This window comes from Microtus oregoni, unplaced genomic scaffold (assembly GCF_018167655.1).
Source record: "Microtus oregoni isolate MIOR12 unplaced genomic scaffold, Mior012 000067F_ref0000223, whole genome shotgun sequence".
Classification (NCBI taxonomy): Eukaryota; Metazoa; Chordata; class Mammalia; order Rodentia; family Cricetidae; genus Microtus; species Microtus oregoni.
Window position 1 is genome coordinate 7,162,002 of NW_024543974.1, and position 144,179 is coordinate 7,306,180.

The 144,179-nt window shown below is 37.6% G+C and overlaps 1 pseudogene; it reads right to left on the reverse strand.

The window, feature by feature from the left end:
• Positions 1–29,746: 29,746 nt before the first annotated feature.
• LOC121440440 lies at positions 29,747–117,490 on the reverse strand (annotated as a pseudogene).
• Between the last annotated feature and the right edge of the window lie 26,689 nt (positions 117,491–144,179).

The following is a 144,179-nucleotide window of genomic DNA, read 5'->3' on the forward strand; positions in this document are numbered from 1 at the left end:
GTCCTTCCACTCCTCCAGCCAATAGCCGCTAAGATACCAGCCCACTGGGGCATGGCCTCTCTCTCTTTAAAAAAGCAGCCACTTCACTCCTCACACTCTCTTTGCTTCATGCTCCATTTCCAGCAACTAGACTCCTTCCTGAATGCGCAGAGGGCTGTTGTCTTGGACGATGATCTGTAAGTGTAAGTTTTTCCCCTTTAAAAAAATACCACCCTATTAATCAAAATTCCAAACTGGTGTGGGAGTGTTTATGACTTATGCCTTCATCTGGTGCCCTTTATTTGGTTTTAGGACCCCTCCTTCCCCTGCTCAGCTGCCTGCCACCAGCTTGGCTTGGCCTGAGCCCTCCTCCATCAGCTGCTGGCTGTGCCTTGTGGCCTGTGCCTTGTGTATGGAGCCAGCTTTTCTTGCTGCAATTCTTTATATTTCCCCTTTAGACACCTCAGATTGACTTCAAGTCCCCAGGCACCCTATCGTTTGCCTCCCCACGTGGATGTAAACTCCACAGGCCTGCAGTAGTCTCTGCCTACGTGGTTTACTCTTTTTTGAGTTGTTTTTAAATCTCCCTTGCAAGCGCAGCACTTGAGTGGTGCAAACCAGAGTGCAAGCTGTTGCTGAAAGCTGCACCCCCTTGGGGCAACTCTGTCATGTGGAGGCATAAGCGGCTTCCAGGTTGTTCTTCTCTACCCCGGATTATGGGTTTCTGGTTCTGTCTATGGGATTGATTTAATTACATTTACTTTGTTGTAAGGCAGACACTGAAACAGGACCCCGTTTTCATCGCAACTCAGCAACAGTGCCCACTGCTGGATAATAGGTAATATGGCAGTTTTCATTTCTAACGCAAATTTTACTGCTTTGTTTTTACTAATACAATGGATTAGCAAATTTGTATTTACTAATACAATGGATTACGTCATACAAGGTTTATATGATTATGGGGATACCTTAATTTGCTTGTTACTAGGTTTCTGTTTTCTTTTCCATATTCTATCATTAAGGAAGAATATGGCACTCCTAAGAATGAAAGAATCTTTATGAACTAATAATGAACAGAAGAATATGGCAATCCTAAGAACGATTGAATCTTTACAAACTAATAATGAACAGAAGAATATGACACTCCAAAGAACGATAGAATCTTTACAAACTAATAATGAACAACTAATTGACAGGATTAAAATTATTGAAAGTCAGAGGTTATCTGAACAAGTGGATACCATGACAGACGAAATTGACTCCATATCCACGGGTACTAAAAAGTTACCTGAAAGGGTTCAGGCTGTTGAATTTGACGTTCAGACTTTATCACAAAGTTTTGATAAGGTTACAGACAGAATGTACCTCCAAGATGGGAATCTACATGATATACAAGAAAAGTTTAAGGAGGACATGTTATCTTTGAAGAAAAAAAAATAAAGCTTTGGAATCACAGGTGCAGAATGGGGACCAAAATATTGATACCTCAGTGAAATTGCTGGAAACATATACAGGTCAGGAAATTCAGGAATTAAGAGAGACAATGATGTTGGGGGAGATGTGGGCTGTGGTCTTGCCACCCCAGCTCCTGGTCACCTGGCCAACTTATGCCTTGAAATAACAACACACAAACTGTATTCTTTTAAACACTACTTGGCTCATTAGCTCTAGCCCTTACTGGCTAATTCTGATATCCCGATCAACCCATCTCTAATAAACTGTGTAGCACCGGTCTTACTAGGAAAGATTCAGCATGTCTGACCTGGTGGCTTGCTTCATCGTGTCTGCCCGGGAAGGGGGAGCATGGCCTCTGAGCTCACTTCTTCTTCCTCCCAGCATTCTGTTCTGTTTACTCCTCCACCTATGTTTTAACCTATGAGGGCCAAGCAGTTTCTTTATTTTTCAACCAATGACCTAAAGACACTCCACCTAGAGCTTTTCTTTTTGGCAGAACTGGCCTTTGGGCAAAGAAATGCCCATAACTCAACCACTGACAGAGATACAGATTGTGCATCAATGGATAAAACAGGACTGTCATATCCTGCCAAGACAGGGCAAGATAGTTTTGAAAAGTTGTTTGCCTTTTGAAAATGGTACGTCAGTTATGTTAGGCCTTAGCCAAAGTTGGTTGCTTCAATGCTGCAAACATGAATTTGGGTGATTGCCCAGGTAGTTAGTTGTCTCTGTGATTTGTTGCATGTTTTGGAAGTTGTTTGATTGTACTTCCTAATTACCCAGGTAACATTATTTCCCTTCTCAAATCTTTGATGGGGTTAAAGACTATATAAATGTAGTTACTTTTCTCTCACGACTTTGCCAAGTTATTTATTATACAAGACCTAAGCTAGTTAGAATAGAATATTTGTACTTATTATATATAATTTCGTAGTAGGTTTAGAATTTTCTTACTTAAACAAAAAGGGGAGGTGTTGCGGTAGATCCTTCTCATCCTCCAGCCAATAGCCACTGAGATACCAGCCCATTGGTGCATGGCCTCGCTCTCTCTTTAAAAAAGCGGCCACTTCATTCCTCATGCTCTCGTTGCTACTTACTCCATTTCCAGTGACTAGACTCCTTCCTGATTGCGCAGAGGGCTGTTGTCTTGGACGATAATCTGTAAGTTTTTTTCCCCCAAATAAATACCACCCTATTAATCATAATTCCAAACTGGTGCGGGATTGTTTATGACTTATGCCTTCAAGATCCTTCCATTTTCTGGTGTCCTCTTCAATTTCTTTCTTCAAAGACTTAAAGTTCTGGTCAAACAGATCTTTCACTTCCTTGGTCAGATTTACCCCAAGATATTTTATGCTATTTGTGGCTATCGTGAAAGGTGATGATGCTTCTCTAACTTCCCTCTCTGTTTCCTTATTCTTAGTGTATAGGAAGGCAACTGATTTTTTGGAGTTGATCTTGTATCCTGCCACATTCTAAAGGTGTTTATCAGCTGTAAGAATTCTTTGGTAGAGTTTTGGGGGTCACTTATGTATACTATCATATCTTCTGCAATTAAAGAAAGCTTAACTTCTTCCTATCCAATAAAAATCTCCTTGATCCCCCTATGTTGTCTTATTGCTCTTGCTAGAACTTCAAGCACTATATTGAAGAGGTATGGAGAGAGTGTACAGCCTTGTCGTGTTCCTGATTTTAGTGGGATGGCTTTGAGTTTTTCTCCATTTAATTTAATGTTAGCTGTCAGCTTGTTGTAGATAGCTTTTAATTTATTTAGGTATAACCCTTGTATCCTTAATCTCTCCAAGACCTTTATCATAAAGGGGTGTTGAATTTTGTCAAATGCTTTTTCGGCATCTAATAAAATGATCATATGTTTTTTGTTTTTTTCAGTTTATTTATATGGTGGATTACATTGATAGATTTGGGTATGTTGAACCAGCCCTGCATCTCTGGGATGAAGCCTACTTGATCATAATGGATAATTTTTCTAATGTGTTCTTAGATTCGGTTTGCTAGTATTTTATTGAGAATTTTTGCGTTGATGTTCACGAGTGAGATAGGCCTGTAATTCTCTTTCGTGGTTGGGTCTTTGTGTTGTTTGGGTATCAGGGTAACTGTTCCTTCACAAAAGGAATTTGGCAGTGACTCTTCTGTTTCTATATTGTAAAATACATTAAGGAGTATAGGTATTAGGTCTTTTTGGAAGTTCTGGTGGAATTTTGCATTGAAACCATCTGGTCCTGAGCTTTTTTGTTAGGGAAATTTTTGATAACAGTTTCTAATTGTTTGCAACTAACAGGTCTATTTAGATCTTTCACCTGGTCTTGGTTTAACTTTTGTATATGGTACTTATCTAAAAAAAAAATTTCCATTTCTTTTGCATTTTCCAGTTTTGTGGCATACAGGCTTTTGTAGTAAGAACTAATGATTCTCTGAATTTCCTCTGTGTCTGTGGTTATGTCCCCCTTTTCATTTCTGATCTTATTTAGTTACGTGTTCTCTCTCTGTCATTTAATTAGTTTGGATAGGCGTTTTTCGATCTTGTTGCTTTTCTCCAAGAACCAACTTTTTGTTTCATTGATTCTTTGAACTGTTTTCTGTGTTTTTATTTTGTTGATTGCAGTCCTTAGTTAGATTATTTCCAGGCTTCTATTCCTCCTGCGCACATCTGCTTCTTTTTTTTTCTAGAGCTTTCACCTGTGCTATTAGGTCCCCAATGTATGCTTTCTGCGTTTTCTTTAAGTGGGCACTTAGTGCTATGAAATTTTTTTTCTTAGCACTGCTTTCATCATGTCCCATAGGTTTGAGTATGTTGTGTCTTTATTTTCATTAAATTCAAGGAAGACTTTAATTTCTTTCTTTATTTCTTCCTTGACTCAGGTGTGGTTCAGTAATTGACTGTTCAGTTTCCATGAGTTTGTCAGCTTTATGGAGGTAGCACTGTTGTTGCCTTCTAGCTTTAATCCGTGGTGATCTGATAAGACACAGGTGGGCACTGATTTTTTTTTTTTTTGTATCTGTGTTAATTTCCTTTGTTACCGAGTATGTGGTCAATTTTCAAGAAGGGTTCCATGAGCTGCAGAGAAGAAGGTATATCCTTTCCTATTTGGCTGGAATGTTCTATGGATGTCTGTTAAGTTCAATTGCTTCATTACCTCAAATAATTCTCTATTATGTTTCTGTCTGATTGACCTGTCCATTGGTGAGAGAGGTGTGTTGAGGTCTCCTACTTCTAGTGTGTGTGGTTTGATGCCTACCTTGAGTTCTAGTAATATTTCTTTTACATAAATGGGTGCTTTTATATTAGGGACATAGATATTCATGATTGAGATGTCATCCTGATGAATTGTTCCTGATATGAGTATAAAGTGTCCATCTCTATCTCTTCTGATTGATTTTGGTTTGAAGTCAGTTTTGTTAGAAATTAGTATGGCCACACCTACTTGTTTCTTAGGTCCATTTCCTTGATAAAACTTTTCCCAACCCTTTACTCTGAGTAGATGCCTGTCTTTGTGATTGAGATTTATTTCTTGTAAATAGCAGAATGTTGGATCCTGTTTTTGTATCCAGGCTCATAGCCTGTGCCTTTTTATAGCTGAATTGAGTCCACTAATATTAAGTGATATTAATGACCAGTGGTTGTTGACTCTGGTTATTCTTATTGTTTTTGGTAGTAGAGATTGTGTGTCTCCCTTCTTTAAGTTGTGATGGTAAAGGGTCGCTAGATGCCTGAGTAATTGTAGGCAGTGTTGGCAATGTTGGATTCCTTGGGTTCTGATTTTCCTTCTATTACTTTCTGTAATGCTGGGATTTTGGCTATGTCTTGTTTAAACTTGTTCTTATCCTGGAATATTTTGTTTTCTCCATTGATAGTGAACGATAGCTTGGCTGGGTATAGTAGTTTGAGTTTGTATCCATGGTCTCTTTGATTCTGAAGTACCACTATCCAGGACCTTCTGGTTTCATGGCTTCAATAGAAAAGTCAGGTGTAAGTCTGATAAGTTTACCTTTATAAGTTACTTGGCCTTTTTCCTTTGCCACTCTTAATATTCTTTCTTTAATCTGTATGTTTTGTGTTTTGATTATTATATGGTGAGGGGATTTTGTTTTAGATCCAGTCTATTTTTTGTTCTGTATGCTTCTTGAATATTTAAAGGAATATCTTTCTTTATGTTGGGAAAGTTTTCTTCCATAATTTTGTTAAATATATTTTCTGGGCCTTTGACCAGTGACTCTACTCTTGCTTATATCCCTGTTATTCTTAGGATTGGTCTTTTTATTGTGTCCCATATTTCCTGAATGTTTTGTGATGAGATTTTGTTGGCTTTGTTGTTTTCTTTGATCAGTGATATTATTTTCTCATGGTGTCCTCAGAATCTGAGATTCTTTCTTCTATCTCTTTATTCTATTGATTATGCTTGTTTCTGTAGTTTCTGCTCATTGACCTAGATTTTCCATATCCAACTGGTCCTCAGTTTATGTTTTCTTCCTTGCTTCCATTTCAGTTTTCAATTCTTGAACTGTTTCCATTACCTGTTTGATCGCTCTTTCTTGGTTTCCCAGGGTTTCATTTACATATTTACTCATTTCTTCAAACTTTTTGTTATACTTCTCATCCATTTCTATAAAGGCAATTTTTACATGTTGTTTAAGGAACTCTATTACTTTCATAAAGTCATTTTTTTCCACTTCTTCTGTGTTAGGGTGTTGAAGTCCTTCTGTTGTAAGATCATTGCGTTCTGATGTTTTTCAGATTTTTGGGTGAATTCTTGCCATGGCACCTACCTATCTCCTCCTACCTATGCTATCTAATGGGTCTTCTAAAACAGGATCAGGTTTCCCTGCTGGCCAGGGTCCCCACTTACAAAATGCCCCTGCTCTGTTTCCTGGCTCCCGCCGTGGGCTAAGATCCCTTTCACCCCTCAGAAGGGTCTACAGGAACAGGACCAGGCTCCCCATTCGCCTCCAAAAAAAAAAAAAAAACATTCCTGCTGCCCTCTGCTCCGAGCACCCGAACCAGTGCCCCAAACAGGCTGAACTGGGTGATCCTGCGGCCTCGTGGTAGGGATGGAGAAGGAAGGAAGCCCCTGGGCACAAGCAGGGTTGGGCCAGGGATAGCAAGGTCGCAGCAGAGGAGGAGTAGCCCCAGCAGAGTGGAGCAGACCTTGCAGATTGACCGGGGATTCAAGGGTGTAGGGGAATGCCTCAGCTCCCTTTCCTGGGTCTCACCGCAGGCTAAGAACACTCTCACCATTCAGGAGGGTCTTCAGGGACAGGACCAGTCTCCCTGTTCACCAGGGACCTCACCAATAAAAGGCCTACTATTCTGCAGGCCAGACCCGAAAAAACCTACTTGGTTTAATTGTAGTGGGACGGTCTGCTCTCAGTGTGGGCTTCACTGTTTCATGCGTAGACCATCCCACGTCAGTGTCTAAGCTGAGTCCGCTGCATCTGTGCTCCAGTCTGGTCTCCCCACCACGTCTTCCAGTTGGTTTTCTTAATCATTACCTAAGCTGTGATCTACACAGTTGTTCAAGATGAACTCATGAGTTCTAACTGTGTGAAAATTCCTTGTTTATTTTTTATCATAAAATTCTATTTAAACTAACATTATTATCAATTAGACAATACAGCTTAAGAAGTCATCTTAAAAATAATCCACTGGTAAAAATTCTGATTATAATGGGATATTTTCACTACATAAAGACACTATATTACAGGCAGTATGTATGTCCCCACACCCATTTACCCATATGAGATACCAGAGAAAGATAGCCTGTGTTTACTGTGTAAACATGAAAAGGCACAGCAGAAACAAAAGCCATTCTAGTATCTGTGTTCTTGGAGCATTGTCTATAGGAGATTTATTGATCAGGAATTTTCCTACTGGAGGGCTGATACCTGAACTTCAGATGTCACCTGCTGCTCCTTGTCATTATTACTGCCCTTGCTACCTACATTTCCTCTGATAAATTAAGAGGGAAGTAGAAGAAAAGGCCCTTAGACTACTTAGAATATAATTAAAGAGGTGGCTTTGATCAAAATAAAACATATTCATGCAAATAATTAAATAAACCAGGTATGGTGTTCAGTATTATTTTCCTAAGTCCATGCTCAGAGGTGTCAGCATAATATTTTCTTTCACCTGTGAGATCCTCACTGACCTTTATGTTGTTCTAAGAGAACTTCATCAATCCTGTTTCTGGAGTCCTGGAAAGCAACTACAATGCTGTTTCTCTTTGGATACATACAGTTTAATTTCAACTGTATGAAAAAAGAAAGGGAAATTACAGACACACAATGATTTCTGGAGAATGCTACAAAAGAATGCTTATTGGAACCATATTTAAAATGGTTTCTACATAATTTTCCAGTCTTTATTGAGCCAATTTTGTCCATTTATGACCTTTTTTTTATTCAAAATAGAGTCTACTCTCACAAAATACATCCTGACCAGTTTCCCTTCTCTCCATTCTTCCCAGTTCTGCCACCCATGACCCTTCTCCTCCAGATCCACTCTACTTCTGATTCTTTTCAGAAAGGAGCTGGCCTCCAAGAGACAACAACCAAACATGATAAAACAAGATACAATCCAATAAGGCAAATACCCTCAAGGCTTGGGAAGGCAGTCCAATACCACACACTGAGTCAGAGTCACCCCTGTTCTTACTGTTAGGAATCTCACAAAAACACTAGACTAAAAGTCATAACATACACACAGAGAACCTGTTTTAAAACCACTCAGGTTTTATGACTGCTGTTTCAGTTTCTATGAATGTCCATAAGTCCTGTTTAGTTTTTTAGTGGACTGTATTCTATGGCGTTCTTCTATCCTCTCTGACTCTTACAATATTTACTACCTGTCTTCCACTGATTGGTCCATAGCTCTCAGGAAAGAATCCTATGTTTGGCTGTAGGTCTCTGCATTTGCTCTCATCTGCTGCTGAAGGAAACCTCTGTGATAAGAATTAGACTAAACATCATTTCATTGATTTTATACACACACATACATCCAACTTCCCACCCCTCCACAAGTCACTACAGTCACCTAGACCATGCAAACTCTACAGTCAGATCCGAGGTTAGACATTGTAACCCAATATCTGAAAACAAGACATCTTCAAAAATTTCTACCTCTCTCTCTTTCTCTCTCTCTCTCTCTCTCTCTCTCTCTGTGTGTGTGTGTGTGAGTGTGTGTGTGTGTGTGTGTGTGTGTGTGTGTGAGAGAGAGAGAGAGAGAGAGAGAGAGAGAGAGAGAGAGAGAGAGTAAAATCAGTCCTGTTCAGTTTTACACTGTTTCTGGATGATGCAGTTTCTGATTCGTGTGAATTCAGACATTGTCATGCATGAACTCCATCTCATGAGTTTGAAGTTAAACCAGATATTGTGATGCCACTCCAATGAGTTCTGAGAGAGCATTGCCCTAGCACATATTACAGGCAGGGCTGACTCCAGGTTGAGGATTTTTTTTTTTTTTGCCTGAGTTGATGTACAGGTTTCTCTATCCATAATCCATAGCCTCCAGAGTACCTTCCCTCATCAGAGAAACTCAAACATAGGGGTGAAGTCTTCATTAATGTTTAATAGAGTAATAGGAGTAAAGCTCAAAGGTCAACATTATTCTTCTGCAAAATGTTTGTTAATTGAACTATTTGCTGGCATTTTGAAACATTTATTAAGGGCACCATTCTTTATAGTGAACATTACACTGAAGTTGGATGGAGCAAAATTTCAGAATAAAGATGTACCAACAAACCTCAAATGCATCAACAATGATTTCCCTCAGATCACTGGAGACAATAAAATATTGGCTTTACAGATGCCTTTCCTGCCTCATTGATGGATTTCAACCGTGCAAACATTCCATCTTTCTCATGTCTTTCAAAGGTTTAAAATGCAGCATTTATTTATTTATCTATATATTTTTAAATGCAGCTTTTAAAGAAGCAGATAAAACTTTCTACTTTGGTGTGATAATCAAGGTGGAGGTTAGCACAGTCACTTAGACCATGCAGGCAGTGCAGTCAGTTCTGAGGTTTAGACATCATAGCCTAATCTCTGAATCCAGGACATCTTTTGACATTTTTCCCTTGAATTTGCTAGCAAAGGAGACTCTACAGAGACCTTGAGGACAAGCAACTCTAAAAAAGTGCTTAAAGATGCTCTTATTTCATTTTTATGAGAAACTGAAAGTCATTACCTTTATCATAATAGGACTGAGCAAACATCAAGGTTCGAGGCATAGCAAATTTCAGAGATGAAACTACCTGCCCAAAGTGCAGAATTATTGTCCTCATTGATTCCAAAAGGACCCAAGGCTAGCTAGAGATTATAGTGGCAACTTAAGGTTTGTGTTTTCTTACTGAATTTAGGTAATTTTTTTTTCATTTTTCCATTCAAAAATTTACACTTCCTTCCCTCCTCCCTTCCCCCTCCTGTTCCCCTAATCAGCCTCCTCCCTCCCCCTCCCTCCTTAAGAGAGGACAGGGAACCCTGCCCTGTGGGAAGTCCAAGGCCCTCCCCCTACATCCAGGCCCAGAAAGCTTTGCATCCATGTAAACTGGGGTCTCAAAAAGCTAATACATGCAGTACAAACAAGTCCTAGTGCCTTTATCAATGGATTCTCAGTCAGTCCCCATTGTCAGCCACATTCAGAGAGTCTGGTTTGATCGCATGATCAAGATGGGTTTGGTGAGCTCCCATTAGAACAGGCACACTGTCTCAGTGGGTGGACCCATCCCTCATGGTCCAGATTTCCTTGCTCATCTTCTCCCTCATACTGCTCTTCAAGTGGACCTTGGGGACTCAGTTCCTTGCTCTGATGAGGGTCTCTGCCTCTGTTTTCATTCATAGCTGGATGAAGATTCTATGGTGATATTTGAGATAATCTTCAGTGTGGTAGTGGGGCAAGGCCAGTTCAGGCATACTCTCCTCTGCTGCCAAAGGACCTAGCTGGTGACATCCCCGTGGACACCTGCGATCTCCTCTAGAGCAAATCCAACAAAGTCTTAACACAAAACATCCAGAAAATCAATGGAGAAAACAAGGTATCCCAGGATAAAAACAAATTTAAACAATATGTAGCCAAAAACCCAGCCATACAGAAAGTAATAAAAGGAAAAATCACAACTCAAAGAACCCAACAACACCCACAATAACTTAGATATCTAACAACCCTCCACAAGCACAACCCAAAGAAAGGAATTTCTTATCTGAAAAGAAAACATTAAAAACCCAGAAGTGAAATCTTGTGGGAAGTTACTGATTTTCTCAAGGGAAACTACTTTCCATTTAACATTTTTTTTTTAAATTCCCTCCTGTTTTATTTTTTCAAGGACTATCTACTAGGTTTAGATAAATTAAAATATATTTATCTTCAGATATTTCATGTGTCCCAATCTTAGTATTTTCCTCAATAAAAGTAGTACGGTGGATACATCTTGAGCATGACTTTGTTTCTGTTTGTCTTCTTTTCCTCTGGCAAAATGAGAGTTAAATGACCTTTTGTTTTGTGGATTAAAAGAAAATGATTGATCTAAAATAATTTTCTTATAAGGTATATGTAAGGATTGCATATTTGTTAGTGTTTGCCATAATTAAAACAAATAATATTTATTTTGGAATAATTTTTTGATACAAAATCTTTATGATTTGTGCCCCCTATTCAAGCTGTAGTAACTTAAAGCTCTAGTAAATATTTAACATAAAATTTTTTTTATTTAAATGTAGTACAAAATTAATTTAGAAACTCAAGTTATAAATTAGAGTTTACCAGTAAAAGGGTTATAAATTAGAGACTCTCAGGCAAAAATAGTCTGAAAAAACAATATTTTACATAATATTGGGTAAATAAAAGCACTGTAGAGCCTGATCTCAACATGCATTAATTATCTTCTGTGTTTCCTTTTGTACTCTTTTTTTTTGCTCAATAGGAGACACTCTATACATTGTTAATCATCTTTAATCATATTCCATTCCATACTCATCCACCAGAAGTAAGAATATTAACTGACCATGAAGATATCTTCATTTCATTCAGTTACAGAAACAATATTTTAGTAAGTATTCTAATAAAAGCAACTCTTAGTTTCTCTAGGCAAGAGTAGAATGACTCCAGAATTGTTTGTGTTGGACAGGAAAAACAAAATCCTTCACTGAAGCATTAGGTGTTATATTGACAGTATCCTGTCTTACTCCCATCCTATTCCCTTAACCTATGCACTTTATGTTTGGGAAACAAGAAAATAATTGTATGTTTCACATTTCTGAGTATAGAAAATAAAACTTATATAGTGTTAGCACAAAGCTGTTTCTAGCATTTTAATATTTTGGAGCTGTGGTTCCTGTGGAAGTAGTCTCATTTGTAAATTTCCTTTGCATAAAACAGATACTTAGTTATTGAATGATTCTTCCAAGAGCTGATGACAAGTTTTTAGATAAAGCCACTGACTAAAATTCAACAGAAAGAATAAACAAAAGAAAACAAAACAGAAAAGAATCTTATTTACAGTAGATGACATCTCCTATAATGGTGAATCTCTTCCCCCACTCTAGATTGAAAATAGGATTTTTTGATAGAACATCTTTTAAAGAGCTGCCTTGTTTTTCTGAGAAAACAGAGTTTTACAAAGAATTCAAATTTGTATTTATTGCTAAAGTTTGGTGTTTATCACACAAATGTCTACCTATTTTTACAACAGAAAAGTCGAAAGCAATTACACACTGAATAGAAGATTTAAATTAGGGAAGATGTTACCTTTATTTACAGTTTCAGAGGCTTCATTCCATCATGACTGAGAGGAAGTAATAGAGCAGAGTATCTCATCTAATGGTAGCTTGATATTTTCCAATCCAAATAATATTGTAATTTAGTAAAGATAAACCATCACACATGTAGGCTCCATTCTATCACATCCATTGTCTTCATGTATTTCCTATTCAAGCATTTGGATGGAAAAAATTTGTGAACAAGTAAATCATGCTAGAAAAGACATTTATTTCTCTTTTCCAATGGCTTCCTCTCCAGTTGTTACCATACTATTATAGTGAAACCCTATCTTTATACTTGTGTTTGATAACACATATGCACCCATATTGGTTTTCCTCAAATGTCTGGAATTTACTCTTTAAAGGTCTGATTATGTTTTCCCTAATATCATCTCCACATATAAAATCTTTTTTACTTATGTTCTGTTAACATTCCCTCAACTGTAATACATATCTATTAAAATAAAATATCAATAAAATAATTTAAATGACCGCTCATTGTAAGACTGTCTATTCATACTGGCTCTTTGGACCACATCGAAATTGGTGTCTCATGGAGCATCAATGTACTTCTCTAAAAAATGGATATCTTTATTTCAGTGTTTCATTTGACACTAATATGTGATAACATAATAGCTTATGGTTATAGACAATTCCATAACATAAAATTTCAAACTGTGCATAATACAGTGAAGAAAGTATTTACCATTTTATGAATAGCTCAGAAAAACAAAGCATTAAATGTGAAAATATTCAAATATAAAATATAACATCTCACCAAGTAGGTGACTGTGAAAAATAATTGAGTATAGAATTTCAAGTGCATTTAATCTATCCAGTATCATTGAGCAAGGTAGTGTTCAGGATGTACTGATACTAAATTCAATTGGATAAAACAGGCTGAATGACCCTTCTTCCTCCCTTCCATGGGGCCACCGGATCTGCCAGCTCAGCCTGTTTGGGGGGTGGGACAGGGTGCTGAGGGCAACTGGGCGAGCCAGAGTTTCTTTGCTTCAATAGTCTGCCTGCAGCAAGGTAGGGCTTTTGTCAGAGAGGTTCCTAGCTAACAAGGAAACCTGATCCTGTTCCATAAGATCCATCAGATAGCATTTGAAGGAAGAGATGGACAGGCACCAAGGCAGGAATTCCTCCACCGATCTGAAAAAGAACATGAAAACAAAAGAACCCAGTGATCTTACAACAGAAGGTCTTGAACACCCTAATCCAGAAGAAGGGGAAAAATTGACATTATGAAAGTGATAGAGTCCCTTAAACAGCATGTAAAAAATGCCCTTATAGAAATGGATGAGAAGAGAAACAAAAAGTTTGAAGAAATGAATAAATACATAAATGATACCATAGGAAACCAAGAAAAAACAATCAAACAGGTAATGGAAACAGTTCAATAACTGAAAACTGAAATGGAGGCAAGGAAGAAATCACAAACCGAAGGACAGCTCGATATGGAAATCTAGGTCAGTGAACAGAGACTACAGAAACAAGCATAACTAATAGAATACAAGAGATAGAAGAAAGAATCTCAGACTCTGAAGAAAACATAGAGAAAATAAATGCACTGATCAAAGAAAACAGCAAAACCAACAAATTCTCATCATAAAACATTCAGAAAATATGGGACACAAAAAAAGACCAAACCTAAGTATAATAGGGATAGAAGAAGGAGAAGAATTACAGCTCAAAGGCCGAGAAAATATATTGTCCAAAATTATGTAAGAAAACTTTCCTAACATAAAGTAAGATATTCTTATATTCCTATGAATATTCAAGAAGCATACAGGACATCAAATAGACTGGATCAAAAAAAAAAATCCCCTTGACATGTAATAATAAAAAGACAAAACATACAGATTAAAGAAAGAATATTAAGAGCTGCAAAAGAAAAAAAAAAAGGTCAAGTAACTTATAAAGGTAAACCTATCAGACTTACACATGATTTCTCTATGGAAACCATGAAAGTCAGAAGTTCCTAGATAGAGGTACTGCAGAAACTAAGAGACCATAGATGGAAGCACAAACTACTATACCCAGCCAAGCTATCGTTCACTATCAATGGAGAAAACAAAATATTCCAAGATAACAACAAGTTTAAACAAGACATAGCAACAAATCCAGCATAACAGAAAGTAATAGAAGGAAAATCAGAACCCAAGAAATCCAACATTGCCAACACTGCCTACAATAACTCAGACATCTAGCAACCCTTCACCAGAACAACTCAAAGAAGAGAAACACACAAACTCAACAACCAAAAAAATAATAACAACCCGAGTCAACAACCACTGGTCATTAATATCGCTTAATATCAATGAACTCAATTCACCTATAAAAAGGCACAGACTAAGAGACTGGATAAGAAAACAGGATCCAACATTCTGCTGTTTACAAGAAACACACCTCAACCACAAAGACAGAAATCTACTCAAAGAAAAGTGTTGGGAAAAGGTTTTTCAAGCAAATGGACCGAAGAAACGAGCAGGTGTGGCCATACTAATTTCTAAAAAATCTGAATTCATGCTAAAATCAATCAGAAGAGATAGAGATGGTAATTTTATAATCATAACAGGAACAATTCATCAGGATGAAGTCTCAATCCTGAATATCTATGCCCCTAATATAAAAGCACCCACTTATGTAAAAGAAATATTACTAGAACTCAAGGCAGGCATCAAACCACACACACTAAAAGTAGGAGACCTCAACACACCTCTCTCACCAATGGACAGGTAAAGCAAACAGAAACCTAATAGAGAATTAAGAGAATTATTTGAGGTAATGAAGCAATTGGACTTAACAGACATCTATAGAACATTCCAGCCAAATAGGAAAGAATATACCTTCTTCTCTGCAGCTCATGGAACCCTTCTTGAAAATTGACCACATACTCGGTAACAAGAAAATTTCCACAGATACAACAAAAAAAAAATCAGTGTCCACCTGTGTCTTATCAGATCACCATGGATTAAAGCTAGAAGGCAACAACAGTGCTACCTCCATAAAGCTGACAAACTCATGGAAACTGAACAGTCAATTACTGAACCACAAATGGGTCAAGGAAGAAATAAAGAAAGAAATCAAAGTCTTCCTTGAATTTAATGAAAATAAAGACACAACATACTCAAACCTATGGGGCATGATGAGAGCAGTGCTAAGAGGAAAATTCATAGCACTAAGTGCCCACTTAAAGAAAACACAGAAAGCATACATTGGGGACTCAACAGTACACCTGAACGCTCTAGGAAAAAAAAAAAAACAGACACACCCAGGAAGAATAGAAGACTGGAAATAATCACACTGAAGGCTGAAATCAACAAAATAGAAACAGAGAAAACAATCCAAAGAATCAAATAAACAAAAAGGTTTTCCCCAGAGAAAATCAATAAGGTCGAAAAACCCTATACAAACTAAAGAAACGACAGAGAGAGAACACATAACTAAATAAGATCAGAAATGAAAAGGGGGACATGACCACAGACACAGAGGAAATTCAGAGAATCATTAGATCTTACTACAAAAGCCTTTATGCCACAAAACTGGAAAATGCAAAGGAAATGGACTTCTTTTTTTAGATAAGTACCATATACCAAAGTTACACCAGGACCAGGTGAACGATCTAAATAGACCTGTTAGTCACGAAGAATTAGAAACTGTTATCAAAAATTTCCCTTACAAAAATCCCAACACCAGGCCGGGCGGTGGTGGCGCACGCCTTTAATCCCAGCACTCGGGAGGCAGAGGCAGGCGGATCTCTGGGAGTTCGAGACCAGCCTGGTCTACAAGAGCTAGTTCCAGGACAGGCTCCAAAACCACAGAGAAACCCTGTCTCGAAAAACCAAAAAAAAAAAAAAAAAAAAAAAAAAAAAAAAAAAAAATCCCAACACCAGATGGTTTCAATGCAGAATTCTTCCAGAACTTCCAAGAAGAGCTAATACCTATACTCCTTAATGTATTTCACAATATAGAAACAGAAGAGTCACTGCCAAATTCCTTTTATGAATGAACGGTTACCCTGATACCCAAACAACACAAAGACCCAACCAAGAAGGAGAATTACAGGCCAAACTCACTCGTGAACATTGATGCAAAAATTCTCAATAAAATATTGGCAAATCGAATCCAAGAACACATTAGAAAAAATATCCATTATGATCAAGGAGGATTCATCCCAGTGATGCAGGGCTGGTTCAACATACACAAATCTATCAATGTAATCCACCATATAAATAAACTGAAAGGAAAAAAAAATATTTCATTAGATGCTGAAAAAGCATTTGACAAAATTCATCATCCCCTTATTCATAATCCATTTTGGAGAGATTAGGGATAAAAGGATCATACCCAAATATAATAAAAGCTATTTACAGAAAGCCGACAGGAATCATCAAATTAAATGGAGAGAAACACAAAGCCATCCCAATAAAATCAGGAACAGGTCAAGGCTGTAAACTCTCTCCATACCTCTTCAATATAGTGTTTGAATATCTAGCAATAGTGATAAGAAAAGATACGGGGATCAAGGATATTCGAATTGGAAAGGAAGAAGTTAATCTTTCTTGAATTGCAGATGATATGATAATATATATATATATATATATATATATATATATATCCCCAAAAAGTCTACCAAAGAACTCCTACAGCTGATAAACACCTTTAGTAATGTGGCAGGATACAAGATCAACTCCAAAAAATTAATTTCCCTCTTATACACTAAAGATAAGGAAGCAGAGAGGGAAATCAGAGAAGCATCACCTTTCACGATAGCCACAAATAGCATAAAATATCTTGGGGTAACTCTGACCAAGGAAGTGAAAGATCTGTTTGACAAGAACTTTAAGTCTTTTAAGAAAGAAATTGAAGAGGACACCAGAAAATGGAATTATCTCCCTTGCTCTTGGATTGGGAGGATCAATATAGTAAAAATGTCAATTCTCCCAAAAGTAATCTATAGATTCATCGCAATCCCCATCAAAATCCCAAAAAAATTCTTCACAGACATTGAGAGGACAATAATCAACTTTCTATGGAATAACAAAAAAAAAAAAAAACAGGATAGCCAAAACAATCTTATACAATAAAGGAACATCTGTAGGCGTTACTATCCCTGATTTCAAACTCTATTACAGAGCTACAGTATTGAAAGCAGCTTGGTATTGGCATAAAAACAGAGAAGTCAACCAATGGAATAAAATAGAAGACCCGGATTTTAACCCACAAACCTATGAACACCTGATTTTCGATAAAGGAACTAAAAGTATACAATGGAAGAAAGAGATCATCTTCAACAAATGGTGTTGGCAGAACTGGTTGTCAACCTGTAGAAGAATGAAAATAGATCCATATCTATCACCATGCACAAAACTCAAGTCCAAATGGATGAAAGTCCACAATGAACCTGATAGAGAGAAAGTGGGAAGTATTCTACAACATATGGGCATAGGAGACCACTTCCTATGTATAACCTCAGCAGCATAGACATTTAGGGCAACATTGAACAATTGGGACCTCCTGAAACTGAGAAGCTTCTGTAAAGCAAAGGACATTGTCACTAAGACAAAAGGGCAACCCACTGACTGGGAGAAGATCTTTGCCAACCCCACAGCAGACAAAGGTCTGATCTCCAAAATATATAAAGAACTTAAGAAACTAGATTTTAAAATGCTAATTAACCCAATCAAAAATGGGGCACTGAAAAAAAATGGGGCACTGAACTGAGCAGAAAATTCACAACAGAAGACGTTCAAATGGCCAAGACACATAAGGTCATGCTCAACCTCCTTAGCGATCAGGGAAATGAAAATCAAAACAACTTTGAGATATCATCTTACACCTGTCAGAATGGCTAAAATAAAAAACACCAATGATAGCCTTTGCTGGAGAGGTTGTGGAGGAAGGGGTACCCTCATCCATTGCTGGTGGGAATGCAAACTTGTGCAACGACTTTGGAAAGCAGTGTGGCAGTTTCTCAGGAAATTCGGGATCAACCTTCCCCTGGACCAAGCCATACCACTCTTGGGAATATACCCAAGAGATGCCCGATCATATGACAAGGGCATTTGTTCAACTATGTTCATAGCAGCATTTTTTGTAATAGCCAGAACCTGGAAACAACCTAGATGTCCCTCAGTGGAAGAATGGATGAAGAAAGTGTGGAATATATACACATTAGAGTACTAGTCAGCGGTAAAAAAACAATTACTTCTTTTAGTTTTTATGCAAATGTTGGAAATAGAAAACACTCTCCTGAGTGAGGTAACCCACACCCAAAAATATGAACATGGGATGTACTTACTCATAATTGGATTTTAGCCATAAATAAAGGACATTGTGTCTATAGTTCATGATCCTAGAGAAGTGAAATAAAAAGGTGAACCCAAAGAAAAACATATTGTTAATCTCCTGGATATTGGAAGTAGACAATATTGCAGGGCAAAAATTTGGAACAGGGTTGTGGGGTGGGATGGGGAAAAGGGGAGATGGGGATAGAAAAGTGAGAAGGAGAGGATGGGGAGATCTTGGGGGAATGGGATGGTTGGGATAAAGGAAGGATGGGTATGGGAGCAGGGAATTATATATCTTAATTATGAGAGCCATTTTAGGGTTGGCAAGAGCCTTGACTCTAGAGGGGTTCCCAGGGGTTCAGAGAGATGTACCCAACTAGATCCTTGGGCAGCTGAGTAGAGAGAGCCTGAAATGGCCCAATCCTATAGCCATACTAACAAATATCTTGCATATCACCATAGAACCTTCATCTGGTGATGGATGGAGATAGAGACAGAGACCCACATTGGAGCACTGGACTGAGCTGCCAAGTTCCAAATGAGGAGCAGAAGGAGGGAGAACATGAGCAAGGAAGTCAGGATCCGCGAGGGGTGCACCCTCCCACTGAGACAGTGGGGCTGATCTAATGGGAGCTCACCAAGGCCAGCTGGACTGGGACTGAAAAAGCATGGGATAAAACCGGTCTCTCTGAACATGGTGGACAATGAGGACTGCTGAGAATCCAAGGACAGGGACACTCGATTTTGATCCTACAGCATGTACTGGCTTTGTGGGAGCCTATCCTCTTTGGATGCTCACCTTCCTAGATCTGGATGGAGGTGGGAGGACCTTGGACTGCCCACAGGGCAAGGAACCCTGACTGCTCATCGGACTCGAGAGGGTGGGGGGGGGAGTGGGACCTGGGGACTGGGGGGAGGGGGAGTGAATAGCGAGGCCGGGAGGAGGTGGAAATTTTTAGTATAAAAAGTAAAATAAATAAAAATAAAATAAAATAAAACAGGCTGAATCACGCTTCTGATCAGCTGAAGTTACATGCACTAAATAATAGCTTTAGAGCATCCATTTATTGAAATATTATCTGTATTTCACTGTTACTAGGAAATTGAAGGAGCAGACTGAGCACTGGAGATCATTGCTTCCTATTTCCCTGCCACTGAGGGAGATGGAATATCTCTCTCCTACTTCTTAGCTCTTAAACTGACCTTTTATCCAGATCTACACTTAAATTAATATGAGTTTAACTGTCAATATATAACATATGCACACAAAATTTCATTGTATTTATTAATTTCCATCAGGAAGAAGGGAAAAGACTTGAGCAGAGGAAGATACCTCCATGATTTTAGGAAAAGAAAGTAAGTAATAGAAAGGCATTCAAGAAAAAGAACAACTGAGAAGACACAGTTGTGAAAGGCCAATACAATGGAAATTTTTCATGTAACCAAACCACTTTGCAGATTTCTAAGTGCAGGACCTTGTACTGATAGAAGATGCTTCTAATAAATTGGGTTTATGTCCTGCTTCAAGCAGATAGATAAAAGGAATTGAACATCCCTCTCTATCTTAATCTTCTTTAGATTTAAATATTTAATTATTGAAAGGAGATCTATTATGATTTCCCACAGATATAAACACCATAAATTGACCTCATTATAATTTTTTTTATTTATTTCAAGGTAACGTGCTTTATTTAATTTTCTCATACCACATTGCTCATTCTATTCGATGAAATCAAGCCTAAAAACTCCCACTAATTGAGTGAGAAACTTAAATATAAGCTCCCCATCCTGAGAAATATGTGGAATTGAATTATCATATAATTATTACAGATTATTCTTTTAAAAACCAGATTAGTGAAGAGTAAAACTCTCAATACTATTTGTAGTTTTCATTATTATTGTGTTTATTTATTCTACCTACATAATTTCATCAATTTTTAATTTAATCTTCTGCATGTATGCAATCAATGCAAGTATACAAATTGATGGAAGAAAGGATAAATTACAAAAGTTCTAATAGTATGCTAATATTTTTCTATATTACAAAGTTGGTTATCTCCATAGTTCTACTGAAACAGTAATAAAGACACCTACAAACTGAACCTCAAGAGAATATTTGGACTCTTGGCAGTTATATGGAATGAAATTTATAAAAAAAAATGTAGTCATTGTGTAAATAAGCATTTTTATTAAGAGAGATGAAATTATGGGTTCATGATTCAGCCTCAATTGGGTCTGTCTTGAGGACTGTGGCCAGTGTTATTTCAAAAGGCCTTAGGAATCTTGGGAGATGATATCAAAGTACTTAATTGAGCCAGTCCCACTTTCCAATGCCCTGGGAAAACTGGACTTGCCTCTGTCTGGCCACTACAGCAACAGTGCTGGACCCTGCACTTGGGAAAGATGGCACTTTCTACTCACCACAGGCAAGTATGAACCTACCCTGACAGCATGCATGTAGGGGAGCAGAATCCACACCCTTGCCCTAGGAAGGAGAGCCTGTTATGCCCAGATCACAGAGCCCATCTCCCCTCAAAACAACAACAACAAACAACTACAACTAGGAGACAAAGTTCTGAATGTAAAAGCAAAGAACCTTTATTCTTAAACTAGTTTGTAAACTTGGATTCTCTATATGGTATTGGAGTGATTGGGTAGCCCAGAGCTCAGTTAGGGTTGGGTTTTTATACTAGTAAAGGTGGGGGTGAGGGATTTCTAAGGTTCAGGTCCTCTCATTGGCTGTCATTTGTCTATGGGTGTCCCAGTGAAAAGCAATTGGTGTGTCCTGGCAGGAGATCCTATCTACAATGGTTGGAACCTTAGGAAATTCCTTTGGATGTTCTGTTCCAGGGTGGTACCTGTGTAGCTTGTGGTCTTTCTTGGAACAAGGTATTGCCCTAGGTTAATCTACTGAGATTTAAGCCTCTATTGAGCTTGCCATGGATGGGTCTTCTAGTCCCAGTGGCTCAATCTGACATGCTTGCATAATACTCAGACCCACAAATGGGCATTCAGTTGATCAACTTTATAATCAACCCCATTTAGGTCCTGATGGAGCTCATGAAAGGACTGGTCTTGCAGAACAATACCAGTCTGATCAACAAGACACATTATACCACAGAAGTGCTCTTATGAGGATCCAGTGAAGATGGTGAACCAAAAACCAGAGGCCTTAAACCAGACCAAAGATTCATTGCAATGAACAGATGCCACTCAAGCTGATGGGACAAAGAGGTGTACTATATGACACATCAGAGTCTCCAATGCCACCAGAATGGATGAAAAGGCGATGGAGAGTTAGAAGAAAAGGAGAAAGAGAGATCTTTCTGATTTCTGGTATGTTTTTTTGCTCTCTTTTGGTTTATTGGGGAGACAGATATTTTTTCTTCCTTTTGTTTGCTTTCTTGATTTGTTTGGTTTTCTTTTGATGGGGGGGTGTAACAAAGAAGAGAGGGGATATGGGGGTACCAGAAGTAAAACAGAATTGGAATGCATAGTATGAAATACCCAAAGATGCAATAAAGTTAAAAAAAAACATGAAAGTCTCTAATTCTTCATGCTGTCCCAGTGTTTAAAATATTACCACAATTCGAGGAAGTATGTGAATATTGACTATTTCTTTTAACAGCATATGTATTCATACCAATATTTGAGCCTTGGCAATATTAGAAAGTCTCTAATATATTTCACTAAGGTTTAGATCACTTTCAATGGTAAGTTGCAGTTGATTAAGCTTTAAAGAATAACTAGAGATAAGGTCAATTACACTGAACTGTACTCTACTACAAGATACTTCAACTAGAAAAAAGTTAACTAAATAAAAGCTTTTTAAAAATATGAAAATCTATTACAATAACTGTTTTATGTGAATATTTCACTGACAATAAGCTTTATTTTAAGTCAATTTATCTTCATCTTCTATATTGTAGAATGCAAGATCTCCCTGTATTCTCTCCTTAATGTACCAGTTTAGCTGGCCCACAGTCTTCCAGGGATTTTCTTCTCCCTGGCTCTCATATCCCTATGGGATTTTGGAGCTATAATGTTACAAGGCTATAATATCCAAATTCATCTGGATGACAAGATTCTGAACTCAGTTCCTTACGACTGTATAGCAAATCCTTTAGCCACTGTGACATCACACCAGTGCAAACAACAATGGGAACAAAACAATTATTAGTATTTTATTAATTTGGCTATTTTTCTACTTTTTCCTGGTATCTGATAATTAGCCCATCTTATTCTGAGCCAGAAGACTCTTCTGCTGCCTCTGAAACACAAGTAAACTTTAAGGTAAAACCTTTTTTGTTCTATCTTCTAATTTGTACCCTTCCTTCCTAGTTGATACGTATAGGATCCTTTGTTGAGGAATATTTGTTTGCTATGCAAACAAGTGCTGTATTTGTTTGTGTTGTGAAATATTTAACTATAAAGATGTGTTACTATTTTACCATGCCTGCCTAAGTCTCTTGATTAACCTAATAAAAAGGTGAGCAGCAAAGAGTAAGGGAGGTGATATATGTGAAACTTCCAGGCAAAAAGAGTTAGTAAAAGCAAGAATTTATGCTTTTCAGAGAAAGAAAAAGAGACAACAGGACAGGGAGATGATAGGGGCCATCCAGTCACACAAGGAGGAAGCAAGAAAGTAGAACCTACCTAATGAAAGATAGGTAGAAAGTCCAAAGACAAAATGTAGATGAATAAAAATACATTAAATTATGTTAAAAACATAAACTAAGGCCAAGCATTAATAATTAAAAATAAGTCTTCATGTCTTTAATTGTGAGCTGGTTGACAACCCCCAAAAAAGTCAACTGAAGTTCTTTCTGGCATTTTTGATTTATTCACCACTTGAAATGAAAACAAAAGGTTTAATATTTTGCCCAGGCCATTTTTCTTACTGACATTTTATCCTAAAGTGATGACACCTGTGACCTCCATCCCTGATAAACTCTACCTATAATAACTATGCTGTGATTTGCTGAAAGCCTGGTGTGGCCATATTTTCCACAATGCCAAGACAGAGATAGGCATGTTTTTGGAAATTCAGTCCAATCTGGTCTGCATAGTAAGTTCCAGGTCAGCTTCACATACAAAGTAGAAAAAAAAAAAACTATGTTTAAATATGTGTATCAGAAATGAGAATACAAACAATTCTCCAGCACCACTTCCCCCTCTTTTTTTTAAACAAAGGAAAATACCCATAGTCCATTTTTTGGGGACTCTGGGTATAGTATTCAATGCTACTTCTGGCTGGTTGGGGGAGCTGATAATCTTAAAGAAAATTTAGAATTGTGATCAAGTCCTAACTGGAGTATCCTATGAGTCTTGATCATCTCAGGCAGCAGTCTTGAACCTATTCTGGATGTAGTACTCTGTCATCTGGGCCATCTGTTCCTACTGGAGTTTTCTTAGGTGGTCTTTCTTGAACAAACCTGGTCTTTCTTAACTCAGAATGAATCTACAGCCTCTCATTTCCTGTGGAAACAAACGCAAAATCTGTTCTTCAAAGTAACATACTTTTGATTTCAATTTTGAATACCTATCTTGGATTAATCCAGCAGCATTTATAAACAAATATCTTTTAGCACCTGTTGCTCCTTCCTCAGCATTCAAGCAATTCAAAGAGAGCATAATAACATGCATTATCCATATTCTCTGTGTATTTTCCATCTTTATGTGGCTTTATTTTAAACTCCATTTTATGTTTAATTTTTGGCTTTTTGAGACAGGATTTCTGTGTATCTTTGTCCTGGAATTCCCTCTGTAGACCAGGTTGTTCTTGAACTCACAGAGATCCACCTATCTCTGCCTCCTCAGTGCTGGGATTAAAGGCATCTATTACCATAACTTGAACTCACAGAGATCTGTCTTCTTCTGCCTCCCAGGCATTGGGTTTAAAAGTATGTGCTACCACACCTTGAACTCACAGGGGTCTGTCTTCCTCTGCCCCCCAGGCATTGGGATTAAAGGCATGTATCACCACACCTAACTACTCTTTCTCTCTTTTTTATTTAAGGACTTTAATCTTTAGCCTGAATATATATATATATATATATATATATATATATATATATATATATATGTATTGGTTTTTCGAGACAGGGTTTCTCTGTGGTTTTGGAGCCTGTCCTGGAACTAGCTCTTGTAGACCAGGCTGGTCTCGAACTCACAGAGATCTGCCTGCGTCTGCCTCCCGAGTGCTGGGATTAAAGGCGTGCGCCACCACCGCCCTGCTCCTGAATATATTTTTAACACACTGTGTAAATATTGAGAGGTTTTCTTCCTCTTTAAGTCTCTCTTTACTATATATCTCTCTTTTTCTGACCACACAAGTCTTTAATTTACCAAGCATATGGGTAGGATTAAAGCTGTGGCTTTGATGACTGGATCCAGCCCATTTTTTAGCTTTAGTGAGATTCCAGCATCAACATCACGGCTGAGGTACCAGACAAAGCCTTGTTTATTGCCACAACTCTATGACATTTCAAGGTCCCTGCCAGCAAGCAAGCTGCAGCAGTGTGCTGCACAAAAACTACATTGAAATGCTCCATAGTCGGACCACCTGCCTGAAAGAGTCAGAGTTTGCCCTGGTAAGATGGCCCAAAGAGCTGGCATTTTAAAACAGTGCATTTCTTTCCTTTTATGGATGAAAACCACAAAAAGCATGCAGTTGGCTTTTCATCAACAGTGTTTAAATGTTTCATAGCAGGACGTCTTAAAAGAACTACAAGGTTTTGAAGCTAAAACTGATTCAGGAAGCCTCTCTTAAATGAGCACACTTATTTGCCTCTACAAGCAGAGCAGACTCAAGAAATTGCTGCTACCAAGAAGGCATGCATTACTTTATTCTTTTCTGCCCAGAATTACTTACAATGGCTTTATGTGGATGCAGCTGTCCACGTGGGAGCCATTTTGTAACATGAGGGCTGGGCTTATTGGGTCTTCTGTCTTGCCTGGTTCTCACAGCCAGCAAGTTCCAAAGAATCACACAGCGAGTCTGCATTAGATATAAACTGATTGGCCCCTTAGCTCAGGCTTCTTATTAACTCTTATAGCTTACATTAACCCATTAATCTTATCTATGTTAGCCAAATGACTCGGTACCATTTTCAGCAGGACAGGTCACATACTGCTTCTTGGGTGATCTGGGCAGGACTGCTGGAGGGAGCTTCCTGCTTCCCAGAATACTACTATTCTCATTGCCCCACCTCTACTTTCTGTCTCGTTTCCCCGCCTATACTTCTTGACTGGCTAATGGCCAATATGTGTTTATTTAAAACATGATTGACAGAATACAAACAATTCTCCCACACCAACTTAATAATATTATACTTTGGAAAAAGTAAACATGTATGTGGGAAATAAGTATCAGCTCAGAGAAAAGACAGGAAAGCTGAAAGATTAATTAAGTAGAGGATTTGGGAATAATGAAACTATTCCGTGTAATACTTGTGGTAAGAGGAAGATTCTGCATTTTGTTTCAAGTTAATAGACACAAGGAAAGTTTCCTACTTCTTTATAAATTGTCTGCAATGCTAGTGACATGACTCACTGGAGATAGCCTTTAATCTCTTTTACCCTGAACCAAAATAAACACTTCTTTTGAGAATTGGGTGGGGCATTTTGTCACCCCAACAAGGAAAGTAACTAAGACAATTGCCAGTTTCTTTATGCTTTACTATCATGATTTTATAAAGATCTCTAAATTCTTGCATTTTGCCTGTCTGTAGCACCTGCATAGAAAAGAGGACACTGTGGTCTGATAATAGCATGAGCAGTATTTGGGTCTACTTGAAGCAGGGCTACATCAAAGAACTATTTTTCTTAGGCCCTGGCAAGTGAGTGAGATGTTTTTGGGATTATCTTATAAGATCATTCTCTGAAAATAATTAAAGCAGATTTTGATTGCCTGAGATAAGTTATTTACCAGGCTGGCATCAAACATGCAATGATGGTTGAGCTTGTACTTCTCTGAGTGTTGTAATGACAAATACCAGTTACTATTTCTTTCCCAGATTAATAATTTATATATCTCTAAAGCATACACATTATGCAGCTAGCTTGCATAATATGAATAAATAAGAGTAGATAGTAGTCTTAATTTCTTTTGTTTTGTTTTTGTTTTCAAGGCAGGGTTTCTCTGTGCAACCTTGAATGTCCTCAAACTCACTTTGTAGCCTATGCTAGCATCAAACTCACAAACGTATACATGCATCTGCCTCTTGATGCATGGATTAAAGATGTCCACCATCAACAACAGGCACTAGCACAATTTGTAATAAAATCCTCATTTCCTTTCGGGCATTTGCCATAATAGTCCATGTGCTTATGTTATTGTTAATTTTATTTTTAAAAACCATTTCCATCTATAAATTCTAAGTTCTTATGATTCATATGATGAGGTATAGTCAGAGAAGCAACCCCACCATCTATATCAATATTCTGTTTGGCAAAATTATTTTTTTTCAACTGACAACTTCAATTTTTAATAATAGAAACATTTTTGCTACTCCAGACACAATTTCAGGGCATAAAAATTTTTACCTATAAAAATAAAACTTAAACTCATCACCATTATAAGTACAGCTTTTAACTTCTAGATTTAAAATGCTCCCCTGCACCTCTCCCCATTCATTTAACACCATTCTGGTACCAACACAATCTGGAGAAAAAACAGTATTACAGTAACACTTAGTTTCATTTTATATAAGGATTGGAACAATGTTTAAAAATAAAGATCTTTGGTCTCTGGGGCTCTCTTCCTTTTTTGATGCTTTAAAAATGCTGCTGTAGTAACTGGTGTTGGGGAGAGAACAGCAATTTTCAGGAATGTGAAACTGGCAGATCTTCAATACAGTTAAATTTCTGAATCACAAGGTGTAGTGCTCATGGCAGTGAGCAAGGTTCAAATAAATATAGATGAGGATTCCTGCATCACACAATTTACTTCAAGTAAAAAAAAAAATCACAGATAGCAAAAGTCACAGATAGCCATCAGCTACAACTTTTAGGTTCTAGCAGGGTCTTAAACTGAGAAGCTAATGCTTCATTCACCAAATCTAAACTTACATTGAGGATTAATTAGAAGAGCAGGTGGTTGGCAAGAGCATACACACATTAAAGCCAATACCTGAATAGAAACAACAGCAAGAAACCATGAAGGTATTCCCTGAATAACAAAGGCAAAGTGTTGGGTGACAATGTCACTAAAACCTCAGTGATGCACTGAAAAGAAATTACAAGCAAAATTAAGCAAGCTATGACATTCATATTTTATAGCTAGTTCTACTGTGTTTCTTTTATTTCAATTTTTTAACTCTTCTTAATAGCTTAGAAAATCCAACTGTCCCTGGAGCTTGTGGAGCATAACCCACAATTGGATCTGCTTCCCACAGGATGATAGTCTGACAAGTCAGGAGAGCCATCATAAAGGGACAGATAATCAAAGGCATCATTCATAGAAAGGCGAAGACATGGGTCACCTTGGAATTTTCAAAAGAATCATTAATTGTCACCATGTTTATAATTCCTTGGGAATTTATTAACAACAACAAAATCTATCTTGACAAAAACTAGACTGGCTGGGAGGCTTCTCCACAAGCCAAGCATGCTATTTCCACTGATGTCTGATATGCAAGCAGCTGCAGAAAATGAGGCGACTGTGCCCACCCTTAGGAAGGCTTCTATTGCATATATATTTCTTTGGTTGGGAGGAGCATGAAGACTTCTGTTAAAATGGTTCCATAATGAATTTCTCTTATACAGTCAGCTGGGTTGGAATTCTTTCCTTGGGGCCTTAGTCAAATATCTGAGAGGCAAGGATGTGGTAGAATTGGCCTTTAATCAGCATACCTGGCCTCTACTTTGTAAGAAGAACTTTGGAGAGGGATGAGGGGACACCAAATGGTGGAGGAACATGGGAAAGGGAAGGCAGAATAAGGGGGAAAAAGAGCAATTGTCACAAAGTTTGCTGTGAGTCTTGGACTTGATACAGATTCTAGCAAATAGCGGAGAGTAAACAGTTATCCTTACCTAATCTCCTTTTAAACTCTGAGAACAGGCCCGGCAGTGGTGGCACACGCCTTTAATCCCAGCACTCGGGAGGCAGAGGCAGGCAGATCTCTGGGAGTTCGATGCCAGCCTGGTCTACAAGAGCTAGTTCCGGGACAGGCACCAAAGCTATAGAGAAACCCTGTTTCGAAAAACCAACCTCTGGAGGGAACAACCTCTGGAGGGAAAAATTACATTTAACAGGAATCAGTCTTGGTCAGCCCATACCTACACAGAGAAGCTATACCCAGAGACAATCCATTCCATGCTAGCAGAGTCCTGGTCCAACCTTAAGAGCAAGAGGCATACCTCTGAATCACCTCAGGACCAGCTGTAGGGAGCCTACCTCCAGATCACGTCAGTCAATGGTAAATTCACCATAGGTCAGCTTCAGCACATGGATCTCTCCTTTGGGTTTAGCTCCTAGCTCTTGGGCTTTGACCCCACATTATACCACTAGCAAATCAAACAATCTTAAAATGACCTAACATCAACCCTGAATGCTTTTAAATGCTTTTAACTCCATTACAAACAAATACACCTTCCTCCTCTATTCTTAACTCAGAAGCCACGCCACCATCCGGAGCCATGGGTTCTCACCTCCCCCTTTATCTTCCCAACATGTTCTTTATTTTCGTTGTCAAAATTCTTATAAAATATATTACCAATCCTCCAGAGTTCCTAAATTTCTGTGTCATTCAGATCATGGAGACGGATTGTTCTGACAGAAGAAAACCAAGCAAATAATTTCAGCAGAGTACAAGTATTCAAAGACTGCTTGTTAATATCTGCATACCCTGAAGCCTAACCAAAATCTCAATATCAAAATAATTAGAAGAAAACAGGGGAAATCTACCCATAATTCATGCTCCCATATGTGCCGGATGACCACAGGCTCACGGCTTGCAAGAAGTGACATCACCATGCTGTAACAGAGCAAGCTTGCAGAGTCACTTATTTCATTTCACGGAATAGAAGACGCTGTGTGAGCAGGCTTTGAGAACTGTGTCTAGAGTGAAAAGAGGAAGACTCTAGCATGGTGTGTCACAAAATCTGCTCTCTGAGCACAGACACTGCTGCTCTTTGATGGGTCCAAACTGTACCTTTCTGATAGGAAATCCTTTGCATTAGCGGTGCATTCACACCTCACCCAGGGCTTCCTCCAGCTTTTGCCTGGAGGTCATAAATGAAGGTCATTTCAGACTCTGCGGCTGCTCATCTTCTTGTTTGTCCAAGATGGACAAGAAATTCTGCAACCTTGGTAGGCTGAAGGCTTCCCACTCTCCAATTTCATGTTTACGAAGAACAAAACTAAGGTGGTCATTTCTGAGTCCTGCTACCAAATGCGGGTAGATTGGGTGTTCCTGGTCAGAGAGCTCGCAGGCATACACATGGTCTTCTCCGTGACAACAAATATAAAGTGTAAGCTTGGTCGGTCTCTCTATCACTAGAAACTTCTTGAGCAAGGCCTTGATTACTTCTCCCATGGTGTTTGTACTGGTGATATGAAGTGTCTTCACACAACCTCTGTTATTCAGTGGGAGTCTCCTAGGGCTGGGTAAGGTATGGCTCAGTTTGCAGAGTTCTATATGCACCCTAATGAAGCCAGTGAAAATCCCATTTGAATTCAAGGTCACCTTCAACTTATCTGTAAGAGCTAAATAGTACTTATGGACATTTTCTCTGATTTCCTATTTGCTGATGTAGTTGTGAGTTTCCTTTTCTTTCACCTGGCTGACCAGATTAGAACTTGCCCCAAGGTGCTCTCCCTTAGAACTTTAAAGAATTTATTTTATTTCTTAAAACCATTTACTTTTTTAATTGTCTATATTCATTTATTCTCTCTCTCCTAAGCCTATGCACATTTAAAAACAAACAGTGACTCTTTCTGAGGCTGTTTATATTTGAATCTGTCCTATTATGTATCTGTAATCCTTTTCTGTCTAGGGGTGCCTTTTAAAATGATAAATGGTACGGTTAGGACTTAGGCTGAATTGCCTTTTGGCTCAGCTCAGTGTAACATGGGAAAAGTACATTCACTGCTCCTGAGAATTCCTGGTGGGATATGTCCTGATCACCTCAACTATGCAAACCATTTGGCCCATGCTGCCACCATGTAATTTGCTGTACCTTGACCAGAAACCCCATTAAAGTGTTCAGCGTCCTGAAAGAGAAATATTTATGCCAGTAGCGTGAACCAGGATGCCAATATTTCTTAAAGAAGTTGCATTTTTGCTGCAAATGTTGAATCAGGAAGACTACTTTTAAAAAAGTTGAGGTGGCCCTGCTCAGCACCAACAAACAGAGGCCATCAAAAAAAGGCAGCTACCAAAAAAGCCATGCTTAACTCTGTTCTTTTCTGTCTAGATTTCCTTTGCAAGCTTCTTCGAATTTTATTTGTATGTAGTCAACCAAACGTTGGGTTATCAATGTTTAGTCACAGACTGCTCATTTGTTTCTCAGCCACCCAGACCACAAAATAATCACAGACAACACTGTTTGGCATATTTGCTCATAATTCTTATTGACTAGTTCTTAAATTAACCCATTTATATTAATCTGTGTATTTCCATGTGGTTGTGACCTACCATTAAGGTTTTGTCCAGCATCTGGAATCTGTCTCCTGTGGCAGTTACAGGTTTTTCTTTGACTCTGCCTACTCTCTCTCTATATCTTTTCCATTTTGGCTATATTCTGTTAATAATTCGCTGAAAGCAGCTTATTTATTAACCAATGGCAATAAAACATATGCATAGCATACAGAGCGGAATCCTACACATCAATTATCCTGAGCATAGAAAATCTCAAAGCCTGTCCCACATTAGCACTTCATCATGAAAGGCTATATATAGTTGAAAAGCCACCTTTAATAATAATTTAACTCCCTATAAAATTCTGTGGGCCATTTACATTGAAACCACCACATTCCACTTTGCCTCCATAAGATTTTTTAAAAAAAATATAATGCAAAACTCATTTATTCAAATTTCAAATATCCCTATTTTCTATTGCAGTTTCAACCAGGTTTTAAAGTCAAAAGTTCCAAGTGACTTCTGAGATTCATGTAATCTCTTTTCTGTAATCAATTCTAAAAGTTAGAATAAAAAGAAGATCACATATGTACAACATAAAATGACATAATATATACATTACCATTAAAAATGCAGGAAACAGAGCATAATGAGGAAATATTGGACAAGTGATCGATGAAAAACTCCAACTCTGCTTCTTCATGGCTGATCTCACGATGCTCTTCAGATCTCTAACTCCAATAATCTTTGTTGACTGTAACAAATTTCTTTCTCTTGAGCTGGTTTTATTCTCTGTTAGCAGATTTTCTTAGCATCTATCACAATGCACTGTCTTCTTCTAAATCTTGACATCTAGAAAGTAATCCAGGCTTCAAATTCACAGTTTCACACAGTGTTCTTTCTTGGTTTCAATTCTCAAACACCCCTAATACAGACTTGGCCTAAGAAGACTTCCTCAGGGGCAAATTCTATTGTCCCTTACTTCTATCATTAACTCCAGAACCATGTGTCCAAAGCTGCTAAATACAATTTCTTATTAGGGCTTTAACCTGGCACTTTTCTTCAAATATATCTTCACAAGCTTTCTGTCCTTGACTGCCTAACATTTTTTTGTCCTGATACTGCATATAATGACCAAGATGGTCTAAAAACTTAGATATTTGCTAGCCTCTTCCATCCTAGTGCTGAGATTAAAGACATGAACTACCATATTCAGCTCTAAACTTCCCTTTAATTAATATATACAATTTGCAATTGTATCAGTGTATGACCTTGCCCTTATATTACCATTACATTTATTTTATTTCTTAATGTTTTTATGTCTTTGAACATATAACTTAGCTTGAGTATACTTTCTGGTGCTATTTTTATACTCAAATACTTTTTCTTGCTCAGTTTGTTCCTTTTCATTTCAGTCATATTTCTTCATTATAGTTAACATTGATGACCACTGAACAACATCTATTTTAGTTTCTCTTGAGGATTTCTCTGCCAGCAGAATTGTTCCAAATCCCTTCTCTTTAACCTCATGCATACTCTTTAGATAAGCAATAGGTAGGCACTTTCTTCACTTAACTATTACTAGAATGATCTCTAGGCAACACACTAAAGTTATATTTCTCACAAACTTCTTGAAGAATCCCCCAACAGTTCAAATACCACTTAGCACCTTTGACTTTCATGTTCTTACAAATATGGCTCATTAAGTAGTGCTTAAATAATTCTACTATTTTGCTAACCCAAGTACCAAAGCCTAAATACCTCCAAAAATATGGGCATGCATATTATAGCAATACCCCCATCCCTGGAACCAACTTCTATCTTAGGGTTTTTATTGCTGTGAAGAGACACAATAGCCATGTCCACTCTTATGAAAGAAAATATTTAATTGAGTGATTGATTACAGTTTAGAATTTTGTCTATTATCAACATGGTTGGACATGATGCCAGGCAGGCAGACATGATACTAGAGAAATAGCTGTGAGTCCCCCATTTTTTCCAGAACAGAAAGTGGTTTGAGAAATGAGAAAGTGTCTTGAGCATATACAAGACCCCAAAGCCACACCTCCTCATAACCCTCCTACCTATGAGACTATGGGGGCAATTAAATTTAAAATACTATATAACTACAATTGTAGAAGGGTAAAGGTCAACATAGGTGAAAGAGGGATGACAGCCAAATAACACTAAGGTTTTTGATAATGATTCAAGAATTATTTCATTATATAATTATTTAAATGTATATATATATATATATATATATATATATATATATATATTCAATTTAGATCACTTGTGCTGACAGGGCTCTCCAGAAGAACCATAAGCCAGAAAATTCTTCAGTGTCAAGCACAAAAAAATTCCAATCAAATAGTCAAAGTATTGAATCATTATGAATCTTAGGAAAAACTACTAACAACAAATTGCTAGACCACGCCTGATCCTGTTCCAGAAGATCCATCAGAGGGGTGAGTGTGTTTTTGACCTGCAGCAGAAGCCTGAAAAGGGAGCATAGGCATTCCCCAACCACCTTAACTCCCTGGTCCTTCTGTAGGGGCTGCTCCCCTCTGCTACGGCCTGTCTTTTCCTAACCAATCCCAGCTTTCTCCCAGGAAACCCATACCTTCTTCATCCCTTCCGTTGGGCCATAAGATCCCCCCAGCTTAGCCTGTTTGGGTGCTGTGATGGGGCAGTGAGTACAAACAGAATGGCGGGAGCTCCTTTGTTTCAATAGCCTGTCAGCAGCAAGATAGGCCTATTGTCAGTGAGGTCCCTGGCCAGTCAGGGGCCCTGATCCTATTCCAGAATATCCATCAGAGGGGTGAATGTGTTCTTGACCCATAGCAGGAGCCTGAAAAGGGAGCACAGACATTCCCCAACCCCCTTAACTCCCTGGTCTTCTGCAGGTGCTGCTCCCCTCTGATAATGACCTCTCTCTTCATAAGCAATCCCAGCTTGAACCCAGGAAGCCCCTCCCTATTTCCTCCATTCCTCAGGGCAATAAGGTCACCCAGCTCAGCCTGTTTGTGTACTGGGACAGGGTGGTGAGTGCAACCAGGTGGGTGGGGTTCCTTTGTTTCAATAGCCTGCAAGCAGCAAGGCAGACTTTTTTATCAGCGAGGTCCCAGGCCAGCAAGGGAACCTGATCCTGTACCAGAAGATCCACTGGATGGCATTTGAAGGAAGACATGGGCAGGCGCCAAAGCAAGAAATCCTCCATCAACCTGAAAAACAACATGAAAACACCAGAACCCAGTAATCCCACAACAGAAGGACTCGAACACCCTAATTCAGTAGAAGTGGAAAAAAATGACATTATGAAAACAATAGAGGCCCTTAAACAGCATGTAAAAAACACCCTTATAGAAATGGATGAGAATTATAACAAAAAGTTTAAAGAAATGAGTAAATCTGTAAAAGATACCCTGGGAAACCAAGAAAAAACAATAAAATAGGTAATGGAAACAGTTTAAGAATAGAAAACTGAAATGGAGACAAGGAAGAAAACACAAACTGAGGGCCGGCTGTGATGGAGGAAGGTCATTGGCTAATAAAGGCACTGCCCTGGCCCATTTTATTGGTTAGAGGATAGGTGGGAGGAGTAAACAGAACAAAATGCTGGGAGGAAGAGGAAGTGAGCTGAGAGACTCGACAGCTCTCCTCTCGGGAGCAGACGCCTGAGAGAGACGCCATGCCCCGCTCCCGGGATGAAGCTCCAACCCATGATGGACATAGGATAGAATCTTCCTGGTAAGCGCACCTTGGGGTGCCATACACAGATGATTAGAAATGGGCTAAATTAATATGTGAGAATTAGCTTAGAAGAGGCTAGATAGAAATGGGCCAAGCAGTAATTAAATGAATACAGTTTGTATGTTGTTATTTTGGGCATAAGCTAGCAGGCGGCTGGGATTTTGGGGACGCAGCCCCGCCACCCCATATTACTACACGGCTGGGTATGGAAAATCTAGGTAAATGAAGAGAGACTACAGAAACAAGCATATACAATAGAATACAAGAGATAGATGAAAGAATATCAGATGCTGAAGACACCATAGAGAAAGTAAGCACACTGATGATAGAAAACAGCAAATCCAATAAATTCTCATCACAAAAAATTCTGGAAATATGGGACACAATAAAAAGACCAAGATTAAGAATAATAGGGATAGAAGAAGGAGAAGAATTAAAGCTCAAGGCCAAGTTCCCAAAATAAAGAAAGATATTCCTATGAACATTCAAGAAGCATACAGAACACCAAATAGACTAGATCAGGAAAATACATCCCCTCACCATATAATAATCAAAACAGAAAACATACAGATTAAAGAAAGAATATTAAGAGTTGCAAAGGAAAAAGGTCAAGTAACTTATAAAGGTAAACCTATCAGACTTACACCTGACTTCTCTATGGAAACCATAAAAGCCAGAAGGTCCAGGACAGAGGGACTGCAGAAACTAAGAGACCATGGATGCAAGCCCAGACTACTATACTCAGCCAAGCTATCGTTCCCTATCAATGGAGAAAACAAAATATTCCAGGATAAAAACAAATTTAAACAATATGTAGCCACAAATTCAGCCTTACAGAAAGTAATAGAAGAAAAATCACAACCCAAGGAATCCAATATTGCCAACACTGCCTACAATAATTAAAACATCTAGTGACCCTTCACCAGCACAAATCAAAGAAGGGAAACACACAAACTCTACTTCTGAAAAAAAAAAAAGAATAAACACCGGAGTCAACAACCACTGGTCATTAATTTCACATAATATCAATGGACTCAATTCACATATAAAAAGGCACAGGTGGCGTCAGACGACACAGGTGGCATCAGACGATGCAGGCGACGCCAGACAATGCAGGCCACAGGTGGCAGGGACCACAGGCAGCAGGCGGCAGGGACTGCAGCCCGCAGGCAGGGGGACCTGCGTGGCAGCAGACACAGGCGGCAGGGACCGGCACACAACACTGAGAGCAGATCACCCCACTACAATTAAAACAAAGAGGTAGGCCTTTGGTTGGTGAGGTCCCTGGAAAAGGTGAGCCTGGTCCTGTTCCTGAAGACCCTTCTGAGGGGTGAGAAGGATCTTGGCCCCTGGCAGGAGCCAAGAAACAGAGCAAGGGCATTGTGTAAGAGGAGACCCTGGCCAGATGGGAAACCTGATCCAGTTTTAAAAGATCCATAAGATAGCATCCATAGGAGGAGATGGGCAGACGCCAAGGCAAAAATTCACCCAATAATCTGGAAAACAACATGGAAACACAAGAACTCAATGATCTTACAACAGAAGGACTTGACAACCCTCACATAGAAGAAGTGGAAAAAATTGACTTTATGAAAGTAATAGAGTCCCTTAAACAACATGTAAATAACGCCCTTACAGAAATGGATGAGAAATATAACAAAGTTTTTTTTTTTTTATAGTTGAATGGCTACATTCTTTTTTTTCTTTTTTTTATTGAGAAAAAAAAATTTCTGCCTCCTCCCAGCCTCCCACTCCTCCGCCCACCCCCCACTCCTTTCCCCGTCCCCGCACTCCTCTCCCCCTCACTCTCCAGTCTGAAGAGGAGTCAGGGTTCCCTGCCCTGTGGAAAGTCCAAAGTCATCCCCCCCCCTCCATCCTGATCTAGGAAGGTGAACATCCAAACTGGCTAGGCTCCCACAAAGTCAGAACATGAAGTAGGATCAAAACCCAGTGCCATTGTCCTTGGCTTCTCAGCAGCCCTCATTGTCTGCCATATTCAGAGAGTCTGGCTATATCCCCTGCTTTTTCAGTCACAGTCCAGCTGGCATTGGTGATCTCCCAATAGATCAGCCCCACTGTCTCCATCAGTGGGTGCACCCCTCTTGGTCCTGACTTCCTTGCTCATCTTCTCCCTCCTTTTGTTCCTCATTGGGACTTTGAGAGCTCAGTCAAGTGCTCCACTGTGGGTCTCTGTCTCTATCTCCATCCATCGCAAGATGAAGGTTCTATGGTGATATGCAAAATATTCATCAGTATGGCTATAGGATAGGATCATTTCAGGTTCCCTATCTTCAACTGCCCCAGGAACTAACTGGGGACCTCACTTGGACACCTGGAAGCCCCTCTAGGTCCAAGTCTCTTCCCAACCCTAAGATGGTTCCCTTAATTAAGGTATGTGCTTCCCTGCTCCCCTATCCAACCTTCCTTTATCCCAATCATCCCATTGCCCCAAGTTCTCCCCCTTCTCACTTTTCTCTCCCCATCTCCGCTTACCCCCATCCCACCCAACCTCAAGATCCCGATTTCTTTTCTTTTTTTTTTTTTTTTTTTTTTTTTTTTTTGTTTTTTCGAGACAGGGTTTCACTGTGGCTTTGGAGCCTGTCCTGGAACTAGCTCTGTAGACCATACTGGTCTCGAACTCACAGAGATCCGCCTGCCTCTGCCTCCCAAGTGCTGGGATTAAAGGCGTGCGCCACCATCGCCCGGCTAGATCCCGATTTTTTGCCTGGCAATCTTGTCTACTTCCCCTACCCAGGAGGATAGCTATATGTTTTTCTTTGGGTTCCCCTTCTTACTTAGCTTCTTTAGGATATCAAATTATAGACTCACTGACGTTTATTTATGGATAGAAACCAATTATGAATGAGTACATCCCATGGTCACCTTTTTGGGTCTGGGTTACCTCAATCAAGATAGTATTTTCTATTTCCATACATTTGCATGCAAAATTTGAGAAGTCATTGTTTTTTACCGCTGAGTAGTACACTAATGTGTATATATTCCACACATTCTTCATCCATTCTTCCATTGAATGACATCTAGGTTGTTTATAGATTCTGGCTATTACAAATAATGCTGCTATGAACATAGTTGAACAAATGCCCTTGTCATATGATGGGGCATCTCCTGGGTTTATTGCAAAGAGTGGTATTGCTGGGTCCAGGGGTAGGTTGATCCCGAATTTCCTGAGAAACCGAAACACTACTTTCCAAAGTGGTTGCACAAGTTTGCATTCCCACCAGCAATGGATGAGGGAACCCCTTCCTCCACAACCTATCCAGCAGAGGCTATCATTGCTGTTTTTGATTTTAGCCAATCTGACAGGTGTAAGATGATATATCAAAGATGTTTTGATTTGCATTTCCCTGATCGCCAAGGAGGTTGAGCATGACATTAAGTGTCTTATGGCCATTTGAACTTCTTCTGTTGAGAATTCTCTGTTCAGATCAGTGCCCCGTCTTTTAATTGGGTTAATTAGCATTTTAAAGTCTAGTTTCTTGAATTCTTTTTATATTTTGGAGATTAGACATTTGTCTGTTGCGGGGTTGATGAGGATCTTCTCCCAGTCAGTAGGTTGCCTTTTTGTCTTAGTGACAGTGTCCTTTGCTTTACAGAGCTTCTCAGTTTAAGTAGGTCCCATTTATTCAATGTTGCCCTTCATGTCTGTGATGCTGGGGTTATACATAGGAAGCGATCGCCTGTGCCCATCTGTTGTAGGGTACCTCCCAATTTCTCTTCTATCACGTTCAGTGTGCTCAGACTGATATTGAGGTCTTTGATCCATTTGGACTTGAGTTTTGTGCATGGTGATAGATATGGGTCAATTTTCATTCTTCTACATGTTGACATCCAGTTGTGCCAGCGCCATTTGTTGAAGATGTTTTCTTTCTTCCATTGCATACTTTTAGCTCCTTTATCGAAAATGAGGTGTTCATAGGTTTGTCAGTTAGAATCTGGGCCTTCTATACGATTCCATTGGTTGACTTCTCTGTTTTTATACCAATACCAAGCTGTTTTCAATACTGTAGCTCTGTAATAGAGTTTGAAGTCTGGAGTATTAAGGAGGAGCGGCGAGGCTGCGTCCCCAAACCCCAGCCGCCTGCTAGTTTATGCCCGAAATAACAACACACAAGCTGTATTCATTTAAACGCTGCTTGGCCCATTCTGCTCTAGCACTTACAGTCTAATTCTCACATCCCGATCAACACATCTCTAATAATCTGTGAGAACCGGTCTTACCGGGAAGATTCTAACCTAGTCCATCCTGGGTCGGAGCTTCAATGCATGTGTCTGGCCAGGAGCGGGGCATAGCGTCTCGCTGAGGCGTCTGCTCCAGAGAGGAGAGCTGTGGAGTCTGAGCTCACTTCCTCTTCCTCCCAGTGTTCTGTTCTGTCTACTCCTCCAACCTATCTTCTAACCAATAAAGTGGGCCAAGGCAGTTCCTTTTTTAGCCAATGACCTTCCTCCATCAGAAGTCAGGGATGGTAATGCCTCCAGAAGATCATTTATTGTATAAGATTGTTTTGGCTATCCTGGGTTTTTTGTTTTTCCATATAAAGTTGATTATTGTCCTCTCGAGGTCTGTGAAGAATTTTGATGAGACCTTAATGCAGATTGCATTGAATCTATAGATTGCTTTTGCTAGAATTGCCATTTTTACTATGTTGATCCTCCCAATCCAAGAGCAAGGGAGATCTTTCCACTTTCTGGTATCCTCTTCAATTTCTTCCTTCAATGCCTTAAAGTTCTTGTCAAATAGACCTTTCACTTCCTTGGTTAGAGTTATGCCAAGATACTTTATGCTATTTGTGGCTATCGTGAAAGGTGATGCTTCTCTGATTTCCCTCTCTGCTTCCATATCCTTTGTGTTTAGGAGGGCGACTGATTTTTTGGAGTTGATCTTGTATCCTGCCACATTACTAAAGGTGTTTATCAGCTTTGGGAGCTCTTTGGTGGAGTTTTTGGGGTGGCTTATGTACACTATCATATCATCTGCAAATAATGAAAGTTTAAACTCTTCCTTCCCAATTCGAATCCCCTTGATCCCCTTATGTTGTCTTATTGCTATTGCTAAAATTTCAAGCACTCTATTGAAGAGGTATGGAGAGAGTGGACAGCCTTGCCGTGTTCCTGATTTTAGTGGGATGGCTTTGAGTTTCTCTCCATTTAGTTTGATGTTAGCTGTCGATTTGCTGTAAATATCCTTTATTATATTTAGGTATGACCATTTTATACCTAATCTCTCCAAGACTTTTTTCATAAAGGGATGTAGAATTTTGTCAAAATCTTTTTCAGCATCTAATGAAATGATCATATGATTTTTTTTCTTTCAGTTTATTTATATGATGGATTACATAGATAGATTTTTGTATGTTGAACCAGCCCTGCATCTCAGGAATGAAGCCTACTTGATCATAATGGATAATTTTTCTTAAGTGTTCTTGGATATGGTTTGCCAGTATTTTGTTGAGTATTTTTGCATCGATGTTCATGAGTGAGATTGGCCTGTAATTCTCTTTCTTGATTGAGTCTTTGTGTGGTGTTGGTATCAGAGTGACTGTAGCTTCATAAAAGGAATTTGGCAACGACTCTTCTATTTCTATATTGTGAAACACATTAAGGAGTATGGGTATAAGCTCTTCTTGGAAGTTCTGGTAGAATTCCGCACTGAAACCATCTGGTCCTGGGCTTTTTTTGGTAGGGAGGTTTTTGATGACAGCTTCCAATTCTTCACGACTCATAGGTCTATTTAGATTGTTCACCTGGTCCTGGTTTAACTTTGGTATAGGGTATTTATCTAAAAAAATTCCCATTTCTTTTACATTTTCCAATTTTGTGGCATACAGGCTTTTGTAGTAAGATCTAATGATTTTTTGAATTTCCTCTGTGTCTGTGGTTATGTCCCCCTTTTCATTTCTGATCTTATTAATTTGCGTATTCTCTCTCAGCCGTTTGATTAGTTTGGATAGGGGTTTATCAATTTTGTTGATTTTCTCTAGGAACCAGCTTTTTGTTTCATTGATTCTTTGGACTGTTTTCTGTGTTTCTATTTTGTTGATTTCTGCCCTCAGTTTGATTATTTCCAGTAGAAACTCCTCTTAGGTGAATCTGCTTCTTTTTTTTTTTTCTAGATCTTTCAGGTGGGATGTTAAGTCTCCAATGTGTGCTTTCTCTGTTATATTTAAGTGGACACTTAGTGCTATGAACTTTCCTCTCAGGACTGCTTTCATAGTGTCCCATAAGTTTGAATAGTTTCTTTATTTTCATTGAATTCAAGGAAGACTTTGATTTCTTTCTTTATTTTTTTCCTTGATCCAGGTGTGGATCAGAAGTTGACTGTTCAGTTTCCATGAGTTTATAGGCTTTCTGGGGGTAGCATTGTTGTTGAATTCTAACTTTAATCCATGGTGGTCTGATAAGATGCAGGAGGTTACAAATATTTTTGTAACTGTGGAAGTTTGCTTTGTTACCGAGTATGTGGTCAATTTCCAAGAAGGTTCCATGAGCTTCAGAGAAGAAGGTATAGTCTTTCCTATTTGGGTGGAATGTTCTATAGATGTCTGTTAAATCCATTTGATTCATTACCTCCATTAATTCTCTTATTTCTCTGTTAGGTTTCTGTCTGATTGACCTATCCATTGGTGAGAGAGGAGTGTTGAAGTCTCCTACTGTTAGTGTGTGCCGTTTGATGGCAGCCTTGAGTTTTAGTAGTGTTTCTTTTACGTACGTGGGTGCTTTTATATTAGGGGCATAGATATTCAGGATTGAGACTTCATCCTGATGAATTTTCCCTGTTATAAGTATAAAATGTCCCTCTCTATCTTTTCTGATTGATTTAAGTTTGAAGTCAACTTTGTTAGAAATTAGTATGGCCAAACCTGCTTGTTTCTTGGTTCCATTTGCTTGATAAGCCTTTTCACAGCCCTTTACTCAGAGTAGGTGTCTGTCTTTGTCGTTGAGGTGTGTTTCTTGTAAACAGCAGAATGTTGGATCCTGTTTTCGTATCCAATCTTTTAGCCTGTGCCTTTTTATAGGTGAGGTGAGTCCATTGACATTAAGTGATATTAATGACCAGTGGTTGTTAACTCCGGTCACTTTTTTTAGTAGTAGAGTTTGTGTGTTTCCCTTCTTTGAGTTGTGTTTGTGAAGGGTCTCTAGATGTCTGAGTTATTGTGGCCATTGTTGGACTCCTTGGTTTGTGATTTTCCTTCTATTGCTTTCTGTAAGGCTGGATTTGTGGCTACGTATTGGTTAAATTTGTTTTTTTTTCCTGGAAGATTTTGCTTTCTCCATTTATAGTGAACAATAGCTTGGCTGAGTATAGTAGTCTGGGCTTGCATCCATGGTCTCTTAGTTTCTGAAGTACATCTATCCAGGACCTTCTAGCTTTCATGGTTTCCATAGAGAAGTTAGGTGTAAGTCTGATAGGCTTACCCTTATAAGTAACTTGACCCTTTTCTTTTGCAGCTCTTAATATTCTTTCTTTATTCTGTATGTTTTGTGTTTTGATTATTATATGGCGAGGAGATTTTTTTTTTTTTTGGTCCAGTCTATTCGGTGTTCTGTATGCTTCTTGAACCTTCAAAGGAATATATTCTTTAGGCTGGGAAAGTTTTCTTCTATAATTTTATTAAATATATTTTCTGGACCGTTGAGCTGTACTTCTTCTCCTTCTTCTATCCCAATTATTCTTAGGTTTGTTCTTTTTATTGTGTCCCGGATTTCCTGAATGTTTTGTGATGAGAATTTGTTGGTTTTGCTGTTTTCTTTGATCAGTGTGTTTATTTTCTCTATGGTATCTTCAGTGTCTGACATTCTTTCTTCTATCTCTTGTAATCTGCTGTTAGTACTTGTCTCTGTAGTTCCTGTTCATTTACCTAGACTTTCCATCTCCATCCTTCCCTCGGTTTTTTGTTTTCTTCATTGCTTCCATTTCATTCTTCAAGTCTTGAACCGCTTCCCTAACCTGCTTGATTGCTTTTTCTTGTTTCTCATGGTTTTCTTGCGTGTCTTTGAGTGATTTTTTCATTTTCTCTACCTTTTTGTTTGTAATCTCTAATTGTTTATGGCAGTTTTTCACCTCCTGTTTAAGGTCCTCTATTATTTTCATATAGTTCACTTTTGAGTCGATTTCTTCTAATTCTTCTGGAGTAGGGTGTACAATTCTTATTTCGGGATCCCTGGATTCTGGTGGTGTCATGTTGCCTTTCAGGTTGTTGGAGGAATTCTTGCATTTGCGCCTTCCAATCTCTTCCTTCAAATGGAGCCAGGAGAGGCCTGGTCTCTTGGTCCAGTCTTTGCTGTGATTGACTCTCTGTGTGTATCTCTTCAGTGTAGAAGCAGGAACCGTTCCCATCCAGGTGAACTCCTCAGCACCAAAACATGGACGCCTGGTAGTCCAATGACCCAAGGACAAATGGGGGAGCTTGGGGGAGGAGCAGGGTGGGGACGAGTAGAACACAGGACACCCTGCCACACAGGCTGAATCTGCAAGTGCTCCCTTACCGGGGGTGCTTGAGGCCTGTGCCTTAGGTAGGCTCTCACTGCTCTGCGTTGGTAGCCTTAGTGTAGGAGCAGAAAACTGTTCCTGAGCAAAGGACCTTGCAGAAAATGAAGACTTGGGTGGGGGGTCATGTGTAAGAAAGACAGCCCTGCAGAAGGAGCTGGGGGAGGGGTGTTTGTGGTCTCTTCCGGGACAATCTGCCCCTTGATAGCACACACTCACCTGTCCTGATGGGATTCCTCAGCAACTAAACAGGGCCGCTGGTAGCCCAATGATCCGAGGACAAAAGGATGAATGGAGCAAGGGGGGGTGGCGGTATCCAAAAGAGCACAGAAAGCCTTTGCGTATGCAGGAGCTGAAGGTGCCCAGGCTCCCTTACAGGGGATCCTGAGGCCTGCCCGGTAGGCAGACACTCTCCGCTCTGGGTGGGTAGCCTTAGTGTAGGAGCTTAAAACTGTTCTTGAGCACTGCTCTGAGCATACAGCAGGGCAGGGTTGGGGAGGGGTGCTGGGGGGTTGGGTCATGCAAAAGAAAGACAGCCCTGCAGAAGGAGCTGGGGGAGGGGGGTTTGTGCTCTCTTCCGGGACAATCTGCCCCTGGATAGCCCACACTCACCCATCCAGATGGGATTCCTTAGCAGCTATACAGGGCCGTCTGGTAGCCCAATCTTCTGGGGACAAAAGGATGAACAGAGCAAGGGGGAACACAAAGTTTGAAGAAATGAGTAAATACGTACACGATACCCTTGGAAACCAAGGAAAAAATGATCAAACAGTTAATGGAAACAGTTCAAGAATTGAAAACTGAAATGGAAGCAAGGAAGAACACACAAACTGAAGATCAGCTGGATATGAAAAATCTTGGAAATGAGCAGAGCCTACAGAAACAAGCATAATCAATAGAACACAAGAGATAGAAGAAAGAATCTCAGATTCTGAGGACACCATAGAGAAAATGAACGCACTGATCAAAGAAAACAGCAAATCCAACAAATTCTCATCACAAAACATTCAGAAAATATGGGACACAATAAAAAGACCAAACCTATGAATAATAGGAATAGAAGAAGGAGAAGAGTCACAGCTCAAAGGCCCAGAAAATATTTTTAACAAAATTTTGAAAGAAAACTTTCCCACCATAAAGAAAGATATCTCCTTGAGTATTCAAGAAGCATACAGAAAACCAAACAGACTGGATCAAAGAAAAACATCCCCTCCTCATATAATAATCAAAACACAAAATATACAGGTTAAAGAATATTAAGAGCTGCAAAGGAAAAAGGCCAAGTAACTTATAAAGGTAAACTGATCAAACTTACACCTGAATTCTCTATTGAAACCATGAAAGCCTGCATAGAGATACTTCAGAAACTAAGAGACCATGGATGCAAACCCAAACTACTATACCCAGCCAGCTATTGATCACTATCAATGGAGAAAACAAGACATTCCAGGATAAGAATGAATTTAAACAATACGTAGCCACAAATCCAGCCCTACAGAAAGTAATAGAAGGAAAATCGCAACCGAAGGAATCCAATATTGCCAATACTGCCTACAATAACTCAGGCATCTAGCGACCATTCACCATCACAACTCAAAGAAGGGAGACACACACACTCTACTACCAAAAACAATAAGAACAACCAGAATAAACAACCACTGGTCATTAATATTACTTAATATTAATGGTCTCAATTCACCTATAAAAAGGCACAGGCTAAGAGACTGAATATGAAAACAGGATCCAACATTCTACTGTTTGCAAGAAACACATCTCAACCACAAAGACAGGTATCTACTCAGAGTAAAGGGTTGGGAAAAGGTGTTTCAAGCAAATGGTCCTAAGAAAAAAGCAGTTGTGGCCATACTAATTTCTACCAAAACTGACTTCAAACTAAAATCAATCAGAAGAGATCGAGATGGACACTTCATACTCATAACAGGAACAATTCATCAGGATGACGTCTAAATCCTGAATATCTACGCCCCAAATATAAAAGCACCCACTTATGTAAAACAAATATTACTAGAACTCAAGGCAGGCATCAAACCACACACACTAGTAGTTGGAGACTTCAGTGCACCTCTCTCTCAAATGGACAGGTCAATCAGACAGAAACCTAATAGAGAATTAAGAGAATTATTGGAGGTAATGAAGCAAATGGACTTAATAGACATCTATAGAACACTCAACCAAAATAGGAAAGAATATACCTTCTTCTCTGCAGCTCATGGAACCTTCTCGAAAATTGACCACATACTCAGAAAAAAAGGAAACCTCCACAGATACAAAATAAAATATCAGTGTTCACCTGTGTCTTAGCAGATCACCACTGATTAAAGTTAGAAGGTAACAACAATGCTACCCCCAGAAAGCTGACAAACTCATGGGAACTGAACAGTCAACTACTGAACCAACCTCGGTCAAGGAAGAAATTAAGAAAGAAATTAAAGTCTTTCTTGAATTTAATGAAAATAAAGAGACAACATACGCAAACCTATGGGACACAATGAAAGCAGTGCTAAGAGGAAAGTTCATAGCACTAAGTGCCAACTTTAAAAAAAAAAATGGAGAAAGTATACATTGTGGTCTTAACAGCATACCTGAAAACTTTAGAAAAAAAGAAGCAGACTGCACAGGAGGAGTAGAAGCCTGGAAATAATCAAAATGAGGGCTGAAATCAACAAAACAGAAACACAGAAAACAATCCTAAGAATCAATGAAAGAAAAAAGCTGGTTCTTGGAGAACATCAACAAGATTGATAAACCCCTATCTAAACTAATCAGATAACAGAGAGAGAACACGAAAATAAATATGTTCAGAAAAGAAAAGGGGGACATAACCATAGACACAGAGGAAATTCATACAATCATTAGATCTTACTACAAAAGCCTGTATGCCACAAAATTGGAAAATGCAAAAGAAATGGGCATTTTTTTTAGATAAGTACCATATACCAAAGCTAAACCAAGACCAGGTGAACAATCTAAATAGACCTGTTAGTCGCGAAGAAATAGAAACTGTTACCAAAAATCTCCCTTCCAAAAATGCCCAGGACCAGATGGTTTCAATGCAGAATTCTACCAGAACTTCCAAGAAGAGCTAATACCCATACTCCTTAATGTATTTCAAAATATAGAAACAGAAGAGTCATTGTCAAATTCCTTTTATGAAGCTACAGTTACCTTGATACCAAAACCACAAAAAGACCCAAACAAGAAAGAGAATTACAGGACAATCTCACTCATGAATATCGCTGCAAAAATTCTCAAAAATACTGTCAAACTGAATCCAAGAACACATTAGAAAAATTATCCATTATGATCAAGTAGGCTTCATCCCAGAATGCAGGGCTGGTTCAAAATAAGCAAATCTATCAATATAATCCACCATATAAATAAACTGAAAGATAAAAAACATATGATCATTTCATTAGATGCTGAAAATGCATTCGATAAGATTCAACAGCACTTTATGATAAAGGTCTTGGAGAGATTAGAGATACAAGAGTCATACATAAATATAATAAAAGCTATCTACAGCACACCGACAGCTAACATTAAATTAAAAGGAGAAAAACTCAGAGCCATCCCACTAAAATCAGGAACAAGACAAGTATGACCACTCTCTCCATACCTCTTCAATGTATTGCTTGAAGTTCTAGCAATAGCAATAAGACAACATAAGGGGATCAAGGGGATTTGTATTGGAAAATAAGAAGTTACACTTTTGTTATTTGCAGATGATATGATAGTGTACATAAGGGACCCCGAAAACTCTACCAAAAAACTCCTACAGCTAATAAACACCTTTAGTAATCTGGCTGGATACAAGATCAACTCCAAAAAATCAGTTGCCTTCCTATACACTAAGTATAAGGAAACAGAGAGGGAAATCAGAGAAGCATCACCTTTCACGATAGCCACAAAGAGCATAAAATATCTTGGGGTAACTCTGACCAAGGAAGTGAAAGATCTATTTGATAAGAACTTTAAGTATTTGAAAAAAGAAATTGAAGAGGACACCAGTAAATGGTAGGATCTCCCTTGCTCTTGGATTGGGAGGATCAACATAGTAAAAATGGCAATTCTATCAAAAGCAGTCTATAGATTCAACTCAATCCCCAACAAAATCCCATCAAAATTCTTCACAAATCTGGAGAAGACAATAATCAACTTTATATGGAGAAAAAAAAACCCAGGATAGCCAAAAACAATCTTATACAATAAAGGTTAATATGGAGGCATTTCCATCCCTGACTTCAAACTCTATTATAGAACTACAGTATAGAAAACAGCTTGGTATTGGCATAGAAATAGAGAAGTCGACCAATAGAATTGAATAGAAGACCATGACTTTAACCCACAAACCTATGAACACCTGATTTTCAATAAAGGATCTAAATGTATACAATTTAAATAGAGAGCATCTTCAACAAATTGTGCTGGCAAAACTGGATGTCAATCTGCAGAAGAATGAAAATAGATCCATATCTATCACCATGCACAAAACTCAACTCCAAATGGATTAAAGACCACAATATCAGTCTGAACACACTGAACCTGATAGAAGAGAAATTGGGAAGTACGCTACAACACATGGGCACAGGAGACCACTTCCTACGTATAACCCCTGCAACACAGACATTAAGGGCCTCATTGAATAAATGGGACCTCCTGAGACTGAGAAGCTTCTGTAAAGCAAAGGACACTGTCACTAAGACAAAAAGGCAACCTACTGACTGGAAGAAGATCTTCACCAACCCCGCAACTGACAAATGTCTGATCTCCAAAATATATAAAGAACTCAAGAAACTAGACCGTAAAAGGCTAATCAACCCAATTATAAAATGGGGCTCTGACCTGAACAGAGAACTCTCAACAGAAGAAGTTCAAATGGCCAAAAGACACATAAGGTCATGCTCAACTTCCTTAGCGATCAGGAAAATGCAAATGAAGTCAACTTTACGATACCATATTACACCTGTCAGAATGGCTAAAAAAAAAAAAAAAAAAACACCAATGATAGCCTTTGCAGGAGAGGTTGTGGAGAAAGGGGTAGACTCATCCATTGCTGGTGGGAATGCAATCTTGTGCAACCACTTTGGAAAGCAGTGTGGCGGTTTCTCTGGAAATTCAGGATCAACATAACACTGGACCGAGCAATACCACTCTTGGGAATATACCCTTATCACACAACAAAAGTATATGCTCTACTATGTTCATTGCAGCATTGTTTGTAATAGCCAGAACTTGGAAAAAACCTAGATGCCCTACAATGGAATAATGGATGAAGAAAGTGTAGAATATATACATATTAGCATACTACTCAGCAATAAAAAGCAAGGACATCTTGAATCTTGCCTGCAAATGGATGGAAATAGAAAACACTATCCTGAGTGAGGTAAGCCAGACCCAAAAAGAGGAAAATGGGATGTACTCACTCATATTTGGTTTCTAGCCATAAATAATGGACATTGAGCCTATAATTCGTGATCCTAGAGTAGCTAAATAAGAATGAGAACCCAAAGAAAAACATATAGGCATCCTCCTGAATATTAACCTTCATCACGCAATGAAAGGATACAGAGACCCACATTGCAGCACTGGACAGAAATCTCAAGGTCCAAATCAGGAGCAGAATGAGAGAGGGCATGATCAAGGAACTCAGGACCACAAGGGGTGCACCCACACACTGAGACCATGGGGATGTTCTATCGGGAGCTCACCAAGGCCAGCTGGACTGGGTCTGAAAAAGCCTGGGATAAAACCAGACTCGCCTAACATAGCGGAAAATGAGGACTACTGAGAACTCATGAACAATGGCAATGGGTTTTTGATCCTACTGCACATACTGGCTTTGGGGGAGCCTAGGCAGTTTGGATGCTTACCTACTAGACCTGGATCCATGTGGGTGGTCCTTGGACTTCCCACAGGGCAGGGAACCCTTATTACCCTTTGGGCTGATGAGGGAGGGGGACTTGATTGTGGGAGGGGGAAGGAAATGGGAGGTGGTGGCAGGGAAGAGACAGAAATCATTAATAGATAAATAAATTTAAAAAAATGCACAAGCTAAGAGATTGAATGTAAAAGCAGGATCAATTATTCTGCTATTTCCAAGAAAAACACCTCAACCACAGAGACAGACATCTACTCAGAGTAAAGGGTTGGGAAAAAGGTTTTTCAATTAAATGAACCTAAGAATCAAGCAGGTGGGGCCATATTAATTTCTAACAAAATTGACTTCAAACTAATATCAATCAGAAGAGATGGAGATGGACATTTTATACTCATAACAGGAACAGTTCATCAGGATGAAGTCTCAATCTTGAATAACTCTGCCCCTAATAAAAAAGTACCCACTTATGTAAAAGAAACATTACTAGAACACAAGGCAGTAATCAAACCACACACACTAATAGTAGGAGACTTCAACGCTCCTTTCTTAGCAATCGACAGGTTAATCAGACAGAAAGTGAACAGAGAAATAAGAGAATTAATGGAGATAATGAATCAAATGGATTTAACAGACATCTATAGAACATTCCACCCAAATAGGAAAGAATATACCTTCTTCTCTGCAGCTCATGGAACCTTTTCAAAAATTGACCACATACTCAGTAACAAAGAAAACTTCCACAGATACAAAAAACATATTAGTAACCAACTGTGTCTTATGGGATCAGCATGGATTAAAGTGAGAATTCAACAACGATGCTACCTCAATAAAGCTGACAAACTCATGGAAAGTGAACAGTCAACTACTGAACCACCACTGGGTCAAGGAAATAAATGAAGACAGAAAGTAATGTCTTCCTTGAATTTAATGAAAATAAAGATACAACATGCTCAAACTTATGGGACAATATGAAAGCAGTCCTAAGAGGAAAGTTTATAGCTCTAAGTGCCCACATTAAAAAAAATGGGGAAAGCTAATATTGGAGACTTAACAGCACACCTGATAGCTCTAGGAAAAAAAAAAGAATCAGACTCACCCAGGAGGAGTAGAAGACTGGAAATAATCAAACTGAGAGCAGAAATCAACAAAATAAAAACACAGAAAACAATCCAAAGAATCAATGAAACAAAAAGCTGGTTCTTGGAGAAAATCAACAAGATTGACAAACCTTTATCCAAACTAATCAAATGACAGAGGGAGAACACACGAATTAATAAGATCATAATTAAAAAGGGGGACATAATAACAGACACAGAAGAAATTCAGAATAACATTAGATTTTACTACAAAAGACTGTATGCCACAAAATTGGAAAATGTAAAAGAAATGGATATTTTTTTAGATAAATACCACATACCAAAGTTAAACCAAGACCAGATACATAATCTAAATAGACCTGTTAGATGTGACAAATTAGAAGTTTTTATCAAAAATCTCCCTACCAAAAAAACCCAGGACCAAATGGTTTCAATGCAAAATTCTACCAGAACTTCCAAGAAGAACTAATACCTATTCTCCTTAATGTATTTCACAATGTAGAAACAGAAGAATCATTGACAAATTCATTTTATGAAGCTACAGTTATACTGATACCAAAACCACACAAAGCCTCATCCAAGAAAGAGAATTAGAGGCCAATCTCATAAATGGACTTCGACACAACAATTCTCAGTAAAATACTGGCAAATCGAATCCAAGAACACATTAGAAAAATTATCTATTATTTTTTAGGGTTCGGCAGGGCTGCGTTCCTGCCACCCTGGCTACCGCATGGCTAGCTTTACCCGAAATAATTACACGGAAACAATATTCTTTTAAACACTGCTTGGCCCATTATATCTAGCCCCTTCTCGGCAGACTCACACACCTGGACTAGCCCATTTCTAATAATATGTGTAGTACCCCCAGGTGCGCTTACCGGGAAGATTATTGCCTACATCCATACTGGGTCAGAGCTTCATCGTTTCTGCCCCAGAGAGGAGAACTATCCAGTCTGAGCTCACTTCCTCTTCCTCCCAGCATTCTGTTCTGTTTACTCCACCCACATATGTTCTAACCTATCAGGGCAAGCAGTTTCTTTATTGATTAACCAATGAAATCAACAGATTGATATATGACACTCCCACATCATTTCCCCTTTTTCTGTTTAAACAAAAAAAAAAGAAGGCTTTAACTTTAACATAGGAATATTACATATAACAAAACAGTTATCAAGCAAGAATTACAGTTACAATATTTACATCTATTTTATCTTGTATCTTAACAATGGAAAACTATAACTATAACTATCTATCTATTCTTCAACTCCACCAAAACTCCAGAAGTATATAATATTACCTAAGCAAACAAGAAATAGGAAACTTCCAAAACTCTAGAAGTGATAGAAACATCTCAGTGCCTGGACAGTCACCTAAAGTTCCTCTGTACCATTTGGGCATCCCTTTTCGGCCTACAGGCCCATAGTATTCAGAGACATTTCCATAAAGCAGGAAATTTCAAAGGCAGTTCAGTCACTATCTGCTGTGTCCTGTAGAATGTCGTGCACACTCCTTCATGAATCAGGAACCCCGAAAGATATTCTCACCTTTAAGAAAGTTCAGTAGTCCTCGCTCTGCGGGTTCTCTGTGTCCAGTTTATGCAATAGTCCAGGGAAGAGCAGATTTTTTGCCTAAATGGCTATCAAACTCCTTAAGTAGCCTCTTTGATGCCCACCTTCCTCTTGAAGTAGATTGGTGCTGCCAGTAGCAGACATGTCTCATTGTCATGAAAAACCCTAAGTTATTAAAACATTAAATGCCATATTCTGTAGTCTTTGAAAGATATGAAGAATGTCTATCTAAAATATATCTATGTACATCTAGAAAACCTAACATGACTACAGACTTGACTATTATAGATGATTATCCATTAACAACCTATATACATTACATTTTTAAATGAACTACACAATCACAATATCTTAGTCAAGATCAGAAATACATATACATATAACAAAATTGACCTTAAATCTCTATCAATAAAGCAAAATCTATACTAATGCAAATTATTCATACCTATATCATATCCCCCTTTAAATGTAAAAGAACATTTATAAACAATATTTGGTAATCTGGGCACAGTTATTTCTCTCCAAACTGCTTCCTACTGTAAAGGGGTGCTGTTAATTAGGTCTTTTATGGTGTAACCTGTCAGGTTTATCTCAGTTGGCAGTTGAGCTAATTTTTTGAAGGTGTTCACAGAAACCTTTCAGGAGGGCATTTTCCATCATACCATATTGTGATAGAAGCAACCCACAGGGTATCATCCTCTGTGAAAACAAAAGAAGAAACTCCTTTCCAAAGCATCATGTCCTTAGATCCAAATTTTAAAATCAAGGTATTTTCAAAATATCTATGTTGGATTAGTTCAGCAGCATTTATAAACAAATATCTTTTAGCATCTGTTGCTCCTTCCTCAGCATTCAAACAATTCAAACAGAGCATAATAGCATACGGTATCAAGATTCTCACTGTATTGTCCATCTTTGTGCAGCTTTACTTTAACCTCTATTTCGTTTATTTTTACTTTTATTTATTTATTTTTATTTTGCTTTTTGAGACAGGTTCTCTGTATATTTTTGACCTGGAATAACTCAGTCGACCAGGCTGTCCTTGAACTGTAAGAGATCCTTCCGTCTCTGACACCCAGGCATTGGGATTAAAAGCATGTGCTACCACACCTTGAAGTCATAAAGGTCAATCTCCCTCTGCCTACCAAGTGTTGGGATTAAAGGTGTGTTCTACTACACCCAACTACTCTCTTCCTTTTTTTTTACTTTGAAGAACTTTGACTTTTAGTCTGCATTTATTTTTAACACACTGTAACTCCTTTAAAAAAAAATCGAACCTCTCTTTACTGTATCTCTCTCGCTTTTTCTGACCACATGAGCCTTTAAATTACTGAACAATATGGATAGGATTAAAGCCGTGGCTTTGGTGACTGGATCCAGCCCATTCCTTAGTTTTCTGCCATTTCAACCTTGTGGCTGAGGCACCGGCCAGAGCTGCCTTCAGTGCCACAACTCTACAGTGTTTCAAGGTCCTTCCCAGCAAACAAGTTACAACACTCAAATTTTCTCTCTGTAGCTGACCTCCTGCCTCAAAGAGTCAGAGTTTGCCCTGGCAGTACAGACCAGAAAGCTGGCATTTTAAAACAGCTCAGCTTTTTTCCTGCTACGGCTGAAAGCAAACAAGCATTCAGTCAGATTTTATCAACACCATTTAAGTGTTTTGTGGCAGGACCTCTTAAAAGAGTTGCAAGGTTTTGAAGCTAAAGCTGAGTCAGGAAGCCTCTCTTAGATGAGAGCACTTGCTTGCCTCTAGCAAGCAGAGCAGACCCAAGAAAACATGCTACCAAGAAAACATGTTTTACTCTATTCTTTTCCAAGCTTTCTCAGACTTTCTGTGGATTTAGTTGTCCACACGTTGGGCAGCCATTCTGTTGAGGGAGCGGCAAGGCTTCATTCCAGCCACCCTGGCTCTCACATGGCTAGCTTTATCCGTAATAATTACATGGAAACTGTATTCTTTTAAACACTGCTTGGCCCATTATATCTAGCCTCTTCTCGGCTAACTCTCGCACCTGGACTAGCCCATTTTTAATAATATGTGTAGCAACCCCAGGTGCACTTACCGGGAAGATCCTACACTGGGGAAGGGGTTTTGCTCTTGTTTCCACAGGAGAAGAAAAATTGTGAATACCATCAAAATTAATAAAGTTTTGTTTTGAAGAGGAGAAACCTCTTGGAAAGAGAAATAACAGCTCATCCACAATGATGATATTTATACAGGTGGTAAGAAAAAACATATAGAATGGGGACAGGTTTCTCTTCTTATCTCTGCAGGAAAACACTCATCTTCAGAAAATTCAAGGGACCCTGGATGTTCGAATACTGACAGATGGAAACTATTTACAACCCAATAAGAATCAGCAAGAAAATCAAATAGATCTCGTAAGTAAAGTTATTCTACTCTTATCTTTAAATATGTATTAATGTGCATTTATTTATAAATATATAGAGCTGGTTTTGAAGTTGGACTCTGGCTCAGTACTTCTTCAATTCCAAGCCTGTTGGTAAGAGAAAACCCCAGAGTTTCTGGAGTTTCTGTCTCATGTCAAGAGCCATGATATGAGACAGAAAGAAGTATGAGTTTAGAAAACATCTTTGCTTTTCTTCATATCCATCATACTTTTCATTGAATATATCTCTCATGCCTTTCATTGAATATATATATATATATATATATATATATATATATATATATATATATATTGCTGTGTACATTTCTACCTCTGATTAAGATACTTATATATTGTTTGTATATTGATATATATTTACCATATTGCAATGTATATTTTTACATTGTTCATATTTGGAGATCATTATCCTCATTTGTTACACAGTTCTTTATTGTCTTACTCTTTACGTTAGATAGATATTGAGAATTTTATAAATCAATAGTCATCTAAATTTGTCATTTATAATTAGACTAATCAGGTAATTTAGATACAGAGAGATTATACTCAGTATAGATAGATAATCTTCAACCTCTTCAAAGAGCTATAGAAAATGGCCTTTAATCAAACTCAGAGTTTCGTGATAGTGAGACGCAATTGCTCTTGGCAGCACCAATCTATTCCCAAGAGAATGTTGAGCACTAAAGACACTCCACCTGGAGCTTTTCTTTTTGGCAGAACTGGCCTTTGGGCAAAGAAATGCCCATACCTGAACCACTGACAGAGATACAGAGCATGCATCAATGGATAAAACAGGACTGTCATATGCTGCCAAGACAGGGTAAGATAGATTTAAAAAGTTGCTAGCCTTTGAAAATGGTATGTCAGTTATGTTTGGCCTTAGCCAAAGTTTGTTGCTTCAACGCAGCTAACGTGATTTTGGGTGATTGCCCAGGTAGCTAGTTGTCTCTGTGATTTGTTGCATGTTTTGGAAATTGTTTTAGTGAACTTCCGAATTACCCAGGTAGCATTATTTACCTTCTCAGATCTTCTAGGGGGTTGAAGACTATATAAATGTAGTTACTTTTCTCTCATGACTTGGCCAAGTTATTTATTATACAAGACCTAAACTAGTTAGAATAGGATATTTGTACTTATTGTATATAATTTCCTAGTAGGTTTAGAACTCTCTTATTTAAACAAAAGTGGGAGGTGTTGGAGGGGGTCCTTCAGTTCCACCAGCCAGTAGCCCCTGAGATACCAGTCCATTGGGGTGTGGTCTCTCTCTTTAAAAAAGCAGCCACGTCCCTCATCTCTCTCTCTCTCTTTTTTTTTCTTTTTTACTTCCTGCTCCGTTTCTGGTGACTAGACTCCTTCCTGATTGTGCAGAGTGCTGTTGTCTGGGACGGAGATCAGTAAGTTTTTCCCCTTTAAATAAATACCACCCTATTAATCATAATTCCAAACTGGTGTGGGATTGTTTATGACTTACGCCTTCAATTCATACCAATGCAAAGTATTTATCTCTATAGTGTATACCCCTTTACATGTAAACAGACATTTATAAACAATAGTTTAGATAATTTGTGCATTATTCTCTAGATTACTTACTGTTTATTGTGGGTACTGATAATAAGGTCTTTCATGGGACATCCTGTGTTTTAGGTCAATCTCAGCCAGCAGTCCTGAACTGTCATGGTTGTTGGACCATCAGGGGCTCTTGTTTGATGAAACCATATTAGCTAATAAGAAATAAACAGCATTTTATCCTCTAAGGAGGCAAAAACAGAAACTCTTTTCCAAAGCAACATATACTTAAACCTAAATTTTGAAGTCAAGGTACCTGTAAAACATATATACTGGTTTAGCTTAGTAGCCTGTACAATGAAATATCTCTCTATACTTAGCTCATTCACAGTCAAAAAATTGAAACAAAACACAATAATATACATAATCCAGACTCTCTGTGTATTTTTTATGCCTTTAATGTTTGACTGTCTATATTCTGTATTTTAAAAGACTTTGTTTTACTTCTTTATATAACTATTTTTATACCTTTTCCTTCTCTCCCAAGCCTAAGAACATTCATTCAACACTGTATTTTGAGATTTTTTCATCTGAATCTTGTTTTATTGTGTATCTATAATCACTTTCTATCCAGGAGCTCTATAAAATGGTAAGCAGTTTGGTCACAATGGCCCTGGATGCTGGTTCTGCCTCTCTTATTCTTACAATATGGCCAGATCTGGGACTGCTGTGTGATAGCCATCTTCACTACCTTAACTCTGAGAAGCAGTTGGACCATGCTGCCACCAAGTAACTTGCAGCATGCTTTCACAAGCCCCATTCAAGTGCTCGTTCTCCTGAAAGAGCCAGAGCTGTTTGTGCAACTAGGAAAAACTAGGATGTTTCTTAAAGGAGCTGCACGCTTTTGCTACTACTACTAAATCGGGAAGGAATCTTACCTCTGCTTGCTTCTAGCAAACAGAACCCACCCAAGAAAATGTTGCTACCATGAAGCCGTGTGTGTGTGTGTGTCTAGAATTCCTTTTCAAGCTATCTCAGGTTTTATGTAGATGTAGCTGTGTTGCGGGAGGTCCTCCCACTCCTCCAGCCTATCACCGCTGAGGTACCAGCCCATTGGGGCGTGGTTTCTCTCCCTTTAAAAAAGTGGCCACTTCCCTCTCCTCTCTCTCTTCACTTCCTGCTCCGCCGGCGACTAGACTCCTTTCCTGGTTGCTTAGAGGGCTGTTGCCTGGGACAGTGATCTGTAAGTTTTTTTCCCCTTTAAATAAATACCACCCTAATAATCATAACCCCGAATTGGTGTGGCATTGTTTGTGACTTACGCCTTCATAGCTGCCCCACGCTAGCATACCTTTGTAGTCTGAGGTTTCTCACTCATTTCCTAAGCACCGAGACCTGAAATAATTACACAGAAACTATATTAATTACAACACTGTTTGGCTAATTAGCTCATGCATATTTATAACTTACTCTTACATCTTGATTTAACCCATTTCTATTAATTTATATATCACTGCAAAGCTTGTTGTGTACCAGTAAGTTTCTCCAGCATCTGTCTCCTTAGGCAGCTACATGGCATCTCTCTGACTCTGCCAACTCCTTCTCTATATCTCTGTTTAGCTTTCCCACCTGGATATATTTTGTCCTGCCATAGCCCCAAAGAAGATTTTTTTATTAACTAATGTTAATAAAACATATTCACAGCATTCAGAGTGGAATCCCACATTATGAACTTGCCTTTCGTACACTTAATATTTCTGACAAAATCACCATCTGTGGACTAACAGAATGTCTTATCCACCATCATGTGTTTCCACATACTATTCCTTCTGACCAAGGAACTCAGTTCACAACCATAGAATTTCAGTTATAAGCTCATGACCGTTATATCCAGTGCCCTTATTCTGTTCCCCACCATCCTGAAATATTTGGCATGATAAAATGGTGGAATGGCTTTTTGAAGACACAGATTTAAGTTTCAGTAGCCAGGAAGGCTGAGAAAGGGCACTTCAGAAGGTATGATATGCTTTGAATCAGTGTCCAATTTATGGTATGGTTTCTTCTTTACTCAGGATTCATGTGTCTAAGAATCAAGGATGTTAAGGAGGTATGTACTAATCACTATTACCCCTAGTGACCCACTAAGACAATATTGCATCCAGTTTCTGTGACCTTAGTTTAGCTGTCCTAGAAGTTTAATTTTTGATTATTCTCATTTATTTATAAATTTTATTTATTTATTTTATATATCAATTGCAGTTTCTTCTCCTTCTTCTCTTCCAATTTCTATTCCCTTCCTTGCCCTCCTTTCTGCCCATACCAACTCCCAAAATCTACATTTTCTCATTTCTTTTCAGAGAAGGGCAAGTTTTCATAGATGCCAACAAAACATGGTGTATCAAGTTTCAGTAGGACTAAGCTCTTCCCTTTGTATTAAGGCTATCAAGACAACTCAGTATGAAAAATAAGCTCCCAAATGCCTGTCAAAGCATTAGAAACAACCTCTGCTCTCATAGAAGTGTCCTAAGCTGAACAAGCTCTGCAACTATCACATACATGTAAAGGGACTATGTTGGGCCCATGCAGCCTCCTTCCCTAGTTGTTAGTTTGAACTCTGTGAGCACAAATGAGCCCAGGTTTGTGGATTCTGTGTATTTTCTATGATGTCCCCAACCCCTCTGTCTCATGTAATTCTTCCCCCCTGTCTTCAATAGGATTCCCTAAGCTAGGACCATTAGTTATGGGTATCAGAATCTGTTTCCATAAATTTTTGGATTAGGCTTCTATGTTGAAAATTGTTAGGCACCAATATATGAATACAATAGAATACCATTAGGCAGCAATATATTGACTTTTTTTTCTGCCAAATATGTTTGGTTCTTTCCTATGTCTCTGAGCCATCCAGCCTATGGGATTTCTCATTCTGGAAAGTGATATTGATGTGCATATTCTCTTGGCATGGGTCTCAGTATGGACCAGTCATTTGCTGGCCTCTTCTCTAATCTCTGTACCACCCTTACCCTAGTATAATCTATAGGCAGGACAGATTATAGGTTGAAGATTATGTTACTTGGTTGAACTCCTTAATGCTTCACTAGAAGTCTTGCCTGTCACAGGAGATGACCGATTAAAGAGTGAAGTAAGGAGTATTAACTAGGGTCATCCTGTAGATACCTGGGACTTCCTCTTGCAACAGGTTTTAAACTTACCCTGAAATGCCCCCTTCTGGTCATCAATATCAGTCCTTCCCCACCCATACACCTTCACTTTAACCCCCATGTTGCCATCCAAACTGTCCCCATTCTATCAATAAGATCACTTCAACTTATGTTTCCCCAAAAGTTTCAACATCATCTTTTGAGTTCTTATTACCTAGCCTTTCAAGGTCTGTGGATTGTAGCACGGTTATCCTTTATCATAAAGCTAACATCCACTTATAAGTGGATACATATCATGTTTTTTTTCTTCATTTCATGATGGGGGACAGTCTTCTGGCTTGTGTTAATTTCATTGGTTAAATAAAGAGACTGCCTTTGCCCTTTAATAGGACATAAAATTAGGTAGGCAGAGTAAACAAAACAGAATGTTGGGAGAAAGAAGCTGAGTCAAGGAGTCACCATGATTCTCCTACCTGACACAGACACAGGTTAAGATCTTCCCTGGAAAGACACCTCGTGGTGATACCAGGATATTAGAAATGGGTTAGATTGAGATGTAAGAGCTAGCCAATAAGAGGCTAGAACTAATGGGCCAGGCAGTGTTTAAAAGAATACAGTTTCTGTGTAATTATTTTCGGGGTAAAGCTAGCCGTGTGGCGGAACACAGCCCGGTTGCTCGCCCACCAATCATATTATAACAGAGTGGCGCCCATAAAGCTAGCCGTGTGGGCAGCCAGGTGGCGGGAAGCAGCCCATTGCTCAAATTACAATAATTTCAGTTACCTCACTCAGGATGATGTTTCTAGTTTCATCCACTTGTCTTCAAATTTCATGAAGTCATTTTCTAAACTGTGGATTAATAATTTATTGTGTAAATGTACTACATTTTCTTTATCCATTATTCAGTTAAGGTTGTTTATCCATTCTACATTGTTTCCTGGTTCTGGCTGTTACAAATAAAACTGCTGCGTACATCATGGAGCAAGTGTGCTTGTCATGTGATTGAGCATCCCATGGGTATATTCTCAAGAGAGACATATCTAGGTCTTTAAGTATATTGCTTCTCTATTAGTGATCGTGTCACATAACTCCACAAGCTTTCCATAGACCTGGGAGTTTTGACTAATTTTTGGTCATTTTGGATTTCTGATGACATTAAGGCAAAAAGATAAGAAAGTAATAACAAATGATGGAAGTATTTTCTGTTTGTTACAGATGATCAAAGGGAAATTGAATTGCTTCCCTAAAATGGATGTGAGAAATATTATATCTGGAGTCTAGAGATCATTTTGGGCATCTCCTGATGCTATTATGTCTGGTGATTAAATTTGATGGAAAACTATAACAACCTAATATTGGCACTAAACCTTCAGAAAAGATGCTATGGCTCACTCCTTCAGGACAAGAACCAAGATCTGCTGAGGTACTTGCTGAGAATGGAATAAATACATAATGGGTTTTAATGGGTAGTATAATAAATTAGTTATAAATACAAGCAATGATCATATGACTATTTGTACAAATAAGGAATATAATCAACATCAATGTTTCTATAATATTTTAATGAGAATATGTGTGGTTAAGTGAGATTTCTTCCTTCAATATTGAAACCATGCAATATAACATCAACAAGAAGAATATCAGTGATTATCATATTTTAAGTTGTGATACTAAAAGTATGACCCTAAGGGACATTGCAAATCATTCTAAAATTTATAATGAATGTGAGGTTATGTAAGGAATATTTATATCATAGTAGGTGTAATTTTATCCCAGATAAATATGTAATGCATTTGCAATTGTAGTTATATCATGTTATGAGTAACTATAATTAGGTTATTGCATTGATTTGTAAAATTATTTAAGGGGATATGATTATGTTACAAGTTGACAAGGCATAAAGTTGTGATTGTTATTTTTAATTGTTAACTTGACTACATATGAAATTAACTAAAATATAAATATTGGGCATACTTTTGAAGGATTTTTTTTCCCCTTTAGTAATTTAGGTGGAAAGAACTACCTCTATTCCAGATCTCCTGAGGTGGTAAAATCTATATTTAATCTGAGCCTAGCTTTCTTCTAGCAGCCTATAAAGGTCTTAAAAGAAGGTAGCTTGTTCTCTTAGCCTGCTTAATCTTACTTTCCCTGGCAAGTCCATGTCTTCATAGTCATTAGAGCCTTATTTTCTTGATATTCTGGTTTATAGTGAAAACCAGATGAGCTCCATATTGTTGACTTCACATCTAATGGAATCATGGACCTCTTTTGCTATACAGACATTGAAATATGTGTGAAACAGAATATAAGACAATTTAATAAATCATATATATGTATATATATGTATGTATATATATGCATATATATGTATGCATATATATGTATATATATGGATATGTATATATACGCATATACACATATATGTATATGTATGTATGTATATATGTGTGTGTATGTATATATATGTATATGCATACATATATATATATATATATATATATATATATATATATTATCAGATCTGTTCCCCTAAAGAATGCTGAATTATGTAAGCACCCACACAGACACAAACAAAAACATATGTATATGTGTATGTATGTTGTATATATAATACATCAACATATGTGTGTGTGTTTAAGCTCTTCTAGTATTCTGTCCTGGTTTAGTAACTACAATTTGTAGAAGAAGCGGAGGGAGTGGCAGGCTGTTTCCAGCCACATGGGAGGGCTCCCAGCCACCAGCTAGCTTTACCCAATATAGTTACATGAAAACTGTATTCTTTTAAACACTGCTTGGCTCATTAGCTCTAGCCTCTTACTGGCTAACTCTCACATCTTGATTAACCCATTTCTATTAATGAGTGTAGCACCATGAGGTGGTGGCTTACCAGGAAGTGTCTTAACCTGTGTCCATCTTGGAGGGAAGAGCTATATCTTCCCCACTGCCTTCTTCCTCCCAGCATTCTGTTCTGTCTACTCCACCTATCTAAGCTGCTGTCCTTTCAAAAGCCAAGGCAATTTCTTTATTAACCAATGATAGTAACACATAGACAAATGAGCCTCCTCCAATAATCATTTTAGTCATTTATATCAGAAATGTTAATAGTTTAAAGTTACGGAATTTATTACATCAAATAAAATTATCTTAATTGTATTAAGTTTGGTATTATAATGAAAACAATATTTCTTGTTACATTTATGAAAAAATCAGAAAATGTTTATCAAATTTTGTTTGTCTTAGAAATTCTTATTTTCTTGTGATTTCCTTTTGATCAAATAAATTCTAAAAAGATATTGTCATGAACAAGAGGCAAAGATGATATGTAGATTTTCCCAAATATATGTGATCTGGGAACTTTAATTGCTGTTGAAACTGACAGGACTAGTACTCATGAATCACTGTTTGGGTAGGACAACTGTTATTTAAGGATTCATTGGATTTAACTTCAAAAGGCTGATATTTATTAAGTAGTCAAAGTGGATTAAACAGCTTTAAATGCATAGTCATTTGTCTTTTAGTTCAACAGTAGTTCCATTATTAGCTAATAGCTTTATGTATTCACCAATGATATACAATTAAAATAAAACTTTCAGATTGCATACAAAACTTAAGGAAATCTTTAAAATCAAACTACACTTATGTAATTGAATTTTCAGGATATAGTTTTCCAAATTAGTATTTTTATAGAGTATAACTGTTTTTTTTTTGTTTGTTTGTTTGTTTGTTTAGTTTAAATGTTGCTGAAAGAAAACACCGATGGCCTCATTTTTCAGGAATGATTCAATTGAAGCACTGGCTAGTTTTATATTATAAGAATGTGTTATCTATCAAATATTCCGTTAAAATCACAATAATTTTTGAAATATTCTGACAATTGGGCAGTTCATTTTCTGTATTTCAAACATTCTCTGAAAACTTAAGAGATTTGTCATGTTTAGATTGTGTCTAAATATCCATAATAAAATAAGACTCAAAAATTTATTTTTATCTGTTATAAGTCCATCAGAATGAAAATTTGATAGGTCTATATTAGCAGACTCCATAATCTGATTAGATATTTAAAAACAGAAACAAACATAAATTCTTACAAATCTTGCAGAAATTATATTACTATGATCAATGCACACATGAATACATTAAATCCTCATTTATATCTACAGTAAACAAGACAACTTGATGATATAAATTCAATGTAATGTTGTATTTTAGCATATATTATATAAGTCATGAATTTCCTTCACTTTAAAATAAACCTTACAACTTAATTAAGAAGTGTGCAAGCTATAAAAAGCTATAGCTATGTATTTACTTGAAGAAAATGTTAGAATTCTTAAATTCCACATTCTTTTTATGTTATAGCCACATATTCTTGTAGGGAAACACAGATGTGAAATTTCAACTAAGAAAATAAGGCTTTGTTTATACTTATTCACATCATACACAATCATACATTCAATTTTAGAAATATATTTTATGTGTAACTGAAGGTCAATCTGTCATATTTCCCTTTTCTATTCTTGTAGATGTTTATTGAAAGATAGGCCTAGAGGGGGATCTTGAAAGTTCAATAGTCCATCTACTGCATTTAAACAAGACTAAGTCTAAAGAGGCACAAAACACCTTTATTCAGCAGGGTGAAAACTCTTGATGTTTAATTCCCCTTATAAAAAGAATCAATATGGAAAAAGGAAAAAGAAACTAACTTTCTAATCATGCATTTATTTTCCAAGAGGTTTTTCAGTTCTTTCATTTTTAACGAAATTGAATTTATTCAGGCTCTCTTGTTTTTCTGTTTCCTGTATTTGCAGGTGCAGTTTTAACTGTATACAAAACATGACACCGTTCACAGCAATTGTAGCAATCCAACTGTGTTTCTCCTAATTAACATCACATGATTTCCATGCATTAAAAAGGACACACTTAATAAAGAACTCAAGATTAAACCCAAGTCTAGGAAAGTACTTTATCATAAATATACATGAAAATTTCTGAATCAACTATTTGTACCAATTGTTCTTACACATTTATAAAAATATAAATGATGATAACTTCACTAAGCTTATTTGATTATATAATTCTTGTACAAAAATATGTAATATAAGATCACCTGAAATTTCATTGCTTTGAAAGATCTTAAGAGATTATTATTATAATATATGCTATATGCTAATGTATACATGTTTTATGCAAGTCAATTAATACAGTGTTATTGTTCACAATGTGAATATCCCAAATATGAATCTATACACAAAAATAATTTGATGAAGATTAAGTGATATCATCATTAAATTGAAAATTAGCTTTTAATGATAATGTCTTGTATTTATCCATACTATTTTCATTTCTAAATGAATGTAAAATATTATAAATCCTAATTATCTGGATTAATATTATGCTTTAAAAAACATGACTTTATAACATAAGCTAGCATACTGAAAACTATGTATGTATGTACATATGTACATACAAACACATATATATTACATATGTGTGAGTTTCTATTTACTTGTATATATTGAGGATGATACTATTTTCTTTAGCTGCAAATTTCTTTAGCTTTAGGAAAGATTGCATGGTTATTTTCAGAATTTGAAGATATATGTACATAGACATACCTGCAAATTCAATAATACTCCATAACCCCTTTGTTAAATGTAAGAATATTTTAATATTTCTTGAAATTAATTATAAATTAGTATTTTGATAATATATATGAAATTCCTATTATTGTTATTTGATTGTTAGAAAATATAGTAATAGAACCAAATCTTGACTAGTAATAGTCTCTTTGGCAACAATCATTGATCTGTGTGCAAAAGAAAATATTTGTATCTATTAAAAAAACAGCCAAGTGCTTGACAATTACCCAGTGTATTTTAATACTTTGAGTATTTATGAATCATGCTTTTATGGAAATATAATTCAATTATATAGCTACTAAAGTAAAAAGAATTGAAAGAACACAAATACTGGCAATTATTAACTCTTATAACTTTATCGTATTTAGATATTTCACTTTATTGAATTGGAATTTTTAATTCCTAGACAACCAATTCTATATTCGCTCTATAAAAATATAATACATTATTAATGGAAATTATCTTTTCTCTTTTAATGATAAAAACTTATCCCTAAGGACAGTAGAATGATTGGCACGATGCAATTACTTATAAGTTGTCAGGTATTTTTTTTTCAGTCACTCGGGAAAATTGTTGAGATTTTCATTTAGGCAAGAGTGTTTGGAAACAACTTACAACACAGTCTTTAAATACAGGCAAACATATTTTAATTATGGCAACTAGATTTCTTTTGCATTTTACAAATATATCAATTTGCAAATGTTCCTGAATTTGCTAAATTTTCTTTTTTACCTCTTAATAAATATTTGATTGCTGATCAGTAACTATCTCCTATTCTTTTTATTTTTTCAATTTTTTTTATTAAAAATTTCCACCTCGTCCCATTTCCCTCCGCCTCCCCCCACTCCCCTCCCCCTCCCTCTCCAGTCCAAAGAGCAGTTTTGGTTCCCTGCCCTGTGGGAAGTTCAAGGTCTTCCCCCCTCCATCCAGGTCTAGGAAAGTGAGCATCCAAACAGACTAGACTCCCACAAAGTCAGTACATTCAGTAGAATCCATACCCAGTGCCATTGTCCTTGGTTTCTTAGTCAGCAATGTTCAGAGTGTCAGATTTGATCACATGCTCCATCAGCCCCAGTCCAGCTGGCCTTGGTGAGCTCCCATTAGATCAGCCCCACAGTCTCAGTGGGTGGGTGTATCCCTCATGGTCCTGACTTCCTTGCTTATGTTCTTCCTCTCTCTGCTCCTACTTTGGAACTTGGGAGCTCAGTCCAGTGCTTCAATGTTGGTCTCTGTCTCTATCTCCATCCATCTCCAAATAAAAGTTCTATGGTGATATGCAAGATATTCATCAGATAGGACAGGGACAGTTCAGGCACCCTCCCCTCAGCTGCCCAAGGAACAAACTGTGGACATCTCCTTGGACACCTGGGAACCCCTCTAAAGTTCAGTGTCTTGCCAACCCTAAAATGGCTCCCTTAATTAAGATATAAATTCCTTCTCACATATCCACCCTTCCTCCATCCCAACCATTCCATTCCCCCATGCTCTCCCCATCCTGCCCCTCTCACTTCTTTCTCTCCATCTCCCATCACCAATAATCCACCCCAACTTCCAATCTCCCACTTTTGCCTGGCAATCTTGTTCACTTCCAATATCCAGGAGGATAACTACATGATTTTCTTTGGATTTACCTTCTTATTTAGCTCTATAGGGTCACAAATTACAGGTTCAATGTCCTCTAATTATGGCTAGAATCCACTATTGAGTGAGTACATCCCATATTCATCTTTTTGGGTCTGGGTTACCTCACTCAGGATAGTGTTTTCTATTTCCATCCATTTGCATGCAAAATTCACGAAGTCATTGTTTTTTTTTTTTTTTACCGCTGAGTAAATATGTATATATTCCACACTTTCTTCATCCATTCTTCCATTGAAGGACATCTAGGTTGTTTCCAGGTTCTGGCTATTACAAATAATGCTGATATGAACATATTTGAACAAATGCTTTTGTAGTATGGTAGGGCATCTTTTGGGTGTATTTTCAGGAGTGATATTGCTGGATCCTGGGGTAGGTTGATCCTGAGTTTTCTAAGAAACCGCCACACTCATTTCCAAAGTGATTGCACAAGTTTGCATTCCCTCTAGCAATGGATGAGTGTTCCCCTTACTCCACATCCTCTCCAGCAAAGAGAGGTTTTTGATTTTAGCCATTCTGACAGGTGTAAGATGGTATCTCAAAGTTGATTTGATTTCCATTTCCCTGATGGCTAAGGAGGTTGAGCATGTTTTTAAGTGTCTTTTGAACATTTGCACTTCTGTTGAGAATGCTCTGTTCATTTCAGTGCCCTGTTTTTCTTGTAAACAGCAGAATGATGGCTCCTGTTTTTGCATTCAATCTCATAGCCTGTGTCTTTCTATTGATGAATTGAGTTCATTGATATTAAGTGATATTAATACCCAGTGGTTGTTAACTCCAGTTATTTCTTTTCTTTTTTTTTTTTTTTGTAGTAGAGTTTGGGTGTTTCCCTTCTTTGAGTTGTGCTGGTGAAGGGTCGCTAGATGTCTTAGTTATCGTGGGCAATATTGGATTCCTTGGGTTGTGATTTTCCTTCTATTACTTTCTGTAAGGCTGGTTTTGTGTCTACGTATGTTTATATTTGATTTTATTCTGGAATATTTTGTTTTCTCCATTGATTGTGAATGATAGCTTGGCTGGGTATAGTAGTCTGGGCTTGCATCTGTGGTCTCTTAGTGTCTGCAGGATCTTCTGGCTTTCATAGTTTCCATAGAGGAGTCAGGTGTAAGTCTGATAGGTTTACCTTTATAAGTTACTTGACCATTTTCCCTTTGCAGCTCTTAATATTCTTTCTTTTTGTATTTTATGGTTTATTTAACTTTATTTTTTATGTGCATTGGTACAAATGTGTTAGATCCCCTGCAACTGGATCTTCAGACAGTTGTGAGCTGCCATGTGGGTGCTGGGAATTGAACCCAGGTCCTCCGGAAGAGCAGTCAGTACTCTTAACCACTGAGCCATCTCTTCAGCCCCAATATTCTTTCTTTATTCTGTATGTTGTGTGTTTTGATTATTATTCAGTGAGGGGATTTCTTTTTTTCAATCCAGTCTATTTGGTGTTCTATATGCTTCTTGAACCTTCATAGGAATATCCTTCATTAGGTTGGGAAAGTTTTCTTCTATAATTTTGTTGAATATATTTCTGGGCCTTTGAGCTGTAATTCTCCTTCTACCCTTATTATTCTTAGGTTTGGTCTTTATTATGTCTCAGATTTCCTGGATGTTTTGTGATGAGACTTTGTTGGATTTGCTGTTTTCTTTAATCAGTGCATTTATTTTCTTTATTGTGTCTTCAGCATCTGATATTCTTTCTTCTATCCCTTGTATTCTGTTGATTATGCTTGTCTCTGTTGTCTCTGATCATTTACCTAGATTTTACATATCCAGCCTGCCCTTGGTTTGTGTTTTCTTCATTGCCTCCATTTCAGTTTTCAAGTCTTAAACTGTTTCGGTTATCTGTTTAATTGCTTTTTCTTGGTTTCCTAGGGTATCTTTTACGGATTTATTCATTTCTTCAAACTTTTTGTTATTCTTCTCATCCATTTCTTTAAGGGAGTTTTTCACATCATGATTAACAATTCTGTTGCTTTCACAATGTCAATTTTTTTCTACATCTTCTGGATTAGGGTGTTCAATTCTTCCTGCTGCACGTTCACTGGGTTCTGGTGATATGGTGTTTTTCAGATTGTTGGATGAATTCTTGCATTGGTGCCTGCCCATGTCTTCCTTCAAATGTTCTCCGATGTATCTTCTGGCACAGGATCAGAGCATCTTGCTGGCCAGTGACCTTGCAGACAAAAGCCCTAGCTTGCTGCCTGCAGGCCTAGTGAAACAAAGGAACTCCTGCCTGGTTGCACTCACCACCCCTCTCATCCCCAAAACAGACTGAGCTGGGGGATCTTATAGCCCCAAAGAAGGGAAGGGGTGCTTGGGCACAAGCTGGGATAGGATAGAAAGAGATAGGATAAGAAGAGAGAGGCAGTAGCCAGGGAGAGAAGTCCCTGCAGAATAACTAGGAAGTTTAACGGGTTGAGGAATGTCTCTGCTCCATTTCCGGGGCTTCTGCCATGGGTCAGCATCACACTCACCCCTCCAATGGATCTTCTGGTACAGGATCTGGGCCCCTAGCTGTCCAGGGACTTTGCACAGACAAAAAGTACTATCTCTATTCTTTCTTTCTTTCTTTCTTTCAAATTTCCACCTCCTCCCATCTTCCCATTTCCTTCCCCCTCCCCCCACTATTCCTGCCCCTCCCTTTCCAATCCTAAGAGAAGTCAGTGAGCCTTGGCCTTTGGAAAGTCGAAGACCTACCCCCCACCATCCAGGTCTAGGAAGATGTGCATCCAAACAGTCTAGGCTCCCCAAAAGCCAGTACAAGCAGTAGAATCAAAACACGGCTTCTCAGTCTGCCCTCATTGTCAGCCACATTCAGAGAGTCCAGTTTGATCACAAGCTCGTTCAGTCCCAGTCCAGCTGGCCTTGGTGAGCTCCCATTAGATCAGTCGCACAGTCTCCGTGAGTGGACACACTCCTCGGGATCCTGACTTCCTTGCTCATGTTTTCCCTCCTTCTGGTCTTCATCTGGGCCTTGGGAGCTCAGTCCAGTGCTCCAATGTGGGTCTCTGTCTCTATCTCCATCCATCACTGTAGGCGGCATAATAACCAGGCTCGCTTAATATGAAACAGCAAATTTTAATGAAGGAATAGCTTACAACACCAGGCATCCAATGATGAGCAGGAGATACAAAAAAGGTAGACCAGCAGGGCTCAAGCCGCCAGATTTTTATGTAAACATTAGCCCGAGGTGAACACGCCCCTCATTGGGTGGAGTTTCCCCTAAACATCACCAGATGAAGTTTCTATGGTGATATGCAAGATATTCATCAGCATGGCTTGTTCAACTATGTTCATGGCAGCACTATTTGTAATAGCCAAAATGTGGAAAAAAATCTTGGTGCCCCTCAATAGAAGAATGGATAAAAAAGTTGTGGTGCATATACACTTTAGAGTTCTACTCAGCAGTAAAAAAACAATGACATCTTGAATTTTGCATGCAAATGGATGGAAATAAAAAACACTTTACTGAGTGAGATAACCCAGACCAAAAATGATGAAAATGGTATGTACTCACTCATACGTCAATTCTAGCCATAATCAAAGGACATTGAGCCTATAATTAATGATCCTAGAGAAGCTAAATAAGAAGGTGAACGCAAAGAAAAAACATATTTATCCTCCTGGATATTGGAAGTTGACAGGATTGCCGAACCAAAGTTGGAAGCACGGGGGTGGGGATGGGGTGGTGGCAGGGGAAATGGGGAGAGAGAATGGAGAAGGGGAGGATTGGGGAGAGCTTGGGGGAATGGGATGGTTGAGATAGAGAAAGGGTGGATATGGAATCAGGGAAGAATTTATCTTAACCAAGGAAGCCATTTTAGGGTTGGCAAGATACTTGCCCTTAGAGGTGTTCCCAGGTGTCCAAGCGGATTTCCCCAGTTAGGTCCATGGGCAACAGAGGAGAGGGTGTCTGATCTCTCCTTCTCCCATAGCCACACTAAATTTTCTATACTGTTTAGTGACTCTGTACACATAGGTCAATTCACACTGTGACAGTGCAAAATTTCAAGGTGCTGTTGATTTTTAGATTAATAGAACTTAGGTACAAGTGAAATGAACAAATAAACAAAGAAAATTATTGCATGAAAAAACTAGATTGCAAAGTATCTTTCTTTTGTACCCACAGACTTTCAAGTATACTAGGTACTGGAAGGAACCTTAAAAGAAGAGGAAAAATGTCTCTATCACATAAATTTTATTGCAGTATAAGATAATAGAAGTTTCTCAGTCTTAAAGTTTGATTCATTTCTTCAAAAGTTTCTTTTAAAAATGTTTATTTTATGTATGTTTCTGTGTGTGCTACTGATTGTATACGTTTGCCATATGTGATCAAAACAGGAGACTGTGTGTACTTTAAACACCTTAATTTTCTGAAACTTTGACCTTATTACTAGCATGTTCTATTCTGAAAGCTATTATAATTTGGCAATTTCAATTTAGCTAGTCATTGAATCGACTTACATAATAATATACCTAAAAATGTATGTTAAAAGTATTTTAAAAAGAAAGTATACTTTAAACTCTGAAAATTATTAATTCGACATTGAGTCTAGATCAGTTTCTACTGAGAGTCAGGACATAGAAGACAGACTAGAATACACACATAATTTCTGCCTAAAATAAGCTCACTAAGTTAAGGTACAAAATAAATAATTGTATATAAATTGCAATGCTTAATTCTATTTCTTTGGCTCTGTCTCTAAATATTTTTTTTCATTTTTTCACTCCCTCTTCTTTTCTTGCTTTCTTGCCTTCATGCCTTTCTCTTGATCAAATTACTTCCTCATTTTAGCTTACTCGTCTTGAATGGAAATTGTAATATGAAATAATTAATGTAATTACTTTGAACTTTGTACTTAAATGTTCACTCTCAAAGTAAATTTAATTATTCTAATATTAAATAATAACATTTTTTAAAGTTTAAGCACATGTTGTCATTCTCTGATTGTAGTAATGAACTCTTTCTCTGCATATCTACTTACAGACTCTCCAGAAAGTATTCCTACATCACCCTGTAGCACAAATTCTAATTATTCTTAATGAATAAAATCTAGAGTCAGATATAAAGGGATGAAAACTGAAGGATCAGAGAAGCAGTGCAGCCATACAATAGAAACCTTTTACTGCTCCCAGTATTGAGACCAAAGGGGAAATACTATCCTCAGACATCATGCTAAGACTGTAACTGCCTCCACCAGACCTCAGACTGCACTGATCTTCTGTCTCTTCCCTCATTATATTCCTCTCTCTGCTCAGCTATATTAATTCTCTCTCTATGTCCCTAGTACTGGGATTAAAGGCATCAGATTCCAAGTGCTGGGATCAACTTTTTGTGAGCTCTGTTTCATTTTAGACATATTCAGTCTTTTGTAGGCCAGGGTGGCCTTGAACTAACCAAGATCCCTCTGCCTCTGTGTCCAGAATCCTGAGATTAAAGGTGTGTTACACATCTCTCTGGCCTCTAGTGGCTTAGCTCTGCACTCTGTTGTTCAGGAAAACATTATTTGGTAAAATATAAACAAAATGTTACTACATGTCCTTTTCTGTCTAAATAAAAAAGAAAGCTTTAACTAACATAAGAAAATTTATATAAAATAAAATAAGTATGATAATTATCCACAGGAATAGAGCCTTTGAATATATAAAAAAAAGTCTAGTTGAAAAATTCAGAGAAAAATACCCCATTGTCTATCTTATCTTGGTAAGTTCAAAATGCTGTACCTAATTTACTTTCTATTCTAACTTGCATTACTAATTCAAAATTAGCTTTTTATATCTCTCAACCTCCTATAGTTTACATTTCTTTATTGAATTTCTTTTCTGAGTCTAATAACAAGAAATACTTTAACTGTAACTATCTAGTCTTCTACTCCTTCAGAGACTCAAGAAGAAAATAATATTAACTGTGTAAGCAGGAAGTGTGAGCAACTAACTTCCAAAATATATGTTAAATGACAAAAACTCCTGGCAGCCTAGACAGTCACCCATGGTTCTTCTGCAACATTGGGGCATGCATCTTTGGCTTACAGGTCTAGAATATTTTAAAGATATTTATATAAAGCAGAATTTTTGAAGAACTGTCCTTATTTATTTTGGCAATTATTTGTAGACACTCTCTTTTATGTCCTGCTCGTCCAATTTGGACAACATCCATCAGGAATTGAAGCAGGAACATAATTTTCTCAAGTGACTTACTTTTGCTACAAATAAAGTAAATTCCATGTGGAGTTTCTTTGATGTCTATTATTTTTTCTGAAGTAGAATGGTGCTGCCATGAGAAAACTTGTCTCATTGTCATAAAAAAAGAACCTATTAAAACATCTTAAATTTCATACTCTGTAGATCTCAGAATTGTTTGAAGATATGATGTCTATTTAAAATAAATCTCTGTTTGACTTTAAACATGCTTAAAATTATTATAAGTTTGATTGTAATAGGTGACTACCTATTAAACTTTATTTTCATATTATCATAAACAGTTTGTAGTAGTAACTTCCAGGAATTAGAAATGTACATTACATTGTTAATTGATGTGTATAGGTACAATATCTTGAATATTAGTAGAGCTGTATGTACAGTATGTGTGACAAAATTAATCTCAAATTTGTATCAATATACAAGATTTTATGCAATATACAAAAGTACAATCCAATGCAAAATATTTAGAATTAACAGGATTTTTTGCAAAAGTATATTAAATAATTTAGCTATTTATCTTATATTTATATCCTTCTTTTTTTCACAGTAGATTCGATAATCTACTCTTTATAATATCATATCTATTTTCCCTTATTTAAAAACAAGAATCCTGGATCTATTCTCATTTGTTTAACTTTTTACTGACCATTTTAAATAAATGATTGTAACCAATTCCCCTAAACAATGACAAATATCCATAACTCATTGAATGACGAAAAACAACCCATCCCACCTCTTGGAAATATTGGGGCACAGTGTTTTTTAAGTGAATTCCTTTGATGTTATTTTTATGGGACCCTGAAAAGAAATTTTGGGTTAATTTCAAGTCCTGGGAGAGGTAGCTGTATTTTTGTCCAGTGTTTGCATAATGGGAAAGTTTAGGGCTTGTCTTAAGTCCTAGCTTGTGTAGTATGTGAGACTAGATCATCTCAACTAGCCACTTCAAAATTTTCTGAGCAGTTTGTAGTATAAAGTTGATCTTTAGGTGTAGTATTAAGTTGATCTTTAGCTTAATGGTGTTATCATAATCCTGGAGAAAAGCAGATGCAAACATTTGGGAGGATTTATGTGATGTTATACTGTTAGAAATGTGATATGTTAATACTCTAGTTTACTCTATTTCTTGAGACATTATTTCTGGATGACTTCTAATTTTTCTTCAGATGTCCCCTATTCCAGTAGTCTTCATATTCCTTAACTGAATGCTTTAATTCTCCTGAAAAGACAGAATCAAAACCCTTCCAAAACCCTAATTTTGGGGAGGTTCCCTTTTGGCAACTTATATCTCATCAAATGGAAATTATTTGTTAGTTTTATAGGTTATGTCGGATTATATGATCATCCTGCTTAATGAACTATCATCTCTTCTAATTAAGAGTTGTCTCTTGTTCCAATCAAATCTTTTTCAATTTTGATGACATGCATAGATTTTTCTTCTCCTTTGGGGAAAAAAAAAAACAAAAAAAACAAAAAAACAAAACCCTTTCTCAATGTAACAGTTGTCCTTGTTTCCATTCTGAGGTCACCATTCTGAGGTCAATGCATCTTTAAAGTATACCATCTGATTTAATTCAGTAGTTTTTTTTTTTTCTAAATTCCAGTGTCTCTCCACAGGTGTTATTCATTTCTCATTAGCATTTATAAAATTCAAAGTTATTAAATCATTATACAGTTTATTTTGGTGGTTTTTATTACCCATTTTTGTTTATTTAGCATATCCTTTAGAGTTCAATTTGATCTTTCTATAACTACTTGCCCTGACATATTGTGTGGTTTAACTCTAATTTGCTTTATATTGTAATAAGCAAAGAATTGTTTTATTTTTCTTAGAGAAATATGCTGTGACATTGTCCATCTTAGTTTGTACAGGTATACTATACCCCTGATGGCTTACCTTCTAGCAATTGTTTGATTACTGGATAAGCTTTTTCCAAACTCAAAAGAGTTGCTCATTGAAAACCTGAAAAATTATCAATGTTTTTGTGTATATATTTTAATTTTCCAAAGTCTACAAAATAAACTATGTCCATCTGCCAGATTTCATTACTTATATTACACGTTGGTAAATCATGATTAATAAAACCTCAGAGACAGATATTGGATTTAAAACTGAAGACTAGAATAGCAAAGCAGCCAGCCACTGGCTCTTACATCAAAGTCAGTTTGAAAATGGTGATCCTGCCTCCAGGAGTCCTCAGAATAAGACTGAGACTAAGACTTTTCTCCTCCCATTTTATAGTCCTCTCTAGTTCTGGGATTAAGAACATGCACCACTACTGCCAGGTTTCTATGGCAAGCTAGCATGGCTACTGGGATTAAAGGTATGTGTCATTGTGGCTACTGGGATTAAAGGCATGTGTCATTGTGGCTACTGGGATTAAAGTGTGTATCATTGCTCTCTGGTCTGTAAGACTGCCTAGTGTGGCTGTTTACTTTTCTGATCCTCAGATAAGGATTATTTATTAAAATACAAAAGAAATGCTATCTCATTGTGGGTTACTTCTTGCAGGTAGTTGTATTTGGTTGTAAAAGAATAAGTAGGACATTTCCTTAAAATTTCCCTCTCTTGTTGAATGTGTAGGAAAAGTTTACTTTTACAATTGCTATTAAAATGATTTTGTTTTTGTTTAAATTTTGAGGCCTCCACCACATTTTCAGTTGAGTTTATAAATTTCTCCATTGCCTTGTACTAGAGGATCTGACAGACCTATTTTGGGTCTGATGTGTGTTATGTATAGGGGATGACTCTTATTTCTGATTATTTCTTGTAACTGAATAAATAGTAAAGTCAGTTCTGTATTGTTAGTATTTAGGCATCTGTACTTGCATGACCTTGTATATCCTCAGCTATAGGCACTAAGCACACCTCTTGTGCACATTCACTACATTACCTGTTAAAAGGGACGTGCTTACCTCCTATCTATCATTCTTATGTTTCAGTCTGTCTGTATGCCTCTTCTGTTTTGTACTCTGCAACTCCTGTCCCCAGATGCCAGTCTTCCTTCTCTCCTCCACCTTTTCCCATTCACTTTCCCCATATAAAAGTCCTCCACTAGAGTTCTGTAGCATGACATCTTTCTCTTTCACATCATTTTTTCTAAATTACAGAATGTATCATGTATAAATTCAGCGATATCAATATGCAAAACAACTCTTTCTGCATATTGTGAATCAATAACTATGTTGATAAGTTTCTTAAAATCCATTAGTATGAAAATAGCATATCATTTTGACTTTTTGACAGAATCATAAGGACTTAAATTCACTTTACTTAGATTTTCTGATTTTTATCCTGCCTTCTCTGATTTATTTTAATCAGTATAGAATATAGTGGCTCCAGATATTGGGTTTTCCAGTACTATGCAACAAATGATCCAGTTAGGTCTCTTTTTAAGTTGTATTCTCTTGCTTTTTTGACACGTTTTGCTAATATCTCCCAAAAATTTACAGCAAACTCATTTCCAGGGTTCACTTTCTGCCCACAAATTGTAAATTTCATCATTATTAATATGTACTACAATTACTGCTTGGTGTATTCCTGCTAATTGACCAAGTATCAATTTTCTTTTAAAATCAACTCAGAAATCTTTTACAAATACATTTTTATTTTTTTTACTCAGATTATGTGGTAAAATCTCCATTCTAAGCTAATATCTTCCCCCTGTATTACATTTTCTATACGAAAATGCGTAGAGGGTGATATACCCAGAATGAAGATGAGATTCAGATCCACAAGATCCACATATATATTCTGTAATTTCTCTTCTATCAAAGCCATTTCTCTCTCAGATTCAGCAGATAATTTCATGTTATTATTCCAGTCTTTGTCACCCCCTAAGGTTTGAACAAAGTAATCAGTTCATCAGGAATTACCCCAATATTGGGCCATAGATAGGAAATGCTTCTAGCAATCTTTGAAAATCATTTAAAGTATACAACCAATCTCTCCTAATTTGTAACTTTTGTGATCTACATATTTTGTATATGTATTTTACAGCCTAAACAATTAAGAGATTCCCCTTTTTGTATTTTTTTTCAGGATCAATTAGTAATCCCCCAAAAGGAATACTTTTCTTTACTCCTTCAAACATTCTTCGAAAATATACACATTTGAATGAAATAGTAAAATATCATCTGTGTATTGATAAAATGTAGATTGAATAAATTGTTTACATATCATTTTCAACAGTGGGGCTAAGTTATTCTCCTATGGGAGAATATTCCAGCAAACTGAGAATTATTAAAAGAAGGCATGATGAAGACCAAATTTTCTCTATCTTTTTCTTTTAAAGGTATAGTCAAGAAACAATCCTTATAATTAATAATTTTAATAACCCATCATTTAGGCAATAAAAAAAGCAAAGGAATTTCAGATTGTACAGAGCCCAATGGTTGAATCATTTTTATAACATCTCTTGGATCTGTTACCATTATTTATTTCCCAAATTTCTATTTTATTAACAAATAGAGGAGAATTCCTAAGTCTGGTTGATTCTTTAATATGATGAGCATTTAACTGATACTGAACCAGCTGCTCTAAGACTTGCAGTTTCTCTATTGTCAAAAGTCCTTGTGTAGCAAAATGCAGGTGTGTTTCTCAACAATTTTAAAGGTAAAGTTGTAACGGCATAAATGAATTCAGACAGATTGTAATAATTTATACAGCTTTAATGGGAAAATAGAATTACAGGACCACAGGTTCCCACAATGAACAGGGAAGCAAAGCTCGTGGGCTCCCACTCACCCAATTTATAAGTAAATATTCGCCTGAGGCGAACACGCCCCCTAAGGGCCTGGGCTTATCCCTACATCTCCCCCTTTTGTCTAAATAAGACAGAACTAAAATAAATACAACTATATACTATAATAACAAATAAATATAACAAACAATATTGAGAACAAAAGTTTTGCTAAACATTCTATCACAATGAGTCAAATAATATAGGGAGTAACTACAAATATATAATCTTCAACTCCGTCAAAGTTCTGAGAAGGGAATAAATATTACGTAACAAATGAGAGGTATCCAAAATGTGCAGCAAATGACAGAGACAACTGACTACCTGGGTAATCACCCAAAGTCTCGTTTGCAATGTTGAGTCAACCAAATATGGCTAAGGCCTAACATAACTGACATACCATTATCAAATGCAAGGAACTTTCTTAGAATTATTCTACCCTATCTTGGCAAGATAAGACAATCCTGTTTAATATCTTAGTCAGTAGTTGAGTTATGGACTTTTCTTAACCCAAAGGCCAGTTCTGCCAAAAAGACAAGCTCACAGTGGAGTGTCTTTGGTGCTCAACGTTCTCTCGGGAGTAGAATGGCGTTGCCATGAGTAATTGTGTCTCATTGGCACAGAATTCTAGGTTAGATTAAAGGCCATTTTCTACAGGTCTTCGAAGAGGCTGAAGATTATACTATCTATACTTAATATAATCTCTATGCATCTAAAAGACCTGATTAACCTAAAAATAAATATGACAAACATATAATTCTCAATACCTATCTAACTTGAAGACTAAGAGAGTAAACAACTGTGCAATATATGAAGACAATGATCTTCACCTGTAAACAATGTCATTACATATCAAATGTAAACAATGTTAATACATAAATAGTATCAGAGGTAGAAATGTACATTGTGATATGGTAGATGTACCAATATAATATAAACATACTCTTATACAAAAATAGAGGTAGGAACACTCACTTTCAATATTCGCTATATTAATATACAAGAAACAGTACCAATACAATTTTCTAAAAACAGTAATTCACAAATACCAATCATCCCATCAAACCAGTTAATCCCTCCTTTTTTTTTGAAAATACCCCTAATTCCATAAAATATCTCCCCAATTCCTCAACCCTAAACCAACCACTAAATGATGTCCCTAACCCTGAGGGCAAATTCTGTTGGGAGAGGGGACATCATCCTCTAAGATTGCTTCTAGCTGACATGGGGGCAATATTCTTCTTAGGGGCTCCTGTGAAAGAAAATGATGGTAAAATTCCCAAATTAACCTTTGATCTAAGAAAATTGTAACTAGACTCTGAGTGTTTTGAGAAGGTCCAGCAAGAGTGTTGTCAAAAATGTGCACCATCCGAAATTGTCTCGTGCAGTTGGTACTAAAAACAGGTCTAATATTAGCACTTAAAAAAATTCATAATGTCATAAAAACCAGACTGAGTTGATGTTGTGGGGCCCCATCTTCATCCTGGAAACTTCAAAGATTACCATAGGAAAATTTGTTACTTGTTATGGGAAATTTAAACATTAACAACAAGGACATATACTGATATATAAAGAAAGACACAGAAATGAAGAAAAGCGAAGAAAATTTATCAAGTACATAATTATTCTTATTCTGCCCCATTTCATGGCACCTGACCTGAGACAGAAACTCTGAGATATCTCTTATCAAGAGGCTTGGAATTGAAGAGGGACTGAGCCATAGTCCAACTCCTAAACCAGCTCTACATATTAAAAGAAATGTTTAATAAGACATATAAAAAATTAATACTTACAGAATGAATAGAATTTTATTGTTGATTTTTAGTGGGTCGTAACTAGTTTCAATCCATCAGTAATTAAATATTCAGGGTCCCTTAAATTCTTTGAAGATGAGTATTTTCCTGTGGAGATAAGAAATGAACCCTGCCCCCAAACTAATTGTATTTCTTACCATCAATATGTTCGCCATCCTTGTGAATGAATTGTTCTTTATCTTTTCCACGTCGCTTCTCTTCTTCAAACCAAACCTTTATTAATTTTGACGGTATCTACAATTTTTCCTCACCTGTGGAGACAAGAGCAAAACCCCTTCCCCAACGCAGCACATCTCCTGGCTTCCACTGTGAGATCAGCACATCCTTGAAATAAACTGGTTGATTTAGTTCAGTGGACTTTTACATTATCCAATGTCTTTCTGCAGCCGTTTTCCCTTCTCATTAGCATTGAGAAAATTCAAGGTTAACAAAGCATTATGTAACATATTTCTGGGGGTGCATTCCACATCTTTCTGTTTATTCAGCATATCCTTTATAGTTCGATTTGATCTTTCTATGAATGCTTGACCTGTGGGATTGTATGGTATACCTGCAACATGCTTGATATTGCAATAGTCAAAAAAACATTTCATTTTCCTAGAGACATAAGCAGGACCATTATCTGTCTTTATTTGTGTAAGTATACCCATGATAGCCATGACTTCTAATAAATGAGTGATTACTGAATCTGCTTTTTTCTGAACTTAAAGCATTTGCACACTGAAAGCCTGAATAAGTATCAATGGTGTGATGAACATATTTTAATTTGCCAAATTCTGCAAAGTAGAACACATGCATCTGCCAGATTTCATTTCTTTCTGTGCCCATTGGATTAGCCCCTGCAGGCAGTGGCGTTTGGTTATAGAAAGAGCAAGTAGGACATTTCTTTACAATCTCCTTAGCTTGTTGCCATGTAATTGAAAACTCTTTCTTCAAACCTTTGCTATTAACATGATGTTTTTTTATGAAATTCAGAGGCTTGCAGCACGCTACCAATCAGTAATTGATCAATTTCTGCATTACTTTATGCTAGAGGACCTGGAAGATCCGTATGGGATCGGATGTGTGTTATGTACATATGGCAAAGCCTGTTCCTGATCAAATCTTGAACCTGGAGAAACAATGAGGTTAGTTATGTATCATCAGGTATTAATTCAGCAGTTTCAATATGTAAAATAACTCTTTCTGCGTATTGTGAATCAGTAACTATATTAATAGTTTCTTTAAAATCCCTTAGCTCCATAAGAATGGCATATAATTCCGCCTTCTGGACAGAATCATAAGGACTTTGTTCCACCTTACCCAAGTCTTCTGATTTGTAACCTGCCTTCCCTGATTTATTGGCATCAGGATAGAATGTATGGGCTCCAGTTACTGGAGCCTCACAGACGATTCGAAGAAGGATCCAAGAAGATCTCTTTATGAAGTTAAGCCTCTTGCTTTTTGGATAGTTGATATTAATGTCTCCCAAAAAAATTAGTACAAGCTCTTTGCCATGGTTCATTATCTTTCCATAATTTCTTTAGTTCATCAGCAGTGAAAGGCACTATAATTTCTGCTGGGTCTATGCCTGCTAGTTGACGAAGTCTCAGCTTGCCTTTTATAATTAACTCAGATAATTTTTCCGCTTAAGTTTTCAGTTTCTTACTTGGTTTATGTGGTAAAAAGATCCATTCCAAGACAATATCATCTCTCTGCATTAAAATTCCTGTAGGAGAAATTTTTGATGGTAATATGATGAGAATACAATCGAGCTCTGGATTCACCCTGTCCACATGTGCCTGTTGTAATTTCTCTTCAATCATTGTCAGTCCCTTTTCTGCTTCAGCTGTTAATTCTCTGGGGCTGTTTAAATCTTTATCACCATCCAAGGTTTTGTTCAAATGAATTATTAGATCAGGTGTTATCCCAATAGCTGGTCGTAGACTGGAAATATCTCCTAACAGTCTTTGAAAGTCATTAAGACTCCGTAGGCGATCTCTCCTAATTTGTGCCTTTTGTGTCTTAATTTTTTGCAAACCTATTTTATAACCTAAATAATTAACAGAATCACCCTTCTGAATCTTTTCAGGAACAATTTGCAATCCCCATTTACGTAAAAGTATCTTTATTTCTTCAAAGAGTCTGTTCAAGGTATCCATGTTTGAATCAGACAACAAAATGTCATCCATGTAATAATATATTATCGATTTGGGAAATTTCTTGAGGATCATTTGCAATGGTTGATTCACAAAATATTGGCTCAAGGAGGAGCTATTTAACATACCCTGGGGCAGGATGGCCCAGTGGTACCTCCTCGAAGGTCGAGAATTATTATAAGTTGGCACTGTGAGGGCAAATTTTTCACTACCTACTTTTTGTAAAGGTATAGTGAAAAAAAATCCATTAAATCAATAACTATGAGAGGCCATCATTTTGGTAATAAAGAGGGCAAAGGGATTACAGATTGCAGAGGGCCCATAGGTTGAATAACCTTGTTGATAGCTCTTAGATCTGTCACCATTCTCCATTTACCTGATTTTTTCTTAACCACAAATACAGGAGAATTCCAAGGGCTGGTATATTCTTCTATATGTCCAGCATCTAATTGTTCTTGTACCAGCTGTTCTAAAGCCTGTAACTTTTCCTCAGCTAAAGGCCATTGCTTTGTCCATATTGGTTTCTCAGTCAACCATTTTAGAGGCAAGGCTGTTGGTATCTCTGAAGGGACATCAATTGCTTGTTCTTGTACAGCCCAAATGGCCGGTTTTCTCAGTTGGTAATATCTTTTAATATTATTCTCAGAAATATAGGCTCGAGAAGTAGCAGGAATGTTAATTTGGTTATTCCATTGTTGTAATAGGTCATGACCCCATAAATTCATTGCAATATTTGCTACATATGGCCTTAATTTTCCTATTTGTCCCTCTAGCCCTATACATTCAACCCATCTCGTGCTCTGCCTTACTTGAGATAGGGTTCCAATTCCTAGGAGCTGAACATTTACATTCTGAAGAGGCCAATACAGATGCCAAGATTCTGGGGTAATGATACCTACATCAGCACCTGTGTCCAGCAGGCCAGTAATAAAAATGGCATTATACACACTCTCAGCTTAGGTCTTTGATCATTTATAGAAGTTTGCCAAAACACATGAAACTCATCTTTCTGATCATTTTTACTTGTAACAGTAGGCATGGGGCTTCCTAATTGTCCTGACGAGGCACGTTCTCTGTAGAAACTGGAAATGACTGAACGATGTTTGCCATGGGGGCCTGTGAGGCCCCCCTCTCATGTTTCCCATCTGTATCAGGTTTCCTTGTCTATCTCTTGTAGACCTGCATTCATTCGTCCAATGTTTGTCTTTTCCACATCTTCTACATAAACCTGAAGGCTGAGTCCTCCTATTTCTGTTATTTCTAGAAGATGCATTATTATTATTTCTGAAAACTCGTTGTCTACAATTCCTTTTCATATGACCCATTTTGCCACAATTAAAACTTTTGGTATTCTGGTGTCTCCTTTTACCATTGGAAATTGCTTCTTCTACCCATGCTTCAGTCCCATAGTGGAATGTATCAACATTCAGTGTATGCAAGAACCATTCTTCCAAGGGTGCTGATCTGAGCTTTAAATGCCCCAAAATCTTTTTGCATTCCACATTTGCATTTTCATAAGCCAAAGACTCAATCATTATACGTCTTGCTTCTGGGTCAGATATCCCTATTTGTACAGCCTTAGTTAGTCTTTGTAAAAAGTCACTAAAGGGTTCTCTCTGACCCTGTTTAACTCTGACAAATGATTCCATTCTTTGTCCTGGGTCTTGTACCCTGTCCCAAGCCCTTAAGGCTGCTGTAGTACACATGGAGAGTGTGTTTTCATCCAAATTAGCTTGTTACTGAGGGTCAGAAAAGAGCCCTTCACCTAGAATTTTATCTAGTCAATTCCCTTTGCCCTTTCCTGCTGTTCTAAAAGTCTAGCCTCTTGCCTGAATAAGCATTTCCATTTCAATTGTCGTCCACTCTCAAATACCGCAGAACTCAGCTGGAACCTGTCAGAGGGCGTGACTCTGCTTGTTGTGGCCCAAGATTTTAGCATCTCCTTAACAAAGGAGGCCTGCATCCCAAAAGTCATCACAGCCTGTTTAATTTCCTTGAGATCATTCATACAGACAGGCTCCCATGTATCCTCCTTGATGACCCTAGGGTTTCTGGAACCAACCAATTTCTCTGTTGTTATTACTGGAAAGGCAGGTAGAGCTGTAGGTAGAGCTTTGTGGGAATTGTCCCAGATAGATTTACCCACAGATGGGGTTAAAATTTGCCTTTTTACACTTTGCTCTTCTTCAGAATTTAAAAATTCCTCAATCTTTTCAATTCTATTCACCATTGCCTTCTCCAACGTCTGAATCTCCTGTCCAGAATTATGTTTCAAAGCCGTCATTGAGGATTCTAAAGTATGAAGTTTGTCCATTAGAGATAACATCTCATCTTTGGAGATAATTTTTATGGCCTAAACCATGCCATCCCATATTGAAAATCTTTCCACCAATCTGTCATAAGGTTTAGACAAAATCTGATTGTTACATTCAGCAGTTTTGAATCTCTAAGTTAATGTTTCAGTTCTTACAGAAAGGAACTGGATCTTATGGTCCAAATAAGCTGTTCCCTCTTACATAGTAATGAATTTCTCCTTAACATCAGCCTGTACCTTTTCTAAATTTTGCTCAGTTGATCGAGTCATGTTAAGCAACGATCTGTTCTCTTCCTGGAGAACTTCAAACTGATTTTTGAGAAGATTGTTGTCATTCTCAATTGTTTTTAAGTGTTCAACCTCTGCCTTAAGAATCCTGAACTTGTCTCATAAAGACTTTATCATATTTCTATTATCAAACCATATAGCACCAAGGAAAACTACAAATCCCAGAAAGATAAATAGATGTGGGGTGACAGACACCTCTTGTAAAATCTCCCACATGATACAATCAAAAGATCTGTTAAAGTCTTGAATGGTAACGTTTTCAGATATTTTCAATTAAATAAGTATTTATTTTTATTTATAAAAGAAAATCATTTACTTGTAATGACGTTTTCCTGCCAGTGGTGGCAAAAAGAATACACCTGAGTCCATTTTGCCTAAGCCAGAGCTGGTCTGAAACAATTAACTTAAAGCAGAAAGTTAAATAGCAGTTGGGAGGGAGGGCCAGGAATCCGGGCAGAGCGAAGGCTGGATTGAATTAGATGTGGATTGTTCCACCTGAGGATTTAGAGTGGTCGCGGAAACGGTCATGCTCTATCAGACCAAACCTGCTGCTGTGGCAGCTGTGGTTTACAGGGAGGGGTTAAAGTGCTCTGGCCCAAGTAAGTCTGTAGGTCAGCACATTTTTGAAATAAATCGGTTGATTTAGTTCAGCAGACTTTTCCATTACCCAATGTCTTTTTGCTACTGTCCTTCCTATCTCATTACAATTAAGAAAATTCAAGGTTAATAAAGCATTATGTAATCTATTTCTGGAGGTATTTTCGGTCCCTTTCTGTTTGTTCAGCATATCCTTTATAGTACGATTTGATCTTTCTATACTGCCTGACTTATAGGATTATTTGGTATACCTGGATTGTGTTTTATATTGTAATAATAAAAAAAGCATTTCATTTTCTTAGATATGTATGCTGGACCATTATCTGTCTTTATTTGTGCAGGTATACCCATGATGGCCGTAACTTCCAATAAATGTGTGATTACTGAATCAGCCTTTTCTGAGCTCAGGGCAGTAGACTATTGAAAACCTGAATACGTGTCTATGGTGTGGTGTACATATTTTAATTTAACAAATTCCATAAAGTGGAACACATCCAACTGCCAGATTTCATTTCTCTTAGTACCCTTTGAGTTACTCCCTGCAGGCAACAGTGTTTGGTTATAGAAAGAACAAGTAGGACATCACTTTATAATGTCCTTAGCTTGTTGCCATGTAATGGAAAATTCTTTCTTTAGGCCTTTACTATTGACATGATGCTTCTTATGAAATTCTGAGGCCTGCAACACACTTCCAATCAATAATTGATCAATCTCAGCATTGCCTTGTGCTAGAGGACGAGGCAGACCTGTATGGGACTGGATGTGTGTTTTGTTCATTAGACAAAGCCTCTTTCTGATTATGTCCTGTCCCTGGATAAACAATGAAGTCAACTCTGTGTCATCTGGTATAAATTCAGCTGTGACAATATGCAAGATAACTCTTTCTGCATATTGTCAATCTGTAACTGTATTAAGAGGTTCTTTAAAATTCCTTAGCACCATAAGAATGGCATATAATTCTGCCTTCTGGACAGAATTATAAGGGCTTTGTTCCACCTTACTTAATTAACCTGACTTGTAACATGCTTTCCCTGATTTATTTGCATCAGTATAGAACATACAGGCTCCAGTTATTGGAGCATCATGTACAATTCAAGGAAGAATCCAAGAAGTTCTCTTTATCAGGTTAGGTCTACCAATTTTGGGATAGTTGCTATTAGTTTCTCCCAAAAATGAGCACAAGCTCTTTGCCATGGTTCATTGTCTTCCCATAACTTTTTATTTCTTCAGTAGTAAAAGGCAATATAATTTCTGCTGGGCCTATACCTGTTAGTTGACGAAGTCTCAGCTTACCTTTTATAATCAATTCAGAGAATTTTTCCACATAAGTTTTTATTTTTTTACTTGTTTTTTTTGGTATAAATATCCACTCAATATAATATCTTCCCTCTGCATTAAGATTCCTGTAGGAAAAATTCTGGAAGGCAATATGACTAGGATGCAGCTAAGATTTGGGTTCACCCTATTCACATGTGCCTCCTGTAATTTTTCCTCAAACATTGTCAGTTCTTTTTCTGCTTCAGCTGTCAGTTTTCCTGGACTATTCAAATCTTTGTCACCATCTAAGGTTTTGTTTAAATGAAATATTAGATCAGGTGCTATCCCAACAGCTGGTTGTAGACAGGAAATGTCTCCTAACAATCTTTGGAAGTCATTAAGCGTCTGTAACCGGTCTCTGCTAATTTGTGCCTTTTGTGTTTTAATTTTCTCTAACCCTATTCTGTAACCAAGGAAATTAATAGAGTTTCCTCTTTGAATCTTTTCAGTGCCAATTTGTAATCCCCACCTAGGCAATACTTTCTTTACTTTTTCAAACATCCTTTCTAAAGTTTCTATATTTGAATCAGATAACAAGATTTTATCCATGTAATGATAAATTATGGACCTGGGGAATTGTTTATGAATTATTTCCAATCGTTTACTTACACAATATTGGCATAATGTAGGAGTATTGAGCATACCCTGTGGGAGGATAGTCCATTGATATCTCCTATTAGGCTGAGAATTATTATAAGTAGGCACAGTGAAAGCAAATTTTTCTCTATGCTTTTCTTGTTACGGTATAGTGAAAAGACAATCTTTCAAATCAATAACTATAAGAGGCCATCTTTTGGTAAGAGAGAAGGCAAAGGAATTCCAGATTGTAGTTGGCCCATAGGTTGAATTACCTTGTTGACAGCTCTTAAATCTGTCACCATTCTCCATTTTCCAGATTTCTTTTTTACAACAAACACAGTAGAATTCCAAGGGCTGGTTGATTCTTCAATATGATGAGCTTCTAATTGCTCTTGCACCAGCTATTCCAATGCCTGTAATTTATCTTCAGCTAGAGGCCACTGTTTGATCCTTATTGGCTTCTCAGTTAGCCATTTTAAAGGTAGGGCTGTTGGTACCTCTAAAGATTTGGTATTTGCTGTATGTTCTTGTACAGCCTGAATGGCTGGTGACCTTTTTTCATAATACATCTTCATATCTTTTTCAGAATTATGAGTTCCTGGAACTACAGGAATATTAATCTGGGTATTCCATTGCTGTAGCAGGTCATGGCCCCATAAATTTATTGCAATATTGACTATATATGGCCTTAGTCTTCCTATCTGCCCTTCATGCCCTATGTATTCAACCCATCTTGTGCTTTGTTTTACATGTGATAGGGTTCTAATTCCCAGGAACTGAACATCTACCTATTGAAGAGGCCTATTCAGATGCCAAGATTCTGGAGTAATGATACTTACATCTGCACCTGTTTCTAATAAGCCTTCAATAAACGCCATTTATACAGACTCTTAGCTTTGGTCTTTGATCATTAATAGAAGTCTGCCAAAATATATGTTTACTCTGTCCTACTGGTATTTTGGCCTCATCCTCCACGCGTAATTCATCATTTAGACCAGCATTACTTTTTACAGCAGAAATTGGAGCTTGTAATTTTCTTGGTGAGGCATGTTCTCCACTGTGACTGGGAATGACTGGGCCACTGTTGCCTTGGGGTCCTGCGAGAGACCCCTCAAAAAGTTTCCCAATGGTATTGGGTTGCCTTGTCTGTCTGTTGTTGACCTGCATTCATTGTACCAATGTCGGTCTTTACCGCATCTCCTACATATATCTGAAGGCTGAGGTCTCCTATTTTTGTCATTCCCAGAAGAGATATTATTCCTAGAAATTCTTTGCCTGCAATCCCTTTTCAGATGTCCTAATTTACTACAATTAAAACACCTGGCAGTTTGATGTCTCCTCATTGCTTTGAAATCACTGCTCCTACCCAAGATTCATCATTATAACTAAATGTCTCAACATTCATCGTATGCTGAATCCATTCATCCATAGGTGCTGATCTAGATTGTAAAGGCCCAATTACCTTTTGCATTCTATGTTTGCATTCTCAAAAGCTAGAGATTCAAGAAGTATTCGTCTAGCTTCTGGGTCTGTTACCCCTATGTCCAGAGCCTTAATTAATATTTGCAAAAAGTTAATAAAGTGTTCTTTCTGTCCCTGCCTAATTCTGGTATATGATTCAGCCATTTTTGCTGGATCTTGTATCCTATTCCAAGCATTTAAAGCTGCTTGGTGACATAGACACAGTACTTCATCATCATAAAGAGCTGGGACCTGTGGATCAGCATATTCTCCTGCACCAAGAATTTGATCTTGGGAAACCTCCACAACTTTTGCTTTTCCTTGCTGTTCCATATGCTTGGATTCTTCTCTGAAATAGATTCCAAACATCAAGGAAGGTCCCATTATCTAAAACTGCAGACACTAACTGATGGTAATTATTGGGGGTAGCTCTAGCATTAGAAGCCCTCGTCCTTATCATTTCCTTAACATATGCAGAGTGTAAGCCAATATTAACAATGGCTTGCTTAATTTCTTTTAGATCATTCATTGCTATTGGCGTCCATCTAGCTTCTCTGACTCCCTTTGTGCCTTTAGAAGTTGACGCTTTGTCAGAATTAAGTATAGGGTAAGTTGCTAAAACCCTGGATAAGACAGTTCTAATAGCTGGTGGAGGCATTGTATCCTGTCCTTGTTCCTTCTTACTCTGTTCACCAACTCCAATAATTTCTTCAATCATTTCAAGTCTTTTTATTATTGTTTCTTTTGAATCCTGAATCTCCTGACCTGCATGAGTAAAGATTGTATGGATCTTAGGAGTGCCATATTCTTCCTAAATGATAGAATATTCAAAAGTATACTGATACCTAGTAACCAATAAATTAAGTTATCCCCATAGTCATATAAAACTTGCATGATATAACCCATTGATGTGGGAAGGTCATATTTCTATCTGTCACTTTCATTTTTCAATTAAAGAAAACTGCTTGGCCCTGATAGGTAGAAAATTAGGTAGGCGGAGTAAGCAGAAGATAATGCTGGAAGGAAGAGGAAGTGAGCTCAGAGGCCATGCTTCCCTCTCCCTGGCAGATATCACGCAGCTCCTCTCAGAGCGAGACACAGTGAAGCAAGCCGCCAGGTCAGACATGCTGAATCTTTCCCTGTAAGATCAGTGCTACACAGTTTATTAGGATATCAGAATAGCCAGTAAGGGCTAGAGCTAATGGGCCAAGCAGTGTTTAAAAGAATACAGTTTGTGTGTTGTTATTTCTGGTAAAGCTAGCCAGTGGTGGGTCCTAAATGATAGAATATTCAAAAGAATACTGAAACCGAGTAACCAGTTAATTAAGTTACCCCCATAGTCATATAAACCTTGCATGATATAACCCATTTTATTAGTAAACAAAACAGTAAAATTTGTGTTGGAAACTAAAACTGCCATATTACCTATTATCCAGGAGGTGGCGCTGTTGCCAAGTCACAACGAAAACGGGGTCCTGTTTCAGTGTCTGCCTAGTATTTGTTAAAAACTGGGGAATGCAAGTTGCTCAACAAAGTAAATGTAATTAAATCAATTCTGTACACGGAACCATGAACCCAGAATCCAAGGGTAGAGAAGAATAACCCAGAAGCCGTGTATGCCTCCATATGACAGAGCCACCCTGAGGGGTTGCAGCTTTCGGTACCCGGCAACTGGGTACTCTGTTTCGTGCCACTTAAGAGCTGTGCTTGCAAGGGAGATTTGAAAATGAATCAGAAAAGAGCAACCTGTGTGGGAAGAGACTATGAGGGCCTGTGGATTTTAAATCTACATGGGGATGCAAATGATAGGGTACGTGGGGACTTGAAGTCAATCTGAGGTTTCTAAAGGGAAAATATAAAGAACTGCAGCAAGTAAAGTCACTGCGTGATAATTTATATTAAACTGCTGGCTCCACGCACAAGGCAAAGGCTGCAAGGCACAGGCCGCGGCTGAGGAAGGGAGGGCTCGTGCCCAGCCAAACTCGTGGCCTACAGCTCAGCGGGGGAAGGAGAGGTCCTAAAACCAAACGTTGGGCACCAAATGAAGGCGAAGGTGTAAGTCAAAAACAATCCCACACCAGTTTAGAATTATGATTAATAGAATGGTTATTTATTTAAAGGGGAAAAAACTTACAGATCACCATCCCAGACAACAGCCCTCTGCACAATCAGGAATGGAGCCTAGTCTCCAGAAGCAGAGCAGGAAGTAAGAGAGAGCGAGAAGGGACATGGACGCTTTTTTAAAGGGAGATAAACCACGCCCCAGTGGGCTGGTATCTCAGCGGCTATTGGCTGGAGGAACGGAAGGACCTCCCGCAACATTATCTCTTGTATAGTTATTCTGTTATCTAAAGCATTATGGGTCATTACAATAGGCATTAGGTTTTAGTTGCTCTGGGTAGGAGATTTCTCCATGATTATTACAGGAAAGAATTGATCCAGATTTGATAGAGGGCCTGAAATAGGTTCCTCAAGAAGTTTTCTGACTGAAAACCGTTTACTTTCTTTCTTTTTTTTTAAGAAACCAAACTTTTTAATTATACATACCAATCCAATTTTCCACTCTCTCTCTTCCTCCTTTTTCCTCCACTTAAGCCCCATCCCACCCACCATTAACTCCTCAGAGAGGGTAAGGCATATTGATTTAAGGTATGTACAAGGTCCTCCCTATTATATCCAGGCTGAGCAAGGTATCCATCCAAACAGAATAGGTTCCCAAAGTGCCAGTTGATGCACTAGGGATAGAGGAGAGTGACCCCAAATTTGTTATGCCCTGTAGTCAGAATGATGAATATCTTAAACAGCAAACTGCTCTCTTGAGTGTTCTTTGTTGATCTAGATTAATTAGTCCAATGCTTGCCTTTGCTATATCTTCTGCAAAATCCAGAGGTTAGGGACATTCTGAAAGGATAATACTTAGAAAAGACATTGTTTCTAGCAATGTCCTGTTTTCATTCCCTTTTAGGTTGACCTGGTTTGCTCAACTTAGCCACTTGAGATTTTGTTTTTTCCTCAAACTGTAGGAAATCACAACTCCTATCCAAATTATCATGATCATGAGATTCAATATTGATTGTATATCATATCTATTCCTCCAAGAATGCTGATCCTTAGCTTTAAAGTTCTAATTAACTTTTTGCATTGAGAATTAGCATCTTCAAAACCAGAAATTCAATTTTTTTAACCTTCTAAATTTGCTTTCATTCTATTTACTACTAATGTTAATCTTTGTAAGAAATGAGTGAAGGTTCTTTCAGACCTTTTATGACTTTAGTAAATGAGTCAGTCTTCTTTCCTACTTCTTTAATTTTGTGCCAAACATTCAAATCTGCTATACAGCATAAATCCCTGGATGTGACCATCATATAGGGATTCCCTTTTTATATTAGCATAATCTCCTTCTCCAAGATGATCATCTTGCAAGATTGTCATATGTAGAGGAGAGGTCTACTCCATTGTTCAATGGTCTTAGCTTCTTCTTTAAAGCAGGTACTCCATTGAATTGTGGACAAAGTTCCAAGACTGCTGTAACCATGTCTTTCCAGTCTTAAGGTATAAATCTATTGCAAATTGACCACATGTTTAACATTCCCTTCACAAAAGGTGAATGCATGGTATATGAGACTATTGATGCCTTGCATCTTCTTAAATCTAACATTGCCACAGGCATCCATTCTGCTCTTAAAGAGTCTTGTGGCATAATTTGGCAATTAATATAAGGTTACTCAATATAATAAGGTACCTTGTTTGAAAAGCTTAGGCTCTTTCCTTCTATCAATATAATGTCATATTGAAATTGGTTCTTCTTTACATTTCTCTCTCCAGATTTGAATATCTTTATGATTTGTTTTATTAAGTTTTTCTAAGGCCTGCATATTGACACTCTTATCAAACAGCCTTTTAAGAAATAAACCAAGAATTATCAAATTGACTACAAAAATATCAAAATAATAAGTAGCAGTATATCAGTACTGGTTATATTGATTGTCCATTCATTTAAATGTTTTATTTTAAAATCATACATTACAATATAATACAGAAACCTAACTTTATCACAATAGTGGTTCCAAATTTTCATTCTTATTTATTTTTATTGAGCTATTCATTTCTCTCCACTCCCCTCTCTTCCTCCCCTCTTCACTTCTATCTTCTCCTGTGACTGTCATGCTCCCATTTTATTCAGGAGGTGTAGATCCACATACGTTTCTCTTAGGGTCCTCTTCGTTGTCAAATTTCTCTAGTGTTGTAGTCTTTAGGCTGATTTTTCTTTGCTTTATGTCTTAAAACCACTACTACATGAACATATATTATATTTGTTTTTCTGTGTTTGGGTTACCTCACTGAATATGTCTTTTGCTAGATTTATCCATTTGACTGTAAATTTCAAGGTGCCATTTTTTTTGCCAATATAGGACTCTATTGTGCAAATATACCACCTTTTTAATTCATTCTTTTGTTAAGGGGCATCTAGGCTCTCTTCGGGTTCTGGTTATTACAAATAATGCTGTTATAAACATAGTTGAGTATATGTCCTTGTGGTACATTTGAGCATCTTTTAGATATATACTCATCACCGGTATGTCCTAAATTTCTGAGAAACTGTCATACTGATTTCCAAAGCAGCTGTTCAAGTTCATACTCCCAACAGCAATGGAGGAGCATTCCTATACTCCACATCCTTTCAGCACAAGCTGTCATCAGTGTTTTGATCTTGGCCTTTCTGGCGGGTGTTTTGATTTGCATTTCTCAGATGGCTAAGGATGTTCAGCATTTCCTCAAGTGTCTCTGAGACCTTCAAGATTCATCTATTGGGAGTTCTCTGTTTAGGTTTGTCCTTAAATTTTAATTGGGTTATTTGTTCTTTTGATATCAAAGATTTTGGTGACTCTTATTTTAAATGTAGTAAAAATTCTCTCTTTTAAGTATTTTCTCTCTTTAAGAATTATTTTCCTTCTACTCTGGCCCCATGCTCCCAATTTTGTCAGGTGATCTTGTCTGTTTCCAATTTCCAGGTGGGTCTATATATGTTTTTCATTGGGCTCACCCTATTATTTAGCTTCTCTAGGATCATGAAGAATAGGTTCATTGTCCTTTGTTTATAGCTAGTATCCAATTATGAGTGAGTACATACATATTCATTTTGGGGGGTCTGGGTTACCTCACTCAGCATAGTGTTTTCTAATTCCATCCACTTGCATGCAAAATTCAAGATGTCATTGTTTTTTACTGTTGAGTCGTACTCTAATATGTAAATTGCCATACTTTCTTTATCCATTCTTCAGCCGTGGGACATCTCGGTTATTTCCAGGTTCAGGCTATTACAAATAGTGCTGCTATAAATACAATTGAACAAATGCCTTGTATTATGATTAAACATTTTGGGGGTATATTCCCAAGGGTGGTATGTTGGATCCTGAGGTAGGTTGATTCCCTATTTTCTGAGAAACTACCATACTTATGTCCAAAGGAGATGAGATGGGGAAGAGGAGGGAAGAAGGGGAGGGTTGAGGAGAACTTGAAGAAAAGAGATAGTGGAGATAGAGTAAGGAAAGATATGAGAGCAAGGAAAGAGATATCTTGATTGAGGAACCCTTTATGGCATTAGCAAGAAACCTGGCTCTAATAAAATTTCCAGGAATTCACAAGGATTACCCCAAGCTAATACCCTAAGCATTAGCGGAAAGGGTGCCTGAACTGGCCTTGCCCTGTGGCCAAACTGATGATTATCTTAAATATCACCATAGAACATTCATCCAAAAACAGAGGCAGAGACCCGCATTGTGCACTGGACTGAACTACCAAGGTCCAGCTGAAGAGTAGAAGGAGTGAGAATATGAACAAAGAGGTTAAGACCATGAAGGGTTAATCCACTGAAACAGCTTACCTGAGTTAATGGGAGCTTACCAAGTCCAGTTGGATTGGAAAGAAATAAGCATAATCCGGCTGAATATGGTTGACAGTTGTATAGCCAGGGAAGAGTGAGAGCTAATGGCAGTGGCACTTGGATTTATCTCTACTTCATGTACTGGTGTTTTTGAATCCTATTCTCTTTGAATGTACCTTGCTAAGCCTAGATGTAGTGAGGATGGCCTTGGCACAAAGCAAAGTGCCTTATCCTCTGTTAGGAATAGAGGGGGTGGGGTGGTAAGGGTTGTTAAGGGAATGGGAGGAGGGGAGGGAGTGGGAATTTGGATTGATTTTTTTTTTAAAATCGAATAAATAAGGAAAGAAAAAATAATTCTCAAATTCCTCACTTTATATGCCACCAATGATGATGAAGAAGTTAGAACACTAAAACTCTCACTGGATTTCAAGTTAGTTACCTAGTTCAGCAGCAACCAGAGAATGCTGTTCAGGGAATTCTACCTACAGAGAGAAAATGAAAACCTAGCTAGTGGAGCTGTGGTATGTAGTTCCATCTTTGCTGGTGGCTGCAGAGTCAGAGGTAAGTGGCTTTTTCATGAATTTTTACCCCAAAAGTTGGAGACCAGATGTAGCATGAAATATTTGTTCTTAATAAAATCCCTGATTCATATGTTAGGAGGTATTAGCTTAAGGATCAGAAAAGCATATCATTCATCATCTAGAGAGACATTTTCAAGTTTCCAATGCTCAGATCAAAGGGCCAATACTGTTTTCAGACTTATTTCTTGTATCCTCAGACTCTGTCTCCACCAGATGTCCGACTGCACTTAGATCCTGATATTTCCCCTGTTAAATTTTCTCCCTGACTAACCATATCACCTTTCTAACTCCCTAGTGCTGCTACTAAAGGCAATGGATCCCAAGTGTTGGAATCACCTTTGTATGAGGTCTGTTTCTCTTTTACATATATTCAATATTGTGCAGCACATGGTAGCCTTAAACTAATGGAGATCCCTCTGCCTCTGCCTCACATATCCTGGGATTACAGGTGTGTTACATCACTCGACCTCTAGTGGCTTAGTTCTGTACTCTGATTTTCAGGAAAACTTTGTTAGTTAAACATAAGTATTATCATTCACCCTTGCTATGCTAAGATTTTATTTATAGTTGCCCCAAGAAATAATCTTGTGTCAAGCTTGTCTCTAGACTACTATATATTTGTGGGATAAAAAGTATTATGCCGAATAGTGGGTATACTCAGAATATGTTTTATATCTATGAATAAACATAGTTCTTGAACTATATTTTCAGATTAGTGTTTTGGTTATCTATGACTTGACAACATTTTCTTTGTAATATTTGGTGGTGAAATAGCAGATGTCTATTCCAAGCATTTCTTTCTAACTATGTTTATCTGTATTCTTTCTTCTTTCTCCCTTAAGGAGACCAATGACATAACAATGAAGAGAGAGAATGAAAAAAGCAAGAGAAAAAAAATGTATCTTAGTGTTCCTTGAATCCCTTCCAATTATCTCTGTATGTATCTTTTTCTTATATATTTTTAATAGAAAAAAATTCTGCCCCCTGCCCGCCTCCCATTTCCTCCACCTCCCCTCACTCCTCTCCACCGACCCCATTCCTCTCTCCCTCCCCCTCTCTTTTCCCCATCCCCCTCTCTTCTTCCCCTCTCCCCACTCCCCCCACTCCTCTTCCCCTCCCTCCTCTCTTCTCCCCCTTCCTCTCCAGTCCCAAGAGCCATCAGGGTTCCCTGCCCTGTTGGAAGTCAAAGGTTCCCCCCCTTCCATCCAGGTCAAGGAAGGTGAGCAGCAAAACTGGCTAGGCTCCCACAAAGCAAGTACATGGAGTAGGATAAAAACCCGGTGTCATTGTCCTTGGCACCATCAGCCCTCATTATCCGACATGTTTAGAGAGTCCGGTTTTATCCCAAGCTTTTCCATTCCCATTCCAGCTGGCCTTTGGGAGCTCCCATTAGATCAGCCCCACTGTCTCAGTGGGCAGGTACACCCCTCAGGTTCTTGACTTCCTTCCTCATGTTCTCCCTCCTTCTGCTCCTCATTTGGACCTTGGGAGCTCAGTCCAGTGCTCCAGTGTGGGTCTCTGTCTCTATCTCCATCCATCGCCAGATGAAGGTTCTATGGTGATATGCAAGATATTCATCAGTATGGCTATAGGATAGGGCCATTTCAGGCTCCCTCTCCTCAGCTGCCCAAGGACCTAGTTGGGGACATCACTCGGGACCCCTGGGAACCGCTCTAGAGTCAAGGCTCTTGTCAAAACTAAAATGGCTCCCTTAATTAAGATATATACTATCCTGCTCCCATATCTACCCTACCTTTATCCCAACCACACCATTCCTTCACACTCTCCCCTTCTTACCCTTCTCACTTTTCTTTCCCCATTTCCTCTTACCCACATCCCACCCCAGCCCCAAGTTCCCAATTTTTGCCCGACAATCTTGTCTACTTCCAATATCCAGGATGATCTGTTCAGGTTGATATTGAGGTATTTCATCCATTTGGACTTGAGTTTTGCTCATGGTGATAGATATGGATCTATTTTCATTCTTCTATAGTATGACATCCAGTTATGCCAGCACCATTTGTTGAAGATGCTTTCTGTCTTCCATTGTATACCTTTAGCTCCTTTATCGAAAACAAGGTGTTCATAGGTTTGTGGGTTAAAATCAGGGTCTTCTATTTGATTCCATTGGCTGACTTCTTGTTTTTTTTTTTTTTTTTTTTTTTTGCCAATACCAAGCTGTTTTCAATACTGTAGCTCTGTAATAGAGTTTTAAGTCAGGGATGGTAATGCCTCCAGAAGATCATTTATTGTATAAGATTGTTTTGGCTATCCTGGGTTTTTTGTTTTTCCATACAAAAGTTCATTATTGTCCTCTCGAGGTCTGTGAAGAATTTTGATGAGACCTTAATGCAGATTGCATTGAATCTATAGATTGCTTTTGGTAGAATTGCCATTTTTACTATGTTGATCCTCCCAATCCAAGAGCAAGGGAGATACTTCCATATTCTGGTATCCTCTTCAATTTCTTTCTTCAAAGATTTAAAGTTCTTGTCAAATAAATCTTTCACTTCCTTGGTTAGAGTTACCCCAAGATATTTTATGCTATTTGTGGCTATTGTGAAAGGTAATGCTTCTATAATTTCCCTCTCAGCTTCCTTATCCTTTGTGTATATGTGGGCAACTGAATTTTTGGAGTTGATCTTGTATCCTGTCACGTTACTAAAGGGGTTTATCAGCTGTAGGAGTTCTTTGGTGGAGTTTTTTGGGTCGCTTATGTACACTATCATATCATCTGCAAATAACAAAAATTTAACTTCTTCCTTTCTGATTTGAATCCCCTTGATCCCCTTATGTTGTTTTATTGCTATTGCTAGACCGTCAAGCACTATATTGAAGAGGCATGGAGAGAGTGTACAGCGTTGTCGTGTTCCTGATTTTAGTGGGATGGCTTTGAGATTCTCTCTGTTTAATTTGATGATAGCTGTCGACCTGTTGTAAATAGCTTTTATTATATTTAGGTATGACCCTTGTATCCCTAATCTCTCCAAGACCTTTATTATAAAAGGATGTTGAATTTTCTCCAACGCTTTTTCTGCATCTAATGAAATGATCATATGTTTTTTCTTCTTTCAGTTTATTTATATGATGCGTGACCTTGATAGTTTTTCGTGTTTTGAACCAGCTCTGCATCTCTTGGATGACGCCTACTTGATCATAATGGATAATTTTTCTAATGAGTTCTTGGATCCGGTTTGTCAGTATTTTATTGAGAATTTTTGTGTCGATGTTCATGAGTGAGATTAGCTGGTAATTCTATTTCTTGGTTGAGTCTTTGTGTGGTTTTGGTATCAGAGTAACTGTAGCTTCATAAAAGGAATTTTGCAATGACTCTTCTATTTCCTAATTGTGAAATACATTAAGGAGTATAGGCAATAGGTCTTCTTGGAAGTTCTGGTAGAATTCTGCTTTGAAAACATCTGCTCCTGGGCTTTTATTGGTAGGAATATTTTTGATAATAGTTTCTAATTCTTCACAACTATCACGTCTATTTAGATTGTTCACCTGGTACTGGTTTAACTTTGGTATTTGGTACTTATCTAAATCAGGTTCATTTCTTTTACATTTTTCAATTTTGTGGCATATAGGCTTTTGTAGTAAGATCTAACGATTCTCTGAATTTCTTCTGTGCCTGTGGTTATGTCCCACTTTTCATTTCTGATCTTATTAATTTGCACATTCTCTCTCTGCCATTTGATTAGTTTGGATAGGGCTTTATCAATCTTGATGATTTTCTCCAAGAACCAGCTTTTTGTTTCATTGATTCTTTGGATTATTTTCTGTGTTTCTCCTTTATATATTTCTGCTCTCAGTTTGAATATTTTCAGTCTTCTATCCTCCTAGGTGAGTCTGCATCTTTTTTTTTTCTAGAGCTTTCGGGTAGGCTGTTAAATCTCCAATGTGTGCTTTCTCTGTTTTCTTTATGTGGGCACTTAGTGCTATGAACTTTCCTCTTAGCACTGCTTGCATAGTGTCCCATAGGTTTGAGTATGTTGTATCTTTATTTTCTTTTTTTTTTTGATTTTTTTTTACTTTTTTATTTCTTTTTAATTTATTTATTAATGATTTCTGCCTTCTCCCTGCCACTGCCTCCCATTTCCCTCCCCCTCCCCCTATCAAGTCCCTCTCCCTCATCAGCTCAAATGGCAATCAGGGTTCTCTGACATGTGGGAAGTCCAAGGACTCCCCACCTCCATCCAGGTTTAGTAAGGTGAGCATCCAAACTGTCTAGGCTCCCCCAAAGCCAGTACGTGCAGTAGTATCAGAAACCTTTTGCCATTGTTCTTGACTTCTCAGTAGTCCTCATTGTCCGCTATGTTCAGCAAGTCCAGTTTTATCCCATGCTTTTTCAGACCCAGGCCAGCTTGCCTTGGTGTATTAATGATAGAACATTCCCATTGTCTCAGTGTGTGGGTGTACCCCTCGTGGTCCTGAGTTCCATGCTCGTGCTACCTCTCCTTCTGCTCCTGATTTGGACCTTGAGATTTCAGTCTGGTGCTCCAATGTGGGTCTCTGTCTCTGTCTCCTTTCATTGCCTGATGAAGGTTAATATTCAAGAGGATGCCTATATGTTTGTCTTTGGATTCACCTTCTTATTTAGCTTCTCTAGGATCACAAATTATAAGCTCAATGTCCTTTATTTATGGCTTGAAACCAAATACGAGTGACTACATTCCATGTTCCTCTTTTTGGGTCTGGCTTACCTCACTCAGGATAGTGTTTTCTATTTCCATCCATTTGTACGCAAAATTCAAGAAGTCCTTGTTTTTTACTGCTGAGTATTACTCTAATATGTATGCTGCTATGAATATAGTTGAGCATATACTTTTGTTGTATGATAGGGCCTCTCTTGGGTATATTCCCAAGAGTGGTATTGCTGGGTCCAGGGGTAGGTTGATCCCAAATTTCCTGAGAAACCACCACGCTGCTTTTCAGAGTGGTTGCACAAGTTTGTATTCCCACCAGCAACAAATGAGTGTACCCCTTTCTCCACAACCTCTCCAGCAAAGGCTCTCTTTGGTGTTTTTGATTTTAGCCATTCTGACAGGTGTAAGATTGTAGGGCCTCATTGAATAAATGGGACCTCCTGAGACTGAGAATCTTCTGTAAAGCAAAGGACACTGTCACAAAGACAAAAAGGCAACCCACTGACTGGGAGAAGATCTTCACCAACCCCGCAACTGACAAAGGTCTGATCTCCAAAATATATAAAGAACTCAAGAAACTAGACCTCAAAAGGCTGTGTGTGTGTGTGTATGTGTGACATTATTCAGAATTCACAATTTTTATTTATGGATTTAGGAATATATGTAAATAAACAGATACACATACATGTATTTGTGTGCATGTGTGTGTATTGCAAAAAAATAAAATAGTTCATGAATTTGAATGGGGCAAGTAGTCATATACGGGAGGGATTTGAAAAATGAAAGGGAAGGAGGAAATGATGCAATTTCCTTATTTAATCAAAAAATAAAAGGCATAATTAAAAACCTAATATATATTGTATTAGTCAGTATTCACTAGATTAAAAGAATTTGTTGGATCAAGACCGCTGAAATTACTTATTTCTGGGCAATCAGGAAACATTGCTTGGTTTTCCATCATTGGCTAGATATTATCAGGACCTTTGGCAGCACTACACAGACTCCAGGTTTGCTCCTTCTGGCCTGTTAGGCCTTAACTTCCTACATAGTCACACTTTTTTATTTATTACCTGACCACTCAGCAGGAGCCAGAGTTCTTGCTCAGGCCTTGTTTACCTTGCCTCAGGAGGATTCAACAACTCAACAGTGCCTGTCTTAGGTTTGCCTGCCCAACAAGATCTTACCTGTCATTGACTATAGCCCTAAAAGAGCATTCATTCCTGGAGAGCTGCCAGGGATGGGGACAAGGCAATAGACTTTTGAATAACAAATAACTAGGTATAGATAACCGCCTATGTTGAACTGTAAGAAGGATACCTGAGTCATTAGTACCTGGACTTGCCTTAGTTGCTGTCCATTAATGTCAGAGCTGCTGCAGGAAACATTTAAAGAGAAATAAGGATTAACAATACCACCCCATCAATTAATGCAAATATGAACATCAAGGAGGGATCCAATACCATTTTATCTTATGCCAAACTTTTTTCAAAAATGGAGGAGTCAAAGGCAATAACCTCACCCTTAAAAAATAAATATGTTTATGGGGAATTGATAACATGAAAGGGGAGTATATAGATTATCAATTCTGGGTTATTCCTTGATGGTAGCAGATTGATCCATGTCTGGGCATATATCTCTTACTGGGACTGATATTGGCATTGTGAACATCTGAGGAAAACCACGAGAATATCTTCTACTATTGGTTAATTGTGGCCTGGCAGATTCCATTGGAGGGAAACAGGCTCTCTCAGTCTCACTACAGGCAGGTGTGTGTTTGTTAGCAGAGATGTCCTGTGCTTATAAACTAGGTTGAACCCCTGGTTATCAAAACTCTGAAAGTTCATCTGTTAAGGGCAGATGAGTATCCCTCCTAGCCTCTGGTGAGACAGTTCTGGACAACAGCTCCTTAAGAGCTCTGTAGGTCTTCTCCATATTGGCTTATATATGGGATTTATTAGAGTGACTTACAGGTTAAAGTCAAGGTGAACCAACAATGGTTATCTGTGATGAGAAAGTCCAAGATTCTAGTGGTTGCTTAGTACTGAAAGGCTGGCTTTCTTACCTGGTACCTTATATATGTAAGAATTCTGAAGTAACAGGCTTCAATGCTAATAAAGAATGAATGTACTAGCAAGGCAGGGGCAAGCAGGCAAAGAGCAAAAGCGTCCTTCTATACCCTTACATAGACTTCTAGCAGATAATCTGGCCCATATTAAATTTATGTCTTCTCACCTCACAATTTTAATGAATATTAGCATATCTTACTGAATTTGGTTTTTTTCAATCTTTACTCTTTTGACTATTCATGCTTTCATCTTCTGGTGTTCCTCTACTCAGCTCCTAAATAGATACACATAGAGACACATTATTACTTATAAATGCCCAGCCTTAATTTTAATTGTTTCTAGCCAGCTTTTCTTAAATTATCCAATATTTTGCCTCTGGGATTTTTATCTTTCTCTATTTCTGCATACATTTTAATGTAAAAGGAGCAGCGGGCTGCGTTCCTACCCAGCTCCTGCATGACTAGCTTTACACCCAAAATAATTACAGAGAAACTGTATTCTTTTAAACACTGCTTGGCCTGTTAGCTCTAGCCTCTTACTGGCTAATTCTCACATTTGATTAACCCATCTCTATTAATCTGTGTAGCACCACGAGAGAAGAGCTATAGCATCTGCTCATTCCCTTCTTCCCAGCATTCTGTTCTGTCTTCCCCGCCTATCTATGTTCCGACCAAGCAGGCCAAGCAGTTTTCTTTATTAATTAACCAATGAAACAACAGATAGACAGATGACCCTCCTCCATCATTTTAACTTCTGACTCCATTGCTGGCTGTGTAGCTGGGTGTTTCTACGCTAATACCCTTTTTCCCTTTTCTTGTTTCATGATTCTATCCTCCAAGAATTCATCTTCAAATTATTCTCTCTGCCTACCAGTCCTGCCTAACTTTTCTCTGCCTAGGTACAGACCATTCAGCTCTTTATTAGATCAGTCAGGCCTTTTAGATAGGCAATGCTATATAGCTTCACAGAGGTAAACAAATGTAGCATAAAAGAACACAACATGAATGGAATCTGGTGATATTTTACTTATTAAATACTTCCTCAGCTCCAGTGCTGTATTTCTGTCACAGGATATACAGTGTGCTCTATGTTAACTATATTGTCTTTCTATGCATTTTGTCAAATTCCTTACAGATTTGTAAAAACCCTGTAATGTCTTTGAAGCTCTCATAGAACCTGTGAGAGTACTTCCCTACCTGGTGACCTTGAACTGATGTGGAAAGGATATTGTAGCTAGTTGATAGAAGTCTCCTTCAGTGAAGAAAAAATAGTATATATGCAATAGTTGTTTTGGAGATATTGTTCCAATAAAATTACTACAAGCTCTTTGCCAGGGTTAACTTTCTTCCCATAATTTCTTAATTTTATCTTTAGTAGAAGGTACTATAATTTCTGCTGGATCTATGCCTGCTATTTGATAAGGTCTCTACTTTCTGCTTAGAATTAATAAAGAGACCTTTTCCACACATGTTTTTAATTTTTTCCTCAGTTTATGAAGTAAAAAGATAATATCTTCCCTCTGCATTAAAATTTTTGTACAGTAATTTTTGGAGGGTATTATAAACAGAATACAATTAAGATTCAGATACACATGATCCACATGTGTCCTCTGTAATTTCTCTTCAATCAAATTTAATTCTCTCTCAGGTTCAGCTGATAATTCCCTGGATAGGCAGACCCATTTGCCTCTGTCTATCAGGTACTTAGTTTAAAGGAGTGTGCCTCCGATGTCTGACCTCTAGTGCTTTTGCTTTACCCTTCTGATATTTAGGTGAGCATTATTTGTTAAATCATTAATAAATCATCACTATAATCAAATACACAAGAACTTTTAAATACATAATCGTTTTATTAAGTACACACATATATATTATGTGTTAAATATATATATATATGTGTGTGTGTGCAATTATATGTAAAACATATATAGAATTGGGTGAACAATTATTTACATGAACTCTCATTTTGTTTTAGATAAATACAATGCTATTGAGGACCATTTAAACTGGAATAATATTATTGAATGGCTTTTCTTAGAGAAAAATGGACAAAGACCACTTGATCTCAACAAGGTCACCATAGAAATAATAAAGATCTAATATATCAAAGTTGAAAAATAGGCTTCTTGGAATTGCTTGCAGGACAATGGCTTATGGGTTCCTTACTGAGACAAAGATGCAAATATGATTTAAATGTCTTTGTTTCACCAAAGTGTCCTCCTCAGAATTAGTGAAGACTTATGAAAGCTGAATTTCGCTAGACTGGCGGGCAGGTTTGGGGAATAAGAAAAGTGTGCTCTCTTAGGTAGGTTTACTACTTACACCACTCAATTATCCAGGAGGATAACTTTGGGTTCACTTTCTTATTTAGCTTCTCTGGGATCATGAAGTATAGGCTCAATCTCCTTTAATTATGGATAGAATCCACTTATGAGTTAGTACATACCACATTCATCTTTTTGGGTCTGGGTTACCTCACTCAGAATAGTGTTTTCTATTTCCATCCATTTGCAGGCAAAATTCAAGATGTCATTGTTTTTTACCACTGAGTAGTACTCTAATGCGTACATATTCAACATTTTCTTTATCCGTTCTTAAATTGAAGGGCATATAGGTTGTTTCCAGGTTCTGGCTATTACAAATAATGCTATGAACATAGTTGAACAAATGCTTTTGTAATGTGATAGGGAATCCCTTGGGTATATTCCCAAGAGTGGCATTGCTGTATCCTGGGGTAGGTTGATCCTGAATTTCCTGAGAAAACTCCACACTGATTTTCAAAGTGATTGCACATGTTTGCAATCTCATCATCAATGGATGACTGTTCCCCTTACTCCACATCCTCTCCAGCAAAAGCTATGATTGGTGTTTTTGATTTTAGCCATTCTGAAAGGTGTAAGATGGTATCTCAAAGTTAATTTGATTTGCATTCCATTTGAACTTCTTCTATTGAGAAATCTCTGTTTAGTTCAGTGCCCCATTTTTTAATTGGGTTAATTAGCATTTTAAAGTCTACTTTCTTGAGTTCTTTATATATTTTGGAGATCAGACCTTTGTCTTTTGTGGGGTTGGTGAAGATCTTCTCCCAGTCAGGAGGTTGCCTTTTTGTCTTAATGAGAATGTCTTTTGCTTTACAGAGGCTTCTCAGTTTCACGAGGTCCCATTTATTCAATGTTGTCCTTCTTATCTGAGCTACTGGGGTTATACATAGGAAGTGGTCTCCTGTGCCCATATGTTGTAGAGTACTTCCCACTTTCTCTTTTATCAGGTTCAGTGTGTTCAGATTGATATTGAGGTCTTTAATCCATTTGGACTTGAGTTTTGTGCATGGTGATAGATATAGATCTATTTTTATTCTTCTACAGGTTGACATCCAGTTATGCCAGCACCATTTGATGAGGATGTTTTCTTCCATTGTATACTTTTAGCTCCTTTATTAAAAATCTGGTGTTCATATGTTTGTGGGTTAATATCCGGGTCTTCTATTAGATTCCATTGGTCAACTTCTCTGTTTTTATGCCAATATCAAGCAGTTTTCAAATCTGTATCTCTGTAATACAGTTTGAAGTCAGGGAGGGTAATGCCTCCAGAAGATCCTTTATTGTATAAGATTGTTTTGGCTATCCTGGTTTTTTTTGTTTTTCCATATAAAGTTGAATATTGTTCTCTCAAGGTCTGTGAAGATTTTGTTGGGATTTTGATGGGAATTGCATTGAATCTATCGATTGCTTTTGGTAGAATTGCCATTTTTACTATGTTGATCCTTCCAATCCATGAGCAATGGAGATCCTTCCATTTTCTGGTATCCTCTTCAATTGCTTTCCTCAAAGACTTAAAGTTCTTGTCAAATAAATTTTTTCACTTCCTTGGTAAGAGTTAACCCAAGACATTTTATGCTATTTGTGGCTATCGTGAAAGGTGATGCTTCTCCAATTTCCCTCTCTGCTTCTTTATCCTTTGTGTATAGGAGGACAACTGATTTTTGGAGTTAATCTTGTATCCTGCCACATTATTAAAGGTGTTTATCAGCTGTAGGAGTTCTTTGGTAGAGTTTTTGTGGTCGCTATGTACACTATCTTATCATCTGGAAATAACAAATTTTAACTTCTTCCTTTCCAATTTGAATCCCCTTGATTCCCTTATGTTTTCTTATTGCTATATTGAAGAGGTATGGAAAGAGTGGACAGCCTTGTTGTGTTCCTGATTTTTGTGGAATGGCTTTGAGTTTCTTTCCATTTAATTTGATGTTAGCTGTCGGCTTGTTGAAAATAGCTTTAATTATATTTAGAAATGAACCTTGTATTCCTAATCTCTCCAAACCTTTATCATAAAAGGATGTTGAATTTTCTAAAACGCCTTTTCTGCATCTAATGAAATGATTATATGTTTTTTTTCTTTCAGTTTATTTATACGATGGGTGACCTTGATATTTTTTCATATGTTGAATCAGCCCTTCATCTCTGGGATGAAACCTGCTTGATCATTATGGATAATATTTTAAATGTATTCTTAGATTCGGTTTGCAAATATTTTATTGAGAATTTTTGCATTGATGTTCATGAGTGAGATTGGCCTGTAATTCTCTGTCTTGGTTGAGTCTTTGTGTGGTTTTGGTTTCAGTGTAACTTTTGATTAATAAAAGGAAATTGGTAATGACACTTCTGTTTCTATATTATGAAATACTTTAAGGATTATAGGTATTAGGTCTTCTTGAAATTTCTGGTAGAATTCTGTATTGAAACCATCTGGTCCTGGACTTTTTGTTTTTTGTAGGGAGATTTTTGATAACAGCTTTTAATTATTCATGATTTACAGGTCTATTTAGATTGTTTACCTGGTCTTGGTTTAACTTTGGTATATGATACTTATCTAAAAAATGTCCATTTCTTTAACATTTTCCAATTTTTGACATATAGGCTTTTGTAGTAAGATCTAATGATTCTCTGAATTTCCTCTGTGATTATGTTCCCCTTTTCATTTCTGATCTTATTAATTCGTGTGTTCTCTCTCTGCTGTTTGATTAGTTTGGGTAGGAGTTTGTGAATCTTGTTGATTTTCTCCAAGAACCAGCTTTTTGTTTTATTGAATCTTTGGATTGTTTTCTGTGTTTCTTTTTTTTTTTTTTTGATTTCAGCTCTCAGTTTGATTATTTCCAGTCTTCTACTCCTCCTGGGTGAGTCTGCTTCTTTTTTTTTTCCTAGAGTTTTCAGGTGTGCTTTTAAGTCTCCAATGTGTGCTTTCTTCATTTTCTTTATGTGGGCACTTAGAGCTATGAACTTTCCTCTTAGCACTGCTTTCATAGTGTTCCATAGGTTTGAGTATGTTGTGTCTTTATATTCAATGAATTTAAGGAAGACTTTAATTTCTTTCTTTATTTCTTCCTTGATCCAGGTGTGGTTCAGCAGTTGACTGTTCAGTTTCCATAAGTTTGTAGGCTTTCTGGGGGTAGCATTGTTGTTGAATTCTTACTTTATTCCATGGTGATCCAATAGTACACAGGTGGTTACTACAATTTCTTTGTATCTATGGATGTTTGCTTTGTTACCTATTATGTGATCAATTTTTTTGAGAAGGTTCCATGAGATGCTGAGAAGAAGATATATTCTTTTCTGTTAGGGTGGAAAGTTCTATAGATGTCTGTTAAGTCCATTTGGTTCATTACATCTCTCAGGTCTCTTATTTCCCTGTTAAGTTTCTGTCTAGTTGACCTGTCCATTTTTGAGAGCAGACTGTTGAAATCTCCTACTATTGGAGTGTGGCATTTGATGTATGCTTTGAGTTCTAGTAATATTTCTTTTACATATGTGGGTGCTTTTATATTAAGGGCATAGATATTCAGGATTGAGGTTTCCTCTGGATGAATTGTTACTGTTATGAAAGTAAAGTGTCCTTCTCCATCTCTTCTGATTGATTTTAGTTTGAAGTAAATTTTGTTAGATATTATAGTCACCCCCACTTGTTTCTTTGGACCGTTTGATTGAAAAGCCTTTTCCCAACCTGTCTGAGGTAGTGTCTGTCTTTGAGTTTGAGGCGTCTTATTTGTAAAGAGCTGATTGTTGGATCCTGTTTACATATCCATTCTCTTAACCTGTGTCTTTTTATAAGTGAATTGATTCCATTGATATTAAGTGATATTTATGGCCAGTGGTTGCTAACTCCAGTTATTTTTCCTGGTGGTAGTGTTTGTGTGTTTCCCTTCTTTAAGTTGTGCTAGTGGAGGGTTGTTAGATGCTTGTGTTTTTCTGGGTCATGTTGGCTTCCTTGGTATGTGGTTTTCCTTCTAGTATTTTCTGTGAGGCTGTGTTTGTGGCTACATATTGTTTAAATCTGTTTTTTGTAGAAGGAGCAGTGGGCTGCTTCCTGCCACCCATCTCCTGGCCGCCTGGCTAGCTTATGTCCTGAAATAACAACACACAAACTGTATTCATATAAACACTGCTTGGCCCATTAGGTTTCGTCTCTTACTGGCTAACTCTCATATCTTGCTTTAACCAATATCTAGTAATGTGTGTAGCACCATGAAGTGTATCTTTCTGGGAAAGATTCAACATGTCTGACCTGGCGGCTAGGTCCATTGTGTCTGCCCTGGAGAGGAGAGGCAAGGTATCTGGCTCAATTCCCTTCTTCCCAGCATTCTGTTCTGTCTACTCCACCTACCTAATTTCTGACCTATCATGCCAAGCAGTTTTATTTATTGATTAACCAATGAAACAACAGATTGACAAATGACCTTCCCACATCAGTTTTTGTCTTGGAAGAGCTTGTTTCCTCCATTGATGTTGAATGTGAGCTTTATTGAATATAGTAGTCTGGGCTTGCATCCATGGTCTCTTAGTGTCTGCAGCACATCTATCCAAGACCTTCTGGCTTTCATGTTTTCCATTGAGTAGTCGGATGTTATTCTGATAGGTTTTCCTTTATATGTCACTTGAACATTTTCCCTTGCATCTCTTAATATTCGCTCTTTATTCTGTATGTTTTGTGTATTAATTATTATATGGCAAGGGGATATTTTTTTTGATCCAGTCTATTTGGTGTTTTGTATGCTTCTTGTACCTTCATAGGAATATCCTTCTTTAGGTTGGGAAAGTTTTCTTCTATAATTTTGTTGAATATATTTTCTGGCCTTTTAGCTGTAATTCTTCTTCTATCCCTATTATTCTTAGGTTTGTTCTTTTCACGGTGTCCCAGATTTCCTGGATGTTTTATGTTAAGAATTTGTTATATGTGTTATTTTCTTTAATCAATGAGTTTATTTCTTCTATAGTATCTTTGGTGTCTCTGATTCTTTCTTTTATCTCTTGTATTCTGTTGGTTATGCTTCTCTCTGTAGTCCCTGATCAATTATCCAGATTTTCCATATCTAGCCTTCCCTTGGTTTGTGTTTTCTTTATTACCTCCATTTCATTTTTCAAGTCTTGAACTGTTTGCATTAACTGTTTGATTGCTCTATTGTGGTTTTCTTGGGTATCTTTGAGAGATTTATTCATTTCTTCTATCTTTTTGTTTGTCTTCTCCACGTCTTTTCAGCAGTTTTTCACATCTTGTTTAAGGTCCTCTATCATTTTCATAATGTTAGGATTAATGTCAATTTCTTCTCCTTCTTCTGGAATAGGGTGTTCAAGTCTTCTTGTTGTGTGATCCCTGGAATCTCGTGTTGTCATGTTGCCTTTCAGATTGTTAGAGGAATTATTGCATTGTCCCCTGCCCATCTCTTTCTTCAAATTCATCCAGGAGAGTCTTGGTGTCTTGTTCCAATCTGTCCTGTGACTAACTCTGGTTGGATCTCCTCAGTTCCCCTTTGGGTGGATAGCCTCAGTGTAGGAGTAGACTGTTCCTGGGCCAAGGACTGCTCTGGGTGGGTAGTCTCAGTACAGGAGCAGGAACTGTTCCTGGGCCAAGGGCCTCGCAGACAATAGGGCAGGTGGTCTAAAAGGTTGTCCTCAGCACTGGGACAGGACTCTTGGAGATTGAAGAATCCCACAGACAAAAGGACAAAGTTGGGGGTAGGAGGGAGGAGTTGTGTGGAGCCAAGAAGCCCCTTCAACATGAGCTGGAGGTGCCCTGCACTCCCCTTTGACAGGCAGGTACACACTCACCCCTCTGGGTGGGTAGTCTCAGTGCAGTAGCACGAACTGTTCTTGGGCCAAGGATCTCGCAGACAATAGGGCAGTCTTGGGGGAGTCAGGTATGTGAGGATCAAAGAAGCCCCTGCAACAGGGGCTGAAGGTGCCCAGTGCTCCTTTCCCCAGATGTTCCACTGTGCCCTGGGATGTTGCCCACTCACCAGTCTGAAAGGTTGTTCTCAGCACAGGGACAGGACTCTTGGAGGTCGAAGTACCCTGCAGACAAAAGGCCCCCTGGCATTTCTTTACAAACAGAATATACTTAGTATACTTGAAATCTTCCATTTGGATTCTTATCAGAATATCAGATACATTCATGAAGAAATCATTACATATTCAAATGTACAATCTCTCATATCTACAAGACTTAAATGTGTCAACCTTGTGATTGAAGATCAATGGCAAAATTCATTTAAAATACAAGTTGATAATAATAATAACATTATTAAATTAATTTATCTATACATCTTTTTATATTACTCTTATGACTAGTATGATTTAATAATATAAACTAGAATAAGGTATTCTAAAACGAATAAGGTACTTAAGTGAAGTCATTTTATCATTTTGCATATCTGAGATCTGAATGGCATGAGATTTAAGTTATATGACTCTAGAAAAGTTGTTCTAATATTCCGAGTTTTAACTTTACATTATAAAAGATTTATTGTTTGTATTAAACCATTTGAATAATTCATCATGACTATTACATGAGTTCATATATAAAAGTGATGTATAGTCCAGTGGTGGTGGTGCACATCTTTAATCCCAGCACTTTGGAGGCAGAGGAGTTTGATCTCTGTGAGTGCCAGGCAAGTCTGGTCTACAGGAACTAGTTCCAAGGCAGCTAGTACAGTCAAAAAGAGAATCCCTGTCTAAAACAAAACAAAACAAAACAAAAACAAAAAGATACATACACATTATATGTGTTTATCTTATTTGATTTATAATAATAATAGTTAATATACTCATTGTTTGCTAAAAACAACAATTAGATTAATCAAGATATGAGACAAATAGAAGTTCAAATGGCCAAGAGAAAAACAGAAACTGTTTGAAATTATGTTAGCTGCCACTTCAGATGACACAAAAAAGTAATGGAGACTTTCATGACATTTAACAGCCCTCTGAGATTAATATAAAAAAAAAATATATGGAGTCAAAAGACTGGTGCTTCATAAATGTTAGAGTATCTAACTTTCAAAATTTAGGTAGCACTAACTTTTGTACACACTAAAGCCTCAAGAGCCTGCTAGCTATTAATTATTAAATTCTCTATGTCACAACTGGGAAAACTGAGAAATAAATAAATTTTTGGGAATGTGATTTCATAGACTTATTGCAGTACTGTTCAGACATTGTGAAAGCTATACATAAATTCTTACAGAATGTCATGATTATGATCTTTCTGAGTAAGAGTAATTGAAAAGTAAATATTATCAGTTACACATAAGAAAATTTCATTGAGTTTCTTGTTGCTTTAAATCATCCAAACATACAGAAAATAAAATTAAGCATGAAATCAAAAGGTCTAAACCAAAACTTTGAAACACACAGACAGACAGACAGACAGAGACACACACACACACACACACACACACACTTTTCTGAAAATCTTTGGAATATTATAGTGTATACATAATAAGTACAAAGTCCTTAAATCATTCAAAGTGTTTCTGAATTGGAATAATCAACAAGAGAAAGTAGCTTTCTGCTTCCATGTGTTGATATTTTGTTATTTTTCACCTAAGCACAATTTTGAAATTGTAGCCTTATCATCTATAGATCTATTTATCATTGCAAAGGAGCTTTCTAATATTCACTCATGGCTTAATCTTCAGTGATATTAAGCATTTCTTAAATTGAATAAATATTCCAATATTCTCAACTGATGATTTAAAAAATGGATCTTCTTTCTGTTTTTCCCAATTCTTCCAAACTATTTACATGGACAAATTTATACCTTTATGGGAGTTAAGATTTATATATTGCTTTATAGCTAGATGATATAAATTATTTCCCCTTATTTTATCATTAAAGATGAAAGCTATAACCTAGAATTTGGTTTAGTCTCTATGGGACATCATTATTATCTCTTTTTCTGTACTTGATTTTTGAGAACAAACACATGCAAGAATACAGATTTCTTCTTAAAAAAACTTAAGTTCAATTTAGTAAAATAAATAAATATGCAAACATAATTTTCAAAGAGTACATTTTATAGTTTTTCTGAAAAAATATTTGTTTCCACTTGTAATGAGATACTCAAACAGTCTGCAGTGATACAAAACACATCCCTCTACTATCACCATTTCTACCTCCTGAAAAATGGAATCATGTTGTCTATTGACTAAAATCTCAATAACTGTTTACCTTCCCTTAAGTAACATTTGTTGTTTCTCTTGGTTCTATATCTATTAAGTAAGATGGCAAACAATTTGGTTGGCTGTTAGCCTGCCAATGGATCTCCTATACCATGACAGAAAACACAATTTCAAAATAATATTTATTAAATCAACTGCTTTAAATTTTAGAACAGTTGAATTTATAAAGTCAGTAAGTATATGTTGTAGAGAACTCTCTTGTTCCAGTATATTTCTTCCACTGTTGAAATCCATCTTAAGGTTAGTTTGTGAAAATTGATACTATGTAAGGTATCATTTAAAATGAAAATGAGGACAGGTCTAAATTATCATCTATTGTTGGTCCAAAATTATCACAGGACCTGTACCTCAAGGCATGTAGAACAGAGTAAAGCCTGATATAAATTTGAAGGGTAATCTCAAAACTACCTAGATTGAGACAGTACAATCTATGAAGACGCCCCTCCAGTGAGAGGGAGGGCTTGGCTATCTCTCATTGGCTAGAGGTACCAACAAATCACAAGATGCCACTTAACCTATATAAGCTGACGCTCACAGTAATAAACTGAATTCCTACTTTGACGTGATTCCCTATAACTTCTGATTGTCCTGCATTGTGGGCCTGCAGATCTGATTGCCTTGCTTTGTGGGGCTGCAGAATGGGCACATAGTGCACTCATATTTCCCTGAGGAATAAAGCTAAGGAAGTGGGGCCACTGGCGCCCAACACTGGGCAACTGGTTCCAGGGCAAAATAATCAGTCAAGGTGAGTGGGACCTCATGATGGGTAATGCAACTTCACACAAAAATGATCCAATGCTTAAGGCACTGAAGTATATGCTACTCTCCGGAGGCCTGGAATTGAGAGACCACAATGCCATCCAGGCATGGGAGCATATAATTACCCTTGCCCATTGGGTACCTACTGGGAATCTTTTCTCATGGAGCATGTGGAACCAGGTGAACACTCTGCCAGGAAAAAAAAACAAAACAAAACACTTTGATATACCCTCACCATTGTAATTCTATCCAACTATTACGGCCCTTAAGGCATGTTTTCACCTTGCTGGTTGGCCTCCCTCAGCAGAAGATAAGAAAAGGGTCAGAGACATGGAGAGGTCTGAAAATAACTAACTGGCTAGAACGGAGGGGAGGAGTCAGGAAAAAAACCACAAAAATGTCAAAGTTCAGGAGAGGTCTGAAGAATCCAAAAGTAATTGATTAATCAAAAGAGTGGGAGAAAAAGAGATAGACAAGGGGAAAGACGAAAAATGGGTTCAATTTATTGAAGAGCAGTCCCAGAAGGAAGGAAAAGGCAGGCAGAAGCAAGGACAAAAAGGAAAGTAAATATTGTCTGTGACAAGGAGTGGCTACCTGCTTATGTCCCCAGCCACACTGGAAAGGATAAAATTGGAGAGGGGAATAGAACAAATAAAAGAGCTCCATCCTTGCCAGGAGGGAATTAATATACACTTGGGTGGGATTGCCCAAAGATAAAGGAAAGGTCCTGCCTCTGGTCCTCCCAAGGTTGTCTGCAATCCTCCTAGAACCAGAAGTATTAGGATAAATGGATGCCATTATTACCACTGACCACCTAGACTTTTATGATGATAAAAGTGAACAAAGTATCATTAGGCAGACCCCTGTTACCTGGATTCACCCCCAAAATTAGATGCCACTGCTCCCAGTTACCCTCATTAGGTGGGTATCTGGTAAGGTGGTGTGGGTGAAACAGTGGCCATTACCTGAACTTAAACATAAGATACTCAAGGAAATCACCAGAAATCTGCTTTAAAAAGGATAGATAAGGCCCTCAATGAGCCCATGAAACAGCTCCATGTTTATAATACATAAGCCTAATAGGAACTGGAGAATGTGATAGGACCTAAGAGCAATCAATGCCTATATGGAGCTAGTAAGGGCCACTTTAAATGACTTACCCTGGGTCTCAGAAATCCCCTCCCAATTTTACCTCACTGTAGTTGACCTAAAGGACTGTTTCTTCTCAGTTCCTCTTCATGAGGAGGATTGTGAGAAGTTTGCCTTTTCCATTCCTACAGTTAACTCCTCTCAACCTGACAAGAGATAAGAATGTGCTGTTCTCCCACATCGGATGGCCAATAGTCTGGCCTTTTTCAAACAAAATTTATATAGCATCCTCTCTCCTTATTTTAACAAAGATAATACTCTTCTGTATATTTATATGGGTGGTCTAATCATTGGGCATTTGGAGGAATCAAGGCTAGCTCCTCGGGTAACTACTATTATTAATATTTTCCAAAAACATGGCTTAAAAATAGGCCCAAACAGAATACAAAAGGTACCCCCATTTCATACATTCTGATCCCTGTTAATACTCACTCAAGCCAAAGTGAATGGACCCGAATTAATCCTGCCTGGGCCTTTTATTTATCAGGGTTACAAAAGATACTAGGGAAAATGAACTGAGTAAGGCCCTGGTTGCCTATAGATACTGGAAAACTAGATGTGTTATATAATCTACTAAAGGGGGGGGGGTTTAAGAGATCATTTACTTGCCCCCTGAGGGCCATCAGGTACTCACTGAATTTTTCAACAAGCTCCATCAGGCTTCTTTGGTGAGATATAATCCTAGCATTCCAATCCAAGCCTGAATATTATTAGCGAAAAATACCATGCTGGCTACCATTGTTCAGCAGTCACAAACTCTGGAATGGGTACATACTACCCTGGGGGGCATTCCCAGAGTATAGTCTCTAGTCAATCAAATAGCTGATATGGACATAAAAATTAGGGAACGTCCCTCTGAGATTATGGAAAAGATCCCTCTAAATTAATAATTTCATTCAAAATTAAGGATTTAAAATTGGGGGCCAGATATTTTTCTCAATTGAGCATCGCCATGGAGGGATTTCTGGGGACCCTGAGCACCCACTTTGGGGAGTCCCAGTTAGTGAAGCTATATCAAGATCTACACTGCAGAAGCCCCTTAGTCTTTTCTTCTAAGCCCCTGCCCCAAGCATTTACTATTTGCACATATGGCAGGAAGAAGGGGAGCAAGTTGTATGAATTCCTACCACCAGTAGCCTTTAGGTTACCTGTCCACTTGGGCATGGCCTCTTATACTATTTATGCCGATGTAAAGGACACACCTGACCCCTTTTCCAGTAGTGGGATTCGGTTGTTGTTCCTCGTTTCAGCCGAGGATTTTGATCTGTGTGTCTATCCCTAAATAAATAACTTATTTTATATTCAATTCTGTTCTTGATTGATACATTTGTTCTTACTGTATAAAATTTTGTATTAGACTTAGAACCCTCTTATTTATTTATTTATTTATTTATTTATTTTTACTTAAAAATTTCCTCCTCCTCCCATTTCCCTCCCCCTCAACCCCCTCCCCCTCCCTCTCCAGTCCAAAGTGCAGTCAGCATTCCCTGGCCTGTATTAAGTCCAAGCCCCCCCCCCTTCCATCCAGGTCTAGGAAGGTGAACATCCCACAAAGACTAGTCTCCCATAAAACCAGTATATGCAGTGGGATCAAAACCCAGTGCCATTGTCCTTGGCTTCTCAGTCAGCCCTCCTTGCCGATACATTCAGAGAGTCTGATTTGATCGCATGCTCCATCAATTCCAGTCCAGCTGGCCCTAGTGAGCTCCCATTAGATCAGCCCCACTGTCTCAGTGGGTGGGCACACACCTCACGGTCCTGACTTCCTTGCTCATGTCCTCTCTCTTTAATATTGCATGCAAATGGATGGAAATAGAAAATACTATCCTGAGTGAGGTAACCCAGACCCAAAAAGATGAATATGGTATGTACTCACTCATAAGTGGATTCTAGCCATAAATAAAGGACATTGAACGTATAATCCATGATCCTAGAGAAGCTAAATAAGAAGGTGAACCCAAAGAAAAACATATAGTTATCTTCCTGGATATTGGAAGGAGAAAAGATTGCTGAGAAAAAACTGGAAACTTGGGGGGGGGGGGGTAAGGGGAGATAGGGAGAAAAAAGTGAGAAGGGGGGATGGGGAGAGCTTGGGGGAATGGGACGGTTGGGATGGAGGAAGGGTGGATATGGGAGCAGGGAAGTATATATCTTAATTAAAGGAGCCATTTTAGGGTTGGCAAGAGACAAATCTAGAAGTATACCCAGGTGTCCATGGAGATATAACCAGCTAGATCCTTGGGCAGCTGAGGAGAGGGCGCCTGAAATGGCCTTATCCTATAGCAATACTGACGAATATCTTGCATATCACCATAGAACCTTCATATGGCAATGGATGAAGCTAGAGACAGAGACCCACATTGGAGCACTGGACTGAGCTCCCAAGGTCCAAATGAGAAGTAGAACCCTCTTATTTAAACAAAAGCGGGAGGTGCTGTAGGAAATGCTATCATGGGGCTGCCTTTTTAGTTGTCCCTACAGGGGTAGCCAAGGCAAACATTATCAAAACTCTCCCTTGAAGGGGATCTGCTCAATATAAGGAAATGATGACCATATATATATTACTCTACAAGAGGTCCCAGAACCCTGCATTCTCTATTCAGACAGCTCTTAAGTGGTGAACCTTCTGCCTTACTTCCCCTATGTCTATATCAAATTGGGTGCTAATCCTATTTCTGCATTAATGATATATTTTAGATTGCTCTTAGAATGTAGAAAAGCACATATATATTCAACATCTCAGAGGGCAACAAATCTTTACTGGCCTCATTTCCCAAGGCAATGCTGCTACTGATGCTTTAGCTTCAGGGGCCTGTCTCATAGTGGTCTCAACTCTGCCCATACAAAATGCTACCCAAATGCATGACTGAACTCATGTCAACTGGAGATAACTCAAATACCTATACACCCAGATCCCCACAACAGAATTAAAGAGAATTGTTCATACATGTAAGATTGTCCACAGCTTCCCTGTATCTCTTCCCTTTACAAGAGCAAGGGGTTAACCCAAGAGGGTTAGGACCCAATGTTATCTGGCAAACAGTTGTAACACATTACCCTCCATATGGCAAATAAAAATATATGTTAGTGGCCATAGACACATACTCTAAGGCATACTTGGCTACCACCCATTCATGGACAAAGGTAACCTGTGGCAAACTTCTCGACCAGCGAGAAAGAACAACCACCACATGAGGATTCTTCTCAGATCACGCTTTAATGGAGTGCTTCTTGGTGGAGGGAGAGCAGGAAGCGAGGGGGCCTGAGAGCACTAAAGCAGCTGCTTATATAGGGAGTAGGCACACGGGTCGCCATCAGCTGACATCAGCTGCATCGGGATAGGCCCAAGGACTCTAAACCACCGTGCATGCGGGAAGCAGGGGACACACAGCTCCCAAAGGCAGAGCCAAATATGGAGTTGTTTATTTCCAACAAGACAGGATGTAGGCGCCATCTTGTAATGGCAATCCTGTCCGGCTCCCTGCAGTTCCCCCTTATTGTTTGTGAGCACTGAGCGCAGGACTAACGTCATCCAATCTGACCCCCACCTCATGATGTGTTGGTTGATCGAGGATGGAAGATATTCTCCATGGACACACCTTCCCCTGTGCAATGGGTACTCGAGGAACCCCGGGGGTGCAAAGGCTGTGTCACAGGAACCTACATCCGCACACCTACCCAAGTGCAATGGATCAACAGATCCCATGGGATGCATAGGCTGTGCATGATGGAAGCCCTAAGCTTCTCTTAGTGCTGATAGCCATATCTGGGGGAGGAGCCACACTCCAGGGCAGCCAATGTTTGGGAGATAATTACTTTGTCCCTCTTGGTTTGGGCATGAAGGCAGCAGACCAACCACAGGCACAACATATAGCCACCCAGGCAGCTTGCCAAAAACATGCCCATGCCCACTCACTCCTTATTGAAAGCACAGGGACCCTTTCTCTGTAATGTTACATGCTTCTCCTAAAGAGGCTACTTTAGAATTATACATTAAAAATGGTAAATCAAGGTTTCTATTGGTGGTAAAAATCTGGGGAAAACTGTGGCATCATGCCGAACAGGCATCGCCTTTGGGAAGGCTGACAGGATTCCCCATCTGTGCTCCGCCTTCCCCTGGATCCATATCATCAGGGACATCAGCAGGATCTTCTTCCAGAGACTCAGCCTCATCCTTAGGAACTTCCTTGATCATGCGTGTCAGCTGGCATGGAACCCAAAACGGAGCCTCTTGGCCCTGTGGAAAAACACATACAGCTCCCCTGGATCTTGCCACCACAAGATCCGGTCCATACCATTTGTTATCCAATACATCTTTCCACATCACATATTCCTTTTTTCCCATAGGGCCTGTTGCATGCTTTTCAGCTGCTGCAGTACCTGACTCATTCAGGTTTAAAAAATTAAGTGTGAAGAGTGCAAGGGAGATTCTTTCCCTAGGGGAAGCAGATTCAGCTATTCCCCCTTTTTTGTTTTTGCAGAATTTCTTTAATACTTTTGTTAGCTCTTTCCACAATACCTTGTCCTTGTGGAATGTATGGAAGGCCCGTAATGTGGGTCACCTGGAGCTGTGCACAAAAGGCACGAAATCCATGGGAGGTATATGCCATTGTCTGTCTTAAGGCGTAGGGGTTTTCCCCAGGCAGCCCAGGCCTCAAGGCAATGTGTTTTTACATGAGTTACCTTTTCTCCTGCTAGGGGCGTGGCATGAATAATGCCAGAAAAGGTATCCACTGATACATGTAAATATTTTAATTTGCCAAATTTAGGCACATGGGTAACATCCATTTGCCACAACCCGTTAGGTTGCCGCCCTCTAGGATTGACCACAACATGTAGAAAAATGAAAATAGATCTACATCCATCTTCATGTACAAAACTCAATTTTAAATGAGCCAAAGGCCTCAGCATATAAAAATTATGTTGAACCTTACAGAGAAAAAAATTTTGAAGCACATTTTGCCACATCTCAAACACAGCCTCAGTGGCACAAACATTGTGAGAAACCTTAAATTATATCTCCCGAATTGAGAAGCTTTTCTATAACAAGGCTAGAGTGGGAAAAGATCTTTATTTATCATAAACCCATTTCAAAAATATATGAAGAACTCAGGAAATTAGTTATTAAAAATTAATCCAATAAAAATATTTGTTACAGACATAAACTGAAAACTCTCAACAAACAAACTTAAAAATGACTGAGAGACACCTAAAAAATGTTTAAACATAACATCCTTTAGCCCTCAGAGAAATGCAAATCAAAACTCTGAGATTTTACCTTATCCTTGTAGAAATGACGAGATTAAAAATTACTGTTAACAATTTATGCTTAAGAAAATGTGGGTAAAGAAAAAAACTCCATTGCTGGAAGTGCAAACCGACAGTCACCTTTGGATCACACATAGTATTAAAAAACCTGAACAAATCCAGACTCCTCTAGTAGGAAGAGAATAATCAAAAATCCAGGACTAGCCTGTTCAGCGACCCTGCACCAGGAACTAGCTGAAGACAAAGTTAGACTGCAATCCTGATAACAATCCCAAGAAACAGGGAGCCTCCCCACTGAGATTATCACTATACTGTTTTAGGACCTAGCACAGGAGAAAGCCAGACCATATCTTGAGAATAATCTTGAGAAACAGGGAGTTTCCCCCTGCTGGTACTACTATTTTAGGAACTAGCTGATTATGACCTTGGGAGTGGTCCCAAGAGGCAGGGAGTCCCCCTGTGACCACCACTGGATTTTTGGAATTTATGACCCTCCCAGACCATTGGGCTGTGGCCTCTTTTTTCAAAATTTTTTTCTCCCGGTCATTTGGGGTCGAACTCCTCCCCCGCCAACCAAGGCCATGTATGCGATCTCAGCAAGGAGGGTCTTTGGTGAGCCATGAGTGGGGGCGCGCCATCCCGAGACCCGAGTGAGAGTCTCCCCAGCATTGAGGGACCCCCATTATGTCTATATTTTTAAAATTAGGCAAATATTTACCTCAATACTTAGCAATATCCCTTCTGGGCCTAAGTACAAAGTTGTTTAACCATAAGAACATGTGCTCAGCCTTGCTTGGAGGCGTGGCTGAGCAGAACTGCTGGGCCTGACTGGTTAAGCTGGTGAGCCTTACCACGGTCCTGCTGTGCTTCTATGCCCTAAGGCTCATGCTGGGAGTGGCCTAGCATTCTAGTCTTGTTGGTCCTCAAGGCAGGTCCTGTGTTTGCAGCTTCTCAGACCTTCAGTGCTGCTTGGCCTTGGAGCCACCTAGAGCTCCTTGGTCTTGGAGCTGCAGCTGCTCACATTCCACTACAAACTCCAGAGGCCTCGGTAACTCAAACCACATGAATATAATTCCCTTCCTTAGCATACCTTGTTCAGCGGCAAAATACAGAACTCTACCAAGCCTATCCCAGGATGACACATTCAGATTGCCAGAGACAGCAAACCAAAGAGCAATTGTGTCACCTTCAGCCACAAACCTCTCCAAAGCGCTGCATAGCACCTCGTTAAGAGCCAGAAAAATCAGGTGTGATGTTGAAGCGCCCATTCTAAAATCCCATTCTTAAACCGTCCACTTTGGTCGTGGCCCTATTACCCCCACTCTCCCTTCTTCTACCGGCGAGAGCAGAAAACCAGCTTTTTGTTGCAGATCCCCAATCATTACCTTGAAGATTATTTGGTGCACCCCCTGACTGCAGCAAGTTCTGGGCTCCACGAAGAGAGGTTTGCAGGCTCCCCGTACGGGCCACCAACTGTCATGGTCACCCTCATCCCGCCGGAGCTCTTCTCACTGCAGTTTATTCCAGGACTTTGCACCCCCTGACATTTCTTAGTACTCGACATCACCACTCTGTATGTTGAGATCTGAATCCTCTTCGGCCCCTTGCCTGGCAACCGAAGTTCCCGGGTTTTGGCACCAGCTGCTGGGAACTTCTCGACCAGCAAGAAAGAACAACCACCACATGAGGATTCTTCTCAGATCACACTTTAATGGAGTGCTTCTTGGTTGAGGGAGAGCAGGAAGCGAGGGGGCCTGAGAGCACTAAAGCAGCTGCTTATATAGGGAGTAGGCACACGAGTTGCCCTGTGATGGCTGCCACCATCAGCTGATACCAGACTGCATCGGGATAGGCCCAAGGACTTTAAACCACCGTGCATGCGGGAAGCAGGGGACACACAGCTCCCAAAGGCATAGCCAAATATGGAGTTGTTTATTTCCAACAAGACAGGATGTAGGCGCCATCTTGTAATGGCAATCCTGTCCGGCTCCCTGCAGTAACCCATGCCAAAAGCCACTTCTTACAATGTTTTGCTAAGTTGGGACTACCACAACAGATAAAGACTGACAAAGTTCCCTGTTTTATATGTAAAACTTTAAAATAATTCTTCCAGAGATGGAATATATCCCATACCACTGGGACCCCATACAACCCTCAGGGTAAAGTGATTATTGAAAGATATCACCAATATCTCAAAGAGATCCTTTTAAAACAAAAACATGGAGAAGTCTCCCCATCTACAACTGTAAAAGGCCTTTTTAGTCATCAATATTTTAAATTTTCAAAACTCAGATGAACAAAATAGATTTCAGGAACATTGGGAATCCCTACCAACAAGACCCTGCCTAAATGTTAGTTGGAAGAATCTTCTCACTAACCAATGAAGGGGACCAGATCCCTTGTTGACACAGGGCCGAGGATATGGATGTGTCTTCCCAAACAGAGGGGAAATGCCTAATATGGCTACCTGCTCATAACATAAAATTTTCCCCCTCTCCTCAAGACAATGGGGAAAATCAATATGACCAATTAAGAAAGAAAGACTATGGTGGACAACCCTTAAATTCACACACAAGAAAAGAAAAATCAACACTTCCCAAGGGAACCTGACCCTTGCCTGTTTATCTATTTTAGATGGCTCTCCTGGTGCTAATCATGTTAATCCTTCTCAATGGGACCATGGTCTAGACAAGTTCCCACCAACTAGAGAAGGTGATTTGGATCTTGTTGAGCACTAAAACTGGAAGGATCCTAAACCAAACTTCTTAGATGACAATTCCCTGGATGTAGTGGCATGACCTGATGTTTGATCTCTGTGATGTGGCGCATGGAGGCTGGGACATGGGAGACTGGATTCTGGGTATCAAAAGGAGACCTAAAGGTGGAGGTTCTCTGGGGTTACACCCTCCAGGCATCTTACACTAATGGGCCTGGGTGTTCTCATGTCCTTAGGAGACATGCCATCTTACAGACACCTTTTATTGTATGCCCAGGAAACAACTGGACTGCCTTTGCTATTAGAATAAGCTGGGGGCTCATGTTCCTCCTGGGGGCTTTTGTTCTTAATGGGGATGTGAGAAGACTGGGCTGGACATAAAAAGAATAGACAGAGACCGCATTACTTTATTTATAAAAGTCTTTGGATTCCTTAGCAAGGGTAACCTTACTAAATAGGAAAGGCTTGGACTTGCTCTTAATGGAACTGGGAAGAATGTGCAGGGCACTTTGGGAAGAATGTTGCTTCTATGCAGACTATTCCAGGATAGTTACAAGAACCCTAGATGGGTTAAGAAAAGATATTGATTTGTTTAAGTCATGTTCCCCCTATGAGACCTGGTTTAATTGGTCGCCATTGCTTACCATATTCATCTCTTCCCTAATTGGGCTGATGACTATTCGTTGATTCATCTGTCTCTTTGCCCATGCATTCTCCAAAAGCTGAAACAAACATATCAAAACCAGATACAACAGGTACAACTCATGGACCTTTGAGTACATTATGATAGGCTCAATACATCTTACCCCATGGATGAACTCTCAATTTGAGAGTATGCAAACTGAAACTCCAGATAGGGGTGGCCCTGACCCATAGACTCTCCCAGTTGGGCTATTCTGGCTTGGTTTCTGGGGTAGCGAGTGGGATATAAAATGAAAGGGGGAGATGTTGGATCAAAATTATCTCAGGGCATGTAACTCGAAGCCTGTAGGTTAGAGAAAAGCATGACTTGAGTTTGAGCGATAGTCTCAACACTACTGAGGATGAGACAGCAAAATATAGGTAGATGCCCCTTCAGCTAGAGGTAGGGCTTGGCTGTCTGTCATTGGCTGGAGGTACCCCCACATTACATGATTTCACTTAACTTTATATAAGTTGAAGCTCACAGTAATAAACTGAGTTTCTGCTTTGACTTGACTCCCTATTGCATCCCATTGTCCTGTGTCATGGGGCTGCAGAATGGGGGGAGAGCACACTCACTTTTCCCTGGGTAATAAGTCTAAAAAGTCCTGGGAAATTTCACTGAGTTTATTCAAATAATCTTGATATTTTCAAACAACCAATGTTTTGTTTGTTTTTAATTTAGTTCATTGATTATTTTTGATAATATAAACATCTGTGTATTGATTTTGATTATAACTTGATTTTCTAGGTAGCTAAGATAAATAATACTTACTTACCTAAGAACTTCTGTTTGAGTGTAAGCATATATAGCTAACATCTCATCTCTCAAATGCTTTGATTGTATCCCATAAGTTTTCTATATTGTATTTAATTTTAATTCAATATAGGAATTTAAAATTTTTCCTTGATGATTTCTTTAATGAGTAGTTTACATGTTTTTAGTACTCTAAGTTTGTATATCTAAATGCTAGAATGAGATCTTTAAATCGTGTAGCAACTTCCTTTGAGATACAATATTTAGAAAGAAGCTCCTTAAGGCACAGGACATCAAAAGGGTAAAGGAAATAGTCCATCATGTAGGGAAGTTGAATAAACACTTGTAATAAACAACACAATAATTTTAAGAATTCTTTGAAACTGACCAGATCCACAAGAACCCTCCCTAGCTGCCTGAGAGAGACAGAGACAAGCAAAGCAGTCTGGAAGCGATTCAATATAACTGAACTATCTGGAACAGATGTTGTCCAAAATATCAAATGTCAGGTAGATTGTATAGTGAGTTCCAGGACACCAGCCTTTCTGCCAAAAGGTGGAGCAGATTGTGATGCAGTTATCTTTAGTAATTCCTAATACTATAAGATACCTCCCTATACTCACATTCTGTTAAACAATTCTGGAAAATTTATTAGTTCACCAATTGGACTTTAGTCATATTGTTATTTTTGTCTGTTGTTAGTTATCTATTTGGCTTTAGAAAATGATTGTTCATATCTCCTGAAGAATATTCTCATAAAATAATATAACTTTCTATTTTCCCTGATTGGAAAGAATTAGACATGGGTAGTTTGTTTTAGGATTTGATATTGGTACCCTGTCTCATCTTTTTCTGTTCTTTTCTTCTTGGGTGCCATACATTGAACAATTTACTATGTACTCCCAACATGAAGAACTGTTTTATTCCAGACCTAAAAACAAAGCAGTCATGTGACTATAGGATAAATCCTTTGACATGAATCCAAACATTTTCAACTTTAATTTGATGTAATAAAATATTTTAAAACTTTAATAGGAAACTGACTAACACAAGGTTGTAACAAAAGAAATATCAAATTTTACTCTGAAGAATCTCTAATAGAAGATCATGCTTATCATATTTTATAAAATACCTCTGCCTTTCAATTCCAAGTAATTACTCCAGCATCTGCATATGTGTTTCAGCTTGTAGTACTATTTCAAATGCTGCTTTATAATTCTTTGACTTCCTAGACATGGGCGGAGGGGGCAGGACCTTGGACTTTCCACAGGGCAGGGAACCCTGACTGCTCTTTGGACTGGAGAGGGAGGAGGAGAGGAGTGGGGGGGGAGAAGGGTGGGAGGAGGGGGAGGGAAATGGGAGGCTGGGAGGTGGCTGAAACTATTTTTTTTCCGTTTCTCAATAAAAAAAATATAATTCTTTGACCAAAAGACACTTGGTAAGAGTTTATTTAGCTTATGCTTCTAAATCTCAGTCCATTTTGAAGCAACTTAATAGCAGGAATTAGAGTATTGAAGGAACCTGAAGGCAGGATCTGAAACAAAAGCCTAGGAAAAATGCTACTTACTTTTTTGCTTACTCCTGACTTGGTCAGCAAGATTTCCAGTACCATCCAATGCACAACTCACCTGGAATAACACTACCATGATGATCTGGGTACTCTTACATTAATCATTCATTAAGAAAACAATCTGTGGACTTTCCTACAGACAAATCTAATGGAATCTTTTTGAAATTGAAATTTCCCATTAACAAATGAATCTAAACTGGTGTCAAGTTGATATAAAACTATCCAGGACACAGCTAGAGAACTGCATTTTACTTTGGACAGTTTACTACCATTAAAATAATTGATGACAAGTTGCTGTATTTTAGGATTCTTGATCATGAACACTTTTTAGTTTTTACATTCAATACTTTTTTTTTTCTTAAAAAGCATCCTTATTCTGCTCTAGCTTTAGCTTTATACTGGCATTATCAATTTCCTTTTTCTATTACAAAGTGTTTCTCTGCATTGCAATGAAAATATTTTTCTTCCTTGAGTAAAAATTTAACCATAAAAAATCTCAACTAACTTCATTGTTTTTCCATTGCCTGTGGTAAAGAAAAAAAATTGCTTGAACTTGGTATATAAATGTCTTCAAACCTTCCCTGCTAAATCTTGAATAGCTACTTTCCTGTGAGATATTAAAGTTAAAAAATATATCCATATATATATATATCACTTTTATTAATATATGTATTAATGTTAAGTTCCTAATAAGTTTTCTATATTTTCCCTCATCTACAAATTGTCATCATTGACACAGATGGTGAATACACTATGGAATACAGCAACTGAACCTAGATCTGCCTAACTGAGAGGAAGTATTTGTTGCAAGGAAAGGGTTGCTTGTTTATCTCAGCCTCCTGGCTAGCTTAGCCCCGAAATAATGACACAGAAACTGAATTAATTAAATCACTGCTTGACCCATTAGCACTAGTTTCTTTTTTTCCCTAGCTCTAGTTTTTTATTGGTTAATTCTTGCATCTTAATTTAACCCATTTCTATCAATCTGTGTATCACCACGTGACAGTTGCTTACCAGGTAAAATTTCCAGCATCTGTTCCTGTGGACCCATGGCATCTCTCTGACTCTGCTTTTTTCCTCTCAGAATTCAGTTCTGTCTAATTTTCCCCACCTACCTAAGTTCTACCCTTTCAGTCCAAAACAGTTTCTTTATTCATTAACCAATATAAGCAACACATAGAAAGAGGACCCCCTACAACAAGTATTCTAGACACATATTTGGCATAGGTATTTGTGACAGCAAAGTAATAACAATCAAGTCCTTTATTTTGAATAAATTAGTGAAATAGAATTTTAAAGGTTTTACATCAATTTTATAAACTAAGAAATCATACTTACACTTCTTCAGTTTCTCTTAAAAATGCAATCAATAGTTTCTTTTATTGAATACATCTTTATCAAAATATTGTTGATGATGTTATCACACACTTAATGTACAAGTTATTAAGAAATCAAGCTTGTTCTTTGATGGAAGTTTCCTTCTTTCTAGCTAGTGCATATAGTTTAAGAAGCTTCTGTGCAAACTTCTAGGAGAAAAACCAAAAAATGGCAATAAAAACAAAACATAAAAAGAGAAAAAAATATGTTTTACTGAGTTGTACATACCATGAACAACAATAATGAACTATGTGGTAAGAGATGCATACCAATGTGATAAGAGCATACTATTATTGTAATAGCTGACCTAAGTTTATTTAAATTTGAGGCCTTTTCTACAGGAAAAATATCATGCCTATTCCTGAAATTCTACCTATTTCTGAACTAATGCAGGGGAGGTCATAAGTCCTATAGAGACCATAGAACCATTTTTAAAATTTGACATGGTATCAAAGGTCTTCTAAATATTTACTAAACTCATTGCATCTTTCATTATGATCACAATTTCTCTACATAATCAGTCTGTGCAACATTTCATAAATCAGTGGGAAGATTTATGAGGCCTTACCTCTCATTGAGAGTCTGTGAACAGTTAAGGATACTGTGGTATAGCTTTATAATTTCTGAAGTAATATTACAATTGATAAATTGCCAATGTACCAGTAAATACCAGACACACAAATGGAAGTAACTTTTGTTAAATACAGTGGATAAGAAAAGTGTAGTGGTTATTTGTTTTTGTCAACTTGACACATGCTAGAAGTATCTGAAAGAAAAGAACCGCAATTGAGAAAATACCTCCATAAAATACAGCTGGAGGGGATTTTATTAATTGATGATTGATGGGGAAATGCCCAGCTCATCGTGGGTGGTGCCATCAGTGATCCTGGGTTTTATAATCAAGCCAGTAAGAGCACCTCTCCTTAGTCTTTGTATCACTTCCTGTCTCCAGAATTCTGCCATGTATTAACTTCTGTCCTCATTTCCTTCAGTAATGAACAGAGATATGAAAGTATAAGCAAAATATACCTTGTTTTAAACAAATTGCTATGTTTATTGTGTTTCAACGTAACAATAGTAACACAAAGGCAAAAAGACATCTAAATATGATGGGTCGTATTGAGAAGAAAGATTTCACTGGGGATATTAGAGGGAGAACATGGCTAAAATTCACTATATAGTCTGTGTGTGTTTAATTGGCATATTTTAGCATGGAAATGAACACTCCCCCCAAAAAACATGAAAAATTTTGTCTTCTAGAAATTATTTACAGTGAGAATTTTGTGACATTGTTCAGGACATATAGAGTTGCCTGAGTGGTTGTTATCACCCATCTCTGAATTTATAAGTGGTTACCTTAAAAAGCTCATTGCCAGAATAAAAACCTCAAAGAGTATACCTGGATTTTGGTGATGACATCTAGGAAAGGATATGAGTTAGTTCTAGTAGATGAATGTACTCTTTCTACATATGTTGCTTTCAAGTGAGACAAAGAGAACACTTGTTGGCTGTTGAAAAATAAGTTTTCAAAATGTAAGAACTTTGTGAAACAAGTTCATGTTAAACATGATCAACAGTAGTGTATATTTGATACATGTTTTCTGGCCAAAATTTCTTCTCTTTCTACTGCTGTGCCAGGAGCCAGTTGGCTGCTGTTTTCCTCCCAGAGGTGAATGCAATATAGTGATGTGCTGATTTCTGCATAGTAACAGTCTGTAAAGGTGGTATGAATTCAGCAGATTTCTGTGCTATATGCAGCAAATTGAGACAATTAAAACACTGTGATTTGCACATCTTTAAACTGGTAGAGTTAACATAACCCAGGAACAATGACTTTGCTATAACAAGTAAAGTATAAATTTATGAATTTCTAAACCCTAGTGATTCCTTAAGAAGTAAAAAAAGATGGAACCATATCTTATTTTCTGTAAGTACTAATGCATAGATTCTTTAGATGTAAAAGACAAAAAATAAATAAAATGTTCAAGAAATTTAAATACATGCACCATACTGTTGTAATTCTGTGATTTTCCAAAATAGTTCTCCACTGTTTAAAAATTCACTTGACATTTTCATGTCTCTATTACAGATCTGAAAGTCAGGGACAAATTGTTTAAATTTGCATAGATTTTGAGAAGCTAAATTGTTTTCGAGTATAATATTTGAATGAGTACTGCTTGAGTAAAAAGCAAAACATTAGCATAATTATTGTTAATGAAGGTTTATTCACCTGAAAGTGATGACAAAAATTAGAAACATAAAAAATAAAAACTACTTTAAGTAATGCATTTTAAAAAGGAACAAAAAGAAATCATGTGATTTTAAAATAAATATTTACATTTTGATGGAATATCTCATGAGTCATGGTGACTACTACTATGGGAATTCCCAATTTATATCCACAGCATATCAAGTTATCATTTCATATTCTTTAAACAATGACACAATAACCCGTGTTACACACAGATTTATTATAAAAGATACTTCTCCCCAGATTTGGAATGTGCAATGTGGAATAAGGAAGGCTTTTTCCCCTAACTTGCATTCAAAATAAAATGTCTTGTAAGAAAAGTGTAAACCTTCTTATTATATTCAGTAGGTTACAAAGGGACATTCATTTAAATGCCAATGAAAAGCAAATTATCTATTCATAAACATGCAGAGAAACCAGAGGTTTTATAGCTGTCACCCACAGAAAGGAGAGAGAAGAGGATTGCAATATTCTGAAGACATGAAAACTTATCCAGACATATATTTTGCTACTATTTATTTAATAATCACATGAATGGGAAAAAGTATATCTCAGCATTGCAGCAGGTACATTGAATAGTTGCAAAAAATGTGTTAACTAGTTTCAAAACTTCTTACCAGAATGCAATCAGGAATTATGTATTCTATATACATCAGTCATATATACTTGCTACCTACTATGTTCTGGAAAATTTGGTTCTGGGGTCATAAAAGTGGTCAAACTGATTCTTCCCCTCAATTCCTGCAGTGCTTAGGAGATGATCGATTGATGGAGGTCTGGGTGATCTGGCATGAGAATACACATAGGAAATTTGGACCTGCCCTTCATCTGACATATGGTGGAGAAGGCGAGGGAGTAATTACCTTCTCGTCCTCCACCCCAAAAACCTGTGGGAGAGCTGGTCTGTGGGTCAGGAGAGTAGAGTCACCTGTATCTTGCCTGAGTTTGGAAACAGGTGAGCAGATTGCTGGGATGGGGCACAGGTGAGCAAACTGTGGGGCTGCATGAGAGCAGGAGGAGTGACCCACCCCTTTTCATCTGCCTTGTTGTGTCAGGGGTAAAGAACAAAATGTCTTCCCTCCACTCATCCCTTGACAACTGCAACAGGCAAGAATATTGGTCTTGAGGAGGTGACTGTGGCTAAGCTGAACTTCAGTGCATGAAAGGAAACTGGCCCTGCTTCTTGTTGTCTGCTACATTGGATGAGATAGACAGAGCAGTGCTGGAGAGCTGGCCCTGATCATGACAATGAGGAAAATCCGGTAGGCTGACCATGCCTGCTAATCCAGAGGCCAAGAACAAACACTGTGAGGTAGCCCACCCTAATAACCATCACATCTATGAACTACTAAAGCATATGATTGGGCTCAAACTGTAGATTCAAAGCTACAGGATCTCAAAGACACAATGTAAAAACAAGAAGAAAATCAAGAAAAGTCCCAATGAGAGCCCAGTGTAGTAGAAAGAGCAGCTCCCCTTGTTTGTCCCAGCTGCCCTGCTAGCTTACACCCAAAATAATCACACAAAAATTGTATTCATTTAAACACTACCTGGCCCATTATCTCTAGTCTCTTATTGGCTAACTCTCACATCTTGATCTAACCCATTTCTAATAATCTGTGTTGTACCATGAGGTCGTGGCTTACTAGGAAAGATTCTAACCTATGTCCATCTTGTGCCAAAGCTTCATGGTGTCTCTCTCTGCCTGCCTTCTTTCTCCCAGCATTCAGTTCTCTTTTCCACACCTACCTAATTTTTTTCCCTATCAAAATGCCAAGGCAGTTTCTTTATTCAACCAACAATAGCAACACAAATACAGAAGAACATGCTACAACATTTCCCCTTTTTCTGTTTAAACAAAGAGGAAGGCTTAAACTTTAACATAGTAAAATTACATAACAAAACAGTTATCAAGCAAGAATTATAGTTACAATATTTAGATCTATTTTATCTTTTATAATAACTAAGGAAAACTATAACTATCCATTTTTCAACTCCATCGAAGACTCCAGAAGAATATAATATTACCTAAGTAAACAAGAAGTAAGCAACTTCTAAAACTTTAGAAATGACAGAGACATCTCGCTGCCTAGACAGTCACCCAAAGTTTTTCTGTACCATTGGGGCATCCATACTTGGCCTTCAGGCCCAAAGTATCCAGCAGACATTTCCATAAAGCAGGAAATTCCAAAGACATTTCAGTCATTTAGTTGATAGGGCGCAACTCAGGTAGGCAGGAAGACAGAAGGCGAGATTACTCTGTCATAAAATACTTCCAGCTTATTTTTCCTTTGTTTACAATATGTTCTTTTCTCTGGAATTTTTTTGCATTCATACTAAGAATATCAGCCATAACCTGTTTTTATCCTTTCTTTTCTAATTCCTCCATTTTATCAAATAATCACCCAAGCGATCCATGATGAAAACAAATCTGCCTTAATATTGAAGCTTGAGTACAGAGGAGGAAATGATACATAGAACAAATCTCTAATAACTTGAAGACTGAAAGATAAATTCATAAACTTTCTTCTGTAGATAGATTGTCCTAGTATATGATAGTTCAAACAGCCCTTCAGGAGATAAAGTTGCACAATTGATTTATGTGTGCATTTCACTTTCATAAATATTCCATTCTTTATCTAACATTTTTCTTTAATCACTGATTCAATGAAATTACATTCCTTAAAGTAACAGTGAAACTAGTCTTTCAGCTTCAGATTCTGTACATGGAGAACTAAAATGAGATAACATTCTTTTTTCAAAACAACTTCATTGAAGAAGACATGTACTATACACACAAAACAAGCCTTGTAATTGGTAATTTATTGCCCAAGTGTTCAGTGCAAAGAGTATGAGAGCTGCATGGACTGAAAAAAAACTCTTTGGCTATTGTGTTGTTTGTAGTATGTACTTTTACAATAATAAAATATATTCAAATATATTTAAACAAAGCTTTATATTTACATATTTTTTCTAGATTCCTTAAATACAGATAATCATTTATTTCTCTGGACAATAATGATCTTGGATTTATACTATTTGAAAAGATTTATTATATATTAAATTTAATTTTGCCGAAGAATATAATATTCAATATATGTTTAATTAAGATAAATATCTCTAAACTCTATAAAAGTATTATAAACACAAAATATTTCCATTATTTAAGAAATACATTAATTTTAAGGAACTGAATAAGTAAGCTAATTAAATATCTCTTTTATCTTCTTGAAAATTTGGTGCATAAATAAAATTAATATTTATATTTTTTTTCCAAATAAATTACTTTGCAAAATCACATTATCGTCCTATGGTAGTTCTTTATCTGAACAAAAGTACTTAGTAACTTCAGATTTAATATTTAAATGGATGCTTTAATTCTTTCAAAATTTATGAAAAGGTCTTATCTGTTTTCTAAGGTGTTAAATAGTTAGCATCTTATTTTCAGTCACATATTTTAAGAGAATTATAAGAAAATCCATTATCACATGAAACTGACACTATTACAATATTTATAAGAATAAAAGTATAGGCTTATACCTAAATCTTTCTGAAGTAAATAGAATATTGATGAATATGATTTACATATAACCATGTCTCCATTAAAATATTAACTTTAAAATCTAATATATAAGATTATGATAATATATCTTATGTTAGTAATTATTAGAAATAATATGTAAACAAATTAAATAAGAAACAATATCTTTTAGACATCTATATAAAGGGACAGACTTGGGAATAAAATGACATTAAATTTTTCTTGTGCTAGAAAACTTGGTTAGTATTTGAGATTTTTTTTATTTATCTTTATTTAATTTCATTTGTAATATAAATATACTTTCTTCAAAAATAAATTTGTTACGCAGTTATTAAAAATATATAAGAATACACACAATCTATTCTCCCTGAATATATTTTATTGAAACCTGACTTTCCATAAAATAAATGAGGATACTTTAAGGAGTCTGCATTATCACCCAAAACATATTTTCTCATTTCCAGAGCTAAAAATGAAGCTGAAAAAGAAATATTTTTCTTGTTTTTGTGTTGAAACTGATTCTCTTATAGCTCAGTGTGTTGATGAACTTGAATCTAGCCTTGAATTTTTGACGTATCTACTAAAATCTATGAAATTCTGGAATTTCAGGTATTTGCCATCAGACATTCTTAGAGGAATGGTGTTTAGTGCTTAGCAATTTGGACGATGAGACTATTTCACAAACACACACACACACACACACACACACACACACACACACACACACCATGCATTAAATATGTACATTATGGTTTAATACATTCTCTCACCAATTAACAACAAAAAAAATAAAAACTAATATCCAAAAAATGCTCGTGTATTTCTCAATCAACTAACTGAAAGTTTGCTGTATAATTGAATGAGGAAATCAAAAGAAGCAAGTGCTTCAGTGGAAGAACACACATTGGCAAAATATATAATGATTTTTTTCCTTTTTGTACATACACAATCTGATAATAATTAAGATAATTAATGGAAGTCTCTACATTTTATTAGCTATTCTTATTCCTTTTTAGACAATAGAAAATAGGAAGAAATGCTCTCCCAAGGAATCATAAATCATTTTAAATTATAGCACCAGGCATGAAAAGCCCTCTTTTGAAATTGTTGATAGGTGTTTTTCAATAGACCTCAAAAACATTGTGTGTTATTTTTATTTCATCAGTTGGCCCCCAGATGTGGAAATTAATCCCATATTGATGAAGACACCAGGCACCTCTGACACAATGCTCACACATTTCTAAGCTGAATCTCACCTGAATATTTCTTCCTTTGGGACCAGCTTCATGTGTTATAAGATGCCATAAAGGATTCCAATATTCAACTCTAATGTGCTGTCTGTTCTTATGTCAATACCAGACTGTTTTCAGTACTCTAGCTTTGTAGTAGAGTTTGAAGTCAGGGATTGTGATGCCTTCAGAAGTTCTTTTATTGTACAGGATTGTTTTGGCTATCCTGGGTATTTTGCTTTTCCATATGAAGTTGAGTACTGTTCTTTCGAGGTCTGTGAAAAATTTTGCTGGAATTTTGATTGGCATTGCATTGAATCTATAGATTGCTTTTTTTTTTTGATTGCCATTTTTACTTTGTTAATTCTGCCTACCCAAGAGCATAGATCTTTTCACTTTCTGGTGTCTTCTTCAATTTCTTTAAAGATTTAAAGTTCTTGTCATAAAAGTCTTACTCTGAGATATTTTATGCTATTTGTGGCTATTGTCAAGGGTGTTGGACTTCTACAGTGTTTCCAATGACAACTGACCATGAAACTCAACATGGCATCCTCATAGCCTTTGGTGGTAGCACAGACATTGACAAGGTTTCCTGCAGTACACAAATCACAGATAACCACATGGTCTCTAGTGGCAGCACAGATCACAAACCTCTGGCAGCAACACAGACAACAGACATCAACATAGCCTTTCGTTACAGCATGTACCACAGACACCATTATGATATCAGGTGGTAGCACATACTATGAACAACCACATGATCATCAGTGATAACATGGGCCATGGATACCAACACAGACTTTGGTGGCAGCACAGACCATGGTTCTCAATGTGACCCAATAGCATGGATTACAGATATCAAAATGGCCTCAAGCAGCAGCACAGAATGCATACATATCAACTTGGCCCCAAACAGAAGCAAGGCCCCTGGACACCAACATAATTTAATGTGGCAACACTGACTATCCACATGGTATCCACATGGTCCCCGGCTGCAGCATGACTACAGACACCAAACACAGACTTTGGTGGCAGCACAGACTATGGTCCTCAACGTGGCCCCGAGAGGCAACATGGACGACAGACATCTCCAGGAGTGACACAGACACATAGCTATCCACATGAACCCCAGGCATCAATATACCCTGGGGCAGCTGTACTAATCACAGACACAAGCACTGCACCCTAGCTACAACATGGATCCCAAATGCCAACATGGCCTCTGGGGACAACACAGACTCTGGAGGTTCTTTAAGGAGGACAAAGTTCATTATTTTGTTTTTTAATTCAGATATCATATATAAGTAGGATCCTTTGTTTATTTTCATTTCTTCCTAGTCCTTTACAGGTGTTGGGGTTCCTAAACCCTCTCAAGTTCTGGTTCTGTGTAATTCACTGGAATAATTCCAAGGCCCCCTGGTGTGTCTACATAATTCCTTCTATTTCAAGAAGGAACTCTCCTTTTTAAAAATGTCATTTAACTATACAAAAAAAAAACTATTTCATAATTTGCTACACAGATTAGAAGAAAATATTTATCAAATATTTTCTTTGGGATTATTTCCACCCAATGTCACCATTATTACCTTGCTAATGTCACTAAAATCATGCTGTTTAGATAAGGGTTCAAAATGAGTACAACTTCCAGAAAAGATCTCTTTTTTATTTAATTCCAGAAAACTCTGAACTTAATTTCGCTGACTCTAACAGTTGTTGGAGCCAGAGTGAATGAATGGTGATGAAAGGAATCTAAAATAATCAGATCACTTGGAAGTGCGAGGGAAACCACTAAAACCATCATCACAAAATCAAAATGAAGCATCACATAGTGATATTAATGATACTTTATGTAAGTTAGAGCCTGAATAAGCCAGAGAAGTATTTGCTATGAATAATTTCTGCATGAAGATACTGGAGAAGATATGTTATTCTTAGACACTCTATATAAATAGAATCTTATTTCATTATTAAAAACAGGCAGGGTTGGTCAGGACTTTACTGCATACAAGTGGGGACACTGAGACAATGGGGATGTTCTATCGGGAACTCACCAAGGCCAGCTGGCCTGGGCCTGAAAAAGCATGGGATAAAACCGGACTAGTCGAACATAGCGAACGAGGAGGACTACTGAGAACTCAAGAACAATGGCAATGGGTTTTTTATCCTACTGCACGTACTGGCTTTGTGGGAGCCTAGGCAGTTTGTATGCTCACCTTACTAGACCTGGATAGAGATGGGCGGTCCTTGGGCTTCCCACAGGTCAGGGAACCCTGATTGCTCTTCGAGCTGATGAGGGAGGGGGACTTGATTGGGGGAGGGGGAGGGAAATGGGAGGCGGTGGCAGGGAGGAGGCAGAAATATTTAATAAATAAATAAATAAACCAACAAACAAATAAGTAAATAAACAAAGAAATATATAGTTTGTTACACCTTTTAAATCATTGATTTTATTTTTGAGATTACTGTATTGTTACATCACTACTACTTTCCCTTTCCTCCCTCTCAACTCTCCCATAAAATCCTCTGTGATGGTTATTCTTCATTGTCAATTTCAATACATCTGTAACTAACTAAATCCCAAGTGTCTGGGCATAACTCTGAGTGATTTTTCTTGATTTAATCATTTGAAGTAGAAAGACACATTCTAAATCTGGACTGTGGTAGCCTACATAAAGGACATGAGAGCCGCAGCAGCCAGTCAGCGAGTAATTCTCCTGCAGCCAGGCCCATTGACCACCACCTGCAACTGCAGCAGAGGGCCCAGATGGTACAACCCCCACCTGCACCAACTGGAAAAATAGGGAAGTGGCAGCACTCCAGGCTGGACTTCCACACTATAGGCCCTAGGTCGGGGGTGGAGGGGTGCTTCCCATGCCCCTCCCCCACACATTCCAGCCCCTGCAACGAGCCAGAAGGCAAATCTTCTATGGCCAGACCATCCTTAGCTGCCATCAGAGGGCCCAGGAGGCACACCCACTACCTGCACCTACTGGAGGAAGAGTAGCATCAGTTGGGGGGAGGACAGAGGAGGAAAGCAATGGAAGAGATACTTTGATAGAGGGAGACATTATGGGGTTAGGGAGATACCTGATGCTAGGGAAATTCCCAAAATTCCACAAGCATGACCCGAGCAAATACTCCAAGCAATAGTGGAAACCAGGCTTGAACTGGCCTTCCCCAGTAATCAGATTGATTGTCACCCTAATTGCCATCATAGAACCTTCATGCAATAACTGATGGAATCAGATGCAGAGCTAAGCTCTGAGCTCCTGGAGTCCAGTGAAAGAGAGGTATGAAGGACTATAAGAACAAAGGGGTCAAGATCATAATGGGGAAACATACAGAGAAAGCCAACCATAGCAAAAGGGAGATGATTGCCTCTGGACTGAAAGCTGGGGAACCTGCAGAGGACTGAACTAGGCCCTGTGAATGTGGATAACCGTTCTGTGGCTTAGACAGTCTGTGGGCACACTGAAAGCGGGACCAGCATTTATCCCTAATCCATGAACTGGTTTTTTGGAACCCATTCCCTATGAAGAGATAACTTGCTCAGCCTCAGTACTGGGAGAGGTGCTTGGTCTTACCTAAACTTGATATGCAAGGCTTTGTTTATTCCCCATGGAAAGCCTTACCATTTCTGAGGAGTGAATGGTGATTGTTTGGGGAAAAGGTGTGGGCAGAAGCAGGTGGAGGGAAAGAAAGGTGAACTGTGGTTGGTATGTAAATTAAAAAAAAATCCTTTAAATAAATAATTTAAAAAGGACATGAAGGAAGGAAGCTCTTTCCTGAATTGATGGGTGGGTTGGGGAAAGGTCAGGGAGTTTTTGGGGGGCGGGGTGGGAAGAGGGGAGACAATAGAAGCTACTGTTAGCATTTAAAATACAAAAAAAAAAAAACAGTTTTTTTTTTGTTTTTTGTTTTTTTTTTTAAAGGACGCGGATGAAGGAAGCTCTTGCTCTTTTCTGTCTGGCAAGTGCAGTTTTTTACTGGTTGTTTTAGAGTCTACAGTTTTGGTATTCTGACATACACTGAAGGCCAGATGAGACATCTAGCCTCTTGGACAAAACAACGTTTTGATTTGTGGTCTTCCCCTTGAAAGACAGACGTTTTTGGAATAGTCAGAGAACACCCTGTAAGGCATTCTAACAAATTCCTAATTCTTTCTGTTGTGTTTCTCTACAAAACCCTAACTAATACACCCTCCTTAATCTATTTGAAGCTAATGGTCTCTTTTATTATTATTATTGCATGAATATATATATATATATATACGTTTATAGATATGCATGTAATAATAATTAGTAAGAGAAGAGACCATAAATACATACACATGTGCATGCAATAATAATATACATATATTATATAACAATATTGCATATATAATACACTAATATACACATATCTATATCTTATTTTTTTCAAATGCTGTGAAAGGACATCATAACCATGCAATTCTTATAAGGAAAACATTCAATTATGTTGACATCTTACAATTCCAAAATTACCATCATGGTTGGGAGCATGACTGCATGCAAATAGACATGATATTGTAGAAATATCTGAGAGTCCCACATCTTACAGGCAATAGAAAGATGACTTACTCATTATGCAGTATACTGAACACAGGAAATTTTAAAACTCACCCTGACGGTGGCACACTTTCTCCAACAAGTCTTTAACCACTCAAACAAAGCCACACCTCCTAATAGTGCATCTTCCCATGGGAACCAATTACATTTAAACTAACACAATATAATGTAATTCCTAAATATAACCTGCTTAATCTGTATAAGTTTAATTGTGTATTTTTAGGAATGACTATTTGGTATTGGAAAACCATTTGGAGAGATCTTTCCTGGGGAAGATTATTTCTGTCGCTATTAGCATTTCTTCATTTCCAGTAGTCCTTTGTGTATGCTTAAGGCCTTGTAGGCTTTCCCCATTCCAATCTAGCATGTTTATTGTTATTATCCCTGTTTATTTCATATTTAGGCAGTCATGTTAGTGAGATTTTTATGGATGTAGCTTCTAAAATTGCTTGGAGACTAAATAACACCTAAGTCTCAGGAAATTTTGCGAAAGGGTAGGGATTAAGATTTTAAGAGTCAGGGGATCAGAGAATTTACTTGATGCATTTTAACGTAATGACATGGGAACAAACCGAATTTCTTAATATTAGATTGATAATATAGTAATTGATAGAATCATACTAAACAATAATCTTTTACTTGCGTATAGGTCAAAAGGAGTTGAGTTCCTTAAGTTTTCTATTTTTTCTGGATTGTTTTAGTATGAGTTATCTATTTGTCTTTATTTAAATTTTGTCTAGAAGAGTGAGTCTTAATTGTCAGCATGAATTAGAGTCATCTGGAAGGCTTTTCAAAACACTGGTTTCTGAATGCTATACCAGAGAGTCTGGTTCAGTAGGCTTTGGTGTGAGAGCAAGAATGGGAATGAATAAAAAGTTCCAAATGATGCTAATGATGCTCATTGATTCTGGATACACAGTGACAAACATTAACTTCTTTCAAAGTCTGTGAAGAATTTTTCTGGGAATTTCATTGGCATTGCATTAAATCTGTAGATTGCTTTTGGTAAGATTGCCATTTTTACTATATTAATTCTAAAACCTGTACTCCACAAAATTGTAAAACTTAAAAGAAACTTTTTGAATAAATATCACCTACCAAAATTAAATCAAGAGAAGATAAGGAAATTAAACAGACCTGAAGAAATAGAAACAGTCATCAAAAGTCTCCCAACCAAAAAAACCCAGGACCAAATGGTTTCATCTCAGAATTCTACAAGATTTTCAAAGAAGAATTAATACCAATATTATTCAAATTATTACACACAATAGAAAGAGAAGGAATATTGCCAAATTCTTTCTATGAGGCTACAATTACCCTAATACCCAAACCACAGAAATACGTTACTAAGAAAGAGAATTACAGACTAATCTTACTCATGAACATTGATGCAAAAATATTTAATAAAATACTGTCAAATCAAATCCAAGGACACATCATAACCATCATCCACCATGACCAAGTCAACTTCATCCCAGAGATGCAGGGATGGTTCAACATATGAAAATTTGTCAATGTTATCCACCATATGAACAAACTGAAAAATAAAAACCATATGATTATCTCACTAGATGCTGAAAAAGCTTTTTACAAAATAAAACATCCCTTCATGATAAAGGTTTTGGAGACAACAGGAATACAAGGAACATACCTAACATAACAAAGGCAATATTCAGCAAGCCAACACCAAACATCAAACTAAATCAAGAAGCTTCCAGCGATCTCACAAAATCAGAAACAAGACAAGTTTTTCCATTCTCTCCATATCTATTCAATATAGTTCTTAATGTTCTAGCTAGAGCAATAAGACTCCAAAAGGAGATCCAGAGGATGCAAATCAGAAAAGAAGTCAAACACTCACTATTTGCTGATGATATGATCGTTTATGTAAGTGACTCAAAAATTCTACCAAGGATCATCTACATCTCATAAACGATTTCAGTAATGTAGCAGGATATAGCATTAACTCAAAAAAAAAAAATCAGTAACTCTCCTATACTCAGATGATAAAAGGATTGAGAAAGAAATCAGAGAAACATCATCCTTCACAATAGCACAAATAGGATAAAATATCCCCGAGTAACTCTAGCCAAACAAGTGGAAGATTTGTATGACCAAATTACATTCTTAAATATTCATCATGATACCCACAGAGCAATGTGTCAATGCTAATCAGAAAAATTTATTTTCATGAAAGATAGAGACAATTATATTAAACTACAAACTAATAAACTGAAGAGACAAATAGATCACATAGTAGCTAGTTAAAACTGTTGAAACTACAAAAGAAAAAAAAATGTGCACCTAAGGAACAAACTCATTGAGCAAGAGAGTTTGGAACAATAGTAAGAGTCAGAAGATGAGGTGTGTTTGATGTGGAATTGTGCTGCCTAGAAATAGCAGATAGCATATGCATGAAATACCACAGAAATGGGTGCCTCAACATGAGGTCAAGAAGCATAACTAAAATATACATGTTAATACTGATGGTAGAAATCTCAAAAACCTCAAACCCTAAACAAAGAACTAAAAGCTCCTAAATAATTCTTAGAGAAGGAGAAATTGTCCTCCCCTGGAAAGACTATAGCAGTTGATTATCAAATATAAAATATTCCTAAAGAATATATACATGCAAGTAACAATAAACAAACATTGTGACATGTATTTTGTCACAATGTTTAAGAAAATTAAGAAAAAATAATGTTTAAGAAAATTAAGAAAAAAATAAGGGAACAATGGTGATTATATGTGAAAAACTTTAGAGAGAAGAAATAGAGGAGGAAATTATGCAAATATATTATCATCCCCCCAAAAGTACCATGAAAAATAAAGACATGAATTTAACTGTACTTTGCCTTCAGACGGAAGTGGAATGGAGCAGGGATGAGCTCAGTGATTATTATTAAAATTACCATTATAAAAACAGAATATTAAAATGGTAAATGTAAAGAAATAAAAGAAAATAGGAAGTTTCTGGAGAGAGTTATCAGGAAATATTTTTTCTAGGAAAATACATATGTATCTACTGAGAGCAATGAGTTCACAAGTTGAAATGATTTTTTTTTATTTTGATTTCTTTTTTCTCGTTTTAGAATGCAGGGTTTCTCTGTATTTTTGATCATGCCTGTAATTTGTTCTTTATACCAGACTGACCACAGACCCACAGAGAACCACCTGTCTCTGCCTTCTCAGTGTTGGAATTAAAGGTGAGCACCAACACCAATGGGCTGTTATCTCAGTGGCTATTGGCTGGAGGAGTGGAAGGACCTCCCGCAACACCTCCCCCTTTTGTTTAAGCAATAGAGTTCTAAACCTACTACAAAATTATATACAATAAGGACAAATATCTTATTCTAACAATCTTAGGTATTGTATAATAAATAGCTTGGCCAAGTCATCAGTGGAAAGTAACTACATTTCTATAGTCTTCAACCCCATAGAAGAACTGAGAAGGGAAATAATGTTACCTGAGTAATTAGGAAGTGCAATCAAAGAACTTCCAAAACATGCAACAAATCATAGAGACAACTAGCTACCTGGGCAATCACCCAAACTCACGTGTGCAGCATTGAAGCAACCAACTTTGGCTAAGGCCGAACATAACTGACATACCATTTTCAAAGGCTAGCAACTTTTTTAAAAATATCTTACCCTGTCTTGGCAGCATATGACAGTCCTGTTTTATCCATTGATGCATGCTCTGTATCTCTGTCAGTGGTTGAGGTATGGGCATTTCTTTGCCCAAAGGCCAGTTCTGCCAAAAAGAAAGGCTCCAGGTGGAGTGTCTTTGGTGCTCAACATTCTCTCGGGAATAGAGCGGGGTTGCCAGGAGCAATTGTGTCTCACTATTACAAAACTATGAGTTAGATTGAAGGCCATTTTCTATAGCTCTTTGAAGAGGTTGAAGATGATCTATCTACACTGAGTATAATCTCTATATATCTAAAGAACATGATTAGTCTAATTATAAATGACAAATTTAGATGATTATTGATCTATATAATTCTCAATAACTATCTAATTTAAAGACTAAGACAATAAACAACTGTGTAACAAATGAGGATAATGACCTCCAAATATAAACACTGTACAAATTTACATTAAAATATGGTAAATATATATCAATACACAAACATTATATAAGTATCTTAATCAGAGGTAGAAATATACATTGCAATATGGTAAATATATATATATATATATATATATATATATATCAATACAATATATGTCAATACATAAAAAATGTTTTAAACAGAGGTGGAAATATGCATGCATACAATAGTCAATATAATTTAACTTTGTATCAATATACAAGAATCAATACCAATATATTTGTCTAAAAACAATAACTCATAATTACAAATCTATTATCCCGTCATCCCTCTTTTTTTTCCCCAAATGATCCCTGATCTTATAAAATTCCTCCCCCAACCTCGCAACCCCTAAATGATGTCCCTAAACCCAGGGGCAAACTTTACTTGGAAAGGGGACGTAGTTCTCTAGAATTACTTGAGGCTGTCATGGGGGCAATGTTCTTTCTGGGGATCCTGTGAAAGTAAAATGATGGTTAAATTTCAAGATCAATGTCTTTTAAAATTGCAAATAGTCTCTGAGTATTTTGTGGAGGTCTGGCCAGAATGTTGTACAAGATGTGCACCATTTCAGCTAACCAATTTGGGATCATCTTGTGCAGCTGGTACCCAAAATAGGTCCTGTAGTGGCGCTATCAGTATCATGACATCATTTCAACCAAGTACAGTTGTTGTTGTGGGGCGATATCTTCTTCCTGGAAACTTCAAATGTCACTTCAGGAAAAACTCATGGTTCAAAGTGAAAAACTTAAACATTAACCATATAGACATATATAGACATGCATATATATATATATATTTTTCAATGAAAGGCATGATAGATATATTCAATGAAAAGTATGATAGATATGAAGAAAAGCAAAGATGTTTTCTAAACTCATATTTCTTTCTGTCCCATATCATGGCTCTTGACATGAGACAGAAACTCCAGAAACTCTGGATTTTTCTCTTACTAACAGGCTTGGAAGTGGAGAGGGACTGAACCAGAATACAACTTCAAAACCAGCATTATAAATTTAGAAATATGGGTTAAAATATTTCATTTACACAACCTATTCAGTTTTCTTGATATTTCCTATTGGGCAGGTATTTTTCAATCTGTCAGTATCCAAACATCCAGGGTCTCTTGAATTTTTCAAAGATGAGTGTTTTTCTGTGGAGATTAGAACAGAACCCTCCCCCCATTCTATATGTTTTTCTTACCACCTGTATGAATATCATCATTGTGGATGAGTTGTCATGTATCCTTTCCAAGAGGTTTCTCCTCTTCAAATCGAAACATTATCAATTTTGATGGTAGCCACAATTTTTCTTCTCCTGTGGAAACAAGAGCAAAACCCATTCCCCAACGTAGCATATAGGCTTCCATTGAGAGGTCAGCACATATTTCAAATAAATTGGTTGATTTAGTTCAGCAGACTTTTCCATTAGCCAATGTCTTTCTGCTGCTGTCATTCCTTTCTCATTAGCGTTATGAAAATTCAAGGTTAATAAAGCATTATGTAATCTAATTCTGGGGGTAATTTCTGTCCCTTTCTGTTTGTTCAGCATATACTTTATAGTAAGATTGGATCTTTCTATAACTGCCTCACCTGTAGGATTATTTGATATACCTGTAATGTGTTTTATATAATAATAATCAAAAAAGTGTTTCATTTTCTTAGATACATATGCTGGACCATTATCTGTCTTTATTTGTGCAGTTATAGCCATGATGGCCATAACTTCCAATAAATGTGTGATTACTGAATCAGCCTTTTCTGAGCTCAGGGCAGTAGCCCATTAAAACCTGAATACGTGTCTATGGTGTGGTGTACATATTTTAATTTACCAAATTCCATAAAGTAGAACACATCCATCTGCCAGATTTCATTTCTCTTAATACCCTTTGGGTTACTCCCTGCAGGCAACAGTGTTTGATTATAGAAAGAACAAGTAGGACATCTCTTTATAATGTCCTTAGCTTGCCTCCATGTAATGGAAAATTATTTCTTTAGGCCTTTACTATTGACATGATGCTTTTTATGAAATTCTGAGTCCTGCAACACGCTTCCAAACAATAATTGATAAATCTCAGCATTGCCTTGTGCTAGAGGACCAGGCAGACCTATATGGGACCGATGTGTGTTAGGTACATTGGACAAAGCCTGTTCCTGATTATGTCTTGTACCTGGATAAACAATGAAGTCAACTCTGTGTCATCTGGTATAAAATCAGCGGTTTCAATATGCAAGATAACTCTTTCTGCATATTGTCAATCTGTAACTATATTAAGAGTTTCTTTAAAATACATTAGCACCATAAGAATGGCATATAATTCTGCCTTCTGGACAGAATTATAAAGGCTTTGTTCCACCTTACTCAATTCATCTGACTTGTAACCTGCTTTCCCTGATTTATTTGCATCAGTATAGAACGTACGGCCTCCAGTTATTGGAGCATCACATACAATTCTAGGAAGAATCCAAGAAGTTCTCTTTATGAGGTTAAGTTTACCACTTTTGGGATAGTTGCTATTAATTTCTCCCAAAAAATTAGCACAAGCTCTTTGCCATGGTTCATGGTCTTGCCATAACTTTTTTATTTCTTCAGTAGTAAAAGGCAATATAATTTCTGCTGGGTCTATAACTGCTAGTTGATGAAGTCTCAGCTTAACTTTTATAATTAATTCAGAGACTTTTTCCACATAAGTCTTTAATTTTTTATTTGGTTTATTAGGTATAAATATCCACTCTAAAATAATATCTTCCCTCTGCATTAGAATCCCTGTAGGAGAAATTCTGGAAGGCAATATGACTAGGATGCAGCTAT